The sequence below is a fragment of the Diadema antillarum genome, unplaced genomic scaffold, assembly GCF_040938485.1.
Source record: "Diadema antillarum isolate AM-2024a unplaced genomic scaffold, OU_Dant_1.0 seq00000649_RagTag, whole genome shotgun sequence".
Lineage (NCBI taxonomy): Eukaryota > Metazoa > Echinodermata > Echinoidea > Diadematoida > Diadematidae > Diadema > Diadema antillarum.
Window position 1 is genome coordinate 1,927,894 of NW_027271563.1, and position 135,999 is coordinate 2,063,892.

Below are 135,999 nucleotides of genomic sequence, written 5' to 3' on the forward strand. Positions count from 1 at the left end.
TTCGTGATGAGACCCGTATAGTAATAGATAAGCATATCATCAAATCAGTTGCACTAACATTAATCTCTACTGTAAGAAAGCAATGCGCATTTCAGATAAATTCATGTATATAACGAGTAAGAGAAAAAAATCACTCCTGAGGAAATGTAAGCGAAGTGTGATGCAAAATGCATACATAATGCAAATAAACGGTGTGAATAAGAATGCTGAAGTGGTCGAATAAAGACATTCTGAATGAGATGCTGACATAGTTTGAAAATTACTACTACATCTACTAAGGATTCTTCATGAAGAAAGAACATCGCTTCATCATCCATACAAGTGTATTTTTAAATTTCACACACACAAACAGAAATTATCAAAACAAAACAAATGATGTTCATTCTTCTAGAAAAATCATTTGAATCACTTGGAAAGCATAATCATACTTAGTGTAGTGACATATTTTTAGTTGGATTTTTCACCTGGGCTTTCATGCTTATCAGCCACTGTCAGCCTTTATGTATTTTGCCATAGTGAAGTTAAATCCAAATTTCTGATAGACTGACGTTAAACATTTCTGAGATTTTACATAAAGAAAACTTTTAGGATGAACATTATTGTTTTATGATCAACAGCTCGTGTGGACGTTATCAGAGCAGATCATATTATTACACGTCCATTGCATTGTCGTGTATATCTGATGCGGCGGAAACCATGACTGTCGTTGCGTTTTCGGCACATTCTTCAAGTTGGATGTAGACATACTCGGTAATAGCTTCTCATTTGACAAGAATTTGGTGATATATGAGTTGTAAGCATATTTATATAAGACTTTGTCTGTTGATTTGTCAGTTCAGTTATTGATCCATATGGAGCTGTAGCGCTTATTGTCTACATTTAAAGAGATTGTCGAATAGTATCTTGACACTGAGGTGAATGAAATAAAGACACTAACGATGTACTAGTAGTTACACTCACCCATAAACAGAAAAAAGTTTGTGCAAGTAATATCGAACAGTTCGTATTTGGAAAATATAAACAGATTGATAGCCACTTACGGAGTACAGAGAGACTGTTTCTACTCGGTTTCTTTTTATGGGGATACACCAGGCTTTTCTAAATAGAACTCGTTTGTACTTATCATTGTCATCTTTCGCAGAATGTAGAAGATTAGTCAGTTTTTAATGGCCATTTAGTGGGAAAACCGTATCGATTTACATTAATGATGGTGCGTACACAAGTCCTGCAGTCAGGGCAGATAAAAAAAGGGGGATGCGTGGTTGTATTTTATGTCCAAACATATTCGAGAAAACTGGCTTAAGCTCCGATTGCAGCTATAGGCCAAGAAACCTTTATCGGGTAGAAATGGACCAAAGATTGGTCTTTCTTCCGTAGGATCATAAAACCTTGCGTTCCGTGACCGTGGCCTGATTACAGCCGTGTAATCGTCCAGGAATGTCCACTCCTTTCCTGAGATTAGAATAGCCGCAAGATTAGGTGAGAGGGGGTTCGAACCGACAAGTGACCTCAACTCTCAAGTATGGCACAGAGTCAGGAGAAGCCAGGGACTTCGTCGAAGAAGATTCAGAGTTGGAACGTCCTATAAGGTCCAACGGTTGACATCAGGATGGAACCGGTGTACTATGTGTTTTCTTCTTCTTTTATTTTGGGCAGAGTCGAAGAGAGTCTCTCGGGCGGTATAGATCAAGGGGAATAGTTTAAATTGCGTTTAATAAGATATTTTGAAGAGGCTATCAACAAACAGGGTAACCTTATTTAGGGAACAATGCCTCTGAGCAGGGAGTGAAATAACATCATTACAGTAAGCCAAGCCATCGTCAGTGAGGTACAAAGGGCCTGTAAGCGACACCATGTAATGCCTTTACAACCCTCTATGCGCGCCTTTGTCCTGAACTCTTGCGGCTAAGTGACGAGATCTCTTCCTCATTTTATCCCCCCCCCCCCCTTCCATCCCACTTCTTCTACTTCTTCTTTGTAGAGAGTTACTAACCTGTCTTGTCTCTGCTATTAAGAACCCCCTGTCTCTCCTTTATTGTAGGTCGAAGCTGGCTTGAATGCTTCGCACTCGAACCTTTTCATTTCTCGCTTCCTTGGGCACGAAACCGTCATCCTGATTGGCCGAAGTTAATCGTCTGCGAAGCGCCACTGTGAGGGAATTAATTACGCGTTCTAAAGCATTCAGATATTTTTCTTCTTCTTTCGCATTGTTGCCCTCGAGAGCGGACAAGGACCAGGTCCTTACTGGCTGCGGTCTTCTGCTTTGATGTGAGACCATAAAAGCCGATGATGAGGCGATCGCAAAGTAGCATCTTTAACTACCCCCAAGTAATTGTTCTTGGTCCTGCCTAGCTGGCGTTGCAAACTGGGCAGCTCGCACAGCACTGGAGACACGGCAGTAAGGATTTCACACATGATGCGTGTTGGCTGCTGACAGCTCAGCGCTAAGTACTAAATTGAGACGTCAACGCTTACATTCCACTGCGCCACTAAAAGTTGTTTGACAACCCAGCAGACCGATTAGGACACATACTGATGAAATATGCAAGTCAATTCCCTGCAACCGCCACATAGTACATCATTAGTGAAGAGAAATGCGTTATCATCGATTGCGTATACTGTATGAATCCATACTTATCTCCACACTGGTAGCATGTTTAATATTGAATCACGTTAAATTGCTTCATATACATGTGCGTTGAGTGAATGCAACAATATTAGTAGAACACATCAGTGAAAGTTTGGGGAAAATTGGACAATCTGTTCAAAAGTTGAAAATTTAAAGCATCTGCCAAGTCACTGCTGGATGAGAAGACTACTATCAGTGTATGATGTCACATGCCTAGAACGATATAAGGAAAAAATAAAGAGAATTTCACAAAATTGTATTTTTAAAAAAAGTGCGCATTTCCTCGACATGTCACCGACGTATGATAAGGGTAATATTATTCCCACTGCCTTCTGAAAGAGGCAAGTCAAGCGTTCTTTTGTTATGCGAGAAAAGTAAAAATATGTTGAATTTTCCTGATTATTTTCTTTATATCGTTCCACGCAATCATGTGACATCACTAGCTTCAGTAGTCTTTTCATCCAGAAATGACTGAGCAGAAACCTTAAAGTGGATACATTTTGAACAGATTGTCCGATATTCCTCAATCCCTTACTGATGTGTTCTACTAATATTGGTGCATTCACTCAGTCCACATGTCTTTGAAGGTGGACTTGTCCTTTATGATGTTACGTGCGAAAGTGATGTGTCTTTCGGTTATCACTACAGTCTTGATTCTTTTATTCATTCATTCAGTTTTTATCTATTGATATATGTATATGTATGTATGTATGTATGTATTTATCTATGTATCAAATGTTACTGATAGATTTATCTATTTATTTAAATAACATTATTCATTTATTCATGCATGCATTTTTTATCAATTTATCTATCCCTCCATTCATTTATTCATCTATCCATTCATTTATTCATCTATCCATTCATTCATTCATTCATTCATTCATTCATGTCTACACGTTCAAGAAACAATGCATGATTTGCGATATTAACATCTCTTAAGTCGAAAAGGGACGTATTACCTGTATACTCCAGGGGCCCGTTGCATAAAACTTACCGTTGAATTTCAATGGTAACTACCGTCAAAATTAGGCGTCACAGCCAATCAGCATCAAGGATTATAAAATTTACCGCTAATTTGAAGACTTACCGCTAGAAAGGAGCGGTAAGTTCAGCGGTAAGGGTTTTATGCAACAGGGCCCAGACCTTGAACATTGTTGAAGGTAATGTGGAAAACGATGACACCAACATCTCACTGTCCAAACAGAGATGAAAATGAAGTAGCAGGCAACATACATTCTTACCGCCCATTAGTGAATCGCAGCAACATGCTCATGTTGTAAACAGTATTCTATGTATGATATTCCCCTCCCACTCAGTCAACATCAATCAATGTTGTGTCTGGTCTCTCACCTCTTCATACGATGAACTTTTCTGGTTCCTGTGGCCGAGCCATATACTATAGAGAAGTATGTAGTAAGTACGTAAGTTAGTTAGTAAGTAGGTAAGTAAGTAGTGTTTTAAAGGACAAGTTCACCTTCATAGACATGTGGGTTGAGTGAATGCAGGAATATTAGTAGAACACATCTGTGAGAGTTTGAGGAAAATTGGACAATCCGTTCAAAAGTTACAAATTTTGGAAGTTTCTGCTCAGTCACGGTTGGATGAGAAGACTACTATAGCTTGTGATGTCACATGTGTACAACGATATAATGAAAGTATAAAGAAAATTCAACATATGTCCACTTTTCTCGCATAACAAAAGAACACTCGACTTCTCTCTTTCAGAAGGCAAGGTGAATGATATAGGTTTTCCCGGCCAATTTTGCACTTTTGTCAGTCCATTTGATAAAAGGTTCATTCAATTTAGCGAAAATCCTCGTCACTGCGCATTCTGTCATTCAAAATTGCAAGTTGGTCGTTCAATTTAGCATTTCGATCAATGAAATTTGCACATGTGCCATTCGAATTCGTAAAACGAGCATTCAAATTGGCACGTGCTCTTCAGTCATTCAAATTCGCCAACACTGGCCGAAAGGGGTATTTCAGTCATTCAATTTCGCGTATGGGCAGTCAAATTCCTAACATGTTCATTCAAATTAACGTAATGTTATTTCTCTTTTGAAAAGGTGATAACATTTAAACGCGTATTTCTATGTGACTTTTTGTTTCATCCACGCACTGTTAAGCAGTTAAAGTATCATATTTTTTACCATACATAACTCGGGTTTGTTGTTCTGTAACGCCCCTTTTCTTTCATACATGTCATTTTAGGCCTACATGTACCAATACGACAGATTAACTTCATCTTCTTACAGTCATGACAGCACAAATTAGATACAGACGTATTTCTCAAGAAGACAGAAAAAGAATTATAGAAACATTTGATGATCATAACCTCGACTTCCTAGAACTGGCCGACACACTCGGAATAAAGCACTCAACGGCCAGATAAGTTGTGGCCACATGATGCACTAAATCTTCGGACTGGAAGAATCACTAAGCACATTGAAGAAAAAAAAACTGTTGCCAAAATCTTTCAAATAAGTACGAAAATATGAAATGTAATGACGCTTGCAAAACAGTAACTGTGTTGACAAAAAAAAAAATAAAGAAAGAACCAAAGCATAAACATGCGTGCTAAATTGACTGCAAAAGATGTTAAATTGGATGCTCAAAAATGAATTTGAATGAACGAGTGCGGCATGTCCGTGATCACGTGACTATATCATTCTAAATTGAATGAACGAATAACGAAATGGTGCTAGTTTTACGAATTTCAATTGAAAAAGTGTTAATTAGAATGACGCTAAAGGTAATTTGAATGCTCCAAAATGAATTTGAATGAAGAGATCATAAAATTGAACTACCGAACATGTCATCTACGCTAAATTTTGCTAAATTGAATGCTACAATTAGGAATTGGACTGATACAAGTGCGAAATTGGCCGGGAAAACCTATATTACCCTTAACATAGGTTAGTAACAAGTCGAAGAAGTGTGCACTTTATTCAGAAAGTAAAGTTTTGTGAAATTCTCTTTTTATATCCCTTATATAATCATTCTACGCATGTGACATCATACACTGGTATTAGTCTTCTCATCCAGTAGGGATTGTCGGATTTTCCTCAGCCTTTCACTGATGTGTACTACTAATAAGTGTTGCATTCACTCAATCCACATTCATATGAAGGTGGAGCTGTCCTTTAAGTTTATCCGGGACCATCTTCCTTGTAGAGCTTTGCTTTAGATGGTCCCCTGCATATCCAATTTCATATGATATCGTACGTATCAATTTTCTTTACCGTCCCAATTCCTTACCGTACTGCAGAGACTCCAACTCTCCCGTTTTCGACGGGAGATCTCCCGCCGAAAACCTATTTTTGCCAAATCTCCCGTTCTCCCGCTAGAGATTTAATTCTCCCGCCCTGGCTCTGTGTCTCTCGCTGGAAAGGATTTCTGACTTATTACTATCGTATGTTGAAAAAATAAGCCTTAGATAGCACGAGAGAGCATCTAGAACTCTATATAGGAACTTCGCGCTTTCCACACATCAAGTTGGAGTCTCCCCTTTGCTACGGGTTTCAGGCGGGAGGATCTCCAGATCAGAAGGTGCTTTGGGTTGGAGTCTCTGGTACTGTACAATTTACATTCTTATTTGACATCGTTGTATATTATTCTCCCCATATAGGTTTTCTTTACGCAATCGTACCCCACAGTGTGTATGAATGCTTTGGAACAATTCATATGATTAATGACACATTGTCAAATTTTGTTATAGGCCTACATTGTATTGAAAACGGAATGCAGAAATAAACTGACCTGAACTGAAATGAAATGGAAAACATAAAGAGGGGAGAAATCGTAAAAACTGACGAATATCAGTTTCATGACAACTCATCGGTTGATGGTATATGGTTGGTAAGGAGGAGTGGCTTCCTATGCAAAATCTACCTAACCAGGATGTCGAGTATAAATGACGTCTTTCGAGATCGGAAATATATCTTGTTAAACGTATGCTATATACAAACGGACGGTAAACACGTTAAACTCACCTGTGAAAACCCCAACAAACAAGCCCTGATTGTCTAATAAGTGTTTGAGTACACACATGACAAGAAGAATGCATATCATAATAACTATAGTCCCTTCAATCCTTACTCTTAACCTTAACTACATTGGAAACTATTCACAGAAGTGAGACCATTACTAACGAATATTATCTGCTACACAGTAAAATGATCAGAGTTCGTCACTTCCATTGGGTACGCATTCATCAATTTTGCCTGTACAACTTTGAACGACTATGAGAAATAAATCTTTCTTAGCTCATGCAAGGAGTTCCTTGGTTCATGCTACAGGATCGTCACGGATAATAAGTTTTTTAACCCTCACCACACCATTAAATTTCATTCCTCTTCAACATACTAGTTGTCTGGCCGTTGGTTGTAAAGGATTTGTACCGCTGGAGGCAGTATGATGTTATGCGATCGAATATTGCTAAATTGGGTATCTACTGGGCTGAAGACTAGTTGGCAACCTGGTGGGGACTCGAGTCTCCATGGTCGTGGAGTGGTGGCGGAGACGTCTCCGTGACGTCTCCTGGAATGTAGCCGAGTCCCCGTGGAGTCGCTGCCAAGTCGCGGAGACTAATCTCATTCGTGAGGTCTCCGAGACGTCTCCGCAACTTTGGGAGACCCACTGGTGACCTACCGGAGACTTCTCGGAGACGTCTCCGCGACTATACATTCTTCGACGTCTGTATTTCCCTATATACTTCATAACGTGTTAATCCTTTCAATTGTAAATTTCAAGTAAGAATTCATCTCATATCAGCATCTGGGAATCTACACCCTACAAGCACTGATGCTTCTACGTGGATTCCTCATATTTCATAATATGTTCAATTATCTTAATTGCTGTATTCGACAATTCACCCATTCAATTTTTTTGTGGTTTGTTTGTTGAAACAATGGAATATGGAACAATAAAAACAAACAAGCAAACAAACTTCGGGACGAATAGATTATTACCTTATATGGAAACGTCTCCGAAATCGCCTCGGAGTCGCCTTCTTGGTGAGAACGCAAGATGTTTTTGTTTTTCGAGTGGAACGAGTGGCGGCGAAGTCTCCTTCAGTGAGATACACCCACTGCACAATGTCATATCGATATGCTATATTTATTATCAACACGCGTCATCAAATTCTGGTTAATATCTCAATTTGCCTAGAAATTCCCGATCATGTTGTCAACCGCATTATAATTGTTCTTCAATCCCATGCACTTTGATAAAGAAACGTTTGCAACTAATATCCCTCAAAGACGAGTCATAGAAACATTTTGTTTTCTTTGTCTTAGAAAGCCGTGAATCACGCAAGGTGTGATCTGCCCACAGTGTGAAAACTTGAGAGCTTTCATTTCATCAGCGGAAGTGCGAGAGCGAACTTTTCCGCTTTAATTACATCCATTAGAGCTAACATCGTCATATCACTTCTGGCTGATTAAAAACAATGAGAAAGCCAAACAAAAATTACACTGCACTTTTGCTGACTCCATGAAGAACCTGCAGAAATAGATTATTTACGCAATTTGCACGTCGGTGCAATTACCGATGTCAAAATAATCGCCGATGACAAAACACATCGATCTGCTTTAGAGAGCACATTAGGAGGTTGCCCCAACAGCGTACACAGCCGAACCCATCTATCACGCGTAATAGTGAGTGATGTGGGTTCACATAATACAAAGGACGATAGAATGCCACATGTCTATTTCCATCTGGATGAACCTGAAAAAAAAAAGAGTTATGAAAACCCCGCTTTATTCGATTAAAGATAAGATAAAAACAAAAGACTCCGCCTCTTCCTCCCTGGCTCAATGCTTCACATTAACTCAATTATCATTTTAATAACTTCAAGAGTTTACAAATGGCAAAACTTTGATTCTCCGCTTATCTCCTCTAGAATTCCACATAGCGTGACAGTGTTCATTGCTAATCGCATCAGCGCGCTCTTCTTTCGCTCTCTCTCTCTCGCTCCCTCTCTCTGTGACTTTGTTAACTCCATTTATTTATTTTTTTTTTAGATTCATGCATTTCACAACAGACGAAAAATGCGTTAAATTTTCTATGAGCGGGCTATTAAACTGCCATCGGAATGACGTATGGGTCTTGCAAAGGCGCGCAGATCGGCGTTGGAGTGTGACAGAGAAATAACAACCGAATCCAAAATCTGAGTTGCGCCCCGCGCGCTGGCGGGGCTGATGGGCCGCACCATGCATTATGCAGCTCCTGAATGGTGTTTAAGTGAGAGGCTAATATGCCCGCGACGCGCCAAAATCGACTGGTGGCCACATACACAGAATTGATCAGCCAATTATAAGAGGCGTGCAATATTTTTTTCCTCCTTTTCTTTATCTCACTCTCTCTTTCATGCGGCAACAGAGATAAGAGAGAAAAAAAAGGTGTGGCATAAAAAATAAAAAAATAACAAAAACAAAAATAAAATAAAACTGAAATAAGAACAATCATACGCACTTCGTTCGGTTCAGTGGCGGGAAAATTTTTAATTTTCAGTTTGGGGCATCTGGTGAATTTATTCCTTCCCCTCCTTACATTATTTTCCCGTTGTTATTTTTTTCTTATTCTCACTCATGTTCTCGTATTTCGATTTTTGTTAGTGTTGGTGCTTTACTAATACGAGTATGTCTATAACCTTAAAGATCCTTGCTATAAGTAAATTAATATTCTATACCTGATGTAACTGGAACATAATCGCTATGTTAGAATAATGTTTGTTCATCAGACCTTTGATTTCATGAGGATAAGAGAAGAGCTCAGCTCAAAAGAAAAAAAAATCATGATCAAACCAATCAAATCCCTTTCTGGAGAAGACATTCTTTGTAATTCTTCAAAACAATTTATATTAACAGGAAGAGAAAGGGGTTGAGGGAGCTCGGGGAGAGAAAAATGATTTTTTTTTATCATGCCTGTCAGAGTGAGATGAATGAAAGTATGCGTGGACTTATTTGTTTTTAAGCAGGAGATAATGTCCGAAATAGAATATGGGATCATAATCGTTATATTAAAGATCTAAATGTTTTGTGCATAGAGAAACAAATAGTTGAAGGACAATCTTCATTAAGTGAACAGTTGAATGTTGATACGAACTGTGTATTTGATCTATTGTGTATTTTTTCTGTCTCTGTCTCTTTCTCTCTCTCTCTCTCTCTCTCTCTCTGTCTGTCTGTATACCTTTCACAACTTAAACATATATCACAATATACATATACATATATACATACACATAATATACACATGTACATAATACAGAGAGAGAGAGGGGAGGGAGGGGAGGGGAGGGAGGGGAGGGGAGGGAGAGAATAGATAGATAGATAGAAGGAGAGAGGGAAAGAGAGGATGAAATTGAATATAGACTAAATAGATTTGAATATTTGAAACAAATCTATCATACTTCTGGTCATATTTCAAAGGTGTCCCCATCCTACAGACCACGATCAGCCACCAGGCCAGAGTTGACCGGTTTCTCTGCGTCGCGAAGCGACTGACAGCACATGCCTCTATACCCTCCTGATCGGACGTCAGCTCGTGTCGGCTCTAGCCTGTACTCGAGCGAAGACCGCTCCCAGGGGTTTATAAACTGAGCTATAGACAGATAGAGTATCAACGTGTGATGTCAAAGCCATGCTAACTCTAAACAGCCTCACCTGGTCTGCGAACATTAATTTTTCTAACCATGCTCGCACCAGGTTCCAAACCAAGCTATAACAAAAGACAGTGATTATCATCGGTACTCGAAACCGCAGTACAGCTGTAATATGTTTAGTAGGTGTTCATGCAGTAAGATGTACAAAATTTAGGATTCGTCATTACGTTTTAGGCATGTGAAATGAAGAGTACAAAAATTTTAGCACGACAGATTAATGGGTATTATTTTCCTTTATCGTCATTCATTACCTTTAACATCAGACCATTTTATGAAAACGTCAGTGCAATTACATACGAAAATAATTACAAACAAATAACATAAAACACACACAGAGGGACTCTGGGATCGAATGCGATTTCTTTGTAATTTACCGGATGATTCTCATTTTTATTGGACCATGTCTGTAAATTTTGTGCAGTTTCTCTTTCTTGTGTCATTATATCATACATTAGGCCTACATAAAACAGACCATTTCCCTCGGCCGAAACGCACACACACACACACACACACACACACACACATACACTTTTTCCCCCTTGGTCTCCACACGGGCTATGAATTAGTGACAATACACTCTACTTTCAGAAGGGACCTCTGATTTTCTTATCGTTTGGGGGCGCGCTGCAGCGACGATTCGCTTATAATTCCGATGGGCATTTGGTCCCGCGTCGACTGGAGCGCAGAAGGGGTTCGTGCACTTTCGGCGCCACGGAAAGGGACCACTTTGCGACGCACGCGCAGATGTGGAAGCGCGCATCGACGGTTAATTGCTTCCGACAACATCTCCGTGCTCTAGATAGCGAACGGTGAAAAGGTGGTCACGTAGTCTCATCCAGTTCGTCGCAATTTACATTACTGGTGGAATGCCGCTTTTTACAGCAGTAAACAACCGAAGCGGGAGAAATTTGGGAAATATGAGGTATGTCAAAGTACTCCGAGTGATGTCCAAAAGGGCAGTAAGTATTCCACCCATCTCACTACTTTTGCTTTGACCCTTTATCTTTGACTTTACTAGACATTGTCAAAGGTATGCTTTTCTGCTTTTATCATTGTTGCTATTGCCATTTCTGTTGTAATCGTCGTGGTTCTTCCTCTTCCTCCTTCTCCTCCTCGTCCCACACCATTTCATCCTTCACGTTCTTCATCTTCCTCCTCGTCTTCTTCCTTCATTTGCCAAATATCCTTCTTACCTTCTTTTTATCACCATCATCACCATCTCTTCTTATTATTATTATTATCTTCTTATACCTGTACATCTTTACTTCTACAATCAATATGTCACTACTACATTATTTTCACGTCTCAATTCTAGTGCTAACTAACGTAAGAATGATCTCAAACTTTATAGAAATGTGCATTAACAAAAGTACTACGATACCATCCCCCCCCCCCAAAAAAAAAGGGGGGAGGAGGAGGAGAAGAAGGAAAAGAAGAAGAAGAAGATGAAGAAGAAGGAAAAGAAACCCCGCAATATCTGTGAAGTCGCCGCACCTGAAACAAGACTATCATCATCCCATGGAGAGACTGCGACAAATCTATCTCGCGTTGTCAGGAGGTCATGACATGTAGAGCAATGTAGCTTGAATATAGAAACTGTGTCCGGCACCCACTCTCTCCCAAGGGTCAGTGACATCTCCACTCATACTCGCCTACCAGACTATCCATGAAACCATCGGACGTCTCAGCACGGATTAAGAATGAACCTTTTTCTCTCGCTCGTCGGCCATAATTGCTCAAAATTCCGGCGTTGAGTCCATAATCACTCAAAAATTTATATGACTCTGGAGAATTGTTTTCTGGTCATCGAGTTCATCAGCTCTGATTCGACATGATGCCTTATCCAGGTATTATCGCCTTTAGTGATCAAAATAGCACAATACTGAGGTTTAGAGAGAGAAATGGGTTACAAGAAAAGAGCCATGGGATAAAAGTACTCGATAGAGGGAAAGCGGCAAAAAACTGAGTCTTTAAGTTCGTTGCCCTCTTAGGCTGATATCGTAACATTGTATCTAAATGAAAACGATATGATCGAGCATGTGCCGAGTATTGCCGAATATGTGCCGAGTCTGTGCCGAAAATGTGCCGAGCGTATGCTAAGCCTTACGTATAGCAGCATTTCATCCGTCTATTCCACGTTTATGAATCTGTGGTCTCATCATGACATTCATCACACAAACGCTTTATTTTGTCCTTTTGGTAGTTTTTTTTTTCATGCTTCATGACCACCCTTGAATATGACCCGGTAGTTGCGTGCCTACAGCTTCCAATCCCGACATGCTTGCTGTTTGATGCAAATGTTGATATTGTCCAGCCGCAGGCATCCATAGGAGTACGCGTGACCTGGGCCCCGTTTCATAAAGGGAGAGCGACAAGCGTCAAGTCCCCTATTCAGCGTCAACTTCCACCCTGCAGCGTCAAATTGTAAACTTGACGCTGCAGTGCGTTTCATATAAAGTTAACGCTGCATGATCGACATTAAAATGTCGCTGGACTGCTGGAGCAATAGAAATGTTGGCGCTGGTCAGTATGAGCGCCAAAATTTGTCGCAGGACATCGTACTACAGCGACAACTTATCATCGCAATGCTATGACAACTCAACCATGTTTTCTGGGATCGAACAGTCGGGCTTCGTGAAGCGTCTCACATCGATCGACCATAGCACTTTAGCACTGCCTTAAAGTAACTCTAACTCTACAGAATTCAATGACATAACTATTTCTTGCATTGCGTATCTTGTCTCTATATTGGTGAATGTCTCCCGATACCATAAAAGGAATGAAATCAATTCATATCTTAACCCTCACGGTGCCACATTGATTCCTGTCCATAGATTTGTGTGTGAAGTTTGTGCACATTTGGCTCATTGGCACGTATCAGTGGAGACAGGGTGAAAAGAGGTGCAGAGTGCGTACCAAATACCTGTAATCCTGCATGGTACACAGATGCAACGAAACTGGTCCATTGAACTGAATGTTACCAACAAAATGATGTTAACCATTTCCTTCGCACAATGGCAGTCTCTGTTAGGCGATTTGCAGAAGCAAGGTTCTGCTAATTAACCATCGCACGGCCCGGGCGTGTGGTGACATATTGTACCCTAGAGTCGGTTGTTGTCCAGACATCACAAGAAATCCCACATCGTCGTGACAAAAAGGTGTCGCGAATTCGTCATCGTGGACGCATGCTCGTGAAGTGTTCACCCATGGTTGAACTCGACTACTAGTACGCCTGAGCGAACCCGTCACGTCGCCGCAAGACCAGCCCTCCTCATCTTCCATGATGACGCAAAAACATAAAAAAGTGGCTGCAACCTACCTCAATTTCTTATTTGTGTCTATTTATCCATTCATTTCATCACAGGGTATATCCAGCTATCTATCCATTCACCAGACAGAACCTGTATTCATATCTTTGCGTATCAGGGCAATTACCCCAAAGGAAAATAATAACCCCTCGGCTAAATGCTGGTTAGTGATAAGGTAAGAGTAAAGATTAGGGTTAGGTTTATAAGAGTTGGAGTTTGGGTTAGGGTAGGGATAAGGTTCAGAATTAGGATTAGGATTAGGGTCAGGGGAAGGGTCCGGGGTAATTGTCCTGGGGGTAATTGCCCTAGAATCATATCTCTGTACATTAATTTTCTCATATCTCTGCATATCTCCCAACTGACAACCACATCTTATCTTCCCATACCTATCTCATCTTCCTACCATCTATGTGCAATTGTTGGTCTCTGCATTTTCAATCTATCTGAATACAATTCACCAAGTAAATCTATGCTTCATGTATCAATCAATCAATTAATCAATATGTCTATCCACCACACGTATCTCTTCACACATGCATCGATGGACTTATTGTCTATCTCTGTGTATCTTCCATATTCTTGGGCTTTTACAGAAGATGTGGAGATAATACACATAGGTAGATAGATAGATAGATAGATAGATAGATAGATAGATAGATAGATAGATAGATAGAAACCGTAGATGGATATTAGATAGGCAGATAGACAAAAAAATTCTTATTAAAGTAAACAGTAATAATTGGCAGTTAAATTCTATCCAATGTACATGTCTACTAGTATTCAATAAGACGTATTTCTTTTCTCGATTCTTTTATTCTCTCTCCTCCTCCCCCTTCTCCCACTTACTTTTTTTTTTCATTCTCTCTCTCCGCTCTCTCTTTCATAATTCATCTCTATCTATCTATCTATCTATCTATCTATCAATCTATCTACTGTATCTACCTCTGACTGTGGTGCGAATCTCTCATCTGCTTCTAACTCTTTCCTCGTCCGACGCTGTAACACTGTCTGTTTCCCTAATACCATAAAGATAGTAATATAATTGTTTTCATATATCTTTTAGGTAATCATGACCACGTCGAGTACGTCGGTCATCACGTGTTAGTCATTGTATCTCCGGCTGTCGTAATATCGCCAAGTAGACATCATTTTTCTGACGCGTGCGGCGCGATTTCGTTAAGCCTCCTCTTAACAAGAACAAGGAAAACAATACCGCGACCATTGTACGAGTGAATGCAGGGCTATAATGTATGAAATGCCCGCGACGCGCGTACGTGACGTTTAGACAAAGCTGAAAAAAGAGGCTTTCCATATACGCTGGCGCTTTTACCGCGTAACCGAGTCGTTTGTTAGATGGGCCCTTAATTATCATTAAATGGAATAAACGCGTGTCATGGGCCACTCCATTCCTCCCCTATCCTCCCTATCTCCCCCTTTTCTCTCTCCCGTCCCCCTCCCCCTCCATCGTGCCCTCTCTATCTGCATATCTGCATGTCTGTCTGTCTGTCTCATTTCTATAAAGTGAGTACGCATGGTGAATGAGTATAGGATCATAGATTGTTACTGTCCTAGGAAGTCTTCTTTTATGGGCATAAAAAAGTCAGGTCCGCCCATCCACCGCCCCCCCCCCCCCTTCTGCAAAGAAAACCCTTCTTATGTACGAAATGTATACTCCACCATTCACATTAGCGTACTCCATTCTACCAGGGAGGTGACATCTCCCTGATTCTACGCAGTCCCCCACAATGTGTTTATTCTTATCATTAAATGCTAGAAAAGAGTAATCCTCCGATGTACACGAAAATGACAGTCGGCATAATACAGGTGCCGTGGATACCCAGTCAATTTGAAATGATCAAATATTCAAGTGGGCGAAACCGCGCCACAGTACGCGCAGGGTTACGAGCTGCATTCACACGTACAAAATACAATGTAGCAGGATAACGATCGCGATCCATACCTCAAGAAATTTGTATCATGCTAATCCGCCCACGTGTGAATCCCACTTTCTCCAATCTGCGGAGTCCTTTGACATAACAGTATATGATGGAGAGCACAACAAACAATCCACGCATCTAGTACAAATTGGTATTAGGGTGACTGCGTTTCTACCTTGTGGGCTGTGTGTGTTATTACAAAGTGCAGTGCAAACTTTGCATGATGAAAAGAAGAAATAAACAAATTATTTTGTGGTATAAATATAACTAATTCCTTCCTTTCTTTAGCTTTGATGTTGTTTTAGATTTGTTGCTTTTCGTTGTTACTTTGTCGATGATGGCATTGTATTTGGCTATTCACATAACAAAATATCTTATACATAGGCCGAACTCTAAAATTCATGGTTCAAAATACCGCTCTCTACCGAGTTTCCTCGGCACACTGACATACACTGTACTGTGACTGCACACTTTCATGCCATGTCATTTCAGGTAGACACACGAAATACATAGACTACAGGGAATCTACTCTGGTCTACTCAAGAAGAAGTAAACACTGTAAGAACACACACACACTCATCAACGACGCGTGCGTCCACAAACTCGGGTTTCTAGCGTAGCGGGCAATGTACGTATTAAAGCCTGAAGCCATTTCGAAGTTACCATCTACTAGTACTTCCTGCGCATGAGCAGATTAATTTCAAATGGAAAAACAGCGTAATGAGTCGTAGAGTTGTACCGAGCAATGTCACGGATAGCACCTGAACGGCTTCTTTGCATTGCAGTGAAAAAGATATTTAACACATGCACGGGAGTTTGTTAACATAAACACAAGTTGATTTACGTAAGTGGGTGATATCTAGCTTTCAACTGCTTTGTTCTGACGGTTTGAAATTTGGGGTGATTTGAACTATCGTTAACTGTGAACTGGTGATCAGATAGGTTGGAACTCGGAGCCATAACTGCCACACTAAAACTCCTTTGACACTTCTCACTTTCTTTGCCTCCTTACATTTCTTGCATGCATTAGCAATCAACCTGCAATCAATTTTCGATACGCAACCCCAAGATCATTCTTCATCACAAAACACACATAGAAATGCCACATCCAACAACCACCAGTGTGACTGCACAAAATCAAGGAACTAGAAGACACCCTATGCTTCGTTGTTAAAGTTGGTAGTTTATTGTCACCATGTAAAAGTTCCTCCTTTTCATCACATATTTTCGATTCTTCTGTAAACTTTTGAAAGAACAAAGAGAGCATGAATGATTCTGACCATAATGGCCTGCTTTTATTTCCTTTTCATTATTTTGTTTGAACAAGGCACACGGGTTCAATTCTAAAAAATGGAAGAGGTTGAAGTGACATTTGAGAGAGAGAGAAAAAAAACCGCTCTGGAACATACTGATGCAACTGGTATTCTGGTAATCACCTTTACCATGATGATAATAATAATAACAAAATACCAATAAATGGACAGAAAAGAACGAGAAACTGTCATAGAATTTCTCTCAAAGTCTAAAATATCGACATGAAATATAAATGTCCAGAAAAGCGCATTTCAAGAAATGTCACAGATATTCAATGCAGAAAAAAAAAGAAACAGTAAAAATAATGAAACAAGTCTCAAACAATGAAAACCATGATCACCATTTTTTTATGCAATGCCATCCTACATCACTGATGACATGTCATGTTTACAGTTTATCATGAATCCTGTACGGCAGCTTTCAGCGACAAGGACTATCGTCCACCCCGGTCTCTGTGTTACAGCTAGATATGGATAAACTCACTATACATGAAATCTAAGCTTTGTCATTTTTCTTTGTGCTTCCACTCTGGAAATGTGATGATCTACACACACCCATCATCCACATATTAAATGGCACACAAAGAAGTTATCCATACTAACTATGGAGTCAATGAGAGTGAATATATTCAGCCTTACTTTGCAAAGAAAAAACCTTTTGTGTAAACCCAGGAAATATTTGCATTAGTTGATACATAACAAGAGGGGGAAAAACACAAGTTGTATTGAACACAAAAGATGTTTGCTTGCACAGTTTCGTCTTTCTGAACTGCTGGAAAGGATGTGGCAAATGTTGCATTCAATGGAGAGAAGATAAAGAAAATTATTCCATCGATCCTCCCCCATAGTCTGAACAGCCCCATAATTTATCCCAATCATATCTTAGCCCATTCATGACCACAATCCCAACAGACCATTACTGTTGTATACGAACAGGTCGCTGAAGGTCATAAAAGGGTAAGAGATCTACAGTAATTAACACTTGCCTAGAGATGTCAGTGGAGAACAGACATAATTATTCTGAAACCTGCAATTTTCCTTGGAGGACGGACAACCACATGTCATCAACCAGTCCTCCTACAATAATCCAAAAATGAATTATCAAAATTCATGTGAACATCCCTAAACGTGGAAGACTCGACAACGAATTATGCTGTTCTGACACAACTTTTCACACACAAGTCTCATGTACCCCTGAGCAAAAATTGCCCAAATCCAGCCCCATCTTACCGCACAGGCTTGACAAATCACTTGGTTCACACACCAGACTTGTCCACACTTTGGTCAGTCCACCAAGATTCTGAAAGAACGATCGATTTGTTTTTGCTTTCGTTTTTTTTTGTGGACCTCCAGTTCACTGATCATCAATATTCCCTGCAGTCTGTCATTTTCTTGCATTAATGTGTACAGTGGTCGGGACTGAATATCAATACTGGTACCCACATTGGAGGCATTATCATAATACAACAAATATGCAAACTCTTAACTCTACCAGTAAGAATAATGATATAACAAACTCTCACTACAACAAAGTAATTTTTCCCCGAAAAAGTTCAGTTTCTTTGTAGATATAGCAAATTGACGTCACTGGCCCTGATGAAATCCTAGTAATGACAGTCCACTGTATTCTTTATCAATAATTATTGATAACGTAGAATATTTAGCTTTGTATTTTCTGAAATATGACAGCATAGAAATGAAAGACTGATCAACTGTTGACAGAACAGCAACAGAGAGAATGGCTCACAAGTACACGTTGTCAACTCTACCTCAAAGGCTTTGTAAAAGAAACAAGAAAATGTGACCCACTACAACAAAAGGATCCGAAAGTGGGGAGACGACAACTTTCTGAAAATGGCATGACATTATTCCCTTTCTCTTCCACTACAATCTCATATATAACATGACTCATAAAAGTACCCAGTTGCAGAGACATTGATGATTTTATAATCGCATGCCAAGTGGTTTAGGAAATCAGCACTTCGAGAAAACCGCCTCCACAGTTTTCCTTCCCATGCTATTATGATCAAGGGGTGGTAAGACAATTTTCACCACTTGACAACAGAAAGTATGCTCCTCGCAACCTCCGCGATGTTCATTCAAGCTTAGCGCCAGTGGTCTACGGGCAACCAATCAGTAACCAAGATGCAACGCACTGACTGAGAAGATCACTCCCTCGCTGCTAGGGGCGGAGTCTAGCTGCGGCGCTAAATCCAAATCTTAGCACACGATTCTGTTGCATTGAAAGTCGGAAAATCATGGCCCAGGAAAAAGCTAATTTCTTGCCTTTCCATTGATCATTTAGCTTCGAAATTTCGGCAGATGATAGACGATAGATTGTACGACAAGATTTTGCCAAAAACAGAAATCAGATCATTTTTGACCGATTTTGATGATCTGACTTCAAACTCAATTTTCTCGGCTCAGCCATCAGCGACTTTAGGATCCTTTTGTCGTGGCGGGTCACAAATACCCTCACAGAGCATAATTCAGAACCAGTACATGGAGAAAGAATATCAAACGCAAGTGCAATACCTTCAAGATTTGTTTTTCCCTTCATCAACCTTCTTCAAGAGCAGAATCTTCAAAATCCTACTTCAGGGTCTAATTAAATGTAACTAATAACAAAAAAAAAAAAAAAATCATATCAAACAACATCACAAATCAAAACAGACTTCACTATAGTACAATCACATGAATGCACATGTGCCTATTGTTAATGTGCCAATAATCTACATCTAACTGGATTCAAGTGAATGTCATTTAACCCGTTGTTTCCGAGATCACTCGAATTCCCATTGCTTCAAGACAAGGGGCACCCGGTTCCCATAGACAACGGGTTAAAAAAGCTGAAACTTGACAAGTTAAAGAGTGGCGAAAGAGGGATCTTGTGTTTGCATTCTTGTGTTAATGAAAGTGAAAGCAAAGGGACAGCACTACCAATTTACAGAAACACACACTACTTGCCATCACATTACTGGTCGATTTTTGTGGTGTTGCTGGATTGTCCACATGACAAATTCATACAAAGATAATGACACTTACTCAAATTCATGAAATTCTTCTGTCGAGATGTTTTTCACTGCAACTCGATTGAAAAATTGCCCTACATTGATGTAAATAAGCACTGAATTGATCAGTGTTTTAGCAGTAGCCATGATAAAAAAAAATCATGGGCGTATATACTCACTTACGGGAAATTTGTCTATCAATTGCAATGATACTGACACTGTCGATGGTTAGCATGTATGCACTTGCCGAGTCTTGCACCATGTCACATGCCAATCTTCAAACGTCACGTCAACAGAACTTTAGTGCAGCTGACAGCTGCAGGGAATACGATATTTGCCCAGGTCAAAGGTCAGGGGAGTAAATGCCACTGCACAACCCCTCCACAAAACCTGAGTGGCATTTACGGGAATTTCGGGAATAGTTGAGGGGCAGTAATTATTTCCAGCAGTAACAGGGTTACTGGCTACTGGCTCACAGAACTTTACAACATGACGAAACACAAAAGCCCTATGAGAGCATACAAGAACAAAACTCAACCTCACTCTGAAGTCCTTCCACATAAAGACTGCTTTCAGTTTTGAAGGACATACCTACTGTGTCTGTGCAATTAAAAATTTTTTTCCTATTTTTCCCCCTTTGCATGTCATCAAAGCTCTTCTCTCTGCTCCGTCGAGGCTAATTTTTCTGCGGCTAATTTTTCTGCCACTTCGGAATCATAATCGGTTTCGGCGGCGTCCTCCTGAACGATCAATTCATCCAGAAGGTTTATCATGTACAGCTCGAAGTCCTTGGCCATTCTCCCTCCGTTGTATCGCTCCACAAACCGACCGCTGCTGAAGAAGTTGAAGGTCGGGAAGCCCGTCACGTCATAGTCACTGCACAGCGCTGGTGAATAGAGACGGGGAAGAGGGGAGACAAAAGAACAAAATAACAACATTATACAGTCCACACTGCAGGTAGAAGCCTCTCAAGGTATATATTAAGAGGTGACCTTTGTAAACAGGTGGCCACTATACACAGGTGGTTGGCCATTTTTTTTTTTTTAATACATATCTGCCATACAGAGCCACATGGATGTCTTCTCTACAAGGCATTACTAATTGTCAGAAATCTCAGAAATATATGAGAAAACAAAAGTGTATTGCTCTAAGGGCCTTTTTTACTGTCAATTCATAATGGCGCTATCCACAAAATCAATTACAGACGGAAGGAAAGATGGAAAGATGGACGGGCAGATGGACAGACAGACAGACAGACAGACGGACAACTCAAAAACATAACGACACAATGGCAATTTGATAAAGTTTCATGTCATTAAGAAAGGCCATTGGCTCCAATTTGTGAAAGTTCCATGCCATGAATATTTCTGGTTTTACAGTAAACTCACCCTTTTCCACGGTGCAGTCGACAGCGGCAAGCGCCCTGTCTGGCATTTCTTTCAGTTTCTCTGCCGCCTCCATGTAGGCCGGCTTGGCAGCCTTGCAGTGACCACACCAGGGGGCGTAGAACATGACCAGCACGTGGGTGCGTTCCTGCAGGAAGCCCGCAAACGTCTGAGTGGTCAGGTGGTGGACGTCGCTGGGGACGTCGCTCCAGGCCGGCTCCGCCGAGGGCGGGGGAGGCATGTTGGAGGGACTGAAGGATGAGGGATAAGAATCATCGTCATGAGGGTGACGTCGAGTTATTAGTCAATCATGCATATCTCTGAGGGTACCAACGAAACAAACTGAGTAAATGTTATCCGACATCCTTATTATGGTCTCTCTGGTATCATATTATCCTTTTAATTAACATGTGATACTCTTGGTATTATTAAAATCATTTTTATCATCATCATCACTATTGCCATCATTATCAGCATTGTCACCATCATCATTATCATCATCACCATCATCATCTTCCTCATTATCATTAAGTTTGTATGATGAAACAAGTCCCAAGAAACCACAGCCTGTTAGAGGATACGCAAAACTCCCTCCTCCAACATGGTGACAGTATCGTAATGACCACTAAGTCATCAATAGTGCATACGAGACTCATGACCAATTAAGGAAAGATGTGATATAATTGATTTTACCCTGGATACATGTATGCCAGGTCACATAAGGGACCTTGGGGAATATATGCCACAACTGCACACAACACCAAAGCCCACGCACTATATCCAATTTCTCATGGTTACCTTGGTGACCATAAAATGTGACAGGCACCGAGGTTAGAAAGCTGGTAGATGTGAGATTTTGCAACATATCAATGTGGGAAGGACAGTAAGGAGCTTTAGTATTTTTAAGCTGTAAATTGTGGGATCTGGTGCATACTATATATTTTTTCTGATTAAAAAAAAATGTCTCAAAATTTGAATTTTTGGGTGGTTGGAAATCCACGGTCTTTTCTGTCCTTTTTGTTTTGTTATGTTTTTGCTGTTGTGAGGTGTGACCAAAAAAAAAAAAGTTTGTCTGGCATGTCAGCATCAGATCGACTCCTTAGATGCACGTCTCATGCCTAATGCGTGAGAGTTGGTAGGTGTAGTTACTGCTCCATGACATTTCATGCGGTGCGCCATAAGGTCCCAACTCACTCTCTCATGAACTCCAGAAGGGCATCTGTGGTTCTGCCTCCAGAATACTGGATATCCTCCACTCCATTTCTGTAAAGAGTAAAACAGAGATGGAAAAACCATACTTAAAATGAGCAGACTTAAAAATCACAATTCCACACAGAGAGAGCGGTGACATAATGCTTACAGATACCTGTCATTATTTTACATGCTATATGTTTTGCTTTTAATAGTGAGATGAGCCTAGGATGTTGGGTAAATATTCTTTATAGAATGATCTGGGAAATTGTTGAAGATGTACAACCAAGCTTTTGGCTTTCTGCCAAAGTTACATGCTCGCATTTTACTGATTAAAATAAAGAGGAAACAAGCTTTAGTTTTAGCGTGAACCTTGCCCTATCCATTTTTTTCCCTACCCACATTTATGAACCACTTGTAGCAATGACAGAACTCTGATTAGAGTATGGAAAAGTGTTCTGTCCCTGTCTGGAATCACCTTCTCAACAGGAAATGTATGCATAATGAAAGACTGCTGAACAAATATGTTCAACAACAATTCTTTCAGAAAGGTGTAACTTGAGTTAATACAACAAATAAAATACATAATTTTCCAAATAAGTTGGCTCTCACATGGAAAGCCTCCACGTTTAAAATGCACGTCATAAATTACAGCAAAGACAGAAGTATTATACCACACTGCACGATCAGTAACTATCAGATGGCATTATCGCACCATCAAAGTGTTCAAACTATGAAGTGTCACAACCAGAGCTAGGTAAAAGATTGGCATAGCCAACAAACATGAACAAATCTATCTGCAACATCACAGCATAAATCCAAAAAGGGAGAGATGCTAATTTTTCTGGAATGATATATTCACAGATTTCAATGCAACAGAAAGTCCCTCCCATTTAATCCATAGGCAGACTGCCACATAATCCTGCTCGGCTTAGCTCTTACAGGCACATTCTTTCAAAGTTCACATCAAAAGGATTTACTCGTGTGTATGGGGGCGGGAATGCATTAACTTGCCCAGCAGCTTAACGTGGTCATCGCTCTCGTGAAAGTTATTAATGCTTTACTGAGGGAAAAAGAAAAAATATCAAAAGAGCATAGAACCCTGGCCCAAATTCCTGTGACCTCGAATGACGAAGAGTAAACACTGTGCAAAACCATAAACCAAGAGACTAAAAGGGAACAGCAATGCATATGAATCATATCAAACTTGTAATGTAACCTTAGCTACACAAAAGCTGACTGGGTATATTTTTAACATGATTTATCCCACATTTAGCCCATTCACATGTCAAATAGATTGATGCATGTGGATATGGTGTGGGATTACTGCCAGGAGGATTTGAAGACCAGTAATCATCAAGAATATATTGTACATGTATTTGTATAAAAAAAGTTCAATGATACTAGCACACCTTTTATTGTTGCTTTTTCCCTCCACCTACCATGTTTTACCTTTTGAGTTACTACAATGATAGCGTTAAAAAAGAAATTTCAAATCATTCTTTGTATTCTTCTGTTGCTTTTAATTTTGCTTTGCATTTTGTTTGAAGATACATCACATAGATTGGTGCATATCAAAAAAGCAGCTGCCATGGAAACATGTCAGTTGTTGTAAATGACTTTTGGGATAATAAGGAATTCCCATATGCAGCAATATGTTTTAATCTTGATTGTGTCTATATCATAAATAATGAGAGAAATCAAATGAATGAATATACTTACTTAAAATATTTTACTGTTGTCAATACGGCAGGGTGCATAGATGATATCCAGGGAAGATGATTATAGGAGGGGAAAATGAAAGGAGGTATATAATCACAAAAAAAAGAAGAGTTGATTGCATATATTATCACAGCTTCAGGAGCACGCCAACTCTTTTAAAGGACAAGTTCACCTTCATAAACATAAGGATTGAGAGAATGTAGCAATATTAGTAGAACACATCATTGAAAGTTTGAGGAAAATCAGACAATCCGTTCAAAAGTTATGAATTTTTGAAGTTTTTGTGCAGTAACCGCTGGATGAGAAGACTACTCCAGTGTATGAATAACTTAGATGTCACATGCGTACAACAATATAAGGAAAATATAAACAGAATTTCACAAAATGCCATCTTTTGAAAAAAGTACACATTCCCCTGACTCGTTACCGACAAATGTTATGGGTAATATTATTCCCCCTGCCCTTAGAAAGAGGCAAGTCAAGAGCTCTTTTATTATGCGAAAAAAGTGAAAATATGTTGAATTTTCTTTTACATTTTCTTTATACTGTTGTACGCATATGACTCACAAGCTGTAGTAGTCTCCTCATCCAGCGGTTCCAACACAAAAATTTTAAAAATTCCTAACTTTTGCATCGATTGTCCAATTTTCCTCAAACTTTCACTGATGTGTTCTACTAATATTGTTGCATTCTCTCAATCCTTATGTTTATGAAGGTGAACTTGTCCTTTAAGTTACCAGAAATAATATTTGTTAATTGCATGAAACATGTTACTTATGAAAACTACTGTAAAAATTGAAGGGTGTGTTTGAACATCTGACACATGAGAAAACAACACCATGAAATGTGACACAAAAGTAAAGACTACCGTGAAGAATGAACAAATAAAGATAAACATCATCACCATTACTACCATGACTGTCATTATTACCACTATCACTACCACCACCATCATCATAATCATCACCACCCTCATCCTCAGCAACCCTCACCACCATCATCATCACAATCATTATCATCACTGCCATAATTATCACATCATTTCCATCATCATCATCATCATCATCATCATCATCATCATCATCATCATCATCATCACTGTCAGTATGACAGCAAAATGCACACACTCACTTGTTGGGAATCCCTTGATTTCAAATCTTGATGAGGTTAATACTGACGTGGTCGCATCAACCGCAGCAAATTTTCCTGGTAACTGAAATCAATCAGGGACATTTATGACATGAACACTTGAGACAAATCCAAAGGTATTCTCTTCTCTTCATGCACAGACTGGCTTAATCTCAATATCTCAATGAATACAGTAGCAAAGTAATAACATCAGCACGGTTGTTGATACATGTACAAACATATACTGATACATGACAAACACAAAATGTGATGTGTCATCACAAAAAGCCATATACTGTTGGGAAAATAATTTGTTGGTTTTGGGCATATAGGAATTTGCCAGATGCTCAGTTTTAATTGATATGTAATTTTCTCACTTCATTGCATGGAAAATATTTTTTTTTAAATGAAATTAAGGTTGGAAAACTGGAAGTGAAATTGCCAAAGTCGGTTTTATGTGCATTTTTCTTCTATTCATGATCTCTGACTTTATACGGATAAAGTGATGACACACCACATACTCTAAAGAGGAAAATATCATATTTATTTGGGTTCAAAATGGGAAAGGGGCTCATACAGCGCATGCAATATTAAATCCTTGAAAAAAACAACAACATATTTTCCATTTCAACAATACAGATTCTAACTCCTGATGAAGAAAAAAAAATATCCTGAAAACACAAAAGCCGGCAGCTGTGCATCAGTTTCTGGACCCTGAACCTTACAGTGTAAAGTAGTACATCAGCCAGCATAAAAACAGATCAATGCTTGGCTGAAAAAAAATCATTTAGTATATCTGTCAGAAGAATGAGAAAGCCGTCATACTATCAATTACAGGGGCGGATTCAGGAATTCCGTAAAGGGGAGGCGCCTTTACAAAATTAAAGGGGGGGGGGGGAAGCACACCCCCTTTTTTTCTACTTATTCTTTTGTTTCAACCAAAAATAAAGAAGGGGCGCATGCCTGGCGGGCCCCCATCTGGATCAACCACTGAATTAAGAATCAGAAGGGTTTAAAAAAAATGGCAACCACAACAGCATTGAGGAAGAAAAGTGGCATGAACAAATACTTACATTTCTTTCCTTTGCTAATGTGGCTGCCTCCGCGTATGCAGGTTTCATTCGCTTACAGTGTCCACACCCTAGGGAAAAAATTACGCAAAAAGGTAAAAGTCACACAGCATTTGAACATAACTTGAGAGAAGGGAGAGAAAGAGAGTGGGACAGAGACAGACAGACAGAGACAGACAGACAGACAGACAGACAGACAGAGACTAACAGACACACAGAGACAGAGAATGAGGAAGAGAATTGAATTGTATGGAAGCCTGATGGTTCCCATATAAAGTCTAGGGAGGTTTCAGACTCTCATGGGAATTGGGTCAAGTAATGATGTCTTATGACTAGGGATGTCACCTGTCTGTAAAGACCATTTCTTTATTATTCCCTTGAGTGGTCATTATACGCAGGTTTGACTGTTCTATGGACATTCCATGCTGCGTAGCTTCTACTGGCAAGTTGTGCTGTTTGTCTTTTGTGGTTGTGCTCTGTTAATGTTAGAGTTTATCCAATTAATGGGAGTAGTTGCTACTGGCAACACAAACCACATCTGAAAAATGAGAGAATGAATTACAAAGCTACCAAAGGCTGAGAGATGAGGTACTGTATACGCCTTATATCTAGTGAGTCTAAATTTTCGCAAATCGCGACTTCCCGACAATTTTGCACATGGTTACATTCGCAATCGTGGAGTACTGTACTGAGCGGAGATATGTATATGTGCACGTCACATTCCTACTGGGATCAGAGTTAATATTTTTGCTTGACTTTAAATTCGCAAATAGCACCCGACTCGCAAAATTTGTGAAAATAAAAACCTCGCAAAATATTTGGCGTATACACTACTGTACTGTTGACTTGTTTGTTGTTTCATAATCAACCTGGCCACAGCTTTGTGTGAAAAGGACTCTAGGAGGTAGACACCACTGGACATCTTACTAATACTACTCTGTATAAACTTGTGAATATTTTCTAGTTGAGCAAAAAGCTACATGGCTCATCCTTTTCCACCCTTCAAGTTCTCTCCTGTTGTAAGCATAATTTGTTCCTAGGTCAGGCAAGCCTTCGGTTGTCAGACGTTTCCAGTTGTCAGAGCCAAACTTAAATACAAAGGTGAGCATGTGATTCTAGTTTGTTAAAGCAGTCAGTTGCACTTATATAGAATGCATAAGTTAGGTACACTAACCCTTTCTATGTCAAGGACTTTGGACAGTGTGTACAACACTATGGGGTTTATCTATGTCAATCAACACTCAAAGCACACAAAGGTTTGATAAGGACAACACAACTGTGTGTCATGCATGACTCACAGGGTGCGTAAAACATGACGAGTACTGATGGGTTAACGCCGATGAAGTGGCTGAACGACACGTCGTCCAGTTGATGGACGTTCTCGCCACCGTCCAGCTCCTCCCAGAAGTTCTCAGGGGGCGGAGGAGGGGGCTGGGCGGGGGCGGAGCCTGGATCCACCTGGTTTTGCATGAAGCGCAAAAAGTCTTCCTCCTGGAGTTAATAGCAGAAAGATTGAAATCCAGGATCATATAAGACTCTACCATCAACTAAACTTGAACACATCTTTCATATCCTGGGTTTTTTTAAAGGGGTAGTATAGCTTTGGCTGAGAAGGGGGATTCAGATTTTAACTTTTTGCAAGATAAGTAGAACCAACTTATGAAATGTTGAAAAGCATACAATTCTAAGAGTAATTCAAAGTTTATTTGATAAATATCAGTTTTGAAATGGCCGAGATATCCAAAATCAAAGTAGAACAAAGTGGTCCTAATAAAATATGGGTCCCACCTTTTATTAGGACGACTTTGTTTTGGGATATCTCTGCCATTTCAAAACCAATTTTATCAAATGAATTTTGAATTCCTCTTAGAATTGTATCTCTTTCCTATTTCATAAGAGGGTTCTCATTATCTCTCTACAAAGTTGGAAACCTGAAGTCCATCACAACCAAAACTACAATGTATACCATCCCTTTAATTCTTTCCTGACTATATCATTTATCTTTATTAATTATGATATCATTTTCTGTTTCTCCTACTGATGATTAATTAACCACCTGCATAACATCTGAATGGAAACCAATGTCTTTGTTGCATATTGTCACGACAAGTGACCAATGAAATAAATCAGTCCGCTCTTCTGCAATGTATGACAAAATAACACATCACAACAAAGATGAAGGAGTCGTGCCACATTTAAATCCCAACATGTCTCAACAAAGATCTCACCTCCCTGCCACTGGCATAATCCTGCGCAAATTTCCCGTAGTTGAAGTATTTTATCGTTGGATAGCCGCCCACTTCAAAGCTGTTACATGTCTCTTTGTCTATCGTGCAGTCGACTGCAGCAAAAGAAACCTGCAACACAGAGTTGTCATAATGTCATCATGTGCATAGTATTCAAGGTATTTGAAACATAATTACTACATAATTACTACATAATAATGCAACACAAACAGATTAGACAAAATGTTAAACAGGCAAAACATCACAGAAAACTTTCATCGGATGGGGATGATCATACAACAAAAATTAGGCTTATACCAACCTTAAAGTTTACCTCAATACCCTTGAAATCAAATTTGTGACAATACACAAAAATCAGCCATAATTCACCTGAGATAGCCCCTGAAAGTATACATATTTCAATAAATCAGATCATATCTCTATAACAATTTGGCACTTCTGCTCCACGCATTTTAAGTTTGGCTCTGTAAGCACCGGTACCAATGTGTGCACGTTCCAGCTATATGAATACGCTTTTTGCAAATAATATCGAGATTCCATGTCGATCTGAACGTGCACAGGCATTGAATATCACAATCGTTCAAGACGTATTTGGGATAAAAATATTGATGGCGTAATCAGTTTGAAAGAATTGGTAGATCGACTAGTCTATTTTAAAGGAGACCTCCGCATGATTTTCAGATTTTTACATCAGAACAACTATAAATAAGTTATACTGAGGACAGAGTTTCAGAATTTGTGATGATTGGGTTGAAGAATAAGAATATTTTTTGAAATTTAGAACAAATTGCAATAAACAAGGAAGATGACATGGCAGAGTCACCATAGGAATGCATGAGTTAGGGCTCAAGGAAGCAGAACAAAAGAAGAAGGCATGCATAGATTAGACACAGGTGAACTCGCAAGCAAGCGGTATTGTAATGGAATTACACTGCTACATTTCTGAAATATGTGAACCTCCTATGTCATCATCCTTGTTCAGTGTAATTTGTTAAAGGTTTTTCAAAGTATTGTTTCTCTGTTAAAAAAAACCACAATGAAATCCACAAATCTATACATTGAGTTGTCGATTTATGTACTACATGATGTGAAACTATGAAAATCGTCTGGAATGTCCCTTTAAGTTGTGTTTGTTTTTGTATATTTTACATTCAAACTCCAATAAGTGAAAACAGGAGAGACAAAAAAATTCTAATATTTTGCAGAGGGCATGTCTCAAGTATATTCTACAAAATACAGCAAACATAATACTCAGGGTATTGGTACACTTTAAAATTTGTCACCTATCTTCAGTCCAGTGACTGAAAGACAGTCAGACAGCAATGAGAGATAGTGTCAATGATCACATGGCTTGACAGAATCCTCAAGAGTGGATGAAAACTTGCCCACAAAGTTAAAGGTCAACAGAAACCTAACTCCTGTTGTAGGCAAGATTTTAACCCATTCCCTCCCAAAACGAGGGGCATCCAGCCAAAGTCAACTGGACTTTCTTATCCTTGTAGGGAACAGGCTAACACAAACAAATAAGTACAGATACATACATCCTGATGCCATTCCTATGATGTCAATACATTTGTTATCCAAAGATAAGGATATATTTCTCTGAAGTTACCTCACAAAAAAGGATGGAACAAAATAATGCCTGTGAATTGAAACTTTCACTATTTTACATATTGGGAAGAGTGTGCTATCTGCTACCCATTTCAGCAGAGAAAACAATCACACGAAAGGAATTTCACACAACACAAATATGTAACACTTTTGCAATGCGACAAAGGCCACATGTAAAGCAAACTACATTGCATACTTATCACAGTAATATGAAATAATTTTTAGATGCCTTTGAAGTTCTTGAAAGGCAAACTTATGATGCACTTCAAATAAATCTTTTCATTTTGGGTACTAGGCACAGTTCATGTTAGTCGCAGTGGAAGTCAAAGAAGAAAGAGAATGGAAGTAAGTAGAAGCCCACATTGCTCACTTTATTTTCGTCTCTAAATTTTTCAGCGGCTGCCATAAATTCTGGTTTTGCCTTCTTGCAGTGTCCACACCCTGCAGAATTTGAAAAGAAAATACAAAGGGGAGATATAATAATATAAGAAATCATGCTACAATGATATATTAAAGAGCAACACTTGTGATGTTGAGAAAGAGTGTATCTGTTTTGTTTAAAAAAGAAATAATGTAACATGACTGCATTCAAAACATTAAAAAAGAAAAACAAATATCACTTACCTCGGGGGCAAAATTAAAGTCCCGATTGTTCCTATGGAGTTTCCGTGTATCAAAATTCGCGTAGCTTGAAGAAAATAACTCGAAGTTCGGTTACCTCGAAGTGAAATCTACTGTCCCGATCTTAATTAACTTATTGTTTTTCCCAGCACGTAGCTCAAATCGAAATTGCAAACATCACTCAGCATCTCCGATTAAGCGCACGTGGACAGCGAAGAAGACATGTCAAAAATCTTTTCACACTCGACTATTCCCGACCAGAACATCACAATCGCGCGCCCAAAGAAATGCCCGGTACACAGCTGACAAGAAAAATCCCCAACACCTACCTACCTACGTACAGGGTATGCACATAGCACCCTTGCCAATGGAGTGCTTACGATAGCACTACGCTCTGCCCCATCATCTTCTTTTCTTTAACCATTGTGTTTTAATTCTTGATCATGATAGTCATACCGTGCGCGTAGATTTCTTAACCGTCGTGGCGTACCTGCGTAGGTGTTGAGAGTTATATCTTTGGCATTAATCACGGTCCACTGTCCAAACATCAATCTCCTGCGTCGTGCCTTTTTTAACTTTTTTTTTTTGCCTTTCACGAAGTATGTTTCATTTATTCTTCCCCGAGAACGCAAGCACTGATTTTTTTTTTCAGCAATGCGATTATGAAAATATTGTGGAAATTGATGTGGAAGTATAGGCCGAGCATAATAAAGAATAGAAGAGACAGGGCTCCACACTAACTTTTATCGGGCCACCAGTATCACTGATTTTTATTTTTTGGTGGTCGAATTTTATACTCGAAATTAAAATCTGGCGACACAAAAAAAAAATGGAGAAAAACATTAGAAAAACTAAATCGGTCCTACTAAACAAAGAAAAATGAATATTAAACATTATTAAAGTGATACAGATGCCCATGTCTTAAACAAATGAATAGAAAATCCAATCATCTTATTCTGTGTTTTAAGATTTAGCAAAGAGGCGTATAGATTATTATAAAAGTTGATGCCTATATATTTAGGAGGTCAAAACTTACGTTTGAAATGCAAACAAGCGACATTCATTTTAGCATCTTACGGAGCTGAATGCTATCCTTATACAATTCCAAACGTGAAAGCAAACATCCGCTATTTGTTTCAGTATCTAACTGAGCGGATTAATACCGTTAATCATTTCCAAATGTAAAAGCAACAATCTGTCATTTATTTTTGCATCGTATACGAAGCAGAATATTACCGTTATTCATTTCAAACATACGACATTTATCTTATCATCGTACGGAGCCGAATGTTACCGCTGTCCACTTCCGAAAGTGAAATGAATCATCTGACAATTATTTTATCATCGTACAGAGCCGTATGTTACTGTTTTTCATTTTTGAACGTCGAAGCTGACATCAGACGTTTATTTTACCATCAAACGTAGCTGAATGTTACTATTATTCATTTCGAAATGTAATAGCAAATATCCAATCTTTCTTTTAGCATCATATGGGGCAGAATGTTACTGCTATTCACTTCCAAACATGCCAAACGTAAAAGCCATCATTCGAGATGTATTTTAGCATCTTCCGGAGCTGAATGTTATTGCCATTTACTTTCGAACGTAAAAGCAAACATCTAGCATTTATTTCATCATCGTAAGGAGTTGAATGTTATTGTTACTCATTTCCGAACGTCAAAGCAAACATCAAACATTAATTTAACCATTGAACGCAGCTGAATGTTACTGTCATTAGTTTCGAAATTTAAAAGCAAACATCAGACAGTTATTTTAGCATCGTATGGAGCAGAATATTACTGCAACTTCCGAACATAAAAGCGATCATCTGACATTCATTTTAGCATCTTCCGGAGCCGAATGTTATTGCTATTTCCTTTCGAAAGTATAAGGAAACATCCGACACTTATCTAACCATCGTACGGAGTTGAATATTGTTTTTCATTTCCGAACGTCAAAGCAAATATTCGACATTTATTTCAGCGTCTTCCGGAGCCGAATGTTATCCTTATTCATTTCCAACCGCAAAATCAAATATCTGACATTAGTTCTAGCACCATACGGAGCTGAGTCTTATCGTTTTTCATTTCCAAAAGTATGCGCAAACATCCGACATTTTTTTTAGTATCTTACGGAGTCGATTGTTACCGCTGTTCATTTTCAAAAGTAAAGGCAAACATCCGATTTTTTTTGGTGGCGCGATAGGGCCACCAAAATCTTCTTTTCTGAAATTTTTATTTCAATTCCGATTTTCATTCAATTCATTCATATAAAAGTCGATTCAATTCCAATTGACAAGCATGCAAACAATCGGTAGGCACTATAACAGATACCACGTTGAACATCGATGAACGTCGGAAAAGTCGAAGAAAATTCGACGTACGTACGCGTACCTCGAATTTCGCATACCTCGAACCATTTTCTTCAGTCCCGACGAATTCGAGTTATCCGAAGTTGACTGTATATTCAAAGTCTGTAAGAAGGGCCTACAGTTAAAGACATGACCACTCGACAAAAATTTGATGTCAAATCCAGGTGTTGTTAAAGCCTAGCTTATGACAAGACTACGAGAGGATTGGTACACTAACATGGGGCGTAGAACATGACCAGAACATGCTTCTTCTTCTTGGTGAAAGTTTTAAAGGTGGCGTCTGTCAGGTGGTCCACATCGGACTCCATCTCACTCCAGGCCGGCTCCGGAGGCGGAGGAGGAGGGGGCTCCTGGGGGCTGAGATGTCATACAGAGAATACAGTGATTACAAAACAGAATGGTAACAACAATAGAAAAATCTTGATAATGATGATAATGACGATAACAACAATTATAGAATGGGTAGCGAAAATCCTGCAACCTAAGTGGTCGAAAGCTATGGGTTGATTTTTTACTGGCCGCACGCTGCCTCACAGAGGACAGCCACTGTAAACATGTTATCGCGCACTTGTAAAGGTTTCTGCACTAAGCAAGCGTTCGTGCACTCAATAATAGATGCCTATTGGCTAGAAAACCATGCATCCAGTACTATTACCATGCATCCAATAATTACTGGATGCATGGTTTTCGAGATTTTTGTCAATGGCAAGCCAAAAGGATATGCATCCAGTAAATTTGCCATCACGAAAGATAAGCCCCTAATCAAAAAATGGATTTCTGGCAAGAAAATTGTTCCCATTCTATAACACAGATGATGCACATGTCTTTAGCCTAAGCCCACTTGGCTTCGCCTCCTGGATTAAGCATTCCATAGTTACCGTATGGAAACAATTCCTGCTGATGCACTCAGACCTGTGCATCATTGGTATACAGTATCAAATGTTTCTCATCATGTGATACCAAAGAGACAAAACACAGAAATAAGACTAGAAAAGCACTCTGAGAGCGCAGACCTCCACTAAGCATGCAGCTCATTTCCACCACTGATCTTGTTCTTCCATAGAGATATCAGTGGTTTCCATCCGTACTTACAGCATTGTGTGCTGAAAGTTGCCCGATTCCCAATATAGAAGCCTTTGTTATGTCATAAACCCTCAGCTGCACGGCGCGCCTCGCCCTAGCAGAAACTACAGCACGCACTTTAGTGCGCGCAGGCAAACCTCAAATACGCACAGCCTGTACTCCCAAGTTCATTGACCCTACCTGCCAAAATATCAAAAATCCTTCATAAATTCCCCCAAAATTCTCGGTTCACCACCACAAGTTTAATCGTTTGTTACTTGCGTCATTCTCAACCTTTCCTGCAAGTTTCATCCCAATCCGTTTATTACTTTTTGAGTTATTTTGCACACGGACAACCTGACTAACTAACTAACTAACGAACAAACACACAAACCAACGGTAACAAAAACATAACCTCCTCCCTTGGCGGAGGTAATAACATTTATGTAGTTCACTTTGCTGGTGACCAGAGAGTTATATACGATTAACTTAGCATTCACTGGAGGGGGGGGGAAGGGGGTGGAATCCGCCCCCCCCCCCCCGACGTTTCGCGCTATAATTCTGTAACGCGCTATAATTCTGTAACGCGAGAAGGCCTCGTCGCGAGGCTTCTTGACTTTGTTTGTTCAAGTCTCGCGCAACTTTTGACACCAAATTTGCGACGTCCGCGCATAGTTTTAGGAAGCCATGCCCATTTTTGTAACGGAATGTCGCCCCATAACGGGCACAATTTTGTGATTTTGTGTACATTTCCTATGGAAAACAGTGCTCTGTCATGAAAGTCATAAAAACCTGATTATTTTTACAATTAATCACTTTCATTGATTAGTTTAGAAAAAACTAGACATATCGCTACGGCTACTGATATGCCTCCGCCATAATGCATGGTTCTCCTAATAGGTCTATAGTACAATGTCTTGACAATGTGTGATGACAGTTTCACACAATTGGCAAAATATTAAAAGGACAGGTTTGACACAAATGTGCTGAATGTTCACTTTCCTAGAACTAGGTTCAATTGGATGAATGATTAAAATGTCAGAGTGCAGGTATTTGGGGAACTGATGATTTTTACTTGACTTTTGACCCTTTTATAAGTTTATGCATTGAGTAATTTTCAAGGTATTGAGGAAAAGTATAATTTCAGTATCAAATGGGAAAATAGCATTATCTAAACCTGGCCTTTGACCTTTGACCTCACAGTTCCAAAGAGAATCACTGTTAGGTTGAACATGCATAAATATGTAAGTTTCATGATGATACCTGGAGTTACTTTCGAGATATGGAGGAAAAAGTGCAATTTAGCACTTTCACTTGACCTTTGACCTTTTGACCTTTGACCTTTTAGCAAGAAACTTCCCCAAAAATATATATTGGGTAATACATGCCATACATCAAGTTTAAAAAAAAAAACCTTCAGGCATATTGCATTCTAAGGAAAGTAGTGATATTTTGAGGAGTTGACCTTGACCTTTGACCCACGACCCCAACTTCCCTAGATAATCACTGCCCATCAGTACAAGCATATATACTAAGTTCCATGAAGATACCATAAACCATTTGCGAGATATGGAGAAAAACATGAAATTTCAATTTTTTTTTCACAAAATAACCTGTGACCTTTGACCTTTGACCCTGTGACCCTAAAATCCACACAAAGTATTATCCCCCAAGGATATACCCTCATACCAAGTTTGATGTAAAACCACCACACGGTTCTTGAGATATCGACAAAAACAAAACGGGACGGACGGACGTACGGACGGACGTACGGACGGACGTACGGACGTACGGACGGACGGACGGACGGACGACCCGAAAACATAATGCCTCCGGCCACTTCGTTGCGGAGGCATAACAAAGGTTGAAAAACAAAGAAATACAAAAGAAATTCTGAAAACAATAAAATACGTAAGAATTGAAATGAATTTTGGAAGTTTTTGTGATGTACAATTGTTGAATATGCTAAAACAGATTTACAGATCCAAAATTAGACTCTCAATGCTTTTGATTAGGCTAAAATATGATCTTGAGCTTAATTTGCATAATTAATTAATTAGAATTAGAAATTGATTGTTTCAAAAAATATTATGACACAATCTTGTAGATTGCAAAAACGCATGCAAAATTTCATCGCGATCGCACCACCGATGGCCGAGATCTCGGGGGAGGGGGGGGGGGGGGGGGGGGGGGGGGGGGGGGTGGGGCCCCCCCTTAAGATCTCGGCCGTGGATCGCGCGATCACTGCGGAAATTTGCACAATGGTAGTGTGCGATGTAATCTACAAGATCGTATATTTAAATTTGACAAAATAGTCTTCTTTTATTTTATTTTGATTAATTATGCTAATTTATGCGAGAAATCAGACTCTTTGATCTATATCAGTAAATACGGCTCCAAAAGTGCTCATTTTTGGTCTAATTATTCTTTGTGGCATTCTTAGCAAATGCACTTGAAAAAAAATTCGGTATCAAAATTAATTTCTTATTTACTTTATTGTTTTATGAATTTCTTATGTATTTATTTTTTTTTTCGACCTTTTGTTTTTGTTGTTTTTTAAGCAAAATTTGTGGCAGACACTTTTTGAAGCATAATACTCCTAAAACAAATTAATTTTAGCCATTGAGAGTAAAAATAAGCATATTTATATGAACCATGCGAAAAAACTCAATTTGCATTGACTTTGTACACAAAATCACATTTTTGAGCTATTTTCGGCCTCACGTGCATGTACAAAAAGTTATGTAACTTCAGAACTGTACCCCCGGGCGTCACAAATTTGGTGTCAAAATGTGCGGGAAACTCGAAAGAAAAAAGTCATAGAGCATCGCGGCGAGAGCATTGCGTGTTGCAGAGTAATCGCAGGAAATGTCGAGGGGGGGGGCCTTTTAGGCCCCCCCCCAGTCTTTTTAGGGTTAAGACAATTATCATGACTACAACAACAACAATAAAAACAACACACCAAAATAATAATGATAATAATAATAATGCTATTACTATCACTTCAATTATGATTCGAGTTACACTAATACATTAGGAAGGCAAAAATCTACAAAAGAAATTCATAATCGAAATAAAAACGTGATGTTAACTCTGTGAGAACTAATTTCTGTGCACTGGTATTGAATTTTACTCATATATGTATAAACATATAATTACTAACAATATCTACCCAGAGATATTAATCGTCTAAACTTGACACATATACAAATACGGGCATATTAAATTACAGGCAAAAAGGAAAACAGAATTTGTTCCCTGTCTCTCTGCAGCCAGTAGCAGTCATAAATTTCCCTGCCGCCTTGTCTGACAGTTTTATTGTATCTAATTAGGGTCAATTCTCTTTCGATAGAGGTTCCTGCCTTGCTGATCAAATTTACAGTTTCAGATGATGATAAATAAGAACCTTTTGCATGCATTAGTCATAATAGTATTACAATTACATGGCATCATCTGTGAAAGAAGTGATTTATGACATGAGAAAGGCAAGTACATCGTGTCTCTTACTCTTTTAAGTGCTCCACTATCTTATCCGCTGTTCTTTCTGAGAAATCCCACGCAAACTCTCCGTCTCTGTGGATACGAAGAAGCACGCACTAATAATATTGAGTGGTTATCAAACAGACATCGGAAGATACAGTGCTATTCAAATGAATTCTTACGTCGAGTGTTTCTTACTGCAATCAATTAACAAATTGTCCGACATCAACTTAAATATATGCACCAATTATTCGCTGTTTTAGTAGTAGCTATGATAGAAAAACAAATACATGTTCATTCATATACACTCAGCAAAAAAAGAAAGTAAACACTTTTTCAAGTTTATCTTTCTCATAGACTATCTGGCTAAAAATGGTGTTTTATATACCATGTTAAAGGTAATTTAATTAGCTATCAACCTTGTAGGTCAATGAAAATGTTAACTTTACGCATGAGTGAACACATTCGTTTTTCTCTTCCAAGGCACAAAAGTAAAAATTGCAAAATGGACAAGTTGCTATTCAAGCGTATTTGCTCTTCCATATAACAATGAGAACAACAGACAAATTTAACACAAAAGAAATGCAAATTAATGTGCAAAACTCAACCTATGATCTCAATAATGTCTCTGTAACCCTCAAAAGATAAAGAAAGGCAAAAAATAATGGAGGAAACTGAAGAATCTTCTGTCAAATCCTCAGTCAAAAGACATAAGAGAAAATTATGGTAACAAAGAAAGTTAAATTTGAAACGTTATTTCAAATTAAGAAAATTTGAAATAATATTTGGATCTTGAATTTGTCTCGTGCATTCTTAAATTCCTTAATTAAAAGGTAGAATGACGAAATTCTGTCGATTTTATCACCTTTACGGCTTACTCCCTATGTCATTTAAAGTTTGAATTGATGGAAAATGCTTATGTTCCACCTTCAGTTTCCCCACTATGTTTTTGTTTTGAATACAAAGGGAAACAAGGGAACGGAAACTTATTTCTGCTGTTTCCTTCATGTCTCTCATTGCCTTAAATTGATCTTTTGTTATCATTGCTATCTTTGAGGGCATTTGCAAATGAATTTCAATATGTCCAATTCTGCAATTTTTACTTTTCTGCCTTGGAGGACAAAACAAATGTGTTCACTCATGCATAAAATTTCCCTATGTATAAACCTACCTGGTTGATAGCCAATTAAAGGAGAAGTCCGGACGATTTTGAAAAAAATTAACCAAAATCTACATAAATAAAGGACCATAATGACTAAGTTTCATTGAAAAAGACCCTCCCAACTCGCCACAATCGATTTTTTAGCATCACTAATTTTGAATCGTAACCGTTCGATTTCTGTACGCCGGCGAGAAAGATCACGTGACAGCGTGACGTTTCATCCTCACATTGCTTTTTGCTTGGAGCGTCAGCTGGCTCGGGGGAGCCCTGCTTGAGCAACGGTGATACGGGCCAAGCAAGCGGTAGTAGCGTACCGCTCAACAGTCTCTGACCACACAGCGGATGCACGCGGCATGATCTATTGCTTCATTAAAAAAATGCCGATGTGTCAAGTGTTAGGGTGTTGTCAATACTTCAACTTTACTAGTAAGTCTTCAAATTGAAGAAATATTTCGATTTTAAATTGATATCTATCCACGATACTACCTTTACATGATCCTGAATGCTACAACACGCAGCCCGATTACGCTGTGTGTATTGGGCTGCTGGTCGTAGTTACCGGCGCGGCGCGGCGGCGGTACCAAGCTGGCGCTGGCGTTTCTTCCTCGGTTCAAGTTACATGTATACTGTCGTATTTTATCACCGTCAGACACACTTTTCAACAGTCTCGGACAACAAAAGAGGCAATAATTCTGACATTGACAGACTGATTTCAGATTGTTCACACTCAGAAGTCGAAAAAACGATCGCGGATTGTGATAGCACTTGGCAGCAGCAGACGTAAATGTATGCCTGCACAGCCCGACAACAGCTAATGCATTGTAAGTGATGGGGTGGACACTAATAAGTACGGCAGTATTATAATACATACATATTTCAATTTAAACGAAAATGTTATAGCATTGCAACTATTTTACATTAATCTTTGAAGATTTTATATAGATATATAACGAAGATTATTTGAATAAAGGAATACAGCATTTGGCAACAGCACTCCTAAATCGGTGTACGGTCTCCTGCAGTAGCGCCGACAAGGCACACCTATGCAGGCATGCAGATACCGCCCGCAGTCAGCAGTGCAATGGGAGATCGATGCGTAGCTGGGCTTCGCTCGCGGTGCTCTCAGCTGAGGAAACTGCGCCCGATACGTCACGCGCAATGCATCCTGGGACAGATAGTACGAAGGGCAGCTCGCGACGGATTCGAACATGAAGAATTACCTTATTTTAAAAAAAAAAATCATAGTAAATGTATCTGATGGTCTTTTCTCGTCGGGAAAAGGGTAATAGGTTCATGAAATATTGTTCTTTACACACGAAACGGCTGATAATCGTCCGGACTTCCCCTTTAAATAATCTTTGATATGGTATATGACACATTGATTTTTATCTAAATCTTCTATGCAAAATATTAACTGGAAAAAGTGTTTACTTTCTTTTTTTTTTGCTGAGTGTACATACATATTCCAGTTGGAATCAACCACCAATCTCCTGATTACAACTTGTCAGTCATTGTAATTTGTATATCAGTTGCAATAAGAAACACTTGACACAAGAATTCATTAATTTGACAAAATATACTGCTCCTGTTGCTGCAAGTGATGAGGACAAGCCACTGGCTGTCGGGCAGAAGCTTGGTAGTCTGGTGTATATGACACCTGTCTAATAACCAGGAGATCATTGGTCGAGTCCAACCCGAGTATGTATTCCCATGATTTTTTATCAGGGCTACATCTTGAACACTGAATAATCAGTGCTTATTTATGTTTATGAAGGGCAATTTGTCAATCAGTTGAAATAAGATCCAATTTTGTTTGATCCATGCATGCCAATCAGTGTTGTGCATTTCAGCAGTAAGAAAATATTAAAAAGACAACAAACAAATTGATACCATGCCATTTGAACACTGCTTCCACTGGCATACTTAAAGATTTCACCAACTAAAGAAAGAATGTCATGGATTGCATCCCATGGAATCAAATTTGTGGATGCAGACAATGTTGAAATTCCAAACATTTCATCATAAATATGTTTGTGTGAATTTTATCCGGGAGGGAGTAGTTTGTAGTTACAAGTACTGGCTTTTTGGGAGCACATCAATACCATCCCTTGGGTATTTTACCATATATTGCCAGATGATGGCAATCAGTATAAAGATGTAGAACATGATTATACCTCATACTACCACATTGTGTTGGCACTGCAGAAAAAAAAAGAGAAGAAAATATTTTGTGATCCTTCTTCCATATTCCTTGAACACTTACTGCATCTATGTCTCACCAAAGGATTGCCTCAACATTTCATGCCATTGATGTTCACAATGTGACCTGGGATCCGTTTCATGAAGGTCTTATGAGAGACTTTTCACTCAAAAACACACTTATGAATGACTTCATGAAAGGGATTTTACTTCTCTTTAAAAGTCTCTCATAGCTACATATGAGCGACTTTGGCCATTCTGAGATTTATGTGAGGTCTTTTGTGTGATGACTTCATGAAACGACCCCAGGTAATACATATAGTTTGTGCTTTTCACACAGAAACCCCTGCCAAAGAAAACCTGTCCCATGTAACCAGTATATGGTGAGTTACGATCGAAATTCACAGCAAGCTGGAGTTATACTTACTGGAAATATTTTACAGTGGGAAATCCTTTTACTTCAAATCTCTCAGCTAGAGCTCTCTCCTTTGTGGCATCAACAGCAGCCAAAACTCCTTCCAACTACTCAGCCATGGAGATAAGATGAAGACAGAGAAATATATAGATAGACCGGCACAGGTGAACAAATTGAATGAATAGATGACTGAATGAATGAACGAATGAATGAATGAACAAACAAAAGAATGAATTGAATGAGTGCATGAATGAATAAATTATTAATTGATTACACTGATAACACACAGAGAAACATACAGATAGACAGGTACAGGTGAACAAATTGAATTAATGGACGAATGAATGAATGAATGAACGAACGAATGGAATGAATGAATGAATGGATGGATGGATGGATGGATGGATGGATGGATGGATGAATGGATGAATGAATGAACGAATGAATGAATGAATGAATGAATAATTAATTGACTACATTGGTAACACTTCTCATTATTTTGCCCACTGTATGCTGTGCATTTGCATTTTTGATGTGCAATCAAATTTCCTGCGACATTCAAGTTTTGTTTTTCTGTGTGGAGCATGCATGTAAGGGAGCAAAACTGTGAGTAGTTTCACATGGCGCAAACTATGCATTGTATGTCTATACAACTATAGTGTGATTGCGTGCTCAAAACTATGGGAAATTATAGGGAAGTAAACTTTGCAAAGTTTCTCATACTCTGACTGGGATTATAATCACATGATAAACACCCAAGTATAGTCAGGCTTTAAAACATGGAAATAGGGCAAATACATTCCTTGTATTAATGAATATCCGGACTGCATGTACTCAAAAAGACATTCTATTCTTCCTTGCATTATTAAAGCATTCTGCTCAAACTCACTTCCACAGTAAACCGATTACTATGATGAAGACTAGCACATGTTAACTATCAAAAACCTTTGACAACAATGGACTGAGATCACAAACTGCTATCAAAACCAGCATCTCTCAACTCTTTTTCTTCCTTCTCAGTTAAAAGTGAATATGAAATGAGGGTGTGCATAAAAGCATGCACAATGTTGAGGACTTGGGAACCACTGAATTCAATTTTCTGTTCATAAAATCTCCAACAGTTCACTCACCCCTTCTTCTTTCAGGGTTGCTGCGGCATCAACATATTCTGGTTTCATTTTCTTACAGTGTCCACACCCTGGGATGCAAAATCAGGACAGAGATACAAAATAACATGTAGAAACAGGCTAGGTATACCAAACAACAACAATAAAAGTGCCAAAGCAAAAGCTGATGTCTTCATCAAAAATATAAAAAGCTTGTATGAAGCATACATGTACTTTTCTACTGTTACAGTTGTAATATCAGTAACCAAAACTCAGCAAAGTTGTCCCACATTCATATAATGTACAGACAATCTTTATTGGTCCACATGAACATAAAATTTGGTCCGGATTTTATGAAAAGATCACAGTGCCCCTCCCCCCCCCCCCCCCACCCCCCCCCCCCCCCAAAAAAAAATGTAATTGTTTATACATGTTGTACAAAGAGCTAATAACACTGGTAGCAACATGTCTTCATTGAATTTGCAGTATAGTCAAGGTTTCTGTGTAGACTTCTCCCCAAATTAGCATTATTATCAAGGGTGGTGGGGATGGGCGGTTGCTTGTCATGTATTCATTGTACCTGATGCTATCAAAAACTATAAAAGTACTAGTTTCCGCATATCTTCCATTTTTTTAAACAGCTTAACAAGGATGAAATTTTGACCTGGATTAAAGAGTACTCCAATGAGAACCAGTGTCAACACCGCTAACTTTTTGGAAACTCAGACGGATTTCCAAAGGGAGGTACTTTTCAGAAATGGAAACTGAGAGCTTGTCTTCGCTCAACAACAATGAAGCTGTAAGGCTTACATGGAGCATAGAACATGACGAGCACAGAATTGTGGCCGGTGAGGTAACTGTCAAAGGTCGAGTCCTTGAGGTGGACGACATCCGTTTCCTCGTCGCTCCATTCTGGCTCCTTCTCTGGCTCCTTGGGTGGCTGGGGACTTTCGGGGAGAGTGGCAACATATTCACATTTAGACTGATGAACCGATGAATTTACAACTTGATAAACAGCTTTTATCATCAACAACTACAACAAAATGACAAAAAGCCAACTCATAAACTTGATAGGATACATTCCATTGTCACTTCAGGAACTAGAATTAGAATCATCAGAAAAAGAGAAAGATAAGAATTGTTGTCTAAAGCAGAGCATTCCCAGTGTGAGAAGTTAAAGCAGAAGAGACAGATCTAAAGTATGCAGTATCAAAGCAGCAAACTTACAAGGGAAAAAATATAAACGATTAAACACCATATATGTATACTGAGAAAACTAAACTGTCATGATAATATAATGTGTATTCCTGCAACAGTTGGAAATCATCAAAGAACAAACATTTTTAAGTGCAGAAAAGCAAAAATGAAGTGATTTTCATTATCACTCTTCCCTCCAAGTCATATTTCAAACACTTACTCATTCATCCATTCCACAATGCCGTCTTTTGTTCTTTCTCCTCCATAATCATATTTCCGCTTTCCTTTTCTGCAAAAAAAAAAAAAAGAATTAAAAAAAAGATGAGTTTGACATGAATTGGATTTCAATAATAAATGAATAGAAATCATAGAGGCAAAATTCACTGTTTTTTTCACACAGACTCTTTAACTTCAAAACAAAATGATTTCACCTGACAAATACATTTTGCACAGCATTACCTGGGAAATGTTAGTGCAAATCACCTTCCACTGGAGATCATAAAAAGTTCTCACATTTTTTTGGACCTTTAATCCAGGATATTTCTTTCTGAAGAATTTGCAAGAGTATACTCTTTCAATGCTTTACATGGTTTTGTGTGAGTTAGGTTCAGACAAGCAACTAACAATGTGACCAAATTTCAACACAAAATTATGTGCCTCATTTTCAAAAAACAAACAAACATACAAATAAGAAGTTGTGGTACCATTTTCGAATTCCCACATTTGCATAATTACTTTTTTTCACAAACTACTGCATTGAATTCAATTGAAGATTCTGTTTTCATATTTCCGGGTAACACAATTAGGAAGATGCAAGCCAAAAAAGTGAATAACTCACTCAAAATATAAAATAGTTGGGAAGCCAGTGATATTGAAAGCCTGCCGTGTGGCCATGTTTTCTGGCCTGTCCACATCCATGCCAGCTAGAACCTGGAAATGAGATCAGAATTTTTAGACATCAAAGCATCAGAAGAGGACGGATAGTTCTCAGCCCATTCTTAGCCCGTTGAGGAAGAGTCCCGAGTATACTCGGGCAAGTGTCTGTGGGAAATGCGTGTTGTAGTAAAATCAGCCCGTCCCTCAATGGGTTAAATTCTGTCTACCCATCTCCCGTTTGCCATCATCAGTTTCAAATCAGTTAAATGTCTCATTATCTCTTTATGAACTTCTAGAGTTTTGAATTTGCAGGTGGATAGGAAATGAATCGCACAAAGCCAGGAAGCTCTTTTCTGTTCATTTCAGTTCAGGCAACACTTACAGTTTCTTGCAAACAAATAGTCAAGACAAGACATGAGACAATAACCAAATGATTTAAGAGTTGTAGCTTCATTCTCGTGAGAATAGGCATTTGATTACAAGATTACAATATCTGCACCTTTTTCTTTCTTTGGCTGCTAGGCCACCTGTGCATCATTATAATCTTAATTTCCTGCTGAACAGGAAGAATCCCTTTCTACAGTGGGCACAGGGTTAGTGAGTGATGGTGAATTTACAGAAATCTGAAATTATACACGATCAATATAGTGACTACATGTACAATGTACCTGGTATCTCATTTCTCACCCAAAGGACTTTGTTTAGCGAACAAACAATCACACTCTACTCTATGATACCTTCACAGGAGGAAAGTGTTCATTGTGAAAGACCATTAAAGACAATGCTTGAAGAACTCCAGCACAACCGAAACAGATCAAAGATATACACTGTCTTTATCGTCCAAATCTTAAGTACAGTTTGACCCTTTATGTGCTCACGCACATAGCTCTAACTTGCCAAGTTCAATACCATTATACTTCTTTCATCTCCCTACCTTTCTCTCCCCCACTCCCCACTCCAAGGTTTGAGCTGTGTGTGAGTTGGGCAACCTATTGCAGCTGAAATAATGAGGAAGTGTACAGGACTAACAAGAAGACAGGACCAAACTCTACACCTGGACAGACTTACCGCTGATCCCTTGAGCTCTGTGGCAGCTCCAGCAAACTCGGGCTTCATCCGTTTGCAGTGGCCGCACCCTGTGTTTGGGAGACCATAAATGCGTGAGTGTACGTGGGGGGGGGGGGGGGGGGGGGTGTGGAAGAAAGAGGGGGCAGGTGATATGAATTGAGGTAATCAAAATTCATGAAATATGCCCATCAGGATGACTGTATGTTAAATGCTCCATCTTCAACACATCTCATCCCAATGTTTAGCACAGATGTTGAGAATCACCCTGTGTATCAGGTACATATCTGGATCTGCATCAAAAAAGAGACTGAGATACCCACCCCATTACCTAATTTCATCCAAATTGCATCCCCAGCATTTGATTGGCCAACGTCCAACGTCCAATATTCCCAACTCTGAGTCCAAGAAGTCTTTCAGCACTCATTTGCCTTCTTGTTTCGTGTTGTCCTACTTTCTTCATTATTGGCCAACAGAATACAGGTCTAAACTTTCCAAAGATTACATAATAATACTTGAAATACACAAATCATCATTGTCCTCACTGATACTTACTTCTGGTATCAAATTTGAAAAAAAAAAAATGTTTCTCCTTCCTTTATGAATAAACAAACAAATCCTAGGGCATCTTATTGGCAGAGACATAAAGGCAATATACATACATGTATATGTTCCATATTTTACAACATCATACTTACATGGTGCATAAAACATCGTCAGAATTGGCTTCTTTTCCTTCAACAGTAACTTCTGAAAATCCTGCAAAAGAGACGAGGTAAGCCGATTTGAATTGTATACACTTTATAGCTCAATACAATAGTGAATCCCTCTCTATCAAGTCCAGATATCTTTCCTTTTTCTTTTTTCAATAAAACAATTCATGGACAGTATGATACAGCCTCGGTCTTGGAATTGACTGGGAAGCAAATGTTTATGACCACTAGTCTACTGATAGATCAAACTGCTTCATGAGAATTGTGACTGATTACTGTCATTCACAAACTGGCAGGGGCTTGTGTTACAAAAATGATTTGCAATTGTTTCCTGAGGAGACACACTGATATGATGATTTCAAATTGATTAAAATACCTTGGGCATCATATGAACTTTGTGCTTAACTGAAATTTGCATGCCATACTAGAACTATGTATAGAGCCTGATCATGTTCTCAACTCAAGCAAGTCACTCTGCTCTTATGTTTCAGGACTTACGGAAAAGAAAGGCCAATTTTCCCTCCACATACACAAATTGGTAATAATCAACCCTTCTTGTATGTAACCAATCCCTGAATTGTTGTAATTTTTCTGGCAATTTTCCAAAATCATTCCTTTTTACATTTTAACACTGTACACAGTATACCACACAGTAATCATTATCATTTCCAGCTGATCACTTTATAAGCAGAAGTATGTATCCTACCACTACCACTCTCACCTTGGTACTTCCAAGATGGACCACATCACCAGCGTTCATTTCTTCCTCCCATGGGAGGTCGCCCTCGGGGTCCCGCATGAAATTGATCAGAGACTGCAGACAGAAAAATCAGAGCAAGAATCCATGATGGAACGGGTGAGGTATACAACAGTTCCAGTGAGACAACTCAAAAATTCTCCCCACCAGATAATGCAGTGGGCAGTTCCCTGTTACAATGACAATAACCTCCATAACAGTGACCCTCCATGGCTCAGCATTCATGGAGTTAATTTTCTCAAAGTTGTTGCTCATTTGGAAAACGTCCGAGTTTGATTTATACACAATTGTTGACAAAACTGCACGGCTGCTGAATTCTGGACATTTAAAAAACATACCGGTAACTATTTCACAGGGAAAAAATATATATACTGTGAAGGAAAACATAATATTTAGGTAAGAATATAAGAACAGCACAAATGATAATACTAACAACAACAACAGTAACGATAATAATAATAATAATCATCATCATCATCATCATCATAATCATAATAATAAGCATAGTACATGAAATCTATGAAAACTGCTGTTGTTCAGATACAAATTTTCCTATTTTTGGTGAAACAGAAACCTACTGTTGGTAGTCCTGGAAATGGTTTCCAAGTCAGCCACACAATGCTTGCCAAGGACATTGAATGTTTCAGAAAAAGGGATGTTTTGATATTCACTTAAAATCTTGTACATCAACATGATTTCCTGCAAAGTGACATTTTGATGGGAATTACAGCTGTGCTATTCACACCCACCAGTCTAAATATTCTCTGGCCAAGCCTCGCTGATCGATCAATTGTCCAGTCTGATATGCTTCATTGGTAACAGGACACACCACTGATTCACACCTTACCAAAAATACATCAGAGTTTATTCCATCCCAGGACAGAAACAAAGAGAGATAAGCATGTGTGATTTCCATCTGTTTCATCTTCCAAGGTCACAACACGCAGATGGGCCTATTGGAAATCTCAGGAATTACCCACTTTAACCAGACTACTTCTTGAATCAATCTCTGCAATGCACCATCAAAGTACTGTTTCACCATGCATTGAGAACATTTAATGACAATGAACACCGGCACTGCCACTGCAGTTTTTGTGTCCTTACTCTAAATAATTTAGACACTTACTTGCTGGTAGCAGGATATGGTTGTGAGGTAAAATTTTACTTGTGAAATGTTTTTATTTGATATCTACCATGATAACATAAAGGTAGGGAGTAACATGAACACCAAGAGTGACTTGAAACAGGAGTTACACAGAAAAAGAAATAAATAAATTTCTTATTTACATGTAATATCTCTTGTTGTTGATAAACTAAGATGACCTTAGAAATGTATCAACACTAGTGCACAAACTACAAATAAACCTTCATTGCCAATTTCTCCTGTAATCAGATATACTGAATCCTCATGCCATACACAGAGCTCAACATTAATGGTGGCCCTATGGCTGGGGCCACTAAAAATTGGTGCCCCACTAAAAAATTGGTGGCCTGATGGGGCAACTAGGATTCAAAATGGATTGCTACTTTCACTTTTATTTCAGGCCAGGTGCTATATATTTTTTTCAAGCCACTAAAATTTCAGATTTAAAGATTCTAGTGGCCCAAATAGGCCACCAGGCAGAAGAGTTAGTGTTGAGCCCTGCTTATATACAGGTATGCAAGCCATGTACTTGCAATGCTATTCGTTTTGAGGAAATCTTCCATCAAGTCTATTGACGTACAAATGAATAAGACAGGCTTACCAAAAAAAGAAAAAAAAGAAAAAAGATCGGTCAGCTCTAAAATGGTGACCTGCATATTGCAGTGCACAGAGTCCATTAGATCTCACTGTATGCATCATAACTTATTGATATCAAGCGGTGAGGTCAATGGCAACCAGCCTACATTTGTAGAAGTAGCAATAGTCAGACAGGTGCAAGCTTTAATATGCAGCTGGCTTTGGCGAAGGTACTTTAGTGAGACTGCTGTGCATACACCAAATGGCACCCCCATATGACACACAGCCTAGAAAGTGTAGCTTCCCAAAAGAGCTGCAACAAGGTAATACTGCATCAAGGACGAAGGATCAAGGAACTCTTTCGGTGCCAGGGACATAGGACAGTGTGTGGTAGCACTATGGGGTTTCCTGTGCTTATTGTCACTTGCAGCATGCAAAGGGTTAAAGGTGCATGGTCCTGGTGTTTTAGTCGAATGCGTATGTGGGCGCCCGGCGCAAGTTTCCTATAGAGACCTACGCTATCGACTCCTCTTTAGCGCTTATGCTTTGGCCCACTTCCCTGAGTCTGAAGAAGTCCGATCCACTGTAGTCAGTGGTCCGACCACAGTTCGGCTCATGATTCGGCTGAGGGGGATGACAGCTTTAGCAAACTTCTTTTGTGATGTCATAATGACAAGCACATATGCACGCACCCTGGCATTATTACAGACTGCGCGATGCGCAGAGAAGACAATGAAGGCAACGTTACCTAGCAACACCTATGCACTTTACTCTTGATGACAGCTAAACTTCGGTAATCTTTGTATCAATGCTAAAGGTGATCGGCAGTATCATCAACAGCGCCCTCTACACTACCGGGACTATGCCCCTTTAAGACAGCTGTGTAAATTGTAACATACTGCGATCAAGTATTGCAGTAAAATGCATCATGTTTCAAGCCTGCTGATGACTACAGTACACCACGAGTTTGTTGCATGACAGCTACACAACTGCATGCTGCCAAAAAAAAAAAAAAAAGTATTGATGCACAGTCATGTGATCTTGATACGCATTGCCATTGGCTACATTCTAGAACTGCATCTCCTAATTCGAGTTAATGCGGATAATCCTCGACCATCGCTACAATCAAATTAATTAGCAATCGTACGAATCAGGAAAGGATGACCGCAGTATTTCAGTAATGGAATCACGACCAGGTGGCGCCACCGAAAAAAGCTAGCTCCGTCATAAATCAAGACTGACAGGACAGAGCAAACAGGCCTATGAAATGAAAGTGATGTTGTACGCTGCGGTGCATTGCAATGGGAAGAAATGGATTTTGTAAATTGGTTGATGGACACCGCTCTCTCTGGTTGAGTGGTTCATTGAACTGGCTTCATCTTCCCCGAGGTATACACGCCATATGAGGTCATCTGTAGAAATTTCTATGGCAATGCGAGATGTTTCCCCCATACACTGACTCTACAATCTAATGGACTTCCACAAATACCCAGGCACTGTGACACACAGTGTAACTCATTATTTTGTATCATTCTTTTTTTAAGAGCAAATTGATCATAATCTTACTTCCAAGATACAGTGTTAACAGTATACACAATTCTTCAGCAGGGATTCAGAAATGCAGCATATGAGCCAGCCAATTTGCAGATGTGCTCTGTATTTTTGTTTTTGTAGATTCCTTTAGTGCTAATGTTTATTCAACATAGCACACTGATCTATATCTATCAATATGTGCATACATATGCTACAATTTTCTTGCTATTTAATTCATAACTCAATATCTGTACATGATAAATCTTGGGTTTATTCAAAACAGAATGATTCATCATACAATACAGGAAGTGATATTAAAATATGCTTGACAGGATGAAATTAATGCATAAATAGAGGATTACCTGGATTAAAAGATGACGGATAAAAGAGTAGACCGAAGAAATTTGTCAAACCAGTGCCCAGGAATTACCAAATAATATTGAGTAAATTAATAGTCATACCACAGTCTCAGGGAAGTCTAACTACACTGTTAAGTCTTATCTGCTCTGTATGTACTGTAAACAGAGCCCTATACCTCAGCCATTGTAGTAACAATACACTTTATTCAATAACCCTGGACCACTATGAAGCTGGGTTTGGGAGCATGCCAAGTTATACGGCGCTGGATCACACATATGGTTTGGTTCACACCCATATTTACACATCACTGAAAGAACTGAATCAACCGGGGAGCACATCAATATTATATCAATTTTGATGCCCATTTTCAAATATCAACTCGTGCAGCTGACACATCAGCTATATTTCCACTGCACAGAGAGATAATAAAAATGTACAATGACCAAATGAAGAATAGTTGAGTACTCGGCAGCTAGCGAGATAGGGAAAAAATAAATAAAATCAGTCAATATTGACATAATTGATGTGATGATTCATGCACTCCATACAATAAATCTTCCTTGGGTAGACAGCACTGCAAGACACTGGGGGGATGTTCAAGCATCATTTCCACCAACTACCCTCACGAGGGTGCCATTCAAACTGATTTTTAAAAAAAAAATCAAGGACATTATAGCTTTTGTGGAAAAAATATGGCTGAAATTTTCAAAGCCATAGTTAGCATGAACCTACGCCAAATGGTTGGATACGAACCTCATGATTGTTACCACAGTGTATCAGCAAAAGAATGGACAAGGACAGATAAAAAACTGCAGGCATCACATCACAACACTAAACAGCACAGCTTTTAATTTCCCCAAGTTCTGAAATCCACTTCCTAATGAAGTTCTGAAATCCACTTCCTAATGAATTTCTGACATTATCATAATTTTTTTCATTGCATTTATCATCACATTCGTAATAAAGAACAAATAAGAAGTAGACTTGAATAGGAGAGACCACATATGTAATGTACCCAACCTTGTCCGAAAATCAAAGATGAAACTTATTACAAACAAACACAGACAAGTACAAACATGATATATGTATTTTCAACATGACAGGTTGAACTGAGAACAGTCGAGTCTAAACACCCACCCCCCCCCCAAAAAAAAAAATAAAAAAAAAATATAAAAAAATATAAAAAAAATATAAAAAAATAAAGAAATATATGATAATACATAAAATATATGAATATCTTTATACCAGCTTTAAAAATCAAGCTTAACTAATCTATTGGGTACAATTTTCAATATCAACCTGCAATTTTTTCCCCCTCATGTAGGCTTTTAGATACACACATGCATACATACATACATACATACATACATACATACATACATTCATATTGATTTATTTCATCAAAACAAGAATGTAGCAGCCCTGAGGCTGAATTTCTTACCTTTTGTCTTTTCTGCCTGTCATAGTCTTTATGGTATTCTCCATCTCTGAAAGAATAGAGGCATTGTTCTCATTATCGTTACCACCAGTATCACTGTCACCATTTTCATTCTAATTATTAATAAGCAGAAGCTATGGAAGTAAATTCACAAACATACAAATCATCATTAGTACACTTAATACGATATCATATCAAAACTGATAACACTTTTCATTCAGTAAAGACTCATATTTAAACTTTTACAGAGAATGCAGAGAATGCAAGAATACAAAATGCTACTGAACTCATTACCATCACCACATATTTCTACTACTTGTATTATAATCATTATTATCATTGCTAACTACAACTACTGATATTACTTCATGTCTACTACTACAAGGCTGCAACTATTTTCATCATCATCACTATCTGGCATTATCATTGGGCACAGTTAGGTCAATTCACCATGGCTGAGGACTCACTTGTAATGTTTGAGAGCAAACGGTGATGGGGAAACCTTCATCTTCTTGCACAGCTTCTTGGCATCGCTGCAGACGAAGAATGAGAAAAATGGTTAAATAATAATAATGATATCATACCAAAGTGATCAGTAATACCGCGCTAAATTGGCGGCTGTGAGTCATGCACACAAAATCCCTCTTCAGAGGTAAACATTACAGTGAAACCTCGGTTCCATTTTCCTCTTATGATAGTACGACTTCAGAACAGAATATAACTGAATGATGTCATCAGCATCAAATTATTCTGGAGTTTTAGCAATGGCGGCTTGTGAAAGTAGACAAAGAGATAAGGTTGCATATTCACTGACAAGACGGTGTACCTTTATCACACTTCAACTGACGAGAGAATTGTGAGATAGCATATATATCACCAACTTTAATTTTGTGCAAGATTCTGATTGATATAAGTGTATCATTTAAACAACATGAGGAGCAGTTAACAGTTACACTTTGATCTTTTGCTCACTCTCCTACAATGTATCTGATATGCAAAATTCTACTTTCACTGTTCTGCTTGGTTGGCTTAACTTTATTCATTCTTGATGATGATGATAATAATAACAACAAATAACATTTATATAACACCTAATGAGGTCATTTCAATGCACATCGATGCAGAACAGTAATTAATGGTGAATTAAAATATGGAATGTCATAACCAATATTGTGATGTACAATTTTGTATACTGCCGGAAAGAGAAAACTGCTTGAATAAGTGAGTTTTGAGCACTGATTTCAACATGTCAACACTTTGAGCATTTTGAGTGTGGGAGGGAAGTTTGTTCCGAAAAACTGGAGCAATGACAGAAAATGCCCTGTATCACCAGTAATAGGTACAAATGCGAGACCCATTTTGCAGAGTAGAGGAAAAACAGAGAGATCAGGTTGAAGTAGAGGAGCGGCATTTTCTTTTAAATCATTACTGGTCCCACTCAAGGGAAACCAATGGGACATATTATCACTTTGATTCATTGACCATGCATGTCCTGACGCCCCCCTAGGGCATAATTTCTTTTTGTCTGCATTTAGATCAATGAGATACACATGTGTGGCATTTCAATTTTGGCACTTCAATTTGGGCATTTCAATCTTGCCATTTCAATTTGACAGAGCTGGGGCCGCCACTCCAGCTCTGACGTAGTGTCAGTGACTATTGTAACAACATGATATACCAATAATGAGCATACTTCATCATAGAGACAGACAGCACAATTATACATGCATTATGTCCTGAATTAATGATAACATTCATAATCATCATTATCATCATCACCATTATAATGACATAAAATATTATAAAATTCATGAATAAAAAAATCAACTGCTGTCTTCTTCTGTTTTTACCCCCACATATGCTGTCACAGTGAAAGAACACAGGAGTTAATGTCAAATGGATGGTATAATTGGTTGATGTGAGGATTCAGTTTTTAACTTTTTTGCGAGATACTTAGAAACCACTGTATAAAATGTTACACGGCATACAATAATTACAGGAATTCAAAGTTTATTTGCTAAAAATCGGTCTTGAAATGGCAGAGATATCCAAAAAACAAAGTAAAACAAAGCAATCCTAATAAAATGTGGGTTACACTTTCTATTAGGATTGCTTTGCTTTGGAACTCTCGGCCCTTTCAGCAACAATTTTCGTCAGATAAACTTTGAATTCCTCTCAGTATTACAATGCTCTTTTGTATTTCATAAGATGTTCCTCATTTATCATCAAAAGAGGTTAATAAGAGTTTCTCATTATTTGAATATAATACAATATATCATCAAAAAAGTTGGAAACCTGAAGCCCTATCTCAACCAAAATCATACCATCCCTTTAAGGATAACTGATGATGCATTGGCACCATCTTGATGAAGAGCTCCAGTATAGGGCCAATGATGCATGTATAAAATCAGAAAAACCCCAAATTTGTCCTGCAGTGGGATCACATTGATCACATGATTAAGAACTGACTTATGGGACATCAGGGCCCCATTTCATAAAAAGATATACAGCCTGTATATTAGGATGGCAACTCTTGCTGAAATGACAACTCTTGCTGGAATGGCAGCTTCCAATAGCAACAACCTATGAATCGGGAAGCTAGATTCTTGTCATTACCATGACAATTGCCATTCAAGCAAGAGTTGCTACATGTATCATATCATCTTTTTATTAATGGGTTCCAGATCTCATACTTGCAATAGTCATTACACAATTGACAAAGACAGATTGATCACTTCACATACAAAGTTACACCAGAGCTAATCACTACTAAAAAGAAAAACTTCTGACATAAGAAAGAGCATGGCATTTTGGTGAAAGTTGCTACAGTTTGTAGGTAACTGTACACACTCCACCAGAAATATCATCAGAATATTACAGACTTATTAAAGTGAAATTTTTCCAATTTCACATGAAGATTGTGGCATCAACATGCAATAAGAATACCCACTGCAGAATTGGATTCTTTGTTTGTTTTTGTTTGTTGTTTTGTCATTTGGCTTCTACTAACTGTTTGGGTTCTTCCCCATAGCCAAAACACAAAAAAGGGAGCAACTCACTGGCTAGGCTCTTGTTAATATCATGCTTGCAGCAGACTTCTAACCAACAGCGCATGCATATCATGGCAACAAAATTTGTGCCTTTTTTTTTATGTGCTCTCAACTCATACTTATTCATTGCAGTGTGAAAAACAAGGTCACACATTTACACTGTTCATGTAGCAACTTTGAACCTTGTAAGTGTACATGGCAATCATTCCCAGTGAGAATGATCCTAAAATTAAGATCTAAAACAGCAGGAATTGCAGGTAATGCTCCACGAACAATATCACAAGAGATGATATTGTGAGAGACAGAGATTAGCAAAGAAACCAGATATGTACTGCGTGTATTTTAGTGTCAACATTTCTGTGCTGAAGGTCTGTTTTGCCATTGTATCACATTAAAAGGAATGGTACAGTATTGGTGGAGATGAGAAATGGGCTTTTAACTTTTTGCGAGAAACCAAGAAAACACTTATGATATAGTACAGGACAGAACATACCATTTTAAGAGGAATTAAGAGGAAAAAGTTTATTTGATGAAAATCGGGTTTGGAATAACTGAAACATCCAAAAACAAAGTAAAACAAAGCGATTGTAATAAAGTGTGGGTCCCACACTTTATTAGAATCACTCTTTTTTTGATATCTCAGCCATTTCAAAACCAATTTTCATCAAATAAACGTTGAATTCCTCATAGAATTACATGCTCTTTCATATTTCATAAGAGGCTTCTCATTATCTCACCAAAAAATGTTAGAAACCTGAAATTAGTTCTCAACCAAAACTATACCATCCCTTTAACATCCAGTAGAACATGAGAAGCGCAGTGCTCTCTAGAAAGGTACAATAAATCTCTGCAATCTGCCTACATCAAAGTAAACATATTTCACCTTGCATTGAAAACATACAATGTAGGTGTCAGCTAAATGCTGCTAGTATAGTCTTAATTTCAGACTTATTGCATTTCCTCAAGTACCAGTACTACATTTTACATGCCTTCAAGTTCAGAAGCAGATTTGAAAAATGACGAATTTATAGAGTAAACAATCACCAAAAGGTCTCACAAAAAGGGACAATTTCTTCTAACATCTGTGATGAGATACAGATTCTAGAAGACATGGCTGTTATCAGGAGAGTCTAACAAAATAAAATGAAAAAAAAAATCAAGCAAGCAATTGAGCAGCATGCACAAAGACCAATAGTGTCGATAAACACGTAGATATCTGGCCGAGTGTCAACAAATTTTGCACAAACAGCAGCAGGTGACAATACGCATTTGATGCGACAAATGTGTCGCTTTTAATGGCAAGGCTTGACATGACAGTCCATGTCCCTGCCCTTTAGGGGGGAAATTTCCAAGAAAAATTTGGCTTCAAAGGCTCGAGGAAAATATGCCAAGTCATCTATAATATTATCTCAAACAGACAAGCTGAGAATACAGAATTCCTTCAAATTACATTGTTAAAATAAAATCAACATTATCAGGCCTGTGTGAAGTCATTCAGAATTCAATTAAAGGACAAGTCCACCTTCATATACATAAGGATTGAGAGAATGCAGCAATATTAGCAGAACACATCAGTGAAAGTTTGAGGAAAATTGGACAATCCATTCAAAAGTTACGAATATTTTAAGTATCTGCACAGTCACTGCTGGAAGAGAAGACTACTACAGTGTATGATGTCACATGCGTACAACTATATAAGGAAAATAAAAAGAGAATTTCACAAAATTTTACTTTTTGAATAAAGTGCACATTTCTTCGACTTGCTACTGGCGTATGTTAAGGGTAACATTATTCCCCCTGCCTTCTGAAAGAGAGAAGTCAAGTGTTCTTTTGTTATGCGAGAAAAATGGAAATATGTTGGATTTTCTTTATTCTTTCTTTATATCGTTGTACTCATGTGACATCACAAGTTATAGTAGTCTTTTCATCCAGCCGTGACTGAGCAGAAACTTTAAAAATTCATAACTTTTGAACTGATTGTCCAATTTCCCCCAAACTTTTACTGATGTGTTCTACAAATATTGCTGCATTCACTCAACCCACATGTCTATGAAGGTGAACTTGTCCTTTAACAACATTTTTCCAATATAACTCAGTCCATGTACACAAGTAAACATTAATTAGAATTTTAACAAGTGAAAACACAATGAATGTATCATCAAATTCAGACAGAAAATAAGAAAGTTGTGAAATATGTTTAAAACGTCTTCCTGGCAAGTTACGGAATTAGATGTACAATGTACATCAACTTTTCTATGTTTTCCCACGCAAGTGATAAAGGTCACAGTCACTCACAATATAAATAAAATGATTTCATACTGTCATGATTCTATTACTAAGTAGTCTCCAAATTGCTTACAGACAAATCTTCACTGAATTTGGTTTGTTTGTTTATTTGTAGGTCAAATTTGAGTTTGAGAAGAAGAAAGTATTCAATTTGGGAAAATTCTTACAGAGCTGTGAAAAGTTATCAGTTTAATAGCAATTATGACTGCAGTAGTCAACTCAACAGAGAATTTGCTTTTGGTCAAATTTTGATGAAACTTATACTGTTCTGTTTGACATTTCTCTTCTTAGTATAAAGCTGGATTTAACACAGAATGGAGTCCCCCCCCACACACACACACACCCTTAAAAATTTAGAATTTCCAGCTACTGACTCATAAAATTATGTATTTCTGAGATTTAAAAAAAAATCCCTTCAAAAATATTGAGGCTATGTTACATCAGACCAATTGAATACATGATAATCATCTGAGAAGAGTGTGAAATCAACGCTTACTGCTGCCAGATGTAGAGGTATATCTTACCCACAATACAGTTGCAATTTATACTCCTGAGCAAGTGAGCAAAAGATCGAAATTCCATGTTAAAGGGTGTGTACAGTTCTGGTCGAAGTGAAAATTTAGCCTTGAACATTTTACAAGATATTCAGAAACCACTCTATGAGATGTCAAAGAGCATGCAGTTCTAAGGGGTATCAAAAGTTTATTTGATGAAAATCGGTTTTGAAATGGCTGAAATATCCAAAAACAAGGTGACACAAAGAGATTCTAATAAAAGTGTGGCATGTCGCCTTTTATTATTATCACTCTTTTTGATATCTCAGCCATTTGAAAACCAATTTTCATCAAATAAGCATTGAATCCTTCTTAGAATTACATGCTTTTTCATATTTCATATGAGATTTCTCATTATCTCACTTAGGAATGTTCAAAACATGAATCCCCACCTCAACCAGTACTGTACAGTCCCTTTAAAGAGTAAAAAGTATCTTTAAAACATTAGAATAAGGCATCTTGCAGGTAGGAAGGCACACTGAATTAAAATACAATGTATGCAAACTGTGCAGAATACAGACACACACACACACACACACACAAACACACACACACACACACACACACACACACACAAGACAGGGCTGCAGCTAATGGGTTATTAATGGCTCCTGACAGACATGATGGTAGTAATCAAACAGTGATGAATGGGATGCCGTGATTCACAAGGCACCAAGTCTGTGGCCCCAGCCACTAGCCATCAGATAGCATTGATAGTGCATTAATCGATGCTCAACTCTTCTGTTTTAGTCTCTTTAATATGCTTTCACATATACTGTATTTATATTTTCAAACAATGAATGATTAATTGCTGTTTTGCCACATCAAATATTATATCAAATTAGTTTGAGACCTCCTTTTTAATGTCTGAATTTGGAGAAAGGAATAAAAAAATGACAACAATGTAGCAATAATGAATAAAAAGTTATCAAAAAAATAAAACTTACATGTGTTATTCACATCGTCTCAAAAGTTCAGTTGGATTCATACCTATGACATCTCACAGTAACTTGATATTATAACAGTAGTCCTGTTTCATTGTCTTCACTATCAACTGTTCCTTCATTTGTTTGCTATTTGTTTAAATACTCCCTATTATAAGCACTTGACAGAATAATACACAGACATTGCCTACGAGGTATGAACTTAGGTGTAAAAATATTAAACTTGAAAGCCTAGAGGGAGTTATATTTTCCCCGACACACATAGAGCTGGGCCAAAACATTTAATAACTCCCAAGTGTTAAATTACAGCAATATCGCCCCAATAGATGAGGCAATATTTGTTACATTTAATATGGTCTACATAAATACACAACATTTCACTCTAGCCCCATTGGCACTTGATCAAATTCTGGAATTAATGTATAATACCTTGAATGCAATTCATAGAGATTTTGATCCATGCTGCGTAAGCCACAACTGCATTTCGACAAAACACAAAATGTCAGTATTTATGAAGACCATTTACTATTTCTTGAACAACAGCATCTTCAATCAAATGCAAGAGTTTTCTCAAACATGATAGTCTTCCAAAATCAGTCTTACTTTCCTAAATTTATATAGTGAAATCATTTAATTGTAAATTTGTTTACTTAGCCTATGGGTTTATTCATTTCCTTTTGCTGTATTGAAACTACATCAAGCCATATTACTCGCACTACCACTATCTCTTGTTTTGGCCTTTATCACATCCATACAATTGCCCAGGAATTTGAGAGAGAGAAAGAAAAACCAAAAAACCATATGGAATCTTGAGTGTGTCAGCCACTTAATCCACTAAGTCATGTACAATTATCAGCAACCACGAAACTCTCCCAATGAAAGTGGACAAGACTCTATAAAAGTGAAACACATGCTATGCATGGTTGAACACTGAGAGGATGTATTCCCATCATAAATTATCATTAGTCAAATCTAGATTGGGGACTTCATCAAAGAAGGGCCCTTTGGTATCCCCCACCCCCTCCCCACCCCCCATTTCAATTCCCTGGTACACACTCCTTTGTCCTTGCAACAGATGAGGGGAAGCATGAGTAATACCTCTTCCTCCTCATGTTGTAGTGGCTCAGAAAACCGTTTCCCCATCTTGAATGTATTGCTTCAGAACCACACATGCAACGCAGGAAATTGAATGAGAAGTGTCCTGTTGCTTCAAATATCTTTCAAAATGAGCGTACAGTGGAACTCTGTTGTTCTTTGATTACATCATGACACAGTGTAATCACTAGCACGGGAAACAGAGATTTTGTACCCTTTTATCTTACGCCAAGAATTTAAAACAAAGGCTGAAACTAAAGCCTGATCCTCATTGTATACAAGCTCAGATCATGCAAGCACACAAGACAATTATCAAAGAACAACTGTCTAATTGGAGTGAATCCTTTTTTCAAGAGACTATGGCCCTATACATGAGGTAGTGTTCAAAGCTTTCTCCATCTTAGAACGTTCAATGAAAAACACAACAGAACTCACTATCAATTGACAGAACGTTTACAGTTATCACTTTGAACATATCAGTGAAACTTCTTAGCATGACATAAGCTTCATAAATGTGTTTGTAGCATATTCTTCTTGCCCAAAGTGTTCTACGAAAGATTTAAATTGCACGTCTCCTATATGACCACAGTAGAAATAAAGAAATAGAACAATGAGATCGTTGACACATTTGCTCTTGCGACAATTGCTCTGGTCTTATTTTCTCCAAGGACTTAATAGGGTTAGGAGTTAGGCTTGTGATACGGTTTAAGGTTTAGTTCGATGTGAGGACTTGGATTAGGATTATGATTACAGTGTATGTTTGTGGGTAGAATTTATCTTTGGCTTTAAGGGGATGGCTAGTAACTGATCAGTGGGAATCTGTGGAAATGCTGGGAGATGACTGTTCCAATCCTTATGGGATCATTCAAGAGTTCATTGTATATCTATTGTTGTGTGAAAATGATTTGCTTCAGAACGGTCTCATATTCAAGTATAATGTGCAGATCAATGCTCCGTCACTGACCAGGGATGCTAACCTGGAAGCATTAAACTGCACATTACTTGAATATGAGACCATTCTGAAGCAAATCATTTTCACATAACAATAGATGAGCTCTTGAATGAATCCCATAAGGATTGGAACAATCATCTCCCAGCATTTCCACTGATTCCCACTGATCAGTTACTAGCCTTCCCCTTTAAAGGACAAGTTCACCTTCATAAACATAAGGATTGAGAGAATGTAGCAATATTAGTAGAACACATCATTGAAAGTTTGAGGAAAATCAGACAATCCGTTCAAAAGTTATGAATTTTTGAAGTTTTTGTGCAGCACTCGCTGGATGAGAAGACTACTGCAGTGTATGAATAACTTAGATGTCACATGCGTACAACAATATAAGGAAAATATTAAGAGAATTTCACAAAATTCTATCTTTTGAAAAAAGTACACATTCCTCTGAATCGTTACCGACAAATGTTATGGGTAATATTATTCCCCCTGCCTTAAGAAAGAGGCAAGTCAAGTGCTCTTTTATTATGCGAAAAAAGTGAAAATGTGTTGAATTTACTTTTACATTTTCTTTATACTGTTGTACGCATATGACTCACAAGCTGTAGTAGTCTCCTCATCCAGCGGTCCCAACACAGAAAATTAAAAAAATCATAACTTTTGCATCGATTGTCCAATTTTCCTCAAACTTTCACTGATGTGTTCTACTAATATTGTTGCATTTTCTCAATCCTTATGTTTATGAAGGTGAACTTGTCCTTTAAGGTTTAGTTTGATGTGAGGACTTGGATTAGGATTATGGTTATGTTTGTGGGTAGAATTCATCTTTGGCTTAATAGCGTGCATACATTTCATGTCAGCACTTGTCACTGGAGCAAATGCCACGAAACCATGAGACCGCTATGCACAGCTGACTGGGATACCTTCACTTCTCATGCAATCACTGTATCCACCACAAAATCATACCCTTTCATTTACATTTTCATGATATAAACAGATTGAGCACTGACCGAGAACTGACCTTCAATCAACTCTGAATGAAGGGACAACACAAAAACATAATCCTTTTGCACCCTTTGGGCAGAGGTAGAAAAAAAAAAAGCAAAAGAGAACCCAAACGGTAGAGCATGGAATGAGCTGTTACTGTATCACGTAATAATGATAATAACAATGCAAATGTCTGTAAACATGTAGTTTCTATACCATCAAATGTAAATCTGCGATTTCCCACAAACGTACCTGCAGTCAACAAACAAGAGGGTAGCAAGTCCTTTCAGCTCTGCTGCTGCATCGCTGTAAATATCCATCCAGCTATCAGCAGCTTTGGCTAGTCAAAATAAGAAAATAAAATATCATTAGGATTTTGAGACGAGTTGACCTCCATGGAGATGGAAATATCGTCAAATTGTATAGCAAGAAAGGTAAAACTATTTGAAGAAATAAAATGGCTGAGTATTCACTCATCTGATCATTCTTACTACATTAAACTTTCCTTCATCTCACACAAACAAACTCACACACATACAAAAAATATTAAGTAAACTATAAAAGAGCAATAACACAAAACTTTATTGACATCAGAGTTCAAAGGTATAGAAACTTAAAAGGATAAAAGTCATGCAATAAATGTTTCTCATAGATCAGAGCAATGATTGCAATACATTTTAATACTTTATCAGAGTCTATTGAAATGTAAAATAAATAAAAAATAGTTTTTATATATTTTTCTCTAAAGATGATAAAAAGTACATAATAAAATAATGGCTGGGAGCTGCATGGCATTATACACCAAGAGAAGGTGTGGAGAGAGCTTTTTATTGTCATCTTTGATATCAAATATTGGCCAAACTTTGTTTTGTTGGACTTGATGATTTAAAGGGAAATGTATCGGAAAGAGAACAAGTTTTGAATTATAAGAACATTAAAATCATGCAACATAGGTCTGGTAATCATCATTACACCCTTTTTTTGTTTAAAAACAGCAAGCAACAATATTTATAAACCCAAGCCCATCCCCCCCCCCCCAAAAAAAAGGAAAAAAGAAAAGAAAAGGGGCACAAATGACAGCAAGTCAGTTGATGTTACATGATTCACAGCTAGGCTCCGTGGCTGCATGAAATGTTATGCTTGACTCTTTACAAGTACAAAAGAAAGAAAATTCTAAAATATCGAACAAAATTCTAGAAATGAGGCAGAGTGACAGGCCGACAGCAAAGAAACTTTTTTAGAATTACCTTACAAGGACGACTCGGCTACCATTTTACAACCAAAGGTAAAAATCCCACTCCAAAACTTTGCTTCTCGTCTTGTCTACAGTTGGGGATCATATGTTTAGCTGATACTTACCATTCGAGGAGTAGAGTACCATGACATTATTGTGTGTCCTTAACTCCTTCTTCATCTCTTTTATGTCACTCACATCGGTGACAAACCGGCGGTTGGAGTTCTTCTTTGCCTGCGTGATTGCTGCTTGTATCTACCATTATAATTTGTGAAACATTAGATAGAAAAAAAGACGAGACACATAATGAGCATTGGCTGCTTATTAAATCACTCCACTGTGCCATTGTGTACATGTGTCTTTTTTTTAATGAAATATGGCAAATACCTGTGACATCCAGGGGTTCTTACCTTTTGTGCTTCAAAATATAATCTTACACAGACAACAATCTAGCAACTTTCTTGTCTAAGACTGCAAATATATGATTTCCAATTAAGATAAATTTCAAATCCCAAGATGTAAAAGTGGATTTTTCGTGTGTATTTTATGCAACTAGAACAAGCACACACAAACACGCACACACACACACACACACCAAAAAACAAACAAAACAAAACAAAACAGGTGAATACTTTTTGTTTCCTAATCCTGGATATATTTAAACCAGTCTTGTTTAGCTCCTCAGAATTAAATACAAAATTCTCTTACTCAACGTCAACAGAGCATGAAAAATTACTTGTGCGAAAAATATCCACTTTTTCACTTTCAGTAAATTGTACAACTAGTTAATTCATGGCACTTAATTTACATTACCTCCTGAGATAGCTTGTTGACATTAAAAGCAGAAGCAGGAGAGAGCTAAGTTTCAAAACTACATGTAGCTAGATTTGCATGGTGTGAAAGTGATTTATGAGGATTATGAATAGACTAGAGCTATGTTGTGCATTCAGCATTGTCCATTGAAAAAGACCTTCTCAACGTTATTCAACTGATTTGTAATTGCATTTTTTCCTGTTATGCAGATATAATCTATACATTCTACTACTTTCTAGTAACACCTGAAAACATTCCGACAACATGAACAGTATTCTAATGAACACGACGACGCGCGAAGCTTGGAAGTACTCGTAAACTGCAGCTATATCGGACATCGCGAGTTGCACTCCCAGCAACTTCCCCATCATGAAGGAGGCGGGTGCCGATGCGATGCGACGAGTCTGTTGTGGTCCACCTGCTCAAGCGCGTACGATAAACTCGACCCGTCTACCAAGTTCTAGAATGTCAATTTTGCGCATATAATATCACCCCATATCGACAATTTCCGTTGCAAAACAACTAGTTTACTTTGAATGAGCTGCAAACGTGAAAACAAGTGTGACAACTTACCAAAAGTACAGCTACAATGCACGTGGTCACGCCACGGGAGAAGCACCTCGGAAACTTCGCCATTTTCGTTGTGCCACGTAATACTGTGGTCCGCATACCCGCATACATAACACACAGTTGGTACGAATAGCCTCGACGTCGCTGCTATTTTGTCCCAATGCACCACCCCATCCACTACAACCTGCCCAAGACAGACTGTGCGTGCTGCTCTGGAGAAGGTAGGGGCGGGGCATACCGTTCTTTTCAACGTTTCGCGATATGGTTTCACTCCACCCTTTATTGTCAAGGGGGAAAAAAAGTGAAGTTCACAAGCTCAACACAATCACTGCGCTACCAAAAAGAATTGGGAGGGGGCGGGGGGAGGGGAGTTACGGTCCTCCCCCACATATACTAAGTACACGCAGTCCCTTTCTGTAATTTCGTTGTTTTTAGAAAAAGAAAAAGAAACAGAAGAACGACAGAAGATCAAGAAGAAAGAGACAAGGAAGAAAAGAAAAAGAAAAGGGCAGGTGTCATTAACATTGGAAGAAGTCAAAGAAGGAAAGTTGGACAAACTAAACAAAAGAAGGGAAGAGGAGGAGGAAAAAGAAAAATGGGGGAAGTGAAATTAAAGGACAAAAAAGAAGGAAGGAAATTGGAAGAGAAACAGAAACGGCAATGTAGCATCATGTTTTTGATGGTTAACGAGTTTGTGACTTTGTCACTGTATATTATCGAAGATACAGTGTGTATGGTTATACAGGGTATAACTTGGTTTGCATATGTGTAGGCCCTACAAAACAAAACAAATCAAAACAAAAAAAAAATAAACAAAAACCCGCAACTCTATATAGGGTTGGTTCTTAATACTTGTGCTGAACGGTTAAATTCGTTTTTGCGGGATAAGGTCGCTTGTTATTTAGAATGACAAAGTTCACGTTGGCTCCTATCATTGATAGTGTGTTTCGATAGGAATAATGAGGTGTCATCAACACTTTTGATTAGACTGATAAATGCGCCATTTCAAAGCTTCCATTGGTTTCACAATTCACAAATGCAAAAAGTGGCATTGGTCACAACCACGTCGTCTATAGAGGTACAGGTGGCTGTGTAGTTGCCAGGCATGGAATTACACTGCAAGTCTTCACTAAAAGACTTCCCTTTTGTTGGAAACAAAATGTATTCTTCGTAACACATAAAATTTGGTATTACTATAGCAACGATGAGTAGGAAAAGAGATTACAGGTGCTAAAATAGTATTGTGTATGTGTATATGTATGTGTGTGTGTGTGTATGTACGTGTGTGTGTTGTCTGTGTGTGTGTCCCATGTATTTATAAGCCTACACAAAGGGTGAGCTGTGAAGTCACAACATCATCATGTGCTTCTTCTTGTGTGTAATATATAGCTGTGGCCCAGGGCCACTAAAAAAATTGTGTTGGACCACCAATTGGCGGCCTGATCGGGCAACTAAGATTCAGAAAATGATTGTCTCGCTTGCAATTTATTTTGCTACATGCTTTTTCTCCATCAAATCCATTAAAATTTCGAATTTAGTGGCCCAAATGGGACCACCAGACAATAAAGTCAGTGCCGAGCCCTGTTTGTGGTGAATGAAAAATTGAAACATTTAGAATACCAAAATTTTGATATATTCCGATTTTGATGAAATTTTGTCAGCATACTTTTAGTCTGATTTTATTGCTTTTATCCTTATGTATAGGGCCTACCGGTAGTCAACTTGAACACTCTTAAAACATCCGAGTCAGAACTGACCCGGAACTGGGTCCGTTGGGGTCATACACCGTTCCGGGTCAAAAATGACTTGGAATTTGGTTATGAAGACCCCGAATGGGGTCACCCTGACCCAATTCATGACTCTGAATGGGTCATATGTGACCCCATTCCATGTCATTTCGGACCCGGAACGGTGTATGACCCCAACGGACCCAGTTCCGGGTCAGTTCTGACTCGGATGTTTTAAGAGTGAACATGCATGGCGTAGAATGTCACTCTGAATTTTGCCACACAACAAATGGTGACCAGCACTGAAATAAATCATGCGATGTTCAATGTAATACTCCTTTGTAGCCACTGAATTTGCTGCTTTAGATAGATGTGACGAATTTGTTTCACGATCAGCAAATACGGCGTCACCTTTGAATCTACCGTGATAGTATAGCTGTGAGATATTTATTATAATATTTACTTTCAACTTTGGACGGCTCCAAAATATATCACCCCATGTTTTCTCATTTTGACTTTTGCATAACAAATCAATGCACAGAACAGAAGAACGTATAGGATCAGCAATTTATGGGGTGTTATGGGTTACATTATTTGATTTGCACATAATGATATTGATCACACTCCACGTAGATTAGGTGATACCTCTACCTCGGAAATCTGAAGATCCTTGTTGACCTGTGGGTTACAGCTCTTCACTAAATATGGATCTTTTATATGTCATTACATTTTTATGTGTGTAAAAAAAAAAGTCATCATTTACATGAAGTCATCAAGCTTAATGGACTCATTTTTAGCATTACCTGCAGTCAGCATGATTTGATATGGCAGGGGTTGAACGTTTTCATCATGTTCATAATATGCAAAATGTTGTTATCCGATGACATCGTGTTTCATCTTATTTAAAGTAGGCCTACGTGCATGGTTCCAGCATTAGTAGCTGAGTTATTATTGTTTCGTAGAGCATGACATTGTAACTGTATCTTCTACTTTCGAATCTCAGGTGGTTTACACCATCAACATGAACGACGTATTCACTGCACAGATACTAGACAGATGATGGGAGAGCATATAGACCTTTTTTTTTTTTTTGTTCAAAACTGTTCGAAAGTACGTTTGTTTCTTATCTACCGAATACAGTATGTACTTTAGCAGAGATACATCGCAAGATATACTTGGAAAGTTGAACATATTGAAGAGTGATTAACAAAATTTAATACATCTTATCGGCATTTTTCTGGAAATGTACACCTACACCGCGAACATGTTTGTTGGCATTACAGTCTAGAAATTAGACTAGCTCACCTGCTGCTGGCTCTGATGACGTCATTAATCAGCGCGCGATTTCGAAGTCTTTGATGATAACGGTTCGCTCGTCTTGGACGACTTTGCATTTGCTTTCAAGATATCGCACACTGCCTTCTCGTGAGTGGTTTTACAGGAAATGTAAGTATGTAATACGTCAAGTCTTGAAAAAAGGAATATGTAGAAGGCAGCAAGGCATGTGATTTGAGGGGTTGATAAAGAGGGTTTCTTTTGAGCAGAGGAAAAGACGATGCTATTGAGGCGACAGTGTAGTGTGTAGCCCCACGTGTAATATTTGGTGTTAGTTATTGTTTAATGGGCAAGCACTGCACTGTCGAGCTGTCCGGTCCTATCCTCGAAGCAGTCAAAGTCAAGCGAGTAGGCCTACTACTACGTCTTTAATACGTCTGTGTATGTGGTGTATGATGCATGATGGATGATTGAGGGTATGTTTGAGTGTCTAATACATCGACACCCTAATGTTTTCTATCAATAGAAACTTAAAATATGACACAATTTTCCTGCAATTTTACTCACATGTTGGAAAAAACACTCCGAATTGTTAAAGCCATAAAACTGTATGTGTAGACTGTAGTTGTTTTTTACATGTACGTGCAATGTTATGATTAGAACAGAGCTAGAGAGAGGTGTCGGTTTCAATGTAGAGCAGACTACAGTGTCGCATTGTTGGTCACCTACCATGCCACCTCTATCATCACCCTGAGGATATGAAGTTTGTTTATTGTAAAAGTATAACTTTATAAGACAAGTTTACTGGTAGAGTCTACCTAAAGTTTTGCCTCAAATATGCCATATATTTACTGCAGTTTCGAATCCCATGGCCGCCCGCCCCTGCCCTATTGATTCTGAAATTCCAGTTGACTCCACAGAACCTACATGTAGTGTGTTTTGCAGCAGTGAGGTCTATGCAATTGCAGCAGTGAGGTCTATGCAGCAGTGAGGTCTATGCAACTGCAAATGCAAATTCCACTTGCAGTTGCACTTTGGAATTTGATTGAGCTGAAAAATTTTATCATAGACTACTCAGTACTCTGTTGTTGTAACTTGATTTACAGATATACATGTACCATATATAAGTTCACAATTTTGCCAGATGAGGCACTTTAATCGTGATAACTACTTTGATTATGAGACTAAAGTTTTCAGAGCACTTATCAATCAGTCTAAAATCAGAAAGAATATATTTCCCTGCTTTAAATACTGTGATGGTTGTTAAGGAACATTGATTGATGTGTTCTTTTTGTAATCTATTCGTATTTATTCAGTCACGTGTGAAACTTTTCCGGTAATAATCCAAAGATGTCACTTTTTTTGTTTTAAGGCTTTGAAAATCCACTGGTTTTATAGCTTATAATAGAATATTCTTACTGTGAAGAAAGTTTTGTGACATCAGAATCAACTTACCTTTCTTGTATAGTGAAATCCCAGTCCAGGTCTTGTGCTTACTTTTGTTTTGTTTTGTTTTGTTTTTCTTATTTTAAAAAAAAATTGCTAGCATGATATCAAAGCTTCATTGTTTAATGATTATTCATTTCTTCAGTAAACTGACATTGCGAGACTGTTACCATGGTGACCTGCAGCAAACAGAAGGAGGAATTCCTGGCGGTGTGCCAAGCTGAGGACTGTCGGCTCTTTCTGGAGTTTCAGGACAAACATGTGAGAAACTAGAATCAAAGCTTTGCAAAACAAAAGGGAGAAGTGTCGAAACTGCAGTTGCATTATTACATCATCTGTATCAATAACTTCCAGGATGGCACTGCTTTAAAGTCTCCTCGAGTCTGCCGGGGACTCCCTGAATGTTTAAATATATGTTTGATATGTTGATTGTTCTTTGCAACCTCTCTTATAAAGTGTGAATATTTGCTATCCAAGGTTTGTTCAAAGTCACAACACGTTTCTTCAGGTAGAATGCACAATGAAAGTCCTACACCCAAGAGAGAGAGTCAAAATATACAGCTGTATCATGGTATGACTGTGCAGAAAATACATCAATTCTAATGAAGGGTGGGTAGAAAATACTGCAGAAGCAGTAGTAGTTGAAGTAATGATAGAACTAGAAGTAGTAATACTAGTAAGTAATATCAACACTTCTTGTGGTAATAGAATATTTTCTTCTTTTTACCTCAGAGATCAAAGTCTGATGACTTCAACATTGGAGATTTGCTTGAAGGAGTGTCCAAAAAGCAGCAGGAGAAGCTGTGGGGTGGCCTGTTTGACCTGTGTGCCCGCACCCTGGCCAAACTCAACCCATCGGCTGACCCCATTGAGCAGGTGAGATCATGGTTCTCACATATTTTTGTTCTTTTATTGGTAGGATGTCAGGGAGTTGTAAACCTGTTTCCCAAAATGTTCATGGGGACACACCCACACATGTTCATTCCATTCCATTCTTTGAACCGAAGCATAACAGTGTATACTGTGGTGGCTCACTCCTGTACTCTGCAAGATTAGGTAATGAGAACTCAGATAATGTGTCTACTATTTTAATCGTAAATAATATTTCTAATCAATTTAACTTCCTTGTGGGAATGTCTCCATTTGAAGTTCATTGCACTGCTACTAAGCAGACAAGCACTTTGCGGAAATGAACAAGGGAAAAGTAACAGTATTTGTGAACCAGGAGGGTGTATATTTCAAAGATCTTACAGTGCTACAGCCCGTCTTGTTCTCAGCTCTCGATATCAGCCATTAGGATGTGATTGCCACTACATCACTTTAATGAGGGCAGGAAGGCTGGAAAACTCTGATGCTCATCCTTGTCATGGATGAGAAGTGATAGTTTGGGTTCATTGTAATCATATTTTTCTCCATCCCTCTTCAAGAAGTATAGCCATAGGGTAGCCAAGTTATTGGTAACCATCCACATGCCAGATATGGCAAACAGGCACAATTGCGATGCCTAACGCCCTCTGGATTAATTATGGTTGACATGAAAAGCTGCAACATGACTCACATTGACCCTTAAACAGAGTTTCATGAGAGCGGGCGTTAGACATTCCAGCTGCCTGCTGCCTACCCCAGAACCTGGGACACCCGGAGCAGGATGTGTCAGGAATTTAACTGAATAGAATTAAAAACTTAGGGGGAAAAAAACACATACTTCCACCAGAAACCAATAAATTCATATTCTTTTACCCCAACCCCCTTCCCTCCTGCTCCATACAGTCTGTCTTAGATGAAGTACTGAAATGCCTCCAAGGAATCGTTACCGTGGGCAACTGCTGCCTGGAGGCAAAGAAGCCGGTCACTCCGGACAAGATGGTGGAGACAATGACCATCTTACATGGTGAGATAGAATTGTGGTTGATGTCTGATCAGTGCAAGTATCCATGCAGATATCATGTCCTCATTGTAGTGTGACTTTTTCCACTGGTGCTCATCACGTAATCCCCACTAACTATCAGTTGGCAGCGTTGACCCTTTTCAGCACTGGAATCAATATTTTCTCATACCTCTTTCAGCATGGGCCGTGATTTAGTTTAAATCATATTTGAATTTGCCCACACACTTATAGTTTCATGCAGCTATGCACCTGAAAAGTTATGGGCTGGCTTTGAAATGACAGTGTTGATTACTATTCTTATTATTTTTTTCATATTGTGCCTCTTGATGTGATTTTAACATCACAAATGTTGAGTACACGCTGAGAACAAAAGAATCTTAATATGTGAGAGCAATGGTGTGCGAACAAGGAATCAGATTTACAGTCAACCATTTTACCATGAGGTACATAGGAAGAGTGAAAAGGAAATGATGTGCACGGTATGTTTGCAGCTGCACTACCATATTGCCATTCTATTATATATAACATACATAGTCCAGTGTCCACATTCACTGTAATTTTGCTGAGTTTCCCTAAATTACTACCAGGTATTCATATTCTAGATCAGCTGTGATTCGGTATTGATCAGCAACATCTTTCATGAATGCAGGTATGCATGGTATATTGTAAGGCCCTTGGGGTTAGGGTGATACTGTAATCGATTCTGGCTTTGGACAGTTTTCTCTTTTGTGATTTCATATTTTTCCTTCAACCTGACATAGGAGTTCTCCTGGACCTACCAGACTCAGCCAGCAAGCTGCAGCACAACATTGCCAAGCTCTGTCAATCCTGGTGAGTTTGGATCAGGGTAATCTGTCAGTTCTCAAACTGGATTCAAATCATTGGTGGAACAAAGAAATAAGTCAGCATTCCAGTTCAAATTATCTCTTCAGAAAATAATCCATTGCTGCCTCATTGAAATATATCAATACAAATCCTTGGGAGTGACAAGCTTTATGTACAAAGTATACACAGATAGAGGATATATACGTGTAGACATATCAAAGAAATATATGTAAAGTTCTTCATTAAAAAAAATTAAAGTCTTAAAAAACAAAAACATGACCATATGAAATAGATACTCAACAGAAATATAGATGGCTGTCAAATGAGTGGTATTGAGATAATGTCATGAGCTCAAAGAAAAATCATTAAATTAAAAATCACCTGTATTACTAGTTTCAGTTGTGAAGAAAGTGCTATGTGAATATTAGAGGGATGGTAACCTCAAACCTGTGAATGTCTATCTTTCTTGAGAAATCAGAGGAAACATTGATTGATAATGTTACCGTGAAATTAATGTTCAGACAAGAGGTTTTAGATATGAAAGGAATTATTATTTGTTCAAGCACTAGATAAACTTGTGTTGAGCAAGATGCTCAAAGCCCAACAAAATCAAATAAGCTCCCTTCATCTCTGGTAATATTCTGGGTTTGTATATATACCGGTGGGTGGTATATCGAGTCTTTCCATGGCTTTATGTCTGTCATTCTTCCATCCAGGTGGAATTCAGGGCTAGTTGACCGAGAACTGCTTGTCCCCAACACCATCATGTACTTCCTAGTGAAGACTCTCCAGCCCAGTGGAACAGTGAGTCTAGCAATGATAATCCACTCCCCTTCTCAGTAATTGGAGAATATCGGTTTCAAAGGGGCTTTCAGGTTTATAAGCCCGGGAGATAAGCATTTACTCTTCTCTCTTACAGAGGAATGCATCCAAATACACTTTATGTGTTCTCTGAATCCACATGTTATGTTTTTGGTAAATTCTGCTTTAAGCATTAACGTTTATGAACCCAACAGTTTCATTTTCATGTATCACAATAGCCTATGTGAGGGATTTTCATGCTGTTTCATACAAATATGTTTTATCTCACTTGCATCATTCTCATGGCAAAGTACTGTAGGTGAATTTCTGAAATACCAGCAGAGCAGTTTGGCAAATTTTTACCAACAGCTCACTAATAGTGATGACAGGATTAACCTGCGTTGGTTTGTTTCCCATAGGGTGCAGACATCAAGCTCCTGTACACCATGAGGGAGGCCTTCTCCCATCTCAGTCTTACCGATGAGAGCAGCAAGGCCTTGAAGGAACTCCTTGAGCAGTGCATCATCAGCCCCACCTACCTCAAGGTGGACGAGGTGAGGCATCGTTTTCTACAGACCTTTGTGAAATTGTGCACTTTTTTTACCTCCGCCAAGGAAGGAGGTTATGTTTTTTGTCTGTGTTTCTTTGTTTGTCTGTGTGCAAAATAACTCAAAAAGTTTAGAACAGATTTGCATGAAACTTACAGGAAAAGTTGATAATGACACAAGGAACAGATGAACAAAGTTTGGTAGTAGCCCAGGAAATTTTAAAGGACAAGTTTACCTTCATAAACATAAGGATTGAGAAAATGCAACAATATTAGTAGAACACATCAGTGAAAGTTTGAGGAAAATTGCACAATCGATGCAAAAGTTATGAATTTTTTAAATTTTTGTGTTGGAACCGCTGGATGAGGAGACTACTACAGCTTGTGAGTCATATGCGTACAACAGTATAAAGAAAATGTAAAAGAAAATTCAACATATTTTCACTTTTTTGGCATAATAAAAGTGCACTTGACTTGCCTCTTTCTAAAGGCAGGGGGAATAATATTACCCTTAACATTTGTCGGTAACGAGTCAGGGGAATGTGTACTTTTTTCAAAAGATGGAATTTTGTGAAATTCTCTTTATATTTTCCTTATATTGTTGTACGCATGTGACATCTAAGTTATTCATACACTGCAGTAGTCTTCTCATCCAGCGGGTACTGCACAAAAACTTCAAAAATTCATAACTTTTGAACGGATTGTCTGATTTTCCTCAAACTTTCAATGATGTGTTCTACTAATATTGCTACATTCTCTCAATCCTTATGTTTATGAAGGTGAACTTGTCCTTTAAGGATTTTGTAAATATTTTGGCAAATAGGATCGATAAACTTATGGAGTTCAAGCTGTGCATATCTAAGGTTTGCATATGCATACTAAAGTGAGTGCTCTGCTCAAGGAGCCATGCAGCAGGAAGCTGATGAAGTATAACAACTCCTATCTTTATTTTTAAAGCTATCTTTGGGAATTTGGATGATTTTCAGCATGGCGTGTATTGGTGGGAATGATCCACTTGGTGGTGGTCTGCGCTGTCTTAGTGCTATTCTAGTTTGTTAATGTGTGGGTTCTTGTTGGAGGGCAGTAAGAATTAAATTTATGCAATTAAGAATGACAGACTGTCTACATATTAAATACATAATTTTCCTTACCATTTGTTCACAGTTCATGTGTGCAACCTTTTTTCCCCCAGGGTCGCAAGTTCCTCAGTTTCCTGTTTGGTCTGGAGGAACAACTGGTGGAGCGTCTCCATGCTGCCATCAAAAACCAACTACCGTCCTGTCCCAAGTAAGGAAACTGCTGCCACTGTTTAACATTGCTCATCTGGTCATTTGTTTCATGTCAATGCCCACCCATTTCTTTGAATTTTCATTGAAATACATGTACTTTCCTCTTTTCTTTTAATTCTGGTTACTTACTGTTTTTGCCCGAGTCTTGCCCTAGTTTACTTTTGTACTTTATTTCCTGATCTTCCGTACAATTTGTTTCCATCCTTTCGACAACAACAAGAGTACCACCTCAATTTATTGAAATTACCATTTTTAGAGAGATGCAGGGACTTTTGTCACAAAGAGAATTGCAGCCAATTGCCAATTAAAAACCTGTATGTTACAAGTTAAATGCACAAAGCTGATTTGTCATGGACCAGCTGCTACCAGGGAAACTGCAGTTATTATGTTGAAATTGCTCATCAACTGCTCCATGAAACAAAACCCAGATCAAATGTGCAGCATTGATTTGCAGAGACATCAAAACGATGAAGATCCCCTAATGTCAAAAATTTCAGACGTGTTAATGCGGTACCGTACTTTGTTTTTCATTGCCGTGGCAGGAACATGCTCGACTACTATGGGGAGGTGTACTTCAAGGCGTGGCGGAACGCATCCCCTCCACTGAGCGCCAAGATTGAGACTTGCTGCATCCAGGACCTGATGCACTGCGCCATCCACGCCAGACGCGTCGGGACACGCAGCCTCAGTCTCATCCTTAGACAGGTAAGCACGCCCAGGCCTGTGTAGCGCCCTCGTGTGACAGTGAACCATATGCAGCATGTCAACATCCCTTTGCATTCCTAAACATGGCTGTTTGTTTTTGTTTTTTTTATGTGTGTGATTAATACTGAAAAGATGTCTTCTCTACTCTCCTTCCACGCAAACAATTTTGTCACCTTGGCTTATCTGCATATGGATAGCGATCAATGCTGCTAGCCAGTGAAAATAGGTGAAGTTTGATTCCATAATTTCCATATCTTTCATCCGATTCTGATGTAAAATTCTACCTATCTTTTCATCTGATTTTCACTCTATGAAAGTAAATTTTGACAATATGTGGAATTGCCCTTTAAGCAGTGAATTTGTCATTGATATGAAGTTCATCGCAAGAGTATGATTTTGTGAAAGGAGAGGTTGCAGTAAGCATCAAGATTAACTCTGAAGACCTCAGTATGACTGCAATGACTCCATATTGTTGACAGAATGATATATTACAGGAATTTTTGTCACCCATTTGACCAATAAAACAAGTGTACTGAACTTTATGTATTGATCTGCCTTCCTAAATACATTGCTATCTTATAAGCATGACCTTACCTGAGAGATCGTTCAATCACGTTTGCAAAAAGAGAAAGTGTTCATTTCAACGATGCTACAATCTATGATTTTAGCCTCTACGAGCAGTGGGCCAGCCTGCAATAACCATACTTCCCAGAGATTATTCATGCTACCCACCCGAAGGTCCTCTGAAACCTATGATCCAGCCCATAACTGTGCCTTTTTGTTTTCCCTGAGCCAATATATTGTTCTGCTTCCATAATTATGATATACCTGTCTTTGTCGATCCTCCGCAGCTCCTGAGCTACTTCACCAAGCAGAAGCGACAGCAGGGAGTGGATAAGATGCTCCTGGACCTCTATGAGCCGATCCTGTGGAGGGCCTTCAATGTAAGGAACTCTGCTCTGTACTTGGGTTGGTTTTTTGTTTGGTAATGGCATTTGTGGATAGATGGATGGATGGATAGATAGGCAGATGAATAGATGGATGGATAGATAGGCAGATGAATAGATGGATAGATGCTGCAAAAGTGAAAATTTTTGCGGTGTTATATTTCTGCACATTTCGTGCAACCAGAAACTAGCACAAAAATAAAAGCATGTGAATATTTTTACTTGCTATATGTTCCAGTACTTGATAGCTTATGCTGTGATTCCATGGAATTAGAAACAAGCAAAACTAATCTTTCTTATCCGGCCAAGCGTGAAAAAATTACTCACACAAAAAAATATCCATTTTGACAGTAGATAGGTAGATAAAATTGTGAATGCTTGCCTCAACATCTTTGTGTTGCTATGCAAAATCAATGTAAGTTTGTATGAAGTATAGTCTGTGAGTTGTGAAACTGTTGTGGGCAATTTCTCTGCACAAAGCCTCATTCCACATCGGCCACTTTGGTCAAACACAAATTAAATGCTGCCAGAAAAAGAAGTAAGTAACCCTGCCTTTTTTTTTATAGTCTACCTGCTTCAAGCCAAGCTCTTGTCCTTCCTGACCCACACACTGTAAGGGTTTGCTTGTACAGACAGGACTGTAGTAGGTTACTATATGCAGTAGTGCTATGTACTGTACTTTGTTATCACTCTATGCCATCATATGTTTGCATGCTGCCCATGTTTAATGGCTGATGTACGGAAGGAAACCAGGGTGAGTAGGACTGTCTCACTAATGGCTGGGCATAAGCTTTGGTTTTTGAATTGGAGCCCTGAATAAAGGTTGCATTTGTTGGATGTTGCCCATTTATATCCTGTTTGAAATCTAGTTATTTTCTGTGTGGATTCTGAACCCTTTCAACGCTGTACTGATGACCTGTTCCCTTCCATCCAGGTGGCCAATGCTGCGGTCAGAGCCAATGCGGCCGCCCTCCTCATCGATGCCTTCCCCCTCCAAGACCCGACGGCATCCAAGGAGGACACGGACTCCCTCCTGCAAAAGCAGATCGACATCTTACAGGTAGGCTTTCCAATGTGTGCATCATGCGCTCAGTCCCCGTGGAATTGCTGATACCTTTCCATATTGATGCATGGATGGATTAGCAGCGAGGAAGTTACTTTGTATACCAGCCAGTGTCAATTTGGCCCCAATTTTTTCACTGACTACCAAATGTAGGCTCTTTTGTACCCTCGTCCTCTCACAAGCCTTTTATTTTGAGCAAATGCGTGATCAAGATTGATCACAGTTTGAAGCCATTGTACATCTTTTCAACAGTATGAAGAAAATATGTCTTATTCTGGCCACGTGCATACAAGTCATGAATATATATTACTCCATATGTGTGCTTGTTTGTTAAAGCCTGCCCTTGTTCTACACTGTAGTTAATCGCTCAAGTTTTTTTTGTATGATCCCTAAAACTGTGTTTGCCTGGTAGTAATATATTTGGGGGAGGGATCATTGATATGAGTTAAAAAGATGCAGGGGGTACATTCGTCCCCTCTTAACTTGTGTGTGAACAATTCTTGTTCAGTGGTTTTGCCCTAATATTGAGGAACAGTTTTATCAACCCCTCGTTGTTATTGTAGTGATAGGGCAGCATTTCGCTAGGGTAGAGTGGTGTAGATAAACAGTTAACAATCTTTTCCATCTTCCATCCTTGGAAGGGTTTCCTTGACGACCCCTGCCCCGTGGTGCGAGTGACCGGTATCCAGGGGGTGTGTCGGATTCTAGGCGTTTTCTGGGAGCTCATCCCGGCCCATGTGCTGACCACGTTCCTGTCCAAGCTGATCCAGGACATGGCCTTCGACGTCAGCTCCACAGACGTCAGGATTGCAGTCTTCAAGGTATGCCCAGCTGAGCAAATTTACTTAATGAATGCCTTGTTCAAGTGCTCAAAAGTGAACCAAAGCGAACTGATCCAATATGTACTGTATCATTTTGTGCCAGTATTTTAGCTTTGAGCATACCTCATGAGTTATTTTTACAGGAGGTTGCACATTTTGTAACAACAGGGTCATACACCTGGTGTGCTTGAGCTACTTAGAGATGTTCCGAACAAAGGAATGAACTCTTCGCATTACGACTTATGTGCGCGTTATGTGCATTCTTGTTATGCCAACTTCTGGTATGGTTTTGGTACGCTTGAGGAGCGCATGATCGAGGAAATGGTCCACTTTTGGCTTGCCATAGTACAGTACGGTACACTTTAGGAGAGTTTGAGTGCTCCTCTGGTGTGAGTACAATACAGTACGGTATGCTTTAATAGAAGAACTCAAAATATGTTATGAGATATACATGTGAGTGTTTCTTTTGATTGAAATTTCAAGGGTTTGATCTTTGTTGTGGACAACCCTCTGAGTCATCCGCTTCTCAAGAATCTGCTTCCATCCCTCAAACACTTCATCCACGACACGTCGGAGAAGGTCATCATCACACTTGTGGATCTACTGCTGAAGGTCAAAGGTTACAAGACCATCAAGGTGGGCAAATTTTAATTTCATTTCTCTCCTCATCATGAACATGACAAATATAGCTTAAAGGACAAGTTCACCTTTATGAATATGTGGATTTACTGAATGAAGCGAAATTAGTAGAACACATCAGTGTATGTTTATGGAAAATTGCACAATCCATTCAAAAGGTATGAATTTTTTAAGTTATTTTACCACTGTTGCTGTATGACGAGACTACTACAGTTGATTATTTTCACATGCATACAACTATATAAAGAAAATATAAAGAAAATACAATATAATTTTACTTTTCTCACATCATGAAAGAGCACTTGACTTACCTCTTTTACTCGGCAGGGAAAATGATATGACACTTAACATATGTCGGTAGTAAGTCCGGGGAATGTTTACTTTTCAACAAAAAAAAAAGAAGTTTTGTAGAATTCTCTTTATATTTTGTATATATATCATTCTATGCATGTGACATCACAAACTGCAGTAGTCTTGTCATCCAGCAATGACTGCACAGAATCTTTAAAAATTCATAGAAACTTTTGAACAGATTGTCTAATTTTCCTCACTAATGTGTTCTTCTACTGATGCTGCATTCATAATGCCACATTCACTCGATCCAAACATGTATGAAAGTGATCCTGTCCTTCAAGTATTCCTTGGAAAAAGGGAACCCTGCATGAAACTTTCCTCAAATTTTCCTGTTGAGAGTGTGTAGCATATGAGCCATATACAGTAGAGAATACATAACCTCATCCTTATCTTCATCTCCTCCCCCACCCACGTTGCCACCTCATCACAACAATTTAGCATATCACCACATCTTGCACTCACACACCCTCTCCCCCTCTCTCTGCCTCTCAATCTCAAGGTGTGGAGCATTGTCCCTATTGAGGACCTCTTGGCCAGACTGGAGATGGACTCGCCTCCTGTTGCTAGGCGCATCGTCGAGCTCGTCTTCAGCTCCTTCCAGCCCACGGACCATCCCGCCAGCGTCCAGGTGGAGCGCCTCATGGCCCTGATTGAGATGAACGCCGGAGCTGCCCGCGTCTTCTACCAGTATGCCCACAAACACATGTCGGTGGCGACAGCCGGTAGGTGTACTCATATCCACCAATGTGCAAATAACATCATATACCAACATCGCAATCACTTAGTTACTCTTCATGGAAAGATTCATGTGTTCAATAAAACCTCAGTCATCATTGATATAATGACTTACTGTATTAGTTTGCAGTTTGATTTGAAGGATCTGATTCATCTTTAGACAAAATAACCAGTCTCTTTCATTCCAGCCATTTACTTAACGACTACAGCGCAATTTGATTTTCCACATGATTCTTTATATGAAAAAAAATGCCATCATGCTTTCTATGTTATATTACCTATTTTTCACAGTTTTTTTGTACCAGTTCCAGAAAGCTTAGCAATTTTTTGTTAGTTGAAAGAATCAAGACATTATTTCCTGTGCTGTAAATTGTTATAAATTACTGTTACATGGTCCAGTAAAGAAGTGGTAGCAAACTTCATATAGTTGCTCAGAATCACCATGCATTACTCTAGGGTTTGTGATGAAGTATCATTATTTGATCATTAGAATTAGTGATGAACTCAACCAGTTTAATTTCAAGACATGGAAAGATACAGCAATGTTTTGGAAAGTTTAACACCAACACTTCTTGTGTTTGCATATGTCCACAATGTTGTCTGTCAAGTTGCAATGGTATTGTGAAATTCTAATGAATTTTATAGACAGCATCACTTTCCAGCAAGTAAATTTGCTGTGGTCTCATAGCACAAGTTAAACCCTGTTGAATCCTTGCCTTAAAGGGTGTGTACAGTTCTGGTCGAGGTGAGGATTTAGCCTTTAACGTTTTGCGAGATATTCAGAAACCACTCTATGAGATGTCAAAGAGCATGCAATCCTAAAGGGTATCAAAAGTTTACTTGATGAAAATCAGTTTTGAAATGGCTGAGATATCCAAAAACAGGGTGAAACAAAGAGATCCTAATAAAGTTGTAGCCTGTCGCCTTTTATTATTATCACTTTTTTTGATATCTCAGCCATTTGAAAACCAATTTTCATCAAATAAACGTTGAATCCTTCTTAAAATGACATGCTCTTTCATATTTCATAAGAGGTTTCTCATTATCTCACTTAGAAATGTTCAAAACATGAATTCCTTTCCTCAACCAGTACTGTACAGTCCCTTTAACCTTGTGGTTTGTCTGCTCAGCTGACTTCATGCTGGTGCTCTGCCGCTGCGTGAGAGGCTGCATCAAGCAAGCCCAGCAGGGCTCCATCGGGGGAGGCGGGGGAGACACGTCAGCGGCTGGTGGGGAAGACGAGGAGCAAGGGATGGAGGGAACAGAGGAGGAGGAGGAGGAAGAGAAGGAGAATGAGGAAGGTCTCTCCCTCAAGGACAAGGAGGTGATCGACGGCATGCTTGAGATCATTGCGATCCTGTGGACGGGAATTGCCCACCAACTGGCCAAGGTAAGACCCGTCCCAATTTCCCATTGCTTCCTTCAAACAAGCACAGTCCTGCATTATCATAGCTTATTTGTTTACGTCATACTAGTTATCTAAATTTGCAAATTACGACTATGGAGGAGAATGATTAATTGCATCTTGTCATCAGCTTTTGTGTGCCCTATAAATGTTTGCAAGACTTTCTTCTTGTTACCGGAAATGCATTAACCCCAAGCCATTCATGGTTCGAATTTTTGACAAATCTATCTATAGTGCAATTTATGTTCTCTTTTATACATTTCTGTGTGGAATAACCGTTGTTTCGACAAGGCTTTCCTGTCAAAGGTTGTACTTCTAGACAATACCACAGATGAGAGGTTCCTTTCAAATTTTGTCTTGAATTTAGTCATCTATGTATAAATTAAGTACACTTTCAGGACAGAAAATGTGATCCGCAAACAGGGCTTGTGTTTCAAAATGTTTTGGGTGTTTTTGTTGTTGTTTTTTTTATTAGAATGTGACATTACAAGCAGTCACTTGACAAACCACACTGATTTTTACCCGTATCTCTTCATAAATGTGTAACTGCTAGTAGAATATCCCCGAATTGCTCAATCCAGATTTTACCAGCTCTGCTTGCACCGTGTGGACATGCCATTATTACCAAATTTCTGCTGTTGTTCTCACATTACTTATCCAGCCCGTGAATCAGGCTACCAAACAGAAACTGGTAACAAGACTGAGCAAGGATCTACCAAAGTTTCTGGCCACTTTCCAGGTAAGGACACAAAGAAATGTTTCTGTTTCCCTCATGTATGTTTCTTGTTTGTACAAGCCAGTGACTGTGAGTGCAGCATTAAGTTATGCTGTGAATAAACAATATTTGTGAGTCACACAGTGAAGGTATTTCCTCTTTTTTTGATAACACAGCAGGAGAAGTCACTCTGTGTCAATCTGTCGAACTATATCAATACTACTCACTAGTTACAAACGTTATTAAGTATGAGGTATTTATAGTCCTGATAGTGTGGTCACATGTGTTGATTGTAACAGAACTGCCCTTGCTTGGCAGAGAAAGAAGAAGAAATGTCCACCTTTAAGTACCTGTGCAAAGGAGTATTTGCCTGTGAAAGCAAATTAGGAGTAAATTTTTTTCTCTCTCAAGTTCATAAAGGGAATCATGTTGAAATATCCTTGTTTGTTCTCTATGCAAAATATTCTCACACGATTGTATGAATGAATCAGTAGATTTTTTTTTCTTTCCCAAGTTCAAAAAGGGAAACTTGTTGGAATGTCCTTGTCTGTTCTCTATGCAAAATATTCTCACTCAGTTAAAAAAATAGTTGTAATAACAGTCATTTTTTTCATCACTTTGCCAATATCTTACTCATCTTCCTTCCCTTCCAATTCCTGTTTAAAAAAATCATCTATTTTTCATCATAAATTATTGATTGGTGTTCTGTGAAGGTAGATAAAGAAATGAATGATCAAGGACCACTGTCACTTTTCCCCTTTCAGGATGGCCGGTCTCTGTCAGCCGTGATGGTGCTTGCTGCCTTCCTACCAGCATCTTCAGTCCCTGCCTTCAGGTTAGACCCAAAATACTCCCAATTCAGTTCCTATATCTTTGTCAGAAGTCCGCAATCTAGAAACAGTATGTGCTTTTCCTCAAGAGAAGTAATACTACATGACACAGAAATCTTACATCATAACAGAAGAAGCAAAGGAAAAAAAAAAGGCGTAGTAATACTGTATACATGAGATATTATATCTCTGATTTGATTAAAGTTTTCTTACAAAACATGATCTTCATTACTTTTCTTCCTGACTTCCCGTTAAGAAACTGAATATACCTTGTCTCCCTGTAGACAAAGCTGACAAAAGAATATTTGTCATGGCATCACAGTAATCACAAGATATTGATGCCTGATTCAGGTTCTGGTAGGATACCAAATGTGATGATTTACCAGCTGTCATTTAGAACAATTCTAATTCAAAAGATATGATTCAGTTCATTCGCTCAGAAGTGACGTAATTTTCAGTATTATAGAAGTGGAAATTTGCATGCAACATTTCCTGCAACATGAAACTAGTGGAAAAATAAAAACACATTAATTTTTTGCTTCTTGTCTGTAATTTTATTTTGCATTTTCATTCCATGGAATTTAAAAAATATGTGCAATTCATCTTACCTGGCCAAAGGTTATTCACACAAAAATGACCATGCTTACGGTAGTCAGAAAAGCAGCAGTGCTGCGTGTGACTTCCCCATAACAAAACTTGTGTTTCTCATCCCGCAGTCATGGCTGCCTGTCCAAGCTCAAGAGCCTTCCCCCGTCCTCGGCAGCCGACGCCTACGGACCCCTCCTCCAGTGCTTGGTCCTGTGGGGGCGGGGCAACGATGCCCTCATGCTCATCTCTGATTGGCTGGAGGCCGCCCTGAAGAGGCGTTCCCATGGCGATGGAGGAGTGGATGGTGAGGAGCAGGAAGACACAGGATCATCTAAGAAGGTACTTAACCCTCATAGAACCACTGTGTCAAAAATCCATTGGCTTTCTATGCAGTTCAGTTATTACCTCCACAATGGTTATGTTTTTGCCAATGTTGGTTTGTTTGTCTGTCTGTCTGTCTGTTTGCAAAATAACTCAAAAAGTTGTGAATGGATTTGGATGAAACTTGCAGGAAAAGCTGATAATGATACAAGGAACAGATGATTAGATTTTGGTAGTGATCCAAGAATTTTTATGAATTTCTGAGGGATTTTTTTAATATTTTGGTACATAGGGTCAATGAACTTTGGAGTTCAAGCTGCATGCATTTGAGGTTCATACGCCACACAGTAGGAGGCTAATGAAGCAAACACAAGGCTTCTTTATCTTTGGGAAATTGGGCGCAATTTCAGCATGTGTGTATGGATGGAGATAAGCTACTTGGCAGATTTCTGCGGTCTCCGAGTGCTTTTCTAGTTATTGGTTGTGACAGACTTCAACTTGTTTCCCCACACCTCAATGACAGACACCGTCTGCCTGAAGACAGTTTGAAGGATATTCGAAACTTTGATGTCGATCATGATGAAACGGCAGGGAATTTTAAACTCCAAACTCCATGCTACATTTGGTTTTAATCCACTGCTACAAAGTCAAGTTAGCCCTGAACAAATAAACTAGTACTTGTTTTAAAGAGGGAGTAACACCCATCAGGCTGGATGCACTTTAAAAAAAAAAAGGTCCAAATAAAGTGCATTAAAAATTGATTTTCTTCCCTTTTGAAGAATTGTCATTTTTATTTTGCAGTCATGGTTCACACTGATATATTTCACTCACTTTCATGTCAAAACAATGCCAGTAATAATTAATTCAGTCTATGGTATTGTCATTATTTCACCCGCAGAGGGCAGCCCAGAAGAAAAGGAAAGTGGCCTTCTCAGAGCCCATCAAGCCGCAACCCAGTCTGGCTCTGGCCTATCTAGACTGGTTGCTGACCAATTACTCCTGTCGAACGGTCCTGCTGGACACCAAGGCGTCGGCACTGCGAGAAATGGTCACCAGTCTCAAGTTGGTTCTGGTATGATATTGATACATTTGATACACAGGAATAATGGGGGAAAATTTCCCCGACAAATATTGTCTTATGGAAAAAGTGTCGCTTAGGCTGCGTTCACATAGAAGTATACTATTCGGGTATTCGGGCTCGTTTTTCGAGGGCAAGGAAATAGCTTGAATCAAACGATAGGATTTCCTCACACCGGTTCACGTAGGAGGGCACTATTCGAAAGTGCCGAATAGCTGCAAAAAGTATAGCAAAGTGGGAATCGAGCTTGTTCGATTTTCTTGCAGCGTATACCATCTCTCGTTTATGAAATAATGACACTTTTGGTCTGGATTTGCCCTTTAGCAAAAATAAGCATGTAGACTGACATTCTGATGCAGTTTAGAAATTGTTAATAAGATTTGCTTGGATGTAGGAGGAAGAAATCCTCACTGCATGGGATGGTGAGTTGACGGTGCGGGTGATGGTGTACTCGGTGCCCGAATAGCGAATAGCGAATAGCGGATAGCGAATACTTCTATGTGAACACAGCCTTAGGAAGCCATTAGATGAATTATTGCACAACTTTGTCTTTCATGATTTATGTAAAGTCATGTCTCACATGTTGGTGTTTTTGTTACTGTTGCAAATACACAGTTTTCAATACTTTTTAATAATACTGTCCAAGATAACTTGTCAAGAAAAATTGTGTATTTCGATTACTAGGAAAGCAAGTGCTGTCATGGCCTGCAAGCATGCAAACAAACTTCAAGTAGTCAGAGATGTATGACTTTTGGCAGAAGATTTTCTGTTGAATGGAGAAAGCTAGACACAAGGCCCCTGAAACTGAGCAACTGTTGACATAGATAATGATTGCATATTATAAAACAGTATCTTTGTCATAATCAAGAAGTTGTCTTTGTAATTCTTCAAGCAAATGTATCACTCTTTTCACCATGGGGTAGTTGTTGCAGAAAAATAAACTTTTCTGGGTAAAATATGGCACATTCCCATGTGAAATTGAGCATTAGTGACATTTAGATTGCCGACATTAATGTGAACACCACCATGACATTATATAAACATCATCATATAAGGATATATGCCGCATGTTATTGAGATTAATGTGAACGCCACCATGACGTTATATAAACATCATCATATAAAGATATATGCTGCATGTTTAAGAGATTAATGTGAATGCCACCATGACATACAAACATCATCACATTAAGATACGAGCCGCATGTTATCAAGAATCTTCCACGTTCTTGATGCGTTCCATCACAGCCGGCATTAGAGAAGCGTCTCTTGAGTCCTGGAACCCTCAACGATCTGGTCTCCGACGAGGTCTTGGTCACCACCCTCCAGGCCTACTGTCGAGTCTGCATCCATCTTCAATCGCTAGAGGTGGGTGCATCTGATCTCCGTTTTCTAATCTCATCTTCATCTCAGTCAGTTTCAGTCACACAGTCCTGCATTTGATGTTCTTTTTTGTCAGGTTAACCTATTCTATGCTAGGGACTTTGGACAGTGTGTACATCGCTATGGAGTTTTCTGTGCCAATCAGTACTCACAGCACACAATGGGTTTATTAAAGTCAGTACCACTGTGGTGTAGTGGTTGAGACTCTGGACTCTCAAACAGAAGATCCCAGGGTTTGAATCTTGCCTGGCGTTTACGTTAAAGATCTATGTCTTGCTTTCAGTGTTGCTCTCGACCCATGTGTGTATAATGGTAATGTGGCAATTTGCTGGGATAGTAATAGCGTCAGAGCCATTTAGCAGTGCAGTATAGACATTTTAGAGGCTACCTTGGGTAGATAAGGACATACACGTTGTAGCATTGTTATTGTAAGCAAGTTTTCTCAACTAATGGTATATCCAAAAAGTGAAAGTTATTTAAACCTGTGCCATCACAATCCAAACCTTGTTTCGTTGTTGACTCTTTTTATTGATCAATGGTTTAGGGTACTGAACAAACAGTGTTTTTTTAAGTATCTATGAAAAAGGTTATTTTCCTGTATTTCACAATATATTCTGTTACCATTGTTGTCATTTCAGAATGCTGAGCCTTGTAGTCCCACAGGCAGCGAACCCTGTCAGGTGGCTGACGTATTTGATGAGCTCTTTGCCTGGTGTGACAGGGAACTCCTGCCATTGTTCCCCCAGAGCTCTGGGGAGGAGAGAGCTGGCAAGGACACCCCATCAGAGGAGCTTGTTCAGAAGTTAGCCAAGGACTGCATTACAGTGAGTATGATTATGTATTTTACCAATGCCATGGCAGAGCACTGGGCATTTTTCTCAAGACTGTATATTTGTCACTCTTCAAATGTAACACACTTGAAGTTATAAACATTAGTGCCTCATTTTGAAACATTCACCGGCCTTTGATTCACTGTATTCTTCATATTTCATAAGTTACGTGGCATTAGATGAGTACATAACTACAGGTCTTGCAGTACCATCATTTGATGGAGCTAATGGTTCATGTATGTCAGTGTGGATGGCAAAAAGCAATGACTGATTACTATCAAAAGTGATCTTTAAAGCTATATTCTAAAGTTTGTCCCTGATGATATTAACACCGAGACAGCAAAAGATTGATTAAATCCATTTTTATTGATATTCTATAGTCAGTCACATAGCAATCATATCTTAGTACTGTAAAAGTAAATATTTTTGCGCGACTAATTTTTCGCGCTCGGCGGGGTAAGAAGAGTTTCGGGTGTTTTTAATTCCGCGGAATCAAGGCATCAACTACTGGAACATATGGGAAGCAAAAATATTCGCGTGCTTTTATTTTCGCGCTAGTTTCGGGTTGCGCGAAATGCGCGAAAATTTCAACACCGCGAAAATTTCCACTTTTGCAGTAATGTGTACCTAATGGTAGTATGTCACATTCCTGGTATTTTGCTATGTTACATAGAGAAGGTATCTGATCATTATTTTTGTCACTTTGGGTTATGCAATCATTCTCTTTTTTGGGTTGTTTATTTGTTTATTTTTTTTTTGTTATTCAACTTCAGTTGAAAGATGGGATTTTCTTTGCAGAATTTGAAGGTACTGTTTACCATTGGGAGCAGGTTTTAGAAAATGTTTTATCACATTTGATGCATACATGTATGTGTAGGTCAATTGTATCGCAAAACATTCTACCATATAACAATTTTGTAATAAAGCCTAAAATATAAGGACACTATTTTTCTCACTAAACCATAACTGTAGACAGTTTAGTCTAGAGACAATTTTTTTTATAACTATTGTTCAGATTTTTTATATTTAACAATACTTAGTATTGATTATACTGATTAACTTTTTTGCATTTGTTGTTTTTATCCCTAACTCACATTTTAGAACTATTTTGTAGCACTAAAGCTGGGTTTTTGTTTCATCTGCAAATGATATTGATGCCTTTTAAGTATTAGATATGGAGATAGCCTGAGGAATCTCTTCCAACATTTTTTCCAGGTTGTCATGAAGATGAGCAGCGACGTCGTCATGCTGGGGTTTGGCACCGATGGCTTCCGGTCCCGACTGGCAGACTTCTGCCACCTACTGCTGAAGACAGGTATGGCATATCAATCAACCAGTGGGCCACCCCAGGCATCGAGGTGGCTCAGTCAGTAGCATTTATGACTTGCAGTCGAATGTCATGGGTTCTAGCGCAGGTTCGAATCTCAGTGAGTCTTCCTGAGCAGTGTTGTTCCTTGGATAGGACATAAAATGGATGTTCCGTGTGTGAGAGAATCACTACCCATGCACGTTAAAGATCCCACTTGAATTCATCGTAAAGAGCAGGGTGCCTAACCATGTAAAGTAGTCCACCCCAAGTACTCACAGTGTGACCGCATGGATCACCAGCTAGTGCAGCTGAATATGAGCTATCCAGGGCCCCGTTTTACCAAAAGATATAATCAATTACAAATTTCCTTAATACACAGGCTGCCATAGACTTATGATAGAAATCAACTATATAATCAATTTTAACTCTTCATAAAACAGGGCCCTGATATCTTAGCGGATGGAAAATGAAATTAACAAACCATCAAATTATAGATAGCTGTTCAGACTCTGTTTGTTTGTTCATATTCCATCTGTACAAGACAAGATGGCTGGATAGCCCATATTCAGCTGCACTAGCTGGTCTTCTATGGGGTATATACTTGGGACATACCACTTCAGCAGGTAATGCACCCTGCCCTTTGCAATAAATGAATGAAGAATATTTTTTTTTACTAGTGTGGATTGTGACTCTCTCACACATGTTACCTCCATTTTATATACTTTCTGAGGGACAGAGTGTTTTGCCTCTGCTAGGGGATATGGCATGATAACACAGAACATAGCTCAGCAAGACTAACTGGGATTCAAACCCGCACCCAAACGTGAGCCATTCAATTGAAAGGCAGATATGCTACTGATGGAGCCACCTTGCCGCACTCTTGCTCTTGACAACTGCAGACAATACGGTATAGGTATGGGCTGCAGTCAAAACTTGGTTCTGTTTTTAATGAGATCAGCTTGTAGTAACTAAACTGCATGTGTTAGATCATTTAGAATAACAATGCCCCATTCAGATCTACAGAGTACAGTAGCTGCTCTTTACTGAATGCGATAGTGATATTGATGGCATATTACTAAAAGTTTGTGTATCCCTTTTGTAAATCTGAAAATTTGGTTCCTTTCATAAGGTGGTATATTGTAGAGGCAAGTAATTCAGACCTTTCCTCCGAATAATAAAATTACAAACTTCTTTATGGAGGTGGAAAAATACTGTAGATTTCCAGTGAATTTATGTAGAGGCCTAAAAATTCCAATCACTATTCTCTGTTCTAAGGGGGAGCATAGTCTCAAGTGACATAAAGTTTGTTTTTCATTTCTTTTTTAAAAACCCCGAGGTGAACTACCATTGCATTTTGTGCACAATATTGGGAGACATTTTTCATGAGCTGCAATGTAATCAAAACTTTGTGACATTTGCAAAAGGGATGTACAACCTTCAAGGGCCGATTCCATTCAGCTGATGCATTTCTGTTTCTTGCAGACGCCGTGCTGGACTTTGTCCCGCTCGTTTCCAAGGTCATGTGTCATCTAGGACGCAGGAGCTCCACCCATGATGCCAGACAGCATGAAGTGGTGGCAGACCTCTTCACCAAGTTTGTCAAGGCTCTCAGACACACGGCGGGCAAAGAAGAAGGGAGCACCAGTCAGCTCCAACAGGCATGTGTGATTGTTTGACTGTCGCTTCTAGCAGAAATCACCATTGATAGTTGAAATCACTTATGTTGTGTTTGAAGTTCATAGTTGTAAAAGGGCTGCTCATTTACCCATCCCAATATGTGTAACTGTTGTAACGCTAGTGCTGCACTTTACAAATTCTTTGCTTTCAAGGAGACAGTTTAGAATTCATGCGAAAGTAGTAATTCTGTATGATTTTTTTTTTTTTTTTTAATTTTTTTTTTTATAGATCAAACATATAATTGGTAAACCATAGGTCTGTCTTGCCTAGAAAATCAGTTTGTTTACTGGTATGGAAAAGTTCTTTTTCCAGGGAAAGACAACCCTAAAACAATATCGAGCAGGTAGCCCATGTAGTTATGAAAAAAATATGATCTAAAAATGATCTTTAGGAGGCCAGCGGTTTCAGAGGAAGACTAATATTAATATTCATTCATTCAGAATTTTGACATTAGATTGGCTTCCTGTGGTTTTCCTTCCTATTCAGTACGCATTGTGCAGGACTATTTTACATCTAGCTACCACTGAGAGGAAAAGAATAAATTATTCCGATATTTCATGTCTTTAGGTTAACAACCGGCCTCTTTTCTTCCTCCTAACAGACTTTGACGAGCATCAGACCAGCCATTTCAGACATCCTGCGACAGACCAGCCAATCTTCAGACGGTCACCACGACGACCCACTGGCCACCGGCATGGCAGCCTGTGTCGGAGAGATGACGGATGCGGTGGTCCGGTCGGAGGGCGCCCTCGATGTGGCCGAGAGTGCGGCAGAACTCCCCACCCTGACGGGGTTCCTCGTTGGGACAGTTGGCAGTAATAAGGCACTCCTCAGGTGAGCATTTTGGAGTTTCAATCATGAGCCATACAAGGAGGATGCATGGCTTCCAGCCACAGACATACAAGGTGGTACTGTAAAACAAGGAATGTTCGCGTGCATTTTAATTTCGCGAATTTCGCGAGCGCCAAGATTCGCAAAATTAAAATGCACGCGAAAGTCCTTGTCTACACTATATGCACTGAATGCCAGTGGCAGTTCGCGAAAATATCATGCCGCAAAAAAGGCCGTCAGCTCCAATTCGCGAAAAATTCATGCCGCGAATATATCATGTTTTACAGTAATTTATCCTAATCTGCTGTTTTAGTGTTAATAGTCTTGTTAATGTAAATTTACTTTTAAAATACAGTAGGGAAAAGTGGCCATAAATGCAAACTTTCAATAAGACTTCTTCACACATGATCGTGCAGTGCAATTGGTCACACTTTTCTATGCCTTTGAACAACAGAAATTTAATATGACGGTGAGAGTTAAAACTTCCTATCAGTTACAACGGTTTATCTCACTTAAGGCAAAATGTTAGGCTGTTTATACATATCAGGACAATTTCCCCTCATGGACAAATACCTCATGGCTAAATAGTGATAGGATAAGGTTCAGGATTAGGATTAGGGTTAGGGTTAGTATATGGGTTATGGTCATGATTAGGATTAGGGTTAGGGTCAGGCGAGGGATCTGGGGTGATTCTGCAGGGGATAGTCGTCCTAAACCAGTTTATATGCCATCTTTTTTAAAGCATACTTAGAAAGAATACAGAATATTCAAAAGAATTAAACTTTACATTTATTATAGGACCATACCCTGTTCTGTTTTGTTTTGTGTTTTGTTTTTTGTTTTCTGTAGAGAGGTCCTATTTCTTTCCACATTTTCAGTTTTGGCAGGTTTGTGATGATAGGAATCTTTCCCTCACTGATATCATTTCTGTGTGTGTGTGTTTTACACAGGTCGTTTGTGTATGAGCTGGAACACTGCGTGTCAGTGGGGGCCCTTCAGACCCGCCCCGCCCTGCTGGCAGCCCTGCACATTCTCCTACCCCTGGCACGGGACAAGAAAGGGGCATCAGGGTGCGGCATCAAGGAATGTTTGACTGCTGTCCAGCAGCAGATGGAGAAGGTCCAGCAAGCGGTCAAGGGAGACGCAGAGGATGAAGAGGGAGAAGAGAATTACAACAATCCGGACAGGTACGTATTGATGTCTTTCATAACTAGAAAAGCACTCTGAGAGTGCAGACCTCTGCCAAGCAGCTCATTTTCACCCATACACACGTGCTGAATATCGACCAATTTCCCAATATGGAAGCCTTTTGTTTACTTCATCAGCTTCCAGCTGCACGGCACCTCACCCGAGCAGAGCACATGCTTTAATGCCCGTACGCAAACCTCAAATACAAGCAGCTTGCACTCCCAAGTTCATTGACCTTATCTGCCAAAGGATAAAAAAATCCTTCGAAAATTCATAAAAATGCCTGGATCACTACCAAAATTTAATCATCTGTTCCTTGTGTCATTGTCAGCTTTTCCTGCAAGTTTCATCCAAATCCATTTATAACTTTTTAAGTCATTTTGCATACAGACAAACAAATAAACAAAGCAACACCGATGAAAAAATATCCTGCCTTGGCGGAGATAATTAGGTTTCCTGATTTGTGTAGGAGGCAAGAGTAATCAGAACATCCTGCAGGTTTCATGGGAAATGCTGTCTTCCCTAAATGGTATTAATACACATTTCTATTGCAGGAAGAGGAAAATACTGTTTTTCCTTCACTGTTTCAGCCATCAGAACACCACAGTGCTATTTTAAAGGTTGGCATCCATGGAGCTCAGACAAGCTACTTATCAACCACATTTAAGAAACACTTTCTCTCCTTTTCCCTCTTTTCCCACCTTGAAAGTCATAAACAGTGATCATGGATTTACCCATGAAAAGAGGTTCCAAGTCTAAACATGGACATTGCGGTAGAGGAGAAATGTACTGTAAAAGGTCATTGCGGAGTAAGCCATAAAGATCAAAGATCAAAGCAATTTATTTTCTTTCAACTGATAGGGAAAGAGCATTTGATCTCCAGTTCAGTGTCTTTGGTGGATCATATCCGAAAGTTCACCCCAATCTCTTCCCATTCTACACTCACCCCTCCCCCCCCCCCCCCACCATGCATCCCTCCCCCTGCCCTCACTCACTCCTCCCCTTCCCCTCATTCACCCCTCCCCCTGCCCTCACTCACCCCTCCCCCACCCCTCACTCCCCCTTTCCCTCCCCTCACTCACCCCTCCCCTCCCCTCACTCACCCCTCCCCCTCCCCTCACTCACCCCTCCTCTTTCCCTCACTCAACCCTCCTCCTCCCTTCACTCAACCCTCCTCCTCCCCTCACCCCTCCCCTCCCCTCACACACCTCTCCCCTTCCCTCACTCACCCCTCCCCCTCCCCTTCCCTCATCCCTCCCCTCCCCTCACTCCTCCTCCTCCCCTCACACACCCCTCCCCTAACTCACCCCTCCCCTCCCCTCACTCACCCCTCCCCCTCCCTCACCCACCCCTCCTCCTCCCCTCACTCAACCCTCCCCCTCCCCTCACTCACCCCTCCCCTCCCCTCACTCACCCGTCCCCTCCCCTCACTCACCCGTCCCCTCCCCTCACTCACCCCTCCCCCTCCCCTCACTCACCCGTCCCCTCCCCTCACTCACCCGTCCCCTCCCCTCACTCACCCGTCCCCTCCCCTCACTCACCCGTCCCCTCCCCTCACTCACCCGTCCCCTCCCCTCACTCACCACACTCACCCCTCCCACTCCCCTCACTCACTCTCTTTTTAGTTTTCTTTTCCTCTCATTACAGACATATGTATTTCTCTCTCTGTTGTTGTTGTGTACAGGTTCATGATGGACCAGATGCAAGAACTGCAGAAGCAAATCTCTGAAGCAGTTGGTGGGATGGCATGACTCTAGACAGCAATATCTCTCGAATATCAATGGATTTTCTTCCTAAAGTGCTGTAAAAGTGGAAATTTTCACATGACACAGGACACAAAACTAGCGCGAATGCAAATGTGTATTGCGGACCAGTTACTTTTTACCATAGTCTGTGCAGCCAAACCCCATAACCACCGCCGTGGCAGCGGTAAGCAGTTTGAAGTTCTCATTCAGTTATCTTGACCGTCTGAGAGATTAAAAAGTTGTGAAATTTGTCTTACTGGCCGAGCACAAACAATTAATTTTCGCTAAGTTTCGCTTTTACAGAGTTCTCTGTAATCCATTCTGTGGCATTCATTATTTATGGTACCTGATGTAAAACGTAGACCGCAAACTATACGGTATGTCACAATCTGTACTGTCAAAGAAAAATGCATCACAAATTTAGTGATGTATTATATAGACAGATTCATTTAATAGAATATAGCTTGCAGTTAATGTCTACTTTGGCATGTATTTTCCACATACATTGTACATTAAGAACGTATACCTTTGTACTGTACAGACATATTTATACTGTTCCTGAATGACTTGTGTCATTTCAGTGGGGTCACCATATCAGATTGGTCATAACTTTGGGGTTAGTCAGCACTTTCCTGTTATCTAGAAGTGACTGCCTGATGTATGGTTGAACTAAATCTTTATCCGCTTTCTACATTTTTCAGAAGTATATGTATGAAACCCTGTATGGCTCACATGTATATACTGTATTTGTGTGGAAAAAATTTCATATAAGATATACACTGTATCTTCTAACTGCATGGGATTTCCTTATTTTTGTTTTTGTTTTAAGTTTTACTTAACACATGTAGCACAGTCCATATATTGTACATGTATGGATGCAAGGTTTCTGAAGAAATACTTTTTTGTTTGTGGTTGTCTCCTGTGTGACTACTGTATAATGATTCCAGTATACAAAGGCACAGTGTAACAAAATGTTGAAGATGCCTATGTAATTTATGGCAAGATTTTTATCCCTGATTAAAATACCAATCTCTGCTAATCACTTTTTCAGAGACATCAAATGGTAGTGAGTACAGAATTTGTAGTTTTCAGGATTGAAGTTTGGTCGCGGCCATTATCCAAAAGAATGGTTTCTGTAATTTTCTTTCCACAAGGACCTCTTGTCAAACTATGCAATTTACCTTCTGATACTGTATATACAACATTTTACTACACACAGCCCTGGTACAAATTTTGTACATGAAATCCAGATTGCATTCATAAGTTTTAGCCATGATGGCCAAACTTTCAGGCACGCTTTGTTGTCGTTATGTGCGTAAAGTTTGAACATACAATATCAGTCAGTCTGGTAAAGAAATGATTTAAATGGTAAGAAAACTGTAAAGATCACTATTCAGTAGTTCTCGATAGTCATTTCCTTTTCCTTAATGCCTGATGTGCCTTGTATGTTGCACACGATATAATGTTTCAATCCAGTTTGTCTATTTTTGGACTTTAAAGAGCCCAGTTGAGTACAGATAGTTGTGGTTGATTACGCAGGGAGAAAAAAAAAAATCAAATGTACAGGTACAAATGTCATAATCCTCATTGACCTAAGGGAATTGTATCCATTTTCTTTCCACACATAATTGGCTAATTTTCCATCTGACTTGCTGTTGTTGATCATGATACATGGCATACTCTACCAAAGGTAGCCATGACCATTTCTCTGTCTCTGTTGAGAGAAGAGTTGCACCCAATAAATGGAGCTACATATACACTGTAGTATTGTACATACCAACACACGTACAGGCTCTCAATGTGTATGTATATGTCGGGAGACACAAACGTATACATTGAAACCCCATTATAAAAAGCTGGCTTATGAGGTACTGAATAGGGTGAATTAGGCAGTCATGATTTTCCATTTCTGTATTTACATTTACATTGTAGCTCGTCTCTCCTTTTTTTTTTATAGTATTTTTTTTTTTTTTTTTTAAGTATGTTTACAAGGTAAATGCAACGGTCTGAATGACTTCATTTGCAATAAGGTTTACGTGTACGTGTAAAACCTGGACCTTTACCCAGTGACTTTGCCTTAGTCTGCCATGCATAGCAGTTCCAGGAGTGACTTTTGTGTGCATGGGGGGGGGGGGGGATGCGTGTCTGGTGATGTGAGTGATGATGATAAGTCTTCTGGATTTGCTCGTCCATTTCTTGTCGTACACTGTAGTTGTTTTGTGTGGGTCATATTTTTAATGTGTTTATCTGAATTCACAATGTTCATGTAAGACTGGTTTGCTCATTTGGTAACTTTACATCACCTTACTTAAAAATACATGTATACACACTACATAGAACTTCACACCAAAATGAAAACAACACATTATGCACACATTACAAACATTCTTTTTTTTATTTTAAAAAAAAGAAAAAAAAAAGCTTATGCAAATGTCTCAAACACGAACATTCTTTATTACAAATTACTGGTACTTGGTGATCAAAACACTTGTTTAAAACTTACACCCAAGTTCATAATATGATGTCTAGAAAAAAAAAAGTCACAATGATATGTGTCCGACAATCATCAAAACTAATGGCCAGTGTAGGTGGCCAATACCTGATTAATACAGTATCAAAACATTACAGGAATACAGCTCCTAACAATACCAAGAGAACATCCTCTGACTGTGTACAGGGAAAATGAGATGCTCAGAAATTCCCTCTGTGATCTTCCAAAATACAATCCCAAAAAGGTTTGGGAGGATTACCAACTGCAATGAGCAACAAATAACCATGTCACATATGACTAAAACGTTAATAAAGTAACAAACTTGCACATGAAGATCAAAATGGCCACTGATTGCCATCTGACACACTGCAGTTGGCATGACTGCACAACAAAAACAAGTTGATTTCTTCGTATCCGGGCACTTACCCCCTGGGCAACTACCCTCCGGATAACTACCACCCGGATAATTACCCCCCAGGTCTATTCCCCCTTAGGGCAACTACCCCCCGGACAATTACCCTCCTAGGGTAATCACCCTCCAGGCCATAACCCCCTAGGACAACTACCACCATGTCATCTACCCTCCTAGGGCAACTACCCCCAAGGGCAATTACCCCTAGGACATCTACCCCCTGGATATCTACCCCCTGGGTAACTACCCCCTGGATGACTACCCCCCGGATAACTACCCCCCAGATAACTACCACCCGGATAACTACCTCCTGGATAACTACCCCCCGGATAACTATCCCCTGGATAACTACTCCCCGGAGAACTACCCCCTGGGTAACTACCCCCCGGATAACTACCCCCAGGATAACTACCACCCGGATAACTACCCCCCGGATAATTACTCCCCGGATAACTACCCCCAGGATAACTACCACCCGGATAATTACTCCCCGGATAACTACCCCCAGGATAACTACCACCCGGATTACTACCCCCCCCCCCCCCATAACCATACCCCGAACCCCCCTCCCCCCCCCCTCCCCCTCCTGATACTTACCTACTGGACAACTCTCCCTCCCCGCCCCCCGAAAGTTACCACCCGTTGTAATTTTCCATAAGTTCATAACACCATATCAGAAAATGCACCTTTCTCTTACACTGTCATCATTTGTGACCCTGCACCTCAAAACAAACAAAAAGTCGCCAGATATGAATTTTTGTAGTTAAGACCATATTCTGAAAGAGCAGACTTTAAGCTTTAAAATGATGTATAACTCAAATCAAATGGACTCTCCTAACCTATCTAAATATTGGAAAGAAAGCACAAACTCAGGAAAAGTGGGAACTGAGAAAAGAGGCTCTGAAGTACAGTGTCTATTCAAGCGCTTAATCTTTACCAAACCGTGCTGGCTGTGCGATGAATGGGACAAAAAACAGGAAGTAAACCACCAGATTTACAACAATGAAGGGATTATCAGATTAAACTGAAATTAAGCTTGCCTCATTAACACATTCTGTCCATAATCAATGCCAATTTTCAAAGCAGTATAGTGCTATCCTTTCAAAAGTTATTAGAGTTGAAAGTGAAGAGTGTGGACAAGGTTTTTCAGAAATGAAAAAGGGATTCTAAAGACACGCCTAATCACACTACTCTACAAAAAATGTTCGAGATAAACTGCTAAGAAAACACACTTTCCTGCCCGTTTTATGATACCAAATTTTAGCATAATGTAAAAGAAGACCCGCTCTTTCAGAAAATATGAAAAAGTCAAGTTCGGCTAGGTTGACCCATTTCACTTATTTTCAGTCCTCACGCAAAATCAGTGTGTGCGACTTTATGTTCGTTTTGAGGTGCACGGTCACATTTACTATTTTGGCTTGTGAGTTTGATTTCACTGCAATTCATATTCCGTTAACATTAGCGAGGGACCCTTTAAGAGGAAATCCAGTTCAAATATAAGTTAGTCTCATTAGAAAGAGTAAAATATTACGAGTTTATTATCTCTTCCCACATCCTTGATATACTAGTTGTTGTGCCCAATAATGCAGTAGGGCAATTCTGAAATGAGTGTTAACGGTATAACACTAAAATAGTTACAAAATTGATGAAACAATACAAAGAAAGCACATTAAGACAGAGACGAAGTACACAAATAATGATACAGTGCACCCCCGTTACAACGAACACGGTTATAACGAAATTTCGTTATAACGAAGCAAAACTTCTGGTCCCAAAATTATCGCCATTAAAGTCTATGTACAAAATTCGCTTATAACGAAGACGGTTATAACAAAATTTTCGTTATCACGAAGTCTTTTCTGAGCGCCACTGACAAAGAAAAACAAAAGAAATGTGCTCCGTTGTAACGAAATGCGCATCGCATTCGAAAATGCATAGCGGAACAAGCATTTTTAAAGCGTCTCTGCATGAGCGAACGCATCATTGAATGTTCACTCCCGTGTATCACGCACAGTTTCCGAGGGGAACGGTGGACAGAGAAAAGCGAGAGGGAAGAGGAAGATGATGGGTCAAAACCAGGGCACGTGAGGCATGAGATATAAGCGCCTCAAAATAAAGAAGTGTTATATGGAGTTGTGGTAAACGATAGACGATTGTGGTTAAAAAAATATTGCAAAAATTTTAACTCATTCTGAAGCGTAACATTGTGTTATGAGTGGTTCACAATCTACAAGCTTTGCTTTTTAGTGGACCTCTCTATTCTTTCTTCCTTTTTTTTTCAACTGAAGCATGACTTTGTATTATTTTTTTGCCAGTATGCGCTCCTATGTTTATTGATACCATTTATTAATTAAGACAAATGTTCTTTGTTTATGATGTATAAAACCTGATCTATCTTGTGTTATGTTTTTGTTGAAATAGAAAAAAAGAAGAAGAATGAAAATAAATGAATTGAAATGAATTGAAAACATTTCTTCAAAATGTCTTTAGTTCAATGGTTAAGGCATTCAAACTTAAAACTTTTTTTTTATACTATACTATCAAGAGAAATCCAAAATTTCGAAACAGTACAAGAAAATACAGATTTAGCGAAAATAGTTTTGGTTAAAGGCATTGACATTTACTGGATTACCGGGTAGGATATGAAGGGACAGCTTCGTTTTTTTTTTTTAACATAGAGTCAAAATACAGAGGGAGAAATTAAGCTTGTACATAAATTATCCTAAATGCAAACGATACAAATCGTAAATCCTTAAGATGTTGTTTTCATAAGATGATGTATCAGTATGGCATCTCCGTGATTCCTGGCAAATAATACAAAGAACTTCGTTTCCTGAAGTAATGATATTCTTTTTATTAAAAGTAAGATTGGGGGGGGGGGGGGTGGGGGCAATGACCCGGGAGGTAGTTACCCAGGGGGTAATTGGCGTGGTGCACTGTCCTGGGGGTAATTTTCCTCTTGATAGTTATAGGGGAGGGGGAGTTGTAGGCCTACTTATCCGGGGTAATCATCCATGGGAAGTTATCGGAGGGGGTAGTTATCGGGTGGAAGTTATCTGGGTCTAGTTTTCGGAGGAGGGTGTAATTAATCTGGGGATAATTATCCTGGTGGTAATTATCTGGGGGGTAGTTATCCGGGGGGTGATTATCCGGGGGGTAATTATCCGGGGGTAATTATCCGGGGGGTAATTATCCGAGGGGTAATTATCCGGGGGGTAGTTATCCGGGGGGTAGTTATCCTGGGGGTAGTTACCCAGGGGGTAGTTCTCCGGGGGGTAGTTACCCAGGGAGTAGTTCTCCGGGGGGTAGTTATCCAGGGGGTAGTTCTCCGGGGGGTAGTTACCCAGGGGGTAGTTTTCCGGGGGGTAGTTATCCAGGGGGTAGTTATCCGAGGGGGTAGTTATCCAGGGGTAGTTATCCGAGGGGTAGTTATCCAGGGGGTAGTTTTCCTAAGGGGGAATTGCCCTAGGGGGTGATTGCCCTAGGAGGGTAGTTGTCCGGGGGGTAGTTGTCCTAGGGGATAATTACCCTGGAGGGTAATTGCCATTGGAGGGTAGTTGTCCGGGGGGGTAGTTGCCCTAGGGGGGAATTGTCCTGGGGGGTAATTATCCGGGTGGTAGTTATCCGGAGGGTGGTTTTCCAGGGGGTGGTGTTCCTAGAACCGATTTCTTGTATAAACAGACAACATACATTACAGAAAAATAACATTCAAGAAAATGAAGATCTACAATCAGGGAAGTGGAAGCCCCCTTGCTACAATAAAGGTGGGGTATATGACCTTTAAATCGGAATGTTCCTCCACCAAGACAAATGGTTCACTGTACATTGCCCTATCACCCTTGACATCTTTGGTACACGATTTCTTGTGTCCACTGCTACAGTGGACTCCTGTTATAACAAAGTCCTCGCGACTGGCAGTTTTCTTCCGTTATATCGAAATTTCATCGTAACTGAACAGTTAAACAATAGAAAACAATAGACCGTTTTCATTATAACGGGAGTGCACTGTATTCAACATTCCAAAAGACAAAAAAATATTGCCATATTGCCAATGTGGCAAAGAATAAGTAAAACCATTTCAAAGTGCATTGACTTTTGACCTCACCAGGAGCAGAAACTTATGTCAGAGACCCAGTGGCGTGGGAATCCATGGATTGGGAAGGCTGGCCCAGCTCGGGTAATTTGAGAATCCTTATAATGAATTGTGTACAACTTTATCACTGATGTACAAGTACACACACAGTCGAAGAATCTTTACTGGAATCGACCGTTACCAATGAGCACACGCCTCCACGCGCGTTAATCGCTGACAGGTGTTATTCGTGGTTTTCGAACGTACCCTGGTGGGCAGAGAATGAAGACTGGTTCAATAAGGACGACCCATGATTCCTCACACTACTGGGTTTTTAAAACCCCCTTTTCCAGTACCCCGCACTGTACATGCAACGACTGCTCTTCATAAGCCATCATCGTTGTTGCTGGCATTGATAAACACACACACACACACACGCAAAAGACATTTGTGGGATTATCACACTTCCAGTACAAGTACAAATTTGCCACTGCTAAACGCACGAACAGTTTTGGCTGAATTACACGTTTATCTTATAGCAAACACCAACTTTTCAACAATATTTGGCAAAAACTGGCAGTGCCTCGGAACGAGTGCTATAACCCCAAACATCTTTGACAGATAAAGTAATCTCATGTTAGCTGCCAAAGTACATAATTCCAGACATGGAACTAGGCTTCACAGAACAGTGATATTGAACACAATAGCATACACAACTAGATATCCAAAATAACTGGGCGTGAAAAATATAATTTCTTGTTTTTTCAATTCTCGTTGAAAAATGGAAATCTTAAGATGTGTGCAGTCATATGAGAGGCTGACACGGCTATGACATCGACATTGCCTCACGTAATTTGCATAAGGGACTGGGAGCAATATCATAATCTCCAGAAAATGTTGAAATTCTCATATGCTAGAGCTTAATTCTACCAACTTAATAACAAAACCTGCAGTTTTGGCTAATTTTACAGTACTCTCTTACTGAAACTGAAAGAGCATGGTGGTGGAAAAAAAAATCGACATAAGAACAGCACTAAAGCTGTCTTGACCCCAAATGGCCTTTGAATTCAATGTACATGTGATGCGCATCAGATGAATAAAGAGAGATGATGACCTTACAGATAATTTGAGGGTTCTTCCATCACAATGGAGAAACAAAGCAAAACATTGACAAGAATCCATGACCACATCAAATAGTCACGTAGCAGTTTCTTGTAGAAAAACTCAACACAGTGTATCACACATTGTTATATCTGACCTCTTTATAGCAAAGTTCTACCGTACCCTGTTTCACCTCAAAATCATATCAAACAATCACAGTAAAACTTGCTGAATGCGTCACCATAAGTTTCTCAGACAGGAACAACATGGATGCAAAAGCTGTGTTGTGAATGTTTACTTGTGATGCCAATTTGAGGAGCAATTACAATACAAATGCACCATGAAAGGATTGGGATATACATCTGTAGACAAATGAGTTGGTATAATGATTGAACTGGATCATCAGGGCACTGAGACTGATTACAAGGAAAACAAAAATAAATAAAAAATGTTCAGCACTCTTTAACGCAATGCCAAGGTCACCATCGTTGTGCGATTACTAAAACTATTCAGTGACTTAGAAACGTGCGTATCCCCAAGTCTAATAAGCCAGGGCAGTAAAGGTGCCTGAACGGTACTGTATGCGATTTGTAAATCACTTCTCGTGTCTGACGTCATGGAAATTTTGTCTGGCATCCTTTTTGGCAGGAAACATCAAAGTCGATCTGCACATTCGAGAAACTGCATCATGAATAAGGCAATCGGCATGTAAATTCAATACTCCTACGCCGTCTAGAAGAAATCCATTTTTGGAGCTGGTTATAGGGAAACTGGTTGCAGCATCATGACGTAATAACTGTGATCCTGTGTCACCTCCTCGTGTCTTCGACGTCGACGTCAACGTCGACCTCGTCGTCGGTGATGTGGCTGCTGTCATCACTCGTCATGAGATCATCCTCCGTAATGAGGGACATGTCGGAGATGTACAGATCCAGTTCGTCTTGGCTGACGTGGCCGTCGCCAGACACAAAACTGGCAAACCTGAGTCATGGAGGCAGGTACCAAAAAATAACAAAACAATCTACAACACAAATAGATTTGAAAACAAAATACATACACCATAAAACATAAAAACTGTACAATATAAGTAAACATACACTTCAACACAAATAGATTTGAAAACAAAATACATAATATTTAACAGTATACAGTGGAAACTCGATATAACGAGATGGTCGGGACCGAGTCATTTTCCTCGTTATAGCCGATATCTCGTTATATCAGTAGGCATAAAAGAAGGCATATCATAAAGACATTAATTTGCACATGTGGGACTATCCATCATATTTCAATCAATACTGATAACTTGATATTGTGTGTGAGGGAATTACTCACCTTTATGGGTAAGAAGATGTTTTTCGCCAAGGAAATCCAATATCAAGAATGTGTTTCTTATTACTTGTAGATGTTTGAATTTGTAAATCTATATAGCTTGCGATTGTATCAAGATCGTCTGTGGATTGGTATGTGGTTATCGTATGGGTGTGTGTGTGTTGTGTGGAAAGCTTGAATATGGTCTGCACAATGCTGTGTGTGTATGTGACACATTCTGTATGGACATTATGACTGCGTGTGTGTGTGAAGATGGGGAATTCCCTACGTAGAAAGCCAATCACAGCATCAGATTGCCTCACACCTGCTAAACGTCATGATGATGTCATGTATGTATATGGCCGTCCCACCACTTTTTCTGCATGTATCAGTGTGCGCGCACACACACACACTTACACGTACAACATGCAGTGCTAGCTGGAGTGCACTGAAGAAAATGATTATGTGTGTAAGACAGTTTTTGGCGCATCGAGCTTTACAATCTCGGAAGATGATAGCACAGGCGAAGTAAAGCTTTACCGAAGGCATTTTGCTTTACCTCGCTATAGCAGGTTTGATTGACTATGTTTTTCTTTGTTTGGAAGTCACAAAATTTATCTCGTTATAGCAGTTATTTCGTTATAGCCGATCTCGCTATAAGAGTAGCATTTTACATAGACTTGTGTGGAAGGAAATTTGGGACCGGGAAAATTTCCTCGTTATAACCGATATCTCGTTATAGCAGTGTTCGTTATACCGAGTTTCCCCTGTACTGTAAAACAAAGTTTTGTGTGCATGAAACTTTTCACAAATTTTGTGAGGAGCAAAGATTTGTAAAGTAAAAATGCAAGTGAAAGCTTTTGTCTACACAAGGCACAGAATGTGAGCGGCACTTAACGAAAGTTTCACGCTGCAAAAATGGATGTCGGCTCCTATTCGTGAAAGTTTCATGACGCGACTGTTTCTGCTTTTACAGTATTCTCTTATTTATCAACACTGTTTAACAGCTATAATGTATTTGCCCTAAAAATGGAGTGGAAACTTCATTTCTTTTATGGCCTTGCTTCAGACTGTTTTCTTGACCCCACTATGAGCACAACCTCTAACACCTCCTCATCTAACCCCCTCACAAACAAACTTCTTGTCAGGGTTAACAAAACTCATTATCACGAAAACAATACAAGTTACAGTCGGTGTATTTTGGAATATCTAACTGTAGTGGTCAGTACCAAAGTAGTCAAGAAGTACTTGTACATGACCACAAGTGACCACAAGAGAAAAGGAAGGAATGGGGTGTGACAGGATGACTTTCCGTACCTCTTTGGGGACTCGAGCCGCGTGACTTCCCTCCAAGCGTTGCACTCGGGGCTGCTGCAGTAACGGCGGAGTTCGTCCAGCGCCTGGCGTGTCTCCTCCTTACCCTGCTCCTCGTACTCCTCCACGCTGAGCAGCCTCGGCTGGGGCCGCGACATCCATATGCTGAAGTTCCTCCTGCAACACAAGGCACAAGATGAAGTCTGTTTGTATGCTTTGTTTGTTGGTTGGTTCATACATTTTGTTTCTCATTCCATATGTTCATAGTTACTCCTCACCTCCAAGATAATGAATGCATTAGGATGAATGTCAATCAAACATGGGGTAATGTGAAACTATAAAACAGACATTATCTTCTAAACTTCTTGCTTGTGAAATATTGCATCCACTGAAGCAAAGTTATCATAAAAAGAAGAGTGTGACAGGAACATACGAGTGTTAGATCCCACAAAAGAGTTATGAATATGACACACACTAGAATTTGTATGTATGCGATCCTCTTTGCAGGAATACACATTTGTATCAGTATCTAATTTCAAGTTCATCCCGAGTGGCCCTTTCTCCTTTTTTGTCTAATTAACAAAACTCCACCTGCCCCCAATAAATTTGGGGTCTTCCCTGTACTTTTTTTTCTCCTTCTCCATACATGTATCTCTTATCTGCTGAGTTATCACTTTTTGCTACATCCACCCCCTTCCAATTACAATACAAACTCTCCAAATCTTGTTACACATGTTTCTACCATCTAAATCTGGCCTGGAAGTGTCCCCAAACATAGCATACACAGAAAAACAATAACAACAACAACAACAACTTCACCAGTTGGGGATGAGTCCCAAGTATACTCGGGCAAGTGTGTATGGGAAATGCATGGTGCAGCAAAATCAGCCCATCCTCAACACGTTAAATTGGGAGAAGACAGCAAACAAACTCTTACAGGGCATCTATTGATCCTGATGGGATCCAGACGTAGACCAGGAGGAGCGTTATGATGGCGATGGAGGCCCCCTCCAGATGCGAGCAGTTGTAGATGCAGACGAGCCCGGCCAGTCGCAGTCCCCACCGCAGCAGGTTCTCTGTGCGCCGGCTGGTGATGGGACCATAGCGGTAGCAGACGGCGAAACTGACCAGCGAGGCCAGGATAACGTATCCAATGATGTATCGCTTGTAGCGTACCGTCAGGAAGTTGTCCACAATCCAGCGGAAGAAGAAGCCCACGAGGGCCCAACCGCCCGCCAGCACTGCTAGCGCTCCGCTTCTCTGCAAAGGGAAGAGTAAAAGCAGCAAAGGCATTTCATGCCATGTTTAAATAGTCATAGTCATGGATATCAGAACAGCATTATCTGTCATCTGTCATCTTTTTCTTTTTAATAATAATGGAGTTTTCTGGTTTCCTATAGCATTAATAGTGCATTTCTAGAGATAATGCACAACATAACTGATTTAAAGGTTCTTGTACCATCTACACACTTGTAACATTTCATTAGGACTGTGTACTAAAAGTTGTGATCCCTATATACATATAATGTCACACCAAGACCATACATACAAGATGTTGCTTCATTCAGTACAAATCATGATGTACAATGTATTATGCATTATGACTATTTGCAGAACGTTTTGATCAACTTAAAGTTAAATTAGTCAGTTTGTGTTAAAAATCCCATTAATGCATTCTGGATATAAGGTCATCACCTAAAGACCATGAAAACTTAGATCAACAGCAACTCATCCCCCCCCCCCCCTCAAAAAAAAAGAAAAAAAGAAGAAAAAAATGGCACTCACTGCATACTAATTTTCTACAAACACTATATCAATGCTAAATGGCAACTTTTCACAGAAAGTTACTACAACTTGGATGCTTGCACAGGTGGACCAAAAGGCACACAAAATTTTAGCCATCAAATTCTGAAGGATTTTGCCACAGAAAATGTCACCATTAAATTTGCACCACTGCATTTCACTGCATATCTTACAATGGAAAATGTTATGATAGAGGTGGTCACATTCACTAAATTTAAACAAACTTTGAAAGAAATTCACAATTAAAAAATGCAATTATTAAGAGAGAAGCAAGAACTTTAAAGATATGTTGCTGATTTAAGAATCATTAATAAAGTTAGCAAGTAGAATAGCACTCTGAGAGAGACTCTGAGAGACTCTCAGACCTCCGCCAAGCACTTACATTCCACTGATGACTTTGCTCTTCCCAAAGAGATTGTTTTCCTCTCCACCACTGGGGAAAGCTCTTTGGGCTCTTCCATAGAGATCAGTGATTTCTACACCCATAGGTATACATGCTGAAAAATCGCCCGATTTCCCAATATAGAAGCCTTTGTTACGTAATGAACCCTCAGCTGCGCGGCGTGCCTCGTCCTAGCAGAAACTAGAGCACGCACTCTAGTGCACGCATGTAAACCTCAAATATGTGCAGCCTGAACCCCCAAGTTCATTGACCCTACCTGCCAAAATATCAAAAATCCTTCATAAATTCCCCCAAAATTCTCAGATCACTACCAAAATTTAATCATCTGTTACTTGTATCATTCTAATCCTTTCCTGCAAGTTTCATCCAAATCCGTTCACTACTTTTTTAGTTATTTTGCACACGGACAAACAGACGAACACACAAACCAACGGTAACAAAAACATAACCTCCTCCCTTGGCGAAGGTAATTATGAGGCTTCTAAAAATTCTGCACCTGGAAAAAAACAATTATGTACACACAACAATGGGCTTAAAATGTAAGAGAATTTTCATTCTACCTTATGAAAATACATATCGTACTAACAATAAATGGTAAAAATATAATCAACATACAACACCAAACTAAAGAAATGTGATTTCTGATATTTTATTGGTTAAAAGTCAAGATAATGTAACATCATATCAGATGTTTCACAGCTCAATTCCTTCCATTTGTGTTGTTGTTTTTTTTATGCCTTTACAGATGTCTGGACCAAACTAGACTCACCTGGGGAATGAATTTACTGAGGACATAGACCAGAACCAAGAGAGAGGCCAGAACTCCAATAGCAACTCCAGAGGAATAGTGAAAGACATAGTTCCTGCAGCAAAGAGAAACACATGTCACAGGGAGCTAAAAGAAAAAAAAAATAGGGGCCACTTGACCCCCTGTAATAGCATTCATACACTAAAAGTCTAAAACTTGACATTTTTTTCTTCAAATTTCAGCACATAAGTACCGGTATAGGCCTTTAAATGAACAGAGTGTATTAACAATGCCATATTTCACACCAAGTGCCTTAGAGCGCATAAAGTGACCACATAGACATCTTCGAGTAGAGTTTTATTCAATCAAAGGGGATGAATAAGTAGAGATCCTGCACTTATTACTGCAACAATATTATTTTGATTAAATCATGAAATGACACCTGAAGATGTCCCTAGTTGTTCACCCCAATATGCCCAAAGAGAATATCAACTTAGTGGGGAAGGTGCCAATAGTGAGTCAATGTATGCATACCTACTTAGTGCCGGTGAGATGAAGTAGAGGATAATTCCAGCGAGAAGTAAGCTCAGATACAGCAGATCAATATCTAGCAGTGAAAAAAAAAGAGAAAAATAGAGCCAAGTTAGCAGATACATTATGTTCCCAGCAAGCACATCTCAGGCCACTGTGGACAAAACGGGTTAGACATGAGACAAATGCAGGGGTCAGAATAGGCACACTTGTCAGGCCATGATTGCCGCAGATTCCAAGCCAGATTTTTAAACTGCTAAAGAATTTGTTGTGGCAGTCACAGCACGAATGAGTTACCCAGCAGGCCAAAGCAACATTTACAAGAATTACATCAACATGCAATCATTACATCACTCATGCTTACTTCAGTGAATTTAAAAAGCAGCCTGCCTGGTTGCACAAATGACCTTTTCCTGCTCATGTTCAAAGTGGAACTGTGATCTGGCCTATTAAGCCAAACTGTGAGAAAAAAAGGACAAATAGCCATAGCACACTTGCAACATACATGTACTATGATGTTCATTCTCCCCAAACTTATGTAACTATTGAGAACTGCAATATCATCTACCATCTCCAGGGAAATACTTTGAACTGTACCTCACAAACTATTTTCATGATAATTTGACAGAATACAAGGAGCCAGCCACATGTCAAAATTAGTCAGTCACAAGACATTTGCACTTTGCACTGTCACACAGACATCTACTGCACTCACTTCTCTGATTGGCGACGAACTCGAAGCCATTCTTGGTCTCTATCCCGATGCACGTCTCCTTGAACGGGGAGAGGCGTTGCCTGGTGGACGCCCAGGGGCTGAGGAACTGGAGCTGTTTGAAGAGGCCTGCCGACTTGCTCGCCTCCTCTACCTTGGAGGCATTGTGCCCCGTGTATATCAGCAGGGTTTCATCTGGGTCAAGGGGCTTCAGTGCAACCTGGAATGACAGCAAAGGGTATCATTTGACATCCAGTTGAAAGAACTTTTTCTCTTCCACTAATCATCTTTGTCTGGTGTGCAGATTACAGTAAAAGTGGATATTTTCACGGCACTGAAATTTTTGCGCATTTCACACAACCAGAAGCTAGCATGGAAATAAAAGCATGTGAATATTTTTGCATGCTAATTGTCAAAGTCAGACTCAAGTTAAATGTTCGCTTCAATTGAAAATAGAGTAAAATCCACTAAAAGGAGTCAGCAAATGTTCTATCAAAATCAGATACATGACAAGAAAGACACAAAGTATCAGTAAAGTTGTATTATCTCTTGCTATGTTGTCTGTCTTCGTTTGGCAATAGGAAGCATTTATGTTCCATTTCCATTTACTGAGCTGCATGAATCTATCACGAACATTGACACCATGGCATTGCAAGTTTACAATGACTTCATTTCAATCATAAATCATTACAGTTAAAGTCATGTAATGTAATTACATTCACTGTGATTTGACTTGGATTCATCTCAGAAGGATGAATGTTTCTTCAACAGGGTTTGCATCCCATCAGCATCCATATTGGAGCTGTTGAAGCTCAGTGGGTAAGGCCATCCAACACAAGGTCCCTGATTCAAGTCCCCTGGCTTGGCTGCAGCAGTTGTACCCCTATGCAAGGATCATTATCCTAATTGCCTAGTCCTTCAGAGGGGACTTGAAAACATCAGTCCTGTAGTTGCTTGCTTATAAGCAGGGCTCGACACTAACTTTCATTCTTTGGAGGTCAGTTTTGGGCCCTTAAAAATCTTTGAATCTTAAATTTTGGTGACCCAAAAGAGAAATGTGATGACCCAAAATGATATCATTTAAAAATTAATTTTGAATATTAGCTACCCAACAGGGCCATCTACAGATAGCCCTTTTGGAAGGTTTGTGGCCCAACATCAATTTTTGGTGGCCCTGTGCCACCAAGTCACTGCTAATGTCGAGCCCAGGACAGTAGACTGACATTACAAATAGGAATATGCTAGAAGTGCAAACAGCCTTGTATCCCTCCCATCACAACTTACCGTCACACTACTGAGAATCTTCAGACCCTGCCATTCCTGTGACCCACAGTGGCAGTAGATGTGCAGCCCTGCCTTGTTTACTGTCAGCTGTTTTCCCCACACAGGAAATGACTCCTTGCAGTCCGTATGTCCGGCAGTTGACCTACATACTGTCCATCCAATCAGGTGAATTGAGAAAAGAAACAAAGGAGACACAAAAATATAATTTCACTGTCCATTCATGGTCACTGTAAACTCATTTAATATCAAGAATTAAATAATAAATAAGCCAAGGGATCATGAAGGAGAACTCACAGAGGTCTCTAGGTTGATGATCTTTTCTTTATACAGTTATCTCAGATTAGAGCTATTTAAAAATTATAAATAACTACTTCCTAAACAAGAAACCCAACTAATAATATTCAATGTCACATAATACACTATGAAGAAGCTTGGAATGCTTTGCAACAAACAAAAAAATCATTTTATGTAGTGAGCAAGAGGCTAGTAGTACACTGTAGTGCACCAAACAATGGGCTCATTCATTCACATCCAATGTCAATGAATGGTACCATAAGAACGTATTTCATGGAACTTTGATGTAGCTCGCAGTTTGTTGGTCCGGTAGGAATTGCGATGTCCAGCTTGGATATGAAACTGCATTCATTAGCTTCTTTCACAAACTGAGACGAGGAAAAGACGCATACCACTTTGGGACCGAATTTTGTAATGTTATATGGTCATGTCCAATCTCAGGACTTCTCTGATGATGGCAGCACACGAAGCCTCTAGTATTAACAATTAAATTATAGACGCTAAGATCTCGATACTGACGATAGGTTCTGAACTATGAATAAATTTTACAATAACATAAATCTTTTCTCACATTTGATTTGGGGTTGACTCGGTCACGACAACAAGCACAAGACGAATGGCTTTCCAGGGGCGGATTCAGGAATTCCATAAAGGGAAGGCACCTTTACAAACTTAAAGGGGGGCGCACACGCCCCCTCCATTTTTTTCTTTTTATTTGATCTTGATCTTGATCTTGATCTTGATCTTGATCTTGATCTTGATGGTGTACGTTGATCAGCCCTGGTAGAGCAACACTCAACTTTGGTTCATAGGTCATGGTAGGAGGGACATTACTCAAAATGTTTGAATAATGTATCTTTAAATGAACGTGGCAGGGGTCGCACTTAACTTTTTTTTTAACTAGCCAGGCAGACTACTTAGAATCAATTTTGACACTGAAGCAATATTTTGGCTAGCCAGACGGACTAGTTACTTCAGAATTTTATGATTTTTAGCTAGTCCGACATGATTTTGGGTGGCCAATGGCCAGCGGACCATCGCCAATTTCGAACCCTGCGTGGATCAGCTATATTGGTTATTGCTTGTGGTAAGGAATTCCAGTATCTGGTGGTTCTTGGGAAGAATGAGTGTAGATGGAGATCAGTTCTGGAAGTAGGGAGCTTGATTTGAAGAGGCTTCCAACTCCTGGTCCTTCTAAGTGGTTCAGGGTTGAATTCACCATGTCTTTCGAAGGGCAAATCAACCAGGCCATAGATTATTTTATGCATGGATATGATACTGTTCATGTGACGCCTATGTTCCAGGGTAGGTAGTTTGATATTCTGGAGCATGGTTGTTTAATACAGAGCTTCCATAATTGTAATTGTTGGTTATGAAACGGGCAGCTTTCCTTTGTATAGCCTCTACTTTTTGGATAAGCCTCAAAGTGTGCGGGTCCCAAACAGGGCTACAGTACTCCAGGTGAGGGCGGACTAAACTCTTATATGCTTGTACTTTGACATTAAGAGGGGCTCTATGGAGGTTACGCCGTAGAAATCCGAGCATACTGCTTGCTTTGTTGGTGATGTTGTCAATATGTGTATTCCATTTTAGATCCGATGACAGGGTTATTCCCAAGTACTTGTGTTGTGACACCTCTGCAAGGCAATGGCCGTAGAGTGTATATGAAGTTGCACCGTCACCGACCATCCATGTTCATGCTGACCATGAAGTTTCTTATGTTTTGACATAAATTTTACCCAAAAAAGGGGGGTGCACGCCCGGTGCGCCTCCCTCTGCTAGCTGCTCTTGATCCACCGCTGCTTTCATTGTAGGGAGTTAACACAGCACAGCTGTTAGTGTTAGTACAACAAATCTGCCAGACTATTGCTATCTCCAAAGTTCGACGAAACATTCATTGAGTTACACCGTCACCGACCATCCATGTTCATGCTGACCAGTGCAGTGGCAGTGCAGTGCAGAGTCTTGCAAGTTGCAGAGATCAGATACTGTGAGCTGACTGACCCACATGCACATAACCATTATGATAACGCATATACGGCCAGATCAGTAGTAGTATATGGTTAGGATTAATTATTTTTCACTTTCACCTAACGGCTAGGCCTGTCATTACCCATTTGGCCATGGCATTTGTGTCAACTTTGTGAATAGACACGAATCAAACTGACCATGCATGTGCTACCACATGAAACCAGAGCATCGGGACTAAGAGAAGTTGTTAGAGCTCCGTAATCATACGACCCTTTTTCTATCAATTTTTGCTACAGTTAGAACTCTCTTCCTGTCATTACTTACCGACTAAAACTGAAGTGACCACAAGAAGTCTCGTAAACATTTCGATCGGCTATGCAAATGTAGTTTTCACGATGACTCTAAATACTAGCAGACAGCTTGGGCTCGAGTGCCTCGCGCTCATCATGGTCAGATCGAAAATCCCCGATTGAAAACCGTTGAAAATTCAACAAGCTTTTGGAGCCATCCATCTAGGTTCCGAAATGGTTTCTTTGAACCGACTGGTAGATCAAGTCTATCAATAGAGTAGAAAAACAGAAAAGGATGAACTCGTAGATGACTCGAGAGATAATGTGAATTTGACTTTGTGGATATTGTTATCCGAAATATCTCTGCTCGGTTTTTGTCGATGTCTTTTATGTTAATGTCTATTTCGGCCATGACCGGGGCTTCAGTACGACATACTAGTATGTCTAACAATAGTAAGATTTGTAAGATTTTATTGACTCTATCGACCCCCTCTCGGGGTATCGATATGAGAGTACAAACATATTTACAATACTAGTATATGAATACAAAAATATAAGTGATAATGTACATGTACACGTGAAAATAACAGATATGAATAAATATGTTTACAAAACAAGGCGTAAAGGACGTTTAACTACTCTACCACTACGTGTACAAACATTCACATCTACTTTACTTTCTACAAAAATACTGTCTTTCTTCTTTGGTATTGAAGAGAACTGAAACATAATAATTCTGACAAATTTGGCTAGTTTTTTCAAATGGCAAGCATTAGTTGAATTGAATAATTTGGCCATATGTGATGCACTTGGTCTACTGGCCGTCAAGCTACTTGGTAAATACAATAATCTCTCTTTGTTGAAAAAGGGACAAACAAAAATATAATAAATTCATCCCCTATATCGTCGGATGAACAGATAGTACAATGCAATTCATCTGTCAAACTTGCATCAAACCTGCCTTATTAACGGGTAATCCATTAGATCTACATCTGAATTTACTTAACGTAATATAATCTTTCTTACACAAGACCTGTAAATACTTCTCTAACATCAAGTTATCCTTAAACATTCTATAATTTGTACAGATTCTATTTGAACATGTTGCTGCTCTCCACTCTTGAATAAACATATCAAAAAGTCTAACTTTTGAGGTGTGTGAAATCCATGCAGCACTAAATCCACCCCCTTGTGCTAACCACACATTCCCTAGCCCTGCATAGTAAAAAGTATTTGCGATAAATAATAACTATTGTATAACAATAATTTATTTTAGAAAGGTTAAATATTTTAAGTTTGGATTTTCATGTCCAAAATTAAATTGAAAATCTGCATGTTATGTTCGTTGATATAATGCACTCATTATAGGTGATGACGCTATAGCACTCCATTAAAAATATACAGGTGATTTGTTTATAAAATACATGAAACTTAAAAATTTATCGTTTGCTATCATTTTGGTGAATCTAAACCATTTAAGTGGGTACAAAATATTATACTGATTTGGAAAAGTATATTTTCCCTCCAGCGGCGTCGATCCGTTATCATAATAATTGGAGGGGGGAGAGGCCAGACTTGGAGTTGGAAAAGCTGTGAGAGCGAAAAGTGGGGGATATCCCCATGGAGGAAGGGGCTATGGATAAGAGATATAAAGAGGATAGGCAAAGAGATACAAAGAGGTACCGGGTACTATATACAATTTTTCATTCAAAGTTAACACATAGACTTTGAAACCAGCCGGTTCATGGCACCGAAAACTTCCTCTGCCACGGTGATGAATTGAAAACGAGGACGCCCTCCCAGGCGCTAAACATGAAATACACAGTACTCGGGCGCGTGCATGCGGATGCATGCCAGGAGATGCCTGTACAATAACAAACCCGCTACTATACTGTGTGCACGTGTGTTCTAGCATAAGACCCTACATACACACTGTATGTATGTAGCCGTCAGAACCGTCTGTGCTGTACTGTGTTTTTGTTGTAATAAATCACTTGGCGCACCTAGGGCACAGTCTCTAGGTCGAGAGCGCTAATTAGAATTAATTTATCTGTGGAAAACCTGCAAAGAACATTTCTACAAGGCAACATGGAACAAGAAGGTGGAATTGGAAGTGATGAAACGATATCAACCAGAGGAAAAGTCTTCCACTGTGATCTCTGTGATGTCAAAATAACATCAGGTAAAAATCATTATTCCCTAATCGTTGCTAATAATTGTAAAGTTTGAACACTTGTTAATAATAATCATAATGTTAGGTCTATACAACTAACGTTACAACTTAGTACAAGTAGAGTCTAGATATCTAAATTTACATTAACAAACTCAGCAATATTAATTATTATCATGATAAGCCGGCGCCGATAAGCCCATGCCATGGCCCTTCTTCAACTTGTAATTTAGATTAAGACCTGTGTGAGCAACTAGATTCTAGCTAGATTCATTGTCAAATAATATGATTCACAATCACTAACCTTGTTAAGTGTAAAACTATGGTTAAAAAGTGGATATTTTCGCACGACTAATTTTTTGCGCTTGGCAGGGTAAGAAGAGTTTCGCGTGTTTTTAATTCCGCGGAATTAAGACATAACGCACAAGAACATATGGCAAGCAAAAATATTTCTGTGCTTTTATTTTTTGCGCTAGGTCTAGTTTTTGGTTGCGCAAAATGCGCGAAAATTTCAACACCGCGAAAATTTCCGCTTTTACAGTATATTGTGTGTGTGTGTGTGTGTGTGTACTGTGCTCGGGAAAAGTCAAGTGATGTCACGTGTGATGTTGACATGACAACACCTGAACACAGGTCAGTAGGTAGACCATCATTATTACTGGGTGGGAGCTGGCAGCACCACACGTGACGTAAATTTACCTATTATAGATAGAGAGCTTGAGTTTTCAGGAGTAGACCTGTTTTGTTGCGGCAGGGAATAATTTTCAAACTCAAATTTGTAGCAATTTCAGCTGATGAAAAATATCTTCAATGATATCCTGTAGTACACTTCTATAATATGTAAGAAAACTGCAACACAAAAGTTAGTTTGTGTAGCAGTGGTGTAAAAATGCATAGCAAATTGCTATGCGATACCAGGAAAATTATTCCCTATTACAGTGCTTTTAAAACCATTAGAAATATTCGTAGTGAGTGTGTATTAGTGGTGAAGTTACAGTTGCAGGGTATTTGCTTTAGAGCAGTCAAAATATATATTTTTTAGGAGCAGCTGAGCTGAGCTGAGGCTGTTACACGTTAACCATGTTGACCTTGAATACTGCCCCAGCCAACACCAACACTGCAAGTGCAACAGTCAAGAGTCGGTCATTGCTTTCCAGAAGAAGGCTGCCCCTTCTGTCATCAGAGGGTTGAAATCAAATTAAACCTCCTGTAATAATTACAGTAGGTTTCAGGGTGCTGTAAACTTTGAACTTTGAAGCAAGATTTTTAATTGGTACTTCACTGTTAAAAAATTTAGTAGATATGCCACCAATTCTATTTACTATCATTGACTGCACCATCACCTCAGTTCTTACTCAGATAGTCTTACAGCTCAACCCATTCCCTCCCCCCCCCCCCCCCCCCCAGTTAAAGCATGGAAATAGCAGCTTCCTCAGGGATTTTTCGTCAAGGGTTCAAATTTCGATTACATTTCATTAGCCAGCACCTACCCCCATTCAGTTCTGATGATTAGCGATTGTTGTTTATTTTGTTTTTATTTCATCTTATCTTTTCTAATGTTGACTGCTTTAAAGTTGCCCTCCAGACTCATTTGTTTATAACCTGCTTTCCAGTAGAATTGTATTCATTATGTATGTTCTTATTTTCAATCATTATTGCTCCATTTAATTTCATGTACCGGTACATGTGTGCTTAATGATTTCTGTACTTCATAATTCACTTTTTCTCACTGCGCCTTGAGCACATTAGTCATGTGTAAATGGCACATTATAAGTACCTTGTATTATTATTATTATGATTATTATCTTTGAATCAGCCAAAGCCGTCCAGGATCATCTTCAGGGAAAGAAGCACCAGAGGCTTACCCTGATCCAGACCACCAGGCAGAAGGAGGCGGAATGCAGCATCTTTGTCGGAGGGCTCACCAAGCTGGTGTCTGAACTGGAGCTGACCGACTACTTCACAAAATATGGCGGCGTGGCTCAAGTGATTGTGGACAAGGATAAAGTAAGTGTGTAGTCTCGCCGTGTTCATCACAGCTGATTTTCCTGATACCAAACAAAATAACTCTGCCATTAGAGACTGTGTTGTCAGACTTCAATAAGGAATAAACTGTCTACGTTTAGAAAGGAGCTTTTTATTAACTATTATTTGGAGATTTTGTTGTTATGTAATAGTTGCAGTAAGTTTGTTGCTATGGCGCAAACTATTTGCAAAATTGGGAATAACTGTTGAAAGCCACAAGGAAAGCATACAAATTTTCACTGCTTGAATGACATATCAAGGGACAGTTTGAAATCATGAATGAGGTATGGCTTGTATCTCTGTCAAATTTGTGAGCTGTAGAGACAAACCTATTCCATGAAAAAATTCCTGTTCTTGTATGAATCACAGGATTCCAGCATGCCATACAAAGCAATCATTTGTGGAAAGACAGGTGATTCGAGAGTTCCACAAAATTTTATAGGACTGTTACAAAGTTTCTTGACCTCACCCAATTTATCAGTTTGATATCTGGTACTGCTGATGTTTATTTTTTTTTTCAATCTGCTCTCTAATGACTTTATCTGGAAGTCTTGTCAAGGCAACAACTGTGACAGTGAAAGAATGGTATTGGTGATTCGTACGATAATGGTATATCCTTAATGACAAGTAGGCCGGGCTTTGTGGCGTGCGCCTGTAATCCAGCTACTTTGGAGCAAAGGCAGAGATATGGCTCAGTCAGTACAAGGTTGGTAGCGCGTCTACCTTCACATCCAAGAGAACTGGGTTCAGTTCCCGAGTCTCAATCATGAGCAATGTTGTGTGTAAGCATTCCATCCCCTCTAGTAAGAAGCAAAATACTCTGTTCCTCGGATAGGACATCAAATGGAGGTCCATGTGTGTGTTATCCACGACACACGCACGTAAAAGATCCCACTTCATTCATTCATCCCAAAGAGCAGGGTGTCAACCTGGTCAAGTGGTCCCCCTACCCACTCACACAAGAAAATGGACGAATGATGCCGACCCCAGGTGACTAGCAATAGTCATCGAAAGGTATCAACCAGGCACACTGTGCCATACGCTTGAATAAATGAATGACAGGTAGAACATATATTTTTTTTTTATTTTTACCTTGATCATATTGCAGGGAAAGTATGCAATTGTGCAGTTCAGCGAGAAAGAAATTGCAGAGAGGGCATCCGAGGAGGAGAAGCAACTCATGAACGGCAAGAAGATCACCGTGCGGCCGAGAGAAAACAAACCCTTCGCCATCAAGAGCAAACACCATTCGCCCCCAGGGAAGGGGGCCCAGGGGAAGACGGCCAAGGAAACAGAGATGGACCTTATTCTGGAGAAGCTCTTGGAATCAGAAAATGTGAGTCAAGCACTCTCTGTCCACTGTCAAAGTCTAGATAGACATCCATAAAATGAATTAACAAGAATTTGTGAATGTTTTACCAGTGTGTTTGAATTTTGATCCAAACTCAGTTGACTTTTGTCCAAAGACTAATTTCTGTCTTGGTTGTTTCAAAACTGAGAGCTGCAACTTGTTCAAATGCCTGCACATAGCATGTTGAAGCCAAAATGTTTAATTAAGAGCAAGTATTTATTCATATATATGTGTATTGAAGAGACAATATGAGCTAAAAAGTGTGTACCACAAAAAGAACTGATGCTTTTAAACATGTTACTACATCATAGCATTCTAGGTATCTGTTGTCAGATTCCGAGTCTGAAGGCACTATCCGAGTCTGAGTCCAACCTACTTATACCATGTATGTAATGTGATATCCTATTATGACTTCATAATGACAGAAAATATTAACTAATTATTGCTGCCCCTCTTCCCCCCCCCCCCCCACTAGAGTTTTGCTTCAATATTTGACGCTGTGACCTACAGCCCTTGATTTCAGATCAATCCTACTTGTTCTGCTTTTATCCCTCGTGCAGGTTTCATGTCAGTTGCAGACACTCATGGAGGAAACCTGTCTAGCGCCCTCAGACCTCCAGCTTCGCTACCTCATTTGCGATCTCCTGCAGGAGGTCTTCGTTGAGATGTTTCCAAAGTGTCGGGTCTATCCCTATGGGTCGTCCGTGAGCAGTTTTGGGGTCAAAGGTTGTGACCTCGACCTGCAGATTGATCTAGGACGGGGCGAGCAGACATTTGCTTACCAGTTTGCTTCGCTTCCGGGCTCCTCGGAGACAAGCATGGAGACATCTGCAGAGGTGATTTCACCCAGCAGTTCTTGAGATCAACAAATGCTTTGAGAGTCCAAAAGGCATAAATCGGGACATGAAACCATAGAGAATGCTATTTCCTACTAAAGCAGTGGAATGGAAATATTTCATCTCTGAAATTTGACCAGAATATAAAGAGTTAAAACCCCTTGCTAACATTTGCAGATGGAAAAAAAAAAAATAGTGCTTCAAAATAGTTCTAAAATGTGAGTTTGGGATAATAATAACCAACATGAAAATTTTAATCATTACTTTTTCCCTTTGAGACACAATTTTTTTCAGTGCTGTGTGCTTCAAAAAAAAAAAAAAAAATCTCTTGCAGAATATAGAACTCCTGTGGGAATGTCCAAGTGTCATATTTACACCTCTAAAAAGGCAATATGTGTACCCTTTCCTAGAAACTTTGTAAAAGTCTTAATTTGCAATTCAAATGAAATTTTCAGTTGGACATAAACTATCTGAAGAAGTCACATGTTGTACTGTTTTTCAGGATCAATCTGCACTGGAACAACCAGGCCCCTCTGATGAGCCCCGCCCTGAGGATCTGTCCGGCAATGCTGCCCTTGAGGTGCTGTGTCGCCTCCTGAAGGAGTGCGTGCCGAGCTGCCAACATGTGCGAGCCATCCCCAGCAGCCGCCGCCCAGTCATCAAGTTCAGGCACAAGGAATCCGGGCTACTCTGTGACTTGTCCATGGACAACAGGTAACGATGGACACGTCATGGCATTATTTGCCCAGTGTAGCCTCTTCAGTGTTAGAACTGTTCTCCCAGACAACCCTTCTATTACTATAATCCCGATATTGCTTGGTAGCCATTTTTTTTTCTGCATAAAATGTACAATTGGGTCACAAGGGTTTGCTCAAGTTCAAAGGTTGTATATAATATTCCTTTTGCAAAGGTAATGAAATTTTGCATGGTTGAAGAATAATGTCTCCCAACATCGTATATGAAATCTTATGGTAATACACCTCAGAGTTTTGAAGAAAACAAATGGTAAACCATCCCCACGTCACTCAAGAATTTGTACTGAAAATAACAGTTGGAATATTTTGGGGCGGTCTGAATACATTCTCTGGAAATCTGTAGTATTGTTTCCCCTTCTATCGTAAAGAAGTTTCCAGTTTTATTGTTCTGAGGAAAGGTCTGAATTACTTACCTCTACCATATACCAGCTTATGAAAGAAATCTAAGTTTCACGGTTGCAAAAGGGACACACAAATATTTTGTCCATGGATGAGCAGTACAATGAACCAGGAAAGCAGGATTTTCATTTTTTGGACTTTTAACTTTATATGAGATACCCCTGAACCAAGAATCACTTACGAAATAGTACAGAGCATACCATTCTAAGAGGAAAACAAAGTTAATCAGATGAAAATCTGTTTTGGAATGGCTAAGACATCCAAAGTAAAACGAAGCAGTCCTAATAACAGGTGGGTCCAACCTTTTATTGTGTAGCTCTGTTTTGGATATCTCAGCTGTTCAAAACCAGTTTTCATCAAATAAATGTTGAATCCCTCCTGAAATTGCATGTCCCTTCATATTTCATAAAAGGTTTCTCCGTATCTCACCAGAAATGTTAGAAATCTGAAGTTAAGTCTCGACCAAAACTATATGGTCCCTTTAATTCACAATAAATCTTTCTTCCCAGACTTGCCCTGCGAAACACAGAGCTCCTCCACTTCTACTCTTCCCTGGATCCCAGGGTGGCTCCTCTCACCTTTGGCATCCGCCTCTGGGCCCGTCAGCGCCAGCTGGCCGGGAATCAGGGTCCAGGCCCTCTGCTGACCAACTACGCCTTGACCCTTATGGTTGTCCACTACCTGCAGAACACCCAGCCACCGGTCTTGCGTACCGTCCACCAGCTCAGAGCGCAGACAGGTGAGGGCAGCAGACATTCTTCCCATCCATCTAAATGGGATTTGATGTGGGTCACTGCCCATCCCAATTTGCCATTTTCGTCGATGCATGAAATTAAACCCCACTTTTCACCCTTTACAGACATAATGGTGCCACTAAGATTGAGGGCATATGATTTTGAATAACAAATGCACCTAAAGTGGCCAAGCTCTGTTTCTATGAAAGCTGTTTTGGGCTTATTTTTCTTCTTTTTTTTTCTATAGAAAGTCCTCTCTCATATGCTTATCATGAGTTTCCATCAGTATATATATGTCCATGCTTTCAAAATAGCAACATTAAAAAAAAAGAAAAAAAAAACCTTTGGTATGGTCAAAATAGCAGATATGATGGAAAAGGTTAACGATAGCTGATTGTACTGCATTACCATGGCAGTGATGATACAACAATCAATCAACTGTTAACATATCAGTTGTTGTGTAAATGGCTGCACTCATTGTATAACTTACAGTAATTGCATGCTACGACACGAGGCCCCAGAATGCTTGGAACAAACAAAAGCATAACAGTCGTGTATTTGTGTGTCACTCCCCCATTTTGACAGAGGAATTGTTCTTGACTTACATTTACCTCTCAAAGGACCAGCAGATGTCGTAAATATTGATGGATGGGATTGTTCGTTTGTAACTGATGCTACCAAGATTGGTCAGAGTGATAACACTGAAGATGCCGGTGAGTGCCAGTTTGTTTGTCCGTATGAATTAATCCTTTGTGCTGGATATGTATGTCAGGTCAGCAGGGAGTGAAATTTGATATTAAGGCTTGATAACGACTTGTGTTTTGCTCTGAATCATGTATGTTTATACTCCTGTGGAAGACCAAGCAAAGTGAAGTTAAGATCTCTAGCTTCAGAGGAACTTTATCTGATGGCTTATATCTTAAAGCAATGAAGGCTAGAATACTCACAAGAGAATCAACAAAATGAGAGCATGAATTTGTATTTCTTTTTCTTTCTTGATAACACCTGGGGCTCGTTTCATAAAACTTGTCATCAGTGACAAGTTGTCATAGATGTGACAAGCTACTGAAATCCTTGCATCTGATTGGCTGAGAGCAAATTTGTCATAGAAATGTGGCAGTTGTCACTGATGACAAGTTTTATGAAACAGGCCCCGGAATATCAATTTATACCCGGGTAAAGGTCCAGGTTTTACATGCACGAGTAAACCTTATTGCGAATGAAGTCATTCAAACCATTGCCTTTGCCTTGTAAACATACTTTAAAAAAAGGAGACTAGCTAAATACAGAAATGGAATATCATGACCGCCTAATTCACCTTGTTCAGTATCTCATAAAAACAGAAAATCATGACCGCCTTATTCACTTTGTTCAGTACCTTGTAAAAACAGAAAATCATGACCGCCTTATTCACTTTGTTCAGTACCTTGTAAAAACAGAAAATCATGACCGCCTAATTCACCTTGTTCAGTACCTCATAAAAACAGGGCCCCAGATCTACATCTACATGTGTGTTCTAGATGAAGACTGCAGGTTATAGATGGATTTTCTTCTTGCTCTGTGTGATTCTTTTTGCATGATGTCTGGCGATTATGATTTAGATTTTTTAATGTCAGATTTTAGTGGACACATTAGCTTAATGTATTGCTTTGGTTTGAGTAATCTTTTTAAAACATTTTCTTTGTATGTATCTTTCACTTCAATTATTCAAGGACCATAGTTGTCTCATGGAATGTATTATGAGAGGGTTTTGTGCCCTATAGATGTAAAATGTTTCATGGGACAAAGGATGAAAGGAGAAACTCCAAAGTGATGCTGTAAATTTTTACTTTCTTTATCATGAAATCATGCCCAGACTTCCTTTTCACTTTTCTTCTGTTGGGGCTCTGACACCCAGAATCCTTGATGAAAGGTTTCTTCAGCTTCTACACCAAGTGTGACTTCACCACCAGCGTCCTGTGCCCAGTCTCTGGCAAGACGGTTCCCCTGACCCAGTTCCTGAAGGATCCTGGTGAGGGGGGTCCAGTGGACTCACCCCAGGAGTTCAAGGTGAGCCCAGTCAACATCCAGGATCCCCTGGAACTCAGCCACAATGTTGCCATGAACGTCAACGACAAGACGGGGTCCAGACTGCGGGAGGAGCTCCGTGCTGCAAACCTGACGTGCATCTCGCTGCGCTACCGGAAGCAGGGGGCAGACGCCCAGACCGGCGAGATCCCAAAGTGGGGCCTCCTAAGTCTAGTGGAGGAAGTGGACACTGCATCGAAGAAAAAAGAGAGTTCCAGTGGAAAATCTCCTGCAGTTGCATTCCCGATGAAGGTGAACTTACTGACCGACAAGTTTGTCAAAACACATTCAGACGAGGGGGCAATGAAACGGGCGTGGTGCCAGGAGGTTGAGAATTTCTTGATGCAGCTGCTAACCGATGTTCTCTTAATAGAGAGCGGAGGTGCAGAGAAGGGCTGTGGTGATGCAGGCGTGGCAGGAGAAAGCAGCAGCAGCCCTCACTCTGGTTCGAAGCGAGACTACAACCACGCCCTTGGAACTGGTGAGGCTGGCGAGGGGGTCATGGAAGACAGCGGACTGGTCAATGACTTGCATGACAGTGAAGAGGAAGGGCCTTTGCGTAAGAGACTGAAGGTCGATGCTCCTCTTGATGAAGATGACCAAAATAATGTGTCCATGTCATCTGCTGAAAACACTAGCTTCACATCCACAGAAGGATTGACATCTCCGCCCATCTCGGATTCCCCGGGTGAGGACTCCGATGGGAGTATCTTTAGGAGGCAGGTGTGGTGCAAGTCTCATCATGCTGTGTGGGTTGGGAGGAGAAGGCTGAGACGAAAGCTCCAGTTGGAGAAGGCGTGGGGAGATGCCCCTGTCGACGAGATCTCCCGAGAGAGGCGCATCTCGGCGGAGCTAGCCAAAGGACCATCACAGCCGGACATGGCGATAGAGTTCAAGTTGGAACTGCGGCACAGATTAGCGCTGGACTCCACAGCGGTCGTCTTGACATTCCACCCCGTACAGAATGAGGCTGGCATCAGGGACTTTGCTCATTTCTTTGATATGTTTGGATCAAGGATGCTTACCCAATTACAGCTGTGACATTTTCTGCTGGCACTTCTCACCAGGAACATTAAAGGAGCGGTGCAGCCGAAATGCCAGACTGGATAGTTTGAGATACGTTGGACAGGCAAGCTTCAAGGGTCATCCAAGATTTCCATATGGACTTTAAAAGTATTACCATGTGCGAGGAGGGAAGAATTCTGACAAGTTGAAGGTCAGATTATGGTTCAGTATTTGCTGCAAATTTTTTCGCATACATGGTGCTTTTATCCTCTTCTTTTAGCCATCTTTTAATTTTCATTAATATTTAAGTGATAAGATTTTGCCTTGAAGTTCTCAATGTATTGAAGTGTATTGAGATAAATGAATCATTCCATGAATATTACATTTTGAGGATTTTACATGTGGAGGTTGGAAGATGGGTCACTCCACCGATGGATGTTTGATTTATCATAATTTGAAGAGGGAGAATGTGAGATGCAGTCAAACTTGTGAGACTATGGCAACCACTGACGTACAGCATGACTGATGGTCTTTTTGGACAGGTTAACACGTAGGTAGGTTGGCAGCCTATTTGAGTTTTTTTTATGCCTTTGCAAACAAAGTGGCCGGAGGCATTATGTTTTCGGGTCGTCCGTCCGTCCGTCCGTCCCGTTTTGTTTTTGTCGATATCTCAAGAACCGTGAGGTGGTTTTGCATCAAACTTGGTATGAGGGTATATCCTGGGGGGATAATACTTTGTTTGGATTTTAGGGTCACGGGGTCAAAGGTCAAAGATCACAGGTTATTTTGTGAAAAAAAGGTTGAAATTTCATGTTTTTCTCCATATCTCGCAAATGGTTCAAGGTATCGTCATGGAACTTAATATATATGCATGTACCGATGGGCAGTGATTATCTAGGGAAGTTGGGGGTCATGGGTCAAAGGTCAGGGGGTCAAAGGTCAAGGTCAACTCCTCAAAATATCACTACTTTCCTTATATTTATGCAATGCCTGAAGGATTTTTTTTAAAACTTGATGTATGCATGTATAACCCAATATATCTTCTGTGGGAAGTTTCTTGCCAAAAGGTCAAAGGTTAAAAGGTCAAAGGTGAAGTGAAAGTGCTAAATAGCACTTCTTCCTCCATATCTCAAAAGTAACTCGGGGTATTATCATGAAACTTACATATTTATGCATGTTCTACCTAACAGTGATTCTCTTTGGAACTGTGAGGTCAAAGGTCAAAGGCCAGGTTTAGATAATACTATTTTACCATTTGATACTGAAATTATACTTTTTCTCAATACCTTGAAAATTACTCAATGCATAAACTTATAAAAGGGTCAAAAGTCAAGTAAAAATCATCAGTTCCCCCAAATACCTGCACTCTGACGTTTTAATCATCCATCCAATTGAACCTAGTTCTAGGAAAGTGAACATTCAGCACATTTGTGGCAAACCTGTCACTTTAATATTTTTGCCAATTGTGTGAAACTGTCATCACACATTGTCAAGACATTGTACTGTAGACCTATTAGGAGAACCATGCATTATTGCGGAGGCATACACCAGTCGCCGTAGCGACATTTCTAGTTTTTCCATCACATGATATCTTTTAGTGTTGACATTACATGCATGTGTCCTCCAAACACCTATGAATGCCAAAACGTCGTCATATGGCTTTATGAGGTAGGGATAGTCTTAACTCTTTGTTCTTATAATTTCACTCACTCTTTGTTCATGGTGCAGTTGGCCTAGACAAGGCTGTTATGTGAGATGCTGAGAGGCTGGCTAGAAGAAATGTTTCATACTAATTAGCATGCCAAACAAGTACGTGTAGGGCTTAACATAACCCCAAGAGTAGAGCCGCTCGACACAGTAGCCGTAGTCACATTGGCAAAACTTCAAAGTTCTACAAGTGGACGGCAAACTTTCCGAAAACTTCTTGCGAGACTTCATGTGAAACTTCCCACTCAAACTAGGGAAATTTCCTGAAACATCACACATCGTTTGGAACTCTGTGCAGTCTGAACGCTCACACTGAAACTTCGCGAAGTTCGACCCATGACCAGCCCGCTGCCTGTCCATGATAGCGCCTATGAAGCGCACGCTCATTTAGAATGTATGGGTGTGCATTGTTTATGTGACAATCATTAGCTGTCATATGTTGTGTGCTCTCTTCTTTGTTGTGTGTGCGTGGCAGCAGTTGCCCTAACTTTGAGAACGGAAACTTGGAGAAATTTGGCTGCCAGTGTGAACGGACAAGCAAACTTCGCTAATAGTTCTCGAGGTTAAACTTTTGAGAAATGTTTTGCCAGTGTGACTGCGGGGACTGAAATACTGCCGTCAGGAGGCCAGAGAGATGGCCACTGGCTGCGTTAAGACAGGTGGCCACTATTTGTAGGGTTGTTAATACATTCACCTGATCCTGATGGAATTTTTAGTGGCTGCATGAAGCAATACCCCTCTACAGACAGGTGATCACAAACAGTAATTTTTTGACTGTACATATTTTATATATTTGTTTTCCTCTCTCTGTGTTTTGCTATTTTATGAGAGGACTCATGGTGTTCAGTGTGTTTCTGCTCTTTTCAAGCGAAGATAAACATTCTTCCAAATTACCTTGTAAATAGATATCATGCAGCTGTAGACATAATGTCTCTAAACATGTTCTTTTTTTATGAAAGCAACTCCAAAAGAGCTTACCATGTCCCTACTTGAAAATGCCTGAATAAGTCAAAGATCAGATATTGTGTCTAACTTCGCAGACAAGGTTAGAGTTGTTAAAGATTGTGCCAAGGTGTTTTGTTGTTGTTGTTTTTTTTTTTTTGGGGGGGGGGAGTTTGGTTAGATTGAGAAAACATTTGGCAGAATTTGAGCTGTATTGACTTGTGCAGTTTGTGCCACAAATTTGCTGGCATAGGTGTTTTCATCATGAACTTGTCGTTTTTGTGTTAGAATGGCCTCCAAGTTGTCTCCATACTACCAGTTGAGAAGTGTAAATCATAAGTTTTATTGTTTACATGAGCAAGTTTATTGCGATTAGAAACGTGGTACACAGACAAGACATTTCATCACGGAAGAAATACAGTACAGAGTATACCACATTTTTGTAGGTACATGTAGTGCACATTGAGTGGGGGCTCCAGATGTGATAAAAAAAGAAGCCACCCTTCTTGGTTACGTCATTCTGGTCAAATCTACATGGACTGATGACAGAGATTTGATTTCTGTTTTTAGTTTTTCAGATAACATTGGAAATGTTTATTGTAAAGGGAAAGAAAGAAGGGTTGTAAACCTTCATTTCCATTTATACAGGATTCGTAAATGTCATGTCGTCATCGAAGGATGAAATGGTAAATCACCAAGGCAGATTTTTTTTTCTTATCCTAATCGTACATGACAAATAAAGATGTCAAAGAAGAATGAATTTCTTTGTATCATTTGCGTGTCAGTTTATCCTGCAATTGCTTTGTTTTGTTTTGTCTTTGGTAGGTTTTCTGACCATTTTTGTTTTTAGTCATTTCTATTAATTCTGCAATGATGGGATAAAAATGCTAACTTGGTGGTGAGGTGGATTTCGCTAAATGAATTTCTTCCAATGTCACATATATATGTACATTGCAACTCTTCGGTGCAACCAGGAGAATAATAATGGAGATTTTGGTTTTCCCTGCTCAGAAGAGCTTGAAGGAAGTCAGTACATGCATATAGGAGTGAAAAGAAATGATAATGATAAAACAGCTTTGCACAGAATTTGACACATATCCCCGGGATGCGTTTGTCAATTTGCTTCTATCATACCATACTCTCCTTCCATTTTATAGTAACATTATCACTTTGACAATGAATTTGCAACAGGTAGCTTCACAGGAAGCTCAGAAGACAGGTGAATGTCATTTATATGTTCTAATTCTTTGTGTTTGTGGTGAATTTCCCTCTAATCCCATTCTGAATACAATGGAGAATATATTGTCAGCTGAGAAGCAGAAGGGCGCTATCGCATTCTAAGATTTGGGGGTGAATAAAAATGAAACAATGAAAATGTTTATGTAATAACAAAGTTTATTTGATCGAAAGTGGGTAGATTTATAAGCATTGTTCCCAATACAGGGTAAAATAGCACCCTTGTGGTTTCAATTTTTAACATTTTACTGGAAATGAAAGTAATTTGAGATTGACCCCATAATGTAGAGGAGATCGATAGTTACATGATACCAATAAGTCAATACCCCCTCCCCCCCCCCCCCCCCAAAAAAAAAAAAAAAAAAAAAAAAAAAACATCGGGATAAATCCCTTCGGGTTCTTGGCTGACGATAAATGAGCTGGAAGTGAAGTATAAGCCTTGGTGACATGCTAAAGTAATTCTCACCCCCCGACCTACATTGGAAGGTATGCATAATTTCAATCGAGCTTGCTCAAGGTTTTGGAGAAGTTTATTCCCCTTCGTGTCTAATGAACTCTGCCCTACTTTATCTTGGTATAGGTATCTATCCAAGTGTCGGAATTAATTGGCAGAAATAATGATAAGAGACATTGAAAATGCCAAAACAGCTTCTACTGCTACAGCTGTGGTAGAATATGGCAGGGTTGTCAGCAATGAAGGATTCCACCGAATAAGGTGGATATACACTGTGGGTGTATCAGCTTTCAGCAAACCTCTTAGCCATGGCTTTGAAAGTTCTTCCTTTTTACCCAGGCAGACATAAACAGGTGTATAGGTGTATTTGTATAGTGGAAACCTAACTAAAGAAAAGTTGTTTAATGCTAGCCTTGTGGAGTTTGAAAATAGAAACCAACCTCCATCAAACTTTCATGACTAGAACAGGAAGCATTAACCTTTAAGGCAAAGTAAACATGGAACCGAGAGAGAGAGAGAGAGAGAGAGAGAGAGGGGGGGGGGGGGAGAGAAGGGTGTGTGTATGCTCCAGTGTGTGTTTGCATGTGTGAGTGTATGTTCGTTGAAAATTGTGCCGTTTTGTTAATATTCAGGAATGTGAGAGTTAGGAGTTTAATCTGATTTCACACCTTTTTGTTCTTAAAAAAAAAGAAGAGGAAACTTTTCAGATTTTATACAGTTCAAATGCATTGGAAATGAGTCAGAGTTTTATGGCACTTGATTTTTTTTTTTTGAAGTTTCAGAGTTTTTTCAGACTTTTTTTTTTTGCAAGTACAGTAGGTCCTCGATTATCCGGCCATCAATTATCCGGATTCTCTGTTATCCGGACGTCGACTGGCTTACTTTTTCTCCCTTATTTTCATGTTTTTCAGTGCCAAATCTCACTCTAAACAAACACACGTTCAACCATTATTGAGCGAATACACTATGGGACATACTCCAATCACGGCAGCGGACTGTAACTTCTAAGTCAGTTCGTGAGACGATGGCTGTGACTGGGTGCCGCGCTTGTCACTGGTATTGAGTGCACAGTAGTGGTGACAGTTCAATGCATCTGCACTATTCAACAAGTTTCAATATCGATATCATTGTCAGTCAATATCAATCAACAAGCAATGCATGAAGGGATGTTTTACTTATATTTCATTTCATTTCCGTATCAATCTATGAAGTATGAAACATGACAATACCATGCAGATAATCATATTAGTGAATTGGTAATAACATGTGTATACACAACCCTAGCGTGATATGCCAGAAGCGCTGTATTTGAACATTTTATCTCTCTTGATTAGCTGGCCAAATCAATTATCCGGATGCCCGCCGGTCCGACATGGCCGGATAATTGAGGTCCTACTGTACTCTCTCTAGTCACCCCTGTGGACATTCTACAAAGTTGTTGAAGACAGTTATGGGTATAAATGGATGCTGTGCATTTTGAACACACTTTGTGGTGAAAGTACATCGAAATATTTCCGATGAATGCTGGATTCTCAGCGATGTGGTGGCCACCTCCATATCTCGACAAAAAGAACAATGGGTAAAATCAATGTGCAGATTCTCTTTCGTCAGCACTATACGCTCCGAGACGGGAGCTATAGGGCTCACACCCGTAAATACAATGGAATGTCCCAGACCCCTTCACAAATTCATACCAAAGATACCAAAATAAATGAAGAAAAAATTAATTAAAAATCAATGATGTAGTTTGGCAAAAAACTGAATAGCTGTAGATATTGAGTATGAATTCCTCTACAAATTGCAGTTTGGTTGGAAGATGAAAGCTTTTCTGGTGGAATTTGAGGGGGACTATATTTCATTGGGTACGTGTACGGAAAAATGGGTGATTTTTTTGAGTGACAAGAACTCGTAGTCTGGCTTTGCGGACCCCTGGACAGAATTTGAACTGAATAATCCACCCTGAAATTTGATGGATGAAAGGGTATATCTAACTTATCCAAGTTAGTGAAGCTGAAACACCTCATTTCTCCCAGCTATTTTACAGAATTTTTTGAAATTTGATTTGTAACACACATCCCTATGGGGAAATATTTAGGGTGTGAGCCCTATAGAGGATGCATGCAATGCACACAAGTCTATAGGAAGTATTCATCCCATACAAACTCTGCTGGTTTATGTTGATCTATTGTGTCAGATCTCTTCCTCCCTCCCCCCCTTCCCCTTCCTACCCCCCCCCCCACCTCTCTCCTCTACCCCCCCCCCCCCCCCCCCAACTCTGTTTGGCTACAATTTGTTTTCTTATGTTGTTGTGGTATAGATAGATCTTTGTACATAGCAGTCATCAGTATCACACAACTTTGAATGACTGTGTTATTTTAATGTATTTCTTTGTTTGGCTACCACTGAAACAGGTCAAAATTCATAAAGTTAGTCTGTTTGACAAAACAAAGTCTTTTCAAGTATTTTGTAGGCAATAGTGTGATGATGACACCCCCATAATCAAAGATTACTGCCTGCATCTAGGTATTCATCTTATGAAGAACTGATCAACACTACATTTTTATTTTTTTTTAAGAACCTCAAAGGGCGTGAGTTTCAAAAGTGTCCCTTTGAGAAGCTTTATAACCCTTGAATGTGTAATTTCCCATATGATGTAGGTGCAAATATCATCAAAAACACATTTATGATGTTTAAAAGTCAAATGAGAAATATGACCTCCACTATAACAACTAGTATAAGTAATTTGACAATAGAGGGCAGTAGGTTTTTGTGCTTTTTCTGACGCCTATCATCTCTGCAGGTCTCGCACCTTTAAAATAATAACCATTACTCAATTTTGTTATATCCCAGTTCTAATCAGGCTGGTATGTAGAGCCTATATGTATTCCTTCTGCTTGACTATTCTCGTATCTAAAACTTTACTTTTGTTACGGCGTTGTGATCTGCAGCTTGAGGAATGAATCTCAATTTACGTCTCGGTCATTGTTTGTGTTTTGAATAGATTTCGCTTAGTCATTGAAGTTGTGCCCCACGAAAAATTGCATTAAAAAAAGACCAGAACATTATAAAACAAAGCGTAAGACAAAGGGCTTGCTGAAGTTTCGTCCAAATTTATTGATTCGTAATACATTATCAAATATAATTTCGAATGCATCCACAACATAGAAAACAGCTTGTGTATCATCGTGCAAACCATGCGTTTATGGCTGATGACAAAATTCGAATACACTTTTCGCATCACAACGTTAGGCAGACTTTGATACAAAAATATTCGCTCTTTCTCTCATATAGGCCTACCATATAAGAGACAATGACAGACGTGTTTAACACAAATCTCATTTTCACGAATCGCTTAGTTTATCAAAAGACATTACACACTGATAGCTCCAATTTTAATCCCAGGCGCGTGGTGAATGATTGCCATGATACAAAGAGATACGAATTCTTAGCATCATTGATACAATGTACAATCTTGTTACAATTGCTCAGTTGTGCAGCCGAAATATAACTTCAGCTTCTATTGACGCGTATGTATAATTTTATGTGCACACCTTTCATGCTAATATATATGATCATGCAGGTGTATTAGCTCAAAGTCCCGCTTTCCGTTCCATGGCCAAAATACTGTAGGAAGGAGCATCTCGATGTTCGAATTATACCAGTCCTGCTCTACGTATTCCATCCCTTGAGATTCATTACGGTAGTTGCAAGCACATTCCATCTACCTACATTCACGTCTACTCTAAAGCATGGTTAGCAACCAGAACCAGTTTCCATGGTGATGAATTTATGGCTACGACGTCACGCTTTGGTATCGATTCAATAATGTAGTCATTTACCTAGTAAGTAAATTATTTTGTGCCGTTTGGTGGGGCGCCCAAATAGTTTGGGGTGAGAGCAACGGGTCTGAAATACGATTCCGCCCAAATCTGTTAAGGAGCTTGTATGATTTTGCCGAACATGACAGTCATTTTGCGTACGAACTGGTTAGTCACTTAAGCCCGCCGCACACTACACGATTTTGCCCCGATTCACCGGTCTTAAAGGACAAGTTCACCTTCATAAACATAAGGATTGAGAAAATGCAACAATATTAGTAGAACACATCAGTGAAAGTTTGAGGAAAATTGGACAATCGATGCAAAAGTTATGAATTTTTTTAAATTTTTGTGTTGGAACCGCTGGATGAGGAGACTACTACAGCTCGTGAGTCATATGCGTACAACAGTATAAAGAAAATGTAAAAGAAAATTCAACATATTTTCACTTTTTGGCCTTAAGTTGGAACGATCACAGACATAGAATTACACGCAGTGGTGCACCTATAGTCCATATTATTTTCTACTTTGTTTTGCGCCGGATTCGTTATCACCCTCAAACAACCCCAGTATTTCATAATAGAAGAGGTCTTCTTGTTTGCTCACAAGATCGAAGTAAGAATATCTCTGTATTTCCGATGCTAAGAAACATTCATCGCAATGTTCAGCGAGCGGATGGTGTCAGATACTGGTCCTATAGGCCTATTATAGACAGGACATAACGGGTATGTTGATTATTTTGTTCCTACTGTGGTGGAAGAAGATTGTCGTCGTTCGGAGAGTGGTTTTGACTTAAATTCACTTCGGATCGCTCTCCCTTACTAACATTCCTTCAGAGGAACTCTCATATGAAACCACAATTTGCTATAAAAACCACAATCACTCCTACATCCGCAAGTGTTTAAAGAGAAAACATTGCCCTCATATGCTGGCAGAACTGTCGATTTTTGCTCTAATGTACACTTGTGCCTATAAGAAATGTGTGAAAGAACGCCAAAGCAACGTGATTTTAGTTTGGTAACGACGAAAATGTGAAATGTTAAACAAAACGGTTCGCCGGAAGTGTTACAGTCTCATAGGCAAATCGCGTTACTCAGACAAGTTTCGGTAGTAGACCATCAATTTTAATATAATCATCATTGTAAGCAAACTCCAAATGGTAGTAAATGAATAATGAGCCCTTCTGATAACTATGTTTTGGCTTTAAAGTAGCTTCACCTTTGCGCAGTGACCTGCGTTCCTTATTTGTGACGGCTCGCTGTGTTGCTATTCCCTGTTTAATGGCACACAAGGGCGATGTAGCAAAATTAGGTCATTGGTATTTTGATACATGATGAAGTTTAAAACACATTCGCAAGGCTATAAGTAAATGGAATTCCGAGTATACTCTTGTCAAGACTGACGATTTCATGGCAATTATTTTACTTCTTGAATGTTGTAAAAGGAATCTATTTTGTTTATTCATCACAAGAATATAAAACTTCCTAAACGATTGAGGCATCATGCGTAAAGTTTTGGTTTACTGTTTTGTTGTTGTTTTAATTTGTTGTTTGTTTGGGGTTTTTTGTTGTTGTTGTTGTTGTTGTTGTTTTTTGAGGGGGGGGGGGGGGGGATAAGAGTGTGTTTCCTGACAATCATATGGAAACAAGCCATCTAATAAAATGGCCCTCTGTCGAACACAAATTAATGCATACCGAAGTTGCTGTGGAAGCGAGGAAGCGCATCGAGTCGAAATGAATACACCATGCGTTGCAATTTCGTATGAATTTAGAACACATTATCAATTCTGGACTGAGCTGCGCATTAGCTCTTCACCATAGCGACAGATAAACTGTTATTTTTGTCGTTGTTGTTGTTGTTTTTGGTGTTGGTGGTGATGGTGGTGGTGTTTGTTTGTTTGTTTGTTTTTTTTTTGTTTTTTTGTTGTTGTTTTTTTTGGGGGGGGGGTTGGTGTGTTTGTTTGTTTGTTGTTGTTTTTTACGCACAGCATGAAAGCGTTATTTCGTCTTGCTAAACAACAGCGAAGGAGTCGCGAACATTAATTTTGCCGACCGAACGGCGCCGACAAAACGCGCGTCGTGACTGCTGCGAATTACTTTGGAACCCTGCTGGAACAGAACCTGCGACGCGATCGGCTGCGACCTCAAGGACACGAGAAGAAACATCCGCGTTTGATGTCATACAGAAGGAAAGGCGATTCATTATGTAATCAGATCAACTGTCATTGTGATTCCCTTCACAATGGGGCACTTTACTCCGATAGATAAAAAGGATGACACTGCAAAGTACATGTGTTAAAAGCAACTGCCCGGAAAATTACATCGACAGCTGATCACAGATGTCGAAATTTCCTATTGAGAAGGCATGACTCCAACCACTTGGTGTTAGAGGAAAAGCCCGGGTGAGGTCAACTCAAACAGGTCCGTAACCATGGTAGCAAGGAGCATTGTATGGAATTCATTTTAAATGATGAATAGTCTATTTTAACGGGCTCACAGTACACAGACGAAACAGCGGGAAAACGAAAGACGACAACAACAAGAGCAACAAAAACACCAACAAAACATTTGAAAGTACCGAACACAAAACCAGCAAAACCCGCGAATAATAAAAAAAAAGTCACACGGTAATATTCCAACACAGCGACAAGCAAGCAAAAAAAAAATAAAAGCAACAAATAAGAGAAATCATTAGAGTTAAAACGCAGAGGAAAAAATAAAGAGACGGAAAGAGATAGAAAGAGGGAGACAGATTTGTAGTCGTATGTTTACGAAAGAGATTTCGAAAGTGTACATACATTAATTCTACTGTTGACCATTGTGGTCAAAATGATTTTGGGTTCACTCAATAAGGAAAAATTAGTCTCAAAGAGAGATACATTTTTTTTTTCAAATGAGAAAGAAATCAAGCGAAATCGGAGAAATCAAGCGAAGAAATACATCAGAAATAATTTTGAGGAATAGGACAATGACACTGATGGGATGATTTGAATGACAAAAAAAAAGTATTCTAGCACAACATCCCAAGAGAAGAAAACACAACCCGCATAGTCACATGATCATGGTGTTGCTTACGTAGTAGCATATTAAGTATGGATCTTTTTTTTCCTTGAATGACTTGAATTCTGAAGAGATTGACTTATCCCTCTTGGAAGATGAGCATGAACATGCCATATTCGATATCCTATCGTCAACGAAGGAAAACATATCTTTCGAAAAGAGGGAGAGATTACTGACATATCAAACAAAAATAGTCAGATAATATTACGTAAGTGACGTCACGTGAACAAGATGACTTCTCCTTCCCCCCCCCCCCTCTCTCTCTCTCTCTCTCTCTCTCTCTCTCTCTCTTTATACCAATGATATGCCATGCCAGATGGCACAACCGACAATTTCAAGCAACTGTCGTAGCTTTTTCTGTTCAACTAATTTGGTTGCTCCTCAGTCATCACGGAAGTATTAGAAAAGCACGAGTTAATGACTTCAGAATAATGCACTTTTTTTAAAGATCAAGTAGCACGTGTTCAAAAAGACATGATAATCACCTTTAGAACGAAACAAAGACATTATGTTCACGGAACACGTTCCGCCTAATATCAATTCTCAGTGTCCTGGCTCTTATTCAAAACTTCTTTAAAGTTTTGCCTTATTCATATTCCATTCTCCTTGTACTCGTTTAAAAGAGTTACGGTATAAGAAGCTGCGATGAACAGATTTTTTCACAAAAATGTACTGGCATTTTGAGGCAGTTAAGGATACGTATGCTCCCATTATTATGCCCTTTTTGCTTTGTGCTTTCAATTAATTGGGTGACCCGCATCTCTACAAGCTTGTATTTTACGCTACCTTCTCTTTTTCAACAACACAATTATTTTTCTTCACAGTTTGATATAGCTTATGCACTTGCTTATTTTTCTTTTCCGCTTTGAAAGAAAAGTGTATGTGATCTATAGGAAATAAAATAAATCTGAATTGAATTGGTATAATTGAACCGAATGAAAACAGAACACAAATAACAGTCTACC

General features: G+C 39.4%; 4 protein-coding genes across 4 annotated transcripts; 2 read left to right on the plus strand and 2 right to left on the minus strand.

The window, feature by feature from the left end:
• Positions 1–17,729: 17,729 nt before the first annotated feature.
• LOC139736480 (protein disulfide-isomerase A5-like) lies at positions 17,730–64,909 on the minus strand. Its single transcript, XM_071647231.1, has 23 exons — positions 64,781–64,909; positions 63,520–63,649; positions 62,413–62,500; positions 52,760–52,825; positions 52,296–52,341; positions 47,206–47,298; positions 46,470–46,530; positions 45,775–45,842; positions 44,669–44,760; positions 44,051–44,119; positions 43,444–43,580; positions 42,658–42,725; positions 41,540–41,634; positions 37,779–37,844; positions 33,427–33,566; positions 30,588–30,658; positions 28,589–28,717; positions 27,659–27,851; positions 26,364–26,431; positions 25,290–25,375; positions 22,444–22,512; positions 21,253–21,500; positions 17,730–20,750 (listed from the first exon to the last, which is right to left on the minus strand). Exons 1-23 carry the CDS (start codon positions 64,886–64,888, stop codon positions 20,512–20,514), a joined length of 2,430 nt encoding a protein of 809 aa, XP_071503332.1. The 5' UTR covers positions 64,889–64,909; the 3' UTR covers positions 17,730–20,511.
• A 4,487-nt stretch (positions 64,910–69,396) lies between these two features.
• On the plus strand, positions 69,397–93,760 carry LOC139736507 (condensin-2 complex subunit G2-like). The gene is made up of 25 exons (XM_071647257.1): positions 69,397–69,486; positions 69,958–70,101; positions 70,996–71,116; positions 71,875–71,944; positions 72,655–72,742; positions 73,159–73,293; positions 74,479–74,573; positions 75,118–75,280; positions 76,132–76,224; positions 77,162–77,287; positions 77,932–78,111; positions 78,595–78,747; positions 79,604–79,826; positions 80,970–81,229; positions 81,906–81,983; positions 82,724–82,794; positions 83,506–83,716; positions 84,609–84,770; positions 86,025–86,144; positions 86,798–86,983; positions 88,205–88,304; positions 89,781–89,956; positions 90,577–90,809; positions 91,757–91,993; positions 93,679–93,760. Exons 1-25 carry the CDS (start codon positions 69,397–69,399, stop codon positions 93,743–93,745), a joined length of 3,582 nt encoding a protein of 1,193 aa, XP_071503358.1. The 3' UTR covers positions 93,746–93,760.
• Positions 93,761–102,624: 8,864 nt separating this feature from the next.
• On the minus strand, positions 102,625–112,237 carry LOC139736481 (nuclear envelope integral membrane protein 1-like). The gene is made up of 8 exons (XM_071647232.1): positions 112,153–112,237; positions 109,922–110,070; positions 108,641–108,857; positions 107,929–108,001; positions 107,416–107,509; positions 105,378–105,700; positions 104,425–104,617; positions 102,625–102,801 (listed from the first exon to the last, which is right to left on the minus strand). Exons 1-8 carry the CDS (start codon positions 112,235–112,237, stop codon positions 102,625–102,627), a joined length of 1,311 nt encoding a protein of 436 aa, XP_071503333.1.
• A 2,327-nt stretch (positions 112,238–114,564) lies between these two features.
• LOC139736482 (speckle targeted PIP5K1A-regulated poly(A) polymerase-like) lies at positions 114,565–124,001 on the plus strand. Its single transcript, XM_071647233.1, is given in 9 exon segments — positions 114,565–114,658; positions 116,463–116,653; positions 117,780–118,007; positions 118,583–118,942; positions 119,439–119,572; positions 120,522–120,751; positions 121,367–121,459; positions 122,644–123,195; positions 123,235–124,001. Coding segments are annotated over 9 exon segments (2,502 nt in total). The 3' UTR covers positions 123,855–124,001.
• Positions 124,002–135,999: the final 11,998 nt, after the last annotated feature.

Bases quoted from the DNA above. Each gene is read 5' to 3' on its own strand.
- LOC139736480 (XM_071647231.1), bottom strand. From the start codon at position 64,888: ATGTATGCGGGTATGCGGACCACAGTATTACGTGGCACAACGAAAATG. The intron at 45,843-46,469 runs GTAAGTATGATG...TCCCAAACACAG, and splicing joins GACGATGTTTTATGCACCAT to GGTGCGGCCACTGCAAACGG. The intron at 37,845-41,539 runs GTAAGTATAACT...TCGTATCCACAG, and splicing joins CCCACTGTAAAATATTTCCA to AGACGGAGAGTTTGCGTGGG.
- LOC139736507 (XM_071647257.1), top strand. From the start codon at position 69,397: ATGGTGACCTGCAGCAAACAGAAGGAGGAATTCCTGGCGGTGTGCCAA. The intron at 69,487-69,957 runs GTGAGAAACTAG...TTTTTACCTCAG, and splicing joins TGGAGTTTCAGGACAAACAT to AGATCAAAGTCTGATGACTT. The intron at 79,827-80,969 runs GTAGGTGTACTC...TTGTCTGCTCAG, and splicing joins CATGTCGGTGGCGACAGCCG to CTGACTTCATGCTGGTGCTC.
- LOC139736481 (XM_071647232.1), bottom strand. From the start codon at position 112,237: ATGGTTATGTGCATGTGGGTCAGTCAGCTCACAGTATCTGATCTCTGC. The intron at 110,071-112,152 runs GTCAGCATGAAC...TTGGATGGACAG, and splicing joins ACTGCACTGCCACTGCACTG to TATGTAGGTCAACTGCCGGA. The intron at 108,002-108,640 runs GTGAGTGCAGTA...TTTCACTGCTAG, and splicing joins GTTCGTCGCCAATCAGAGAA to ATATTGATCTGCTGTATCTG.